The following is a 138,979-nucleotide window of genomic DNA, read 5'->3' on the forward strand; positions in this document are numbered from 1 at the left end:
CCCTTCAGCCTTGCTCCCCAAACTAACAGCAAGCATACCAGCAGCAGCTCACTTGCAGAGTAATGCCATAATGCTGGCTAGGTCAGGCTGCTTAGCTATGACTTATGCTGAACTGGAGGAAAAGTGTCACTGCCATGGCTAGAGACTGGGCTTGGAACAACCTTCTTCTGTGTCTTGGAAATGAATATAGACAGGATGAATGATTTGATTTGGTCATAGACACTTTGTAAAGCATGAGGACCAGCTTAGTAGCAAGGGTAAATCTAGTGAGCTACTCAAGACTGAAGATTTGTTTTGGGGGAACAAGGATGTTCCACTCTGAGGTTTTATTTCTAAGTGAATTTTCTATTTCTTGGTTTCCTGATCCATGTGTACCAGGCCTGGGACAGATTAATGCAACCAAACCAATACTTATGGGAAAACAAAGCTCATCCTCACCACCTTTGCTGCTGTTACAGCAGAAGGGAGTAGGTGAGAGCTGCTCACTGCAGCACTGCATGTCACAGCATTGGGCACAGTTATGGTGCCTTGTGCTTGGTGGCATGGAGCAAGGAGGGGGCAGAGTACACGGGTAAACTGGAATCCCAACTGCAATCTTGTCAGCTGTGACCACTTGCAGTTGCTTTGAAACCATCTGCCTGCCTCCAAACTTTTCCTTGAAGACAGATCAACACATAGGCAGTATGGATGACAGTGGACTAGAGCCCCAGTGAGAAATTCAGTCCAAACAGTACAAACACATTGTCTCATTACACATTGCTGCTGACAATGTTAAAAGAACTAAAGTAATATTTTGTTTTTCAGAAGTCAGGCTATAGATATCTATTATTAGGAACTTAGCCACAAAGCACTGGAACTTTACTAACAAAATCATATGAAAAAGCTATGAAATTCTGTTACATGGGTTTCATGCCCTAAAGAATGCAAGTTTTCTCCTTCTGTTGGTTGAAGTTTCATGAGCAGAATCCTTGCTGAAAGAAATCCCAAATACTTTTCCATCAATGATGCATGGTGTCAGTGTATATGTTCCTGTCTGAAACAGAGAAACTGGAAAGCAAGGCAGCTGTGGTGAGGTTGCTAGTAAATTAGTATTTTCCTATGGGAGTGCCTAGAGGGAGGTGAGAAGTATTGTTAATTCTCAGTCTCCCCCAGGGAATGGAAGCTGCGGTCATTTCACTACAGATTGTGTCTGCTGGTGTTTTTTCCTCAGAGAAGGACTCCTCACTTTCTCTGTGCCAGTGTGGGGTCACTCCCATGGCAGACAGTCCTCCATGAACTTCTCCAAAGTGGGTCTTTCCCACAGCCTCCAGTGGGGGTCCCTTCCATGGCATGCAGTTCTTCAGGAACATGCTGGTCCAGTGTGGGTTCCTCCCGAGGACACAAGTCCTGTCAGAAGGCTGCTCCAGCATAAGTGTCTCACAGGGTCACAGTCTCCTTCAGGCCCCATCCATAGCTGTACAGGCTTTTCCCCTTCTTAAATCCATTACCCCAGAGGTGCTGCCACTGTTACTGATGTCCTTGGCCTTGGCCAGTTGCAGGTCCATCTTGTAGCTGCTTGGCATCGCCTCCATTGGACATAGAGGAATCTTCTTACAGCTTCTCACAGAAGCCAACCCTATAGCATTCCCACTTCAAAAATCTTACCATGGAAACCCAATACAGAGACTTAAGAAAACTATTCAGTTATCTTGCAACTTAACATTTTGCAATGCTGCTTAACATTCAGCTACAGTAAGTGAAAGCCAGCACTGGCTACTGTGCCATACTTCTTATTAAAGTTAACAGAGCAGTACAGAGAAAGATTTATGGTTACTAGCAGAGAGGGAGGAAATGTTTCCAGCAAGAGGGAAAAGAAAATCATTCACAGGGCAAATGTTACTTTCATTTAGTTTCTGTTATTTATCGATGGCCCCAAACTCAATATGTGATTCTGAATAAGAGGAAGCTATTCATTAATGAAATGTATTTTCATGTAGTCAAATGAACAACATTTATTACAAATGAAGTTTTATACAATTGTCTCAAGATTGATCTATAGATTTAAACACTAAAAGACATAAACTGCCTAAATTACACAGATTAATTTCACTACACTTGGTGAAGTTGCTTAGTGTTCACACCTGTATGTGGGAGATCTTTAGTTACTTTTAAATCCCTATGTGTGCTGTTGCACTCTTTTGACTGTTATATGATAGTCTGCTTAGTTTTGGCATAAAGCACAAGGACACATAGGCTTATTTAATAATAATATTTCTTCAAGACTTTATCAAAAAGGCATATGTACATTTATGTACCTAGCATCTTCTAAGTTCCCCAGCCTAATTGTGTATTGGGGTGTTACAGAAGAAATTCTTTTGCTTTTGCATAATGACATTAGATACGGAGGGGACAATTCTGGGGTTTGTGAGCTGGAGGAAGAAAGTTGATAATGAGTCCAGCCACTTCTTAGCTGGAATCTCTCCTGATTCTTCACCCTTCTGTGCCAACACAGGCTTTTGAATGCCTCTCCTTTAAAGTGAGGACTGGTATATGCCTCCACACTGAAGCAAAGATAAATAAAGTTCAGTAAGAGATAATCTTTCTTTTTATGCCTCCACTGATTTATTTGCCATCAATTTCCCATTTGATAGAGGTGATTTTCCTGCATCATCTGTATTTGGACTTTGCTTTGAAACCTGAAGAGGCATGAAAGAAATCTGCTGTAGAAAGGCAGACTATTTCTAGTGTTTATGCTTTTCAATACTGGTAGTAAGATAGTAAAAGTGTCACTGAGAACAGTGACAGAGAGCATTGGGGATAAAGCTGAAGAAGAAATAAGTTGTGTAATGTTCCAGAATAGGCTTGAAAAGATTCTTTTAGTAACTTTTCTACTATGCTCAAAGCTTTATCTTGTTGTTTTTTGACTCAAGTGTTTAGCCAGTATTAGAGCTGTGCTCAATTAGTCTGCTGGTAAGGGGAATCGATTTTTACAGTAAGATCTTTCTTTAGATAAATTCAGTTTATTTACAAAGGAATACACCCAGTGTCCTACTTCTATGGACTTACTAAGACCAAATATCCAGTTCACTTCCTCACATTTTCCAAGCTGTCCTTTCCACTGACTTTCACCTTGGGAGCTCAGCATTCTCCTTCCCCACACAACTCCAGACATGGGTCCTTGGGGTGATGGCTCTGCCCTCCTGCCCTTCTTCCCTATGGCCTTGGATAAAAGATGCACATATCTGCTGTCAGTCCATCTGCTGGTCCATGAGGCTTAGCTGTGCTCTGGCCCTGCCATCCTGCCATCTGGCCCTGTGAATATTTGTTTCATTTTGTGCATATTATGGCTAGCACCTGCAGAAACTATAAGAAAAGTATGATACTGCCTGTTCCAGTTGATGTTTTTATGGAATTTCTTCATATATGTTCATGCTCACATTATACAAAGCATCCCTTCAAAATGAATAGGGAGACCCTGTTCAATGTGAATTTAGAAAGGAATAGGAATACCATGTTTGGGAAGGAATGTGCATGTCCCAGTGTTACAGATGAAGTTTTGGTATGGATCATCACTGCTAACAGTTCTGAATTCCCAAGCATTCAGAATATACCAGTGGGGGCTCTTTAATTTTATGCAAAAGTATTATAGATTCAGATTTTTAAAAAACACAATTGGATCATTTAAGAGAAAATATTGAAGAGTATAAAGCAAGTGTGAATGTGGAAATTCTTAGGGAAGTAAAGAGACTTCTGCTGGTGAGTATATGGGAAAATTTCATCAAGAGAATTGAAGTAAATATCTTGCTTGGTAATAATATCAATGACCTATAGTAACAAAAATTCTCTTTTATTATTTTTAAGTGGTAGCATGTAACATTTTACTGTTTATAGAAGGAAGTTAAAGATTTTAAGTTAAAATCCTAACTGTGGGTGTTCCTTAGATACTGTTTTAATTCTGAGACTGTTGCCATTATGTGCATTTATAATGAATAGAAATTTTTGTAATTTGAAGAGCTATCCAGAGAAACCCAGACCTTTTTTCACAACTAAAATATCAATATTTAGGAGTAGTCAAAAGACTGCGTTATAGCTTTGATACTGAAGTTATGAATTATTCTAATACAATAACTAAGATTTAACTCTAGCTGCCAGTTTTTAAAATGTTGACTTTTAAAATACAGTGTATGACTAGAGGGGAGGAGACAACCTCAATAGCTCCTTTACATTGAAAATTTTCATGGTGTGACTTTCCCTAGCTTTCCCCCAGGTAAGGACATTGCTGTTGTTTACATAATGCTGAACTTTTTTCCTGTAAGGAGGGCATGACACACGAGCTGAATGTTTTCATAAATGTAAGAATAAAATATGATGGTGTTTCATTTTCTTGCATTTGTAATGGGAATTTGTTGATTGTTCAGCCTTGAATTCTTTTATGAAATGTTGCCTGTTACACTGGAAAAAAACACATCTGTTTTCTTTGTTTTCGGATTAAGGAAGAACAGTGTTTGAGGAAATACTACATCAGATTTATAATCAGTACTCTTAAATAAAATAGCAGATGATTGATCTGTTATTTAGGTGTTCCCTAAAGTTAGCAATATAATCTCTAAGTACACTATTTAAACTCAATATTAACTAGAAAGATGTAATTTCAGACATTGTCATTTGGATACCATTAGACTCAAATTAAGAAATGGGCATTTTATTTTTTTATTTCCATAATTTTGTATCATATGATTAGTGAAATTCTATCTTCTGTATTCCACCAGTGACCAGCTACAGCAGCATTTTGGGTTTGTTGTTTTGTTTCATTTTTTTTTTCTTTAAGAATTATGATAGTAGATCAAATGGTAAATGGGTTATCTAACAGGTGTTTTACATTTTTCAATTTACCAGACTTGGATGACATTTTGTTTCAAATAGTATATTTCTGTTTAAGACATTCTGTGTGATGCCTTTGTATCCCTGCAGCACTTAACTTGACTTCTTTAATTTGTCAGTAATTACTCTTAAAGGACTGTTTGCTGAACAAGCTAAATAAACGTAGATAGTATTCCACCTCTGGTAAAACTCAGAGGTCCTGTGTGATAATCAGAACAAGCTACTCTTCTGAATTAAAAATGTACAAAGAGAAGGATTCTTAGAAATTAAGCTACTTTGGACAGGATGAAATATAGGTCAGATAACTCAGCAGATGAAAAACTGGCAGTATAATGCCGTGAAAGTGAAATGTCATTGAAAATTCTCTTACCCCTGCAGCTCCTCATTGCTAGCACTGCTTACATTGGTGTAAGAGCCATACAGCCAGGCTGGTGAGGAGATGTACAGACATGGCCTTAAACCTTCATCCTGGCAGCCTCTCTGCACTGGCATCATTACAGAGCTCCTTTCAGTGGCCAAATCTGTGTGGTAGCCACAGACCATATGTGTCTGATTCCAGATATACTTCACCTCCTGCATCCACACCCACTGCAGTTTTCACATACTTGCACTGCAGTAACCTAGTGGGATCTATCCATTTCACCTCTGGAGAAAAGCACACCACCAGTACACCTTCACCTCTGCCCCAAGGGAGCAGCTGAGTGGCAGATAGATGTCAATCATCACCCTAATGCCCTGCAAAACACTCAGAGACCACAGCAATAAATGCAGTGTAAAAACTTTAGGTTGAATAAAATGGTACAAAATATTGTCTGCTTCCCACAGGAGTTCATGGGTCTTTTGGTTTTGACTTCAAATTCATGTAGAATTCTACCCATGCTTTTTCAAGCTAACTGGAAAGTTTTCTTGAAAAATTCTGTCAAATTTGGAATAAAATATTTTTTATTTTTCTTCTCCTTTTTTTTAATGAAGGCTTTCTCTGTATTTAACTAGGCTCAGCTTGTTAGAGTATGGTGCTAATAACAGCAAGGTTGTAGGTTCAATCCCCATATGAGCTATTTACTTAAGAGTTGGACTTAATCCTTGTAGGTCCCTTCCAACTCAGAATATTCTGTGAATCTCTGATCTCAAACTCATATTGTGGTTGACTATGGAATTTCTCCTCTTTCCATAACTCCTCAAGTCCCATCAGGTTTTATAGTTGTATCTAATAATCTAATGAAATTCTGACCTAAAATATTAAGGTGCCATATTGCGTTTGCATCTGCATCCTTTGAAATGTTAGTAGTCCTCACTGGAGTAGATACTTATAGATGTTCTTATTTATGATCTTAATTAAATTTATGATAGTTCAAGGTATATTTAGCAAATTGTAATTACTACTATTTCTTTATATGTAACCAAAAAAATAATCAGTCTATCTTTTCATTTCCAATCCCTTAGATATAATTCTGGCTTTCCTTTAACTTACAAAATATAATTACAAGTCATACAGTAATTTTATTAGTGAATACTCTGAAGACTACAGGATGCATATCTTCTAGACTGGCTCATCCTTATATATTTCTGTTTCTTCATGTATTCCCTTACCTGCCAAATCACCAGATATAGTGGCATTATCTTCATTACTTAATTATAGTTATTAGTCAAGGGGTTTCTACCCCAGACATGCAGCTTTTGAGCAGTCTGTTGAACAGATTAGCAACAGGTTTAAAAAATAAACCATTTAATGATGGGAATATTATCTGCTAGCCACCTAAGAAGAACAGTAGAGTAAATACTACTTTAATATTTGAAGAGTCCTATATAATGAGCACGTACAAATACAGAATAAAGGCTGTTTGTGCATCCATTACTAAAATTTATTCACTTTTGAATGCACTGCAGTTTAAAGTACTTTTTCACACAACATATGAATTATGCATGTATACATAGACATATATCAAAAATATTTGTATATTACTTATGTGGACTATGACATTTCTTGGAGGAATTAAAATAAGAGGGGAGGGCTGCTTGATATTCCAGTGAAATCTAATTTGCAAGAAATTTGCAACGATAAATTTCACTCAAGAGATTTCCAGGTGTTTGGTGCATTTACACATAGGAAGAATTTCCCAAGAAATTAACCTTAACAGCTGCAGTAATATGTATCAGAGGCTTTACCTTTGCATCTCAACTCTCTGTGAATTTCTGCTTCATGGATCTGTCTTTTGCTTTTGTACTGTCTTTGTTTTTTTAAAGGCAGATGAACAGACTTTTTACTAATGAGTTATATTAAGAGGCTGCTGGATTTCCAGACATACATGTCATGAATTATAGTTATGTTTTACAAAGACAGTTTTTCAATTCAGTTTCCTAAACACACCGCAGAATGCCTAAAACCAGAATCATTGAACTATGGGCAGTGTACATTTTTGCAGTAACACATCCACCATCAAAATCCCCAGTTTAAAGAAAATGGTGGGTAAAAGAGTATTACCTCATTCTTTACCTTGGAAAGTCAGAAAAATCTTGTTTTTTGCAAGGTCAGTGAAGATAATGGAAGCAAAGACGTTATCTCTTGATTTAGTGCCAGTTTGTGCCAGCTTCCATGGATGTCCTGTCAGCAGCACTCCAATCTTCTATTACTCTTGGCTTTCTTTTTTCTTTTCTGGCAAAGCCTAAATGTCACAAGTTGTCACAGAGCTAAGCAGATCTTGCAGGTAGGCTGAATTATCCTATGCAGAGCTGTCTGTACTGAAGGTGATACTTTAGTCTAGGTTTGTTTAATGGGCAGTTGAAGGAGTCAGCAAAGCGAAATATGAAAGTTCCACTTCTCTGCACTACTAGTTAGAAGAGCAAGAAATGAGTAACTAAGAGTCTACAGAAAAATTGCAGCAATATGTGAAGCTTTCAGTGACCTTTCCTTTGTCAAGAACCCTTCAATCCTTAGAACAGCAAGTGCCATGTCTGTACTGGTCTTGGTCAGGAAACGCCAGAATGTTGCCTGCAAACAGCCCAACAGCAGCTGAATGGGAGGTTGTCTTCATAGGTTTCTTGATGCCTCAGATTGCTGGAATGAAGTTCTATAGTTCTGTCCCTCTTTTCATCAGATTTTAATCTCCTCCTACAGGAAGAAATTGCCAGGATTTGTTCTTGCACTTTATGTCCACATTCAGGCTAGGAAGTGGAAGTCTTCCAAGGAAGCAACCAAGGGAGTTTTATTTTCTCCTTGGTGTCAACAGAAGCTTCTCTAGAAAGCTGTATCTGTTCAGGGCACGTAGACATTAACAGCATGGCCAGAGTGTATACTGTCTCTGGACACACAGATTAAGTGTGAGGAAATACTGGCTTCCTCTCAATTTTTATCCTTCCAGCTCTAGATCTGTGATGAATAAGGAGGGGGAGGAGGGCACACAGGGGAGTAAAATGAGAGATGGGTGCAGCAGTGTCAGGTAGCTGGGTTTTTGTGACACAGGCCAGTCATCAGAGACAGTGACAGAGGGTTTAGTGCTGACAGAGCCTATGTCTTTACCCTTTGGACCTGGACAGTCATGAATAAACAAGTAACTGTGAAAAATAACAAAATGCCTTTCGGAATTTTAAGAGCCTCACATGCTAGTTCTCATGAAAACTATCCCTACTGCCAGTATTTCCAGGACTCCCAGATACCTCCTCCAATGCAATTATGCAGGCTCAGCAGTAAACTGTTCTGCACATTTGGAGCTAAAGGACAATGTAATAAATGACTGCAGTAAACTACATTGATATTGCCTCTGAATCCAACACTACCAGTGTTGAAAATCTGCCCTTCGGCCTCTCACTGTCCTCTTGTCTGCTTACATCCTCCTTGATACTGCAATACCAGTGTGAGTCCAAGGTAGATTAAGAACAGCTGTTCTGTAGCAAACAAACAAAAGCCTTTGTCTATTAGGCCCTATCACTTTTTTTCCAGTGGGGAAAAAAAGCCAGATGTCTGTTTGCAGACAAGTGAAACTTCATCAAATGCTTGAATTTCTCACAAACAGAAAATCTGAAGCTTGATCCAAGAGTGATTTCAGGCAAATCTGGTATTAGTGGAGTTTCATTCACTTTGAAGAACAATGTTAATTCCTGCAGTTCATGATACAGCCTCTAACTCAAAAGTCTCTGAATATTGCCATGAAAATATTTCAGTGTTATTGTAGAAGCCTAAAGGAATATATTTTAAAAAATCACGTCAATAGATGAGCAGCATAACGTAGCAGGACTAAAGCTTAAAAGGGAAAAATGAAGTGCCAAATTGCCTGGCACAATGAAGAACTAAAATGTAAAACAACTGAGTCTAGCCCTAAATGTATTTTTGGTATGTTGAAATGCTCCTCCAAATGATCATTCTAATTGTAACCCACTGATATCTGTAGCTACAGGGAAACAAAATATTAGGACATTCCTTCTGCTGTGAGTCTCCCACTGTCACTCATGGGAGATGCATTGAAAGAAGCAAATGGGATTCAGACACTCAGGCTTTAATTTACTCCTGTAGCTCTAATGACTAGAAGTAAAATGCACAGTTGATATGTTCTCTGAAGAATAGGTGACAGAATGTGAATGTGATAATCTTAATCTTCCTTTCACATTTTCTTGTATATTAGTTAAAAGATGAGGAAATGCTAAAACAAAAATGTAATACATCTTTCTTCACTACAGGATATCACCCTACCACAAGGTCCAATTAGAATACTGAATTATTACATCTAGGACATTTTATTTTAATTTATATTACTTGAATATACTTAGGTACATCTTCAGGGTCTTGAAATGCACTTGCTCTGTCTTATGAGTGTTTTAATAGGGGTTTGCTTTTAGAAATAAGGAAAAGTTTGTGTATGGAGTTTCAAATAAAGGTGGATAAAGGTGGTTTTGTCAGAGTGGACTAGAATGGTCTATAAAACACCTTTGTAAATGGAAACAAACTGCAAAATTAAATTTGCCTTGAATTCTAATTTACATGCATATTTTGTACATACTTCAGAACTAAGAAGTTTGTATTCATCTTGGGGACATCCAATGCTTTGTAAATCCCTGGCACTCTTAACATAGTAGCACATGGTTTATGTTTTAGCTTTACTGCATCACCAAGTTTTATGAGTCAAGTCATAGGCAAAGTTTTATTGAGAGCCTTACAATTTTTTAATAACCATGTAATTTGGGGCAAGGGAAGGTGAGAACTAGAATGACTCTTAGGATTTTTTGAAATAGGTACTACTAAGATTAAAGTACCTAAGTAAGAATGGAAGGTGGAACAGTGTATTTTAACGTAATACATACACACACACACACACAGAGGTGTGTATGTGTCTGCTATAAACTTGGACTTTTGACAGAATAACTGTCATGTTCATTTGCTTAGGCAGAAAAGTGTGGTACTCCTTGGAATGCTTTTGCACAAGCCAGTAGCTGTTAGTTGCTCCTTCTGTATTTAACAGATGACAGCTTCTCTTGAGAGAAGCTCTTAGAAGACCCTTGCATCTAACCCTGGGTGTCCTGTTGCTTATCTTAAGGTCTTACTATAGTTAGATTATCTGACTCATAGTTCTCATAAATGTAAGAGATACCATTGTTTTTGGATTTAAGACTGTAGTTCCTCTTGCCAAATCCAGTTCAGTCATGCCTTAAGACCCAAATTATGATTTTGAAGGATAGTTTCCACTGGCTGGAATGGAAAGGATGGAATGGAAAGGATGAGTAAGACTGAAGCAATGTAATCCCACTCTGAATATCTGGCTCCTCTAGTGTTCCTCCCTTTGAAGTTAGCCATTATCCTACAGAGTGGTCATCACCACCTCTACATGTTTAGACTCTATGGTTTTCTCCAAATCACAAATCACATCAATAAAAGGGCATTAGATATGGCTAAGTCAAACAAAATTTGGTAAGAATTTTAAAACAGCATAATTTCAACTGCCATCATGTAAGAAAAACAAACAACTTCATTCTTGGTCCTGGACAATTGTAGACATCAGTTCTGGCATCTACTAAGGAAGGAGACTGGATTAAGGTCCTGAATCATCATAGAACTGGGTTATTGGGTTGGGTTGGAAGGGACCTGAAAGATCATCAAGTTCCAAGGCCCCTGCCATGAGAAAGGACACCTTCCACCAGGTTGCTAAAAGCACCATCCAATCGGGCCTTAAACATTTCCAGAGATGGGACAACTGTAACTTCTCTGGGCAAATGGTTCCAGTGCCTCACCATCCTCCCAGTAAAGCATTTCCTCCTAATAACTAATCTAAACCAGCCCTCTTTCAGTTCAGATAAATTCTTCCTTGTCCTATCAATACCCACCTATGTAAAAAGGCCTCCCTCTTTTTTATAAGCTTCCTTTAGCTACTGAAAGGTTGCTCTAGCATCTCCTTGGATCCTTCTCTTTTCCAGGCTGAACACCCTTACTTCTGTCAGCCTGTCTTCAAAGGCGAGGTGCTCCAGTGCTTGGATCATTTTCATGGTCCTCCTCTGGACTCGCTCTAAGAGCTTCACAGCTTTCTTGTGCTGAGGATTACTGAGTCTGGAATCCTTCCCTCAGACTCAAAGTCTTCCACTTGGAGGTTATGGGTGCACAGTAGAAACAGATGATCGTGACTAAATACTAGCTGCACTCAACAAGATTAAAAAATCTGTTTGGGCAAAATATGAACATATTACACTTATTGCCTTTTCTTCCAGGTCTATCAACATGCAGAACATGACTACCACTATAAAACTGCAATTTATTGTGCTTCTTCAAACTTTAATAAATTCAGTAACTTTAAACTGCTGTACTTCAGAAGTAGTTCACTACTTCAGACTTTGTGCTGTTTCTGCTTTAATGACCAGTGGAGACATAATGTGCGTGTGCAGGCCAGATAAAGGTTCTAATTTAACCTAATTAAAAATCAAGAATATTACCAGTGTCAGTATGGAGCTTGAAAAGATAATTGCTTCAAAAATTGTATGTAAGAAAAAATAAATTTAATTTAGAAAATGAAAAAATCCACAAAAAACAACTCGTGGGCTTTTTAATAGTTCTTTTCACACTAACTAATTAGCCTCTTAGGTTTAGAAAACTGCTCATGAAATGTTCTGTTAGTATTGAAGAGATTTTTTTGATTTTCTATGCAATCATGAAGTCTTTTGCTTTAGCTTTTTCTTTCTTTCTTTTTTTTTTTTTTTTCTTTTTTGCATATTCAGGATTTTTTGCCTTTTTCTTCCCTTTGGTCTTTGGGCTTATTCTAAAATTAAAATAACAGTTTAGTTCTTAATTTTATCCATGAATCAGCAGAACAGCTGAGCTCTTTCTGTGACTGCATAATTTTTAAAAGATATTTGAAATCTTTATACAAACATCTTCAGCTATAAATACATTGTTTTTACTAGACTTTAAACTCAGGCCTTTGTAATGGGTTTATTATGTTTTATTCAGTAATGTGTAAAAATCAAACAGAGATTTCAGGGATAGAAGTTTCTCCAGGTATCAACAAGCAGATCTGGTTCCTTAATCCTGAGAAGATAAATTCAAAATATGAGAATGTCTGTGAAGAGCAGCCTTAGGTCTCTAACAACTGGAGTGAAAGACTAAATCTTCTTCTGGGGTGCAATGTAACTATAGACTCTGATTATCTCCTATCTTCTGATACTATTCAACCACTTGAGATAACCACTGCTGTTTGTCTAATGCACTGGAAATTTTGTAGTAAAGCAATGCTAATATAATGGTTCTTAAAGCGCTTCTGGGGCTGTTATTAAAGAAGCAGGCAGAAGAATGAAGATATCACCACACTTGTTGATCTTTGCCTGTCGTTTAGGTCCTCATTGTCACAGTAAGAGTTAAGCTGCTTTACTTAACAGTAAGGAATGCACTAAAGCAGTTTCAATACCAGTGGTGTTACCATGTTGTACTTATCTAAGCAATAAGTTATGTGGTGTAATTGGAGGCTGAATTAGGTCACACTTTGTCACATGGCTTATTCCAAATTGATGTTACTTCTTTTTGATTGTCCTTTCAGAAGCAGCAATGTACTTCAATAAATGAATAAGCTTGGGCAACATTTCCAGAACTGTTTAAAACTACAAAATTAGGCAATTGCAATTCATGCAGCATATGACAGAAGTGCTATAACTGTCAGAGAAACTGCAGAATTTATAACCACAACTCATGATTTATTCTGCAGAGTTAGATGAACATAAAGCAGTTGTAAAAATATTTAAAGTATAATATCTGATTCATGTAAGAGAGACAGTCCAGATTTAGATGATGAGCAAAGAAAACCCAACTACTGTCATGTTAGGGACATGAAGTACTTTTAACTGAAGTAAGAAATTTTGTAGACAGTTCTTAAAACTTGTTTGTACAAAAATCCCTTTCTCCTGAGGGAGATACAGTTACTTTGTTTAGCTTCTAGGCAAAGAGCTTACAAACTGTCTACAAATAGGTTCTCAGTCCAGAAAGCATCAAAAAGGAGCAGTGACCTACTCCAAGTGCTCTGCAGTGGTTTGAAGAAACAAACGTGAATCCCAGAAGCAGCTAGTGGAGTATAAGTGCTTAAACTAATGTGCCCTACAAAATTAGTTTGGGTGGGTGCAAGCTACAAGGATGCAGCTACACTGTCACTGTCTCCAGGCACACTTCATTTGCTGTTAGCTGAACTATATTTGGACTACTTTCACTGCTAAATGTACAGCATGTCCTGTGTCTGTAGAGTCCTTAGCAAAATGGGACCCTGCTCTTGACTGACCTCTAGACTGCACAGTGATAGTAATAATAAATACCAGGGAAATAAATGATGACTTAACACATTTGATATATTTCCCCCAGTATGAAAAAGCAATATGAATATGTACACCAGCACACTGTAAGCAGATTCTGATGTATGCTATATATTTTTAGCTCAATGGCCTTGCTCCAGACATTTCTGACAACATCTCTACTGTCTTTCATCATTTTGCAGTGGAGTTATGTAGGGTACTCTAGATTCGAGGTAGCTGTGGTTTAGTGTTAAAATTAAAGTTGTATAAAAATATAGTTTAGTATCACCCTTTAGACAACTGCTGTGCAAACAATCATTTGTTAGAAAAAATAAATGACTGAATAGATGGCACAAATAACTTTTGTCCCAGTGTTCATATGTTGTGCTGCAAAATAAACTAGTCTAGAGGAGAAATTCAGTTCCTCCGCTGCCTATTTTCTATGCTTTACTGTTTATAAATAATTGGTTTTACAAAAACTAATAAGAATATTTAGAATTCCATTGCTGTCCCTCTTATGATAAACTTCTGCAAAAAACAGAAGTAAATTCAAGTAAATTCAGATGTGATACAGGGCTCATCAAAAAGTTAAACACTGGTACTGATTATAGCAATATTTCTTTTGACTTCATGTAAAGGGAAGCTATGGGACAGAAAATAATGAGATTGCTAAAAAGAAGAATACTATTACTTTATTTAGCTGAGATCTAGTGAACATCTTAAATTTTTCTCATTCTCAATGTGTATTAAAATGGTGCTGAGAGGTTCCAACCAGGAATTGGCATTAGAAAGACACTGTAAGATCTTCTCCAATTTTACACACAGTCAGAGCAGGAATAGAGAGAAAGGAATTAAATGTGGAGTAGTTTTACAATGGGCCATAAAAATGCTGTTAAATCTGTGGGTGGCATTGCTAACACCATAATCTGAACTGGGAGAACTGATGAGGAAAAGGAAAAAAAGAAGAGCAAGGATGGCAAAAAGGATGAGCAAAAAGAAGAGCAAGGATGGCAAAAAGGAAGTGCATTTAGCAGGAAGTAAAATGAAACTGAAGTGACTATACCTAACTGATCAGTAAAAACATAATAATGTTGCAAAGAAAAGTACAGGAGGAAAAAAAATCATATGCTGATATTGTCAGTGCCTGATAATTCTTGCTGAAGCTGCCTCAGTAACTTCATGTGCCAACCTAAAGCATCAGACAGAAGAATAACTGCCTGTGACAGTAATCTTGATTTGGTTCAAGGTGAAGCATGTGTGCTTTCTTTTATCTTCACCTGCCTTCAAATACAAAAGAAAGATGCTGTCAACATCTGTGCCAGCATTTAAAATTATTCCTAGTAATAAACTTCTATTAGTCATCTTCAGATAACAGTACAGAGAAAAATCCAAACAAAAATGCAGCCATGATTAGAATTTCATGTACATAAAGTTATGACTGTGATTTACAACATACTTTTCAGGCATAGGAATAATGATATTCTCCCAAAACATCAAAGAGATTAAGAGAGCACTCAGCAGAGACCAAAAAGAGTAGCAAAAAAATGCCAAAATTAATTAGACTTTTTATTTGGCTAGGAAAGAAGTTCATAGATCTGGTGGACCTGCTAAGGGCGTTGTGTGAGTAGATGTTGCTTAACATCCTGAGTGTTTTATCAGGACTGCTAACACATTTCCCTCCCTGGACTTAGAAGATACAGCTCATCTCATATGCAGGCCACCTGCTCCTGCAGTTTTGTTGTTTTTTTTCTTTAGATGATCATTTTGGTATCTCACCATTAATTTGCCAAGGTCATTTAGTACTCTACTGAGGCAAGGCTATTTTGCATATTAGTCTTCACTCTGCATCTTTAAGAAGGGTGTTGGAATTAAGCCCCTGATGCCAGGGGTAGATGTTCTGCTCTCTCTCATGAATGATCAACCTGGGTACATGGTAAAGCATAGCCACTTGTTTGTGGAGTAGGCTGAAAGAAGTTTTGCCAACAGAGATATTTGAGTTGTTTGGAATTGCATTTAATCTTAAAAGATAATTAGTGTTGTCTTCTTTTTTATGCAACTAAAATCTATGGAAAGAGAATCATACCACACCTCTGTTTCAGCTGTAATTACTGTGCAAAGCTTAGAAGTCCCTGCATGCTCATAGGTTTTGTGTGGTGTCTGTTCATAAAAGCAGTAATGCTTCTCTCAGAAGCTACAGACCAGACCTCCTGAGCATTCCTTCAGTGCCCCCTCATCAATTATTACAAATAAAAAAGAAATGGGATAGAGTGCATGGAAAAAAGACCACCTGAGGCTTCACTGAAGAAGTTAGTTAGACTTGTGAGTAAAAAGAAACCTAAAAGATTGTTGGCCAAGCTGCTGTGAATGCTTTACATATTTTTATAAAACTATAGGCTGTGTATACTTCTTCCATGAAATGTTAATTTTGTGTGCAAACTCACGGCTTTGGAGAGATGAACACTCATAGGTTCAAACAGTGACTAAAGGCCAATGTACTGAAGACCAACCCATTAAGAACTGTTAAATGCAATGATGCCACCTCAGGGTGTTTCTGGACCACAACTTCCCAGACTTGGAAAGAATTCATGCTTGGCTGGTTTCCCTTCCTTTTTTCGTTACAATTATTAATGCTGAATCTTCATCCTGATGCTCACCCTTAAACAAACATCTCCTCCTTTTAAAATGAGACATCCCCCAATATATTTCTCTTCCTTCCCAAATAGATGGGGATTTGGAAACAAATGCAGGAGAAATCACAGAACAATAAATGAAGGGAAGTGACATTGAGTTGTGACAGAAAAACTTACTGTGTACTAGGAAACATTTCTTCACAGAAAGGGTTGTCAGGCACTGTAACAGGCCAGTAATTGACCCTCTGTTCCTGGAGGTATTTAAAGGATTTGTAGATGTGGCATGTGGGGACATGGTTTAGTTGTGGACTTGGCAATGCTATATTTACAGTTGGACTCAATGATTTAATGATTTTAAAGGTATTTTCCAACCAAAATGATTTCATGATTCTATAAAAAATTGAGATGAATGAGAAGAAATAGCACAGAGTACTCTCCATAGCAATGACAATTTGTGGAGCAAGAACTCTGGTCTGACTCAACACGTCTGCTTTCAAGGCGTAGCTGTAAAGCCTTACCAAAGTAAGTTTTGCTTTTCTCGGGAAGGGCAATACTTTGTTATTCCAAACAAATGGTTCTAGTGGAACAGGGTCAATAAACACTTCTCACGGTCTGCAATAGGCACGGCAAAATTAAAGCAAAATATCAAAATTGTGCTGTGAATCCCACTTGCTTTTGACAACAGGTAACTATGCAGCAGGAAAACAGGAACTGTAATCGAACAGGAAGTGTCACAAGGAATTTCTATGGGGTCCATAATTTTGCATGTACAGCAGTTGTGGTTTTTGTGCTCCCACGGTAATTTTTCGGTCTCGCTGCTGAAATGCAGATTTGGAGGTCAGAAGCACAGCAGCCACCAGCTGCCAAAGTACCCCTGTGTTTTACAGACTGCGCTCGGATTCAGGCAGTTTTACTCAAGACGGAGAGCCAGGGCACTCAAACACCCACTGGGGTGTCCTGTGTGGGCCGGGGTTTGGGGCTGCTCAGCCGCCGGCACATTCACCCTCCCCTCTCCGGAAGCGGCCCCAGCCCCGCTGCTGGCGGGGGCTGCCTCGCTGGGACGGGGCGGGCCGAAACTCGGCGGCTGCTGCCCCGACGGGGTGGGAGGGGAAGGAGGAGGTGCCGAAGGAGGAGCGGGCAGGGCGGCGCTGCGCCGAGCGCGACGGCTCGGGCCCGCCCCCGCCGTCTGGGGGCCGCCGCTCCGCCCCGCTCGCCCGCCCGGCCCGCGGCTGCCGGGAGCGGCTCCATGCGCTCGTGCCGGCAGTGCGCAGCCGCGGCGGAGCCCAGCCGGGAGGAGGAAGCGGCGCGCGGGGAGGGAGGCCGAGGCCGGCGGCGGTGGCGGCTCATGGCTCGGCGGACGGGCGGGCGGCCGAGGCGTGTGGGCCGCTAGCGCTCCCCGAGGCGGCGGCTCCGGCGGGCGAGGGGGCGAGGCGCCGCCGGCCCCTCCTGCGGCGGCGGCGGCGGCAGCTCCGGCTCCGTGTCGGGGGCGCGGCGGTGGCAGCTCCGGCTCCGCGCCGCCTCCCCGCGGGCGGGTGTTATGGCCCCTTGGGGGAGCGCAGAGGGCTCCCCGGCTTGGAGGTCAGCGCAACTCCTGCTCCTCGTCGTCTCCTGCTGCGGTAGGTACCGGGCAGTGACGCCGCCCGCCCGCCTCCGGCTCGCGGGCCGGGAGGCGGCCGCGGGGGAGGGGGAACAAAGCGGCCTTTCTCCCGGCCGGCCGCGGCGGGGTCCCTGGAGCCTCTCAGGACCGCCGCCACGGCCGGCTGGTGTCCCCGTTCTTCCCTTCTCTGCCCCCAGCCCCGTCTCCTCCTTCGAACTCGACTGCTCCAAAATTCGCTCCGGGGTTTTTTGTTTGTTTTGTTTGGGGTATTTTTTGTGTGTTGTTAATTTATTTATTTATTATTTGTGGGGATGGACGGAAATCTCCTCTGGGAAGTCCTTAAAGCTGCGGCCGGGATTCTGGGATTTGGCCCAGCTGCCCTGGGCTTGCTCTCCCGCAGATGTGCGGTGCCGGGAACTCCGGAGTTGGCGCGGGGCCGCACAAACAAGCCAGCCCCAAATCCTCTGAGTCACGAGTAATCGCTGCCTGTGGATAATAGGGATGGATGCTTGGGAGATGTTCCACGTCCGGCCAGGACGAACGAGGCCTGGTGTCGGGGGCAGGGCGGCCCCTCCGGGCCGCGGAGTCGGGGGCTGGCACTGGTCATGAGTTTGTGACACATCGGCACAGGCCTGGAAGACCTTCCAGGGACCTTTGCTTCTGCTCAGCCTATCCGCAGTTCGTACCCGAAGAGGATTTCATTCCTGGCTATTAACCCATCTTTAAAGCAGAACTGCTAATGAAAAATATTTGTGTAAATGTATTGAGGTTGGTTTTTACAGTGTAAAGGTGGCCCAGTAACACATGACAGATCAAAACCACAGATGCTTGACAAAGAGAGTCGTCTCATGTTTTCTCAAGGAGTTGTGTTTGTTTTAGGAAGTCGAGCATAGGCTGTGTCCATGGGCCTCAAGCAGGAAAAGCAGCCTTTGGCACAGAGCTGGGCATGTGCCTTGCCCTGAGGAGGACAGCGACAGGGGCCCTGCTTCAGCAGTTCCTGATGTAGATGCCTTTGCCCTAAACAAACGATTGAACATAAGAAATTGGAATCTCTATCACTGTTGAAAAAGCAAGCTTGTATTTGGAACATCAAGATATTTCAGATTTGCCTTTGCAAAGTGTTTTGTCGAGCGCATGCCTGTGCTGTAACAATCAGTCCAAACTCTAAAAATGTAGATGTACTACATAAACTTGTAGGATTGTTTCCCATTTCATATTTACATGAGTAGAAGAGTAAGGAAGGTTTCTTCAAACAGAGCTACAACTATGCCAGTACCCGTAACCAAATAGATACACTGGTAAAGTTTAATTTTTGAGTGGGTATATTTGCATAAACAAGTGGGGTACTGACTAGTCTTAAATGCATATTAAGTAAAGCAAAAAAATTTCATGTCAAAAGGTAAACTACAAACACAACTGAAAGGGAGTTAGCTATTGGTGGGGCAGGAAGTGGTAGCAAAAATCTCAAGTTTCGATATATTAAGCTGTTCTTCTGTTTGCATACTTAATGTACTTAAAAAATTAATTTTTGTGAAAAGGTTTTTTAACAAACTCAGTGTTCTGGTTTTATTATACTCATCACAGAATTGAAATTAAAAGTCAAAACTATAATTGTGATATTCCTCATCAGCCTGACCTAAGTAAAACGTTTTGAACTGTGATACTGTAACTTAGGTGTTACTGTCAGCATTTCCCTTACAAAAACTTAAATCACAAGCATAATCTTTGGTTTGAGAAAAACCAACCAAATTAAATTTTTTCTGGATAATGCTATTCATAGACCTTTAATCAAGACTTTTGAAAGTTCAGCCAAGAAGGCTTCATAAGTTTCTTCTGCCTTGCTAAGAAACACATCACCATCCATTAGTACCACTGCCAGGAAGGAGAAGGTGCTTCTGATTTTGATCAGCATGCTGTGTCACTTCATCCTCATGAGGAATTAGTTTCTCTTAACAGTTTTTGTTAAAAATGTCTTAAGTTCTGACCAGTTTCACTGCTCAAAGGAAAGGAGCTTTAACGTTCCTAGGCTATAGTATCTGAAACAAAAGCAAGCATTTATTGTGTAGCTTTCTCTAGCTTTCACTTTGATTTCTCACATTTATTTATTTTGGGAGAAAAAAGTGAGACTGGGAACTATGTCCTATTAAAGCATTTTAACTTCCTGTACCACTGCTTTTAGCTCTTCCAAACTGATTTAGTATTGACATGAATTTGATCAAGACTGCTGTCAGCATAGCTCTGGACTGTAATGTTGATGCTGAGCAGAGCCTTGCAGATATCATTATGTTAAGGCTTTGAATGCAGTAGGCAGTACTCAAGGTAAATGCATGCCTGGGAAAGCAATGGTGCATCACTTCAGTTGCCTTCCATTATGTAGTTGCACAGCTAAAATGTCTAGAATTTTCTGCTAATTAAAATACTAAATTCACCAAGGTTGTTATGTGGGCATTGAGCTCTCCAGAGAATGTTTCTGTTTCCCTGTAGTTGGTGAATTTTTCAAACCTTCTTTCTGATGATGACTGTAATTATAAAAATTTGAGAAGGAGGAATACTGATGAGTGAAATATTGGAATAGCACTGACTGACAAGAATTACAGCTTGGTAGGGCATCGGGCAACAGTATTTTTGGTTTATATTTCCAGCCTTCCTGTTGGCCTTGAGAGTTTTATATCCAAGAAGTAATTGATTTTATGTGTCTCTATATAATCCTGGCCTAGCTTTTACTGGGACAAATATTAAGGCATTTCTGCTTATCTCAAAGGCCATAACAGTTATCTGAGTTTAAAACAGAACCATATGTTGTGCAAGTAATTATTTTAGGGGGAAAACTGTTGTTTTAGAAATCAGTCCTGTTCTTGAGGCAAGTATTTTTCAAACCCAAGTTCCATGATTGATCAGCTGTAAATTAAGTAGATCTTGGAATCATAGAATCGTGTAGGTTAGAATAGACCTTCAAGATCATAGAATCCAACTTTAAATCCAGGACTGCCAAGTCCATCATTAAACCACGTCCCTGAATGACACATCTACATGTGTTTGAAGTACCTCCAGGCATGCTGATCTTATTTCTTTTTTTTGCTGTAACATAAGTTTCAGTTAGAGAATTGAATTTCTAATGTTACCACTTTGTTTGATATTTTTTTAACTCTTGGCAGTATGGTGGTTCATATCTGATTGGTACTGTGATGGAGCACTTTCAGGACCAGTTTGTGAGGGATTGGTGTTCAGAGCAGAAGCTGAGTTATGAAAGCTCTCTGAGGTGGTATAGTGCCAGAAGCTAGGACATGCCTTCCTTTGGAATGGAGTCTGGAAACATGGGTATTTGGCTTCTTCAGCTTTCTGGAAATTCAAACTTTATATAGTCTTAACTATATTTGTCACCTAGATATATTAATTCGAATTTCTGTTGCACTGAGCAGAAGACTAGAGGCAATTTCTATAAAGTTTTGTACAGTTGGTAGCAGTCAGTGCAGTGGTACAGTAGATGAATCTCCCTGCTTCTGACTTCCAGATGTAAATGTTTGGCAAAAAAATATTTACAGTAGTAGGACAGGGACACTAAAAGAGTTCCAAGGTAGAAATGGCATCAGAGGAGGTCAGTCTTATTTATCCTTATCTCTAGGTTGGTCTTTGGTTTGGTGGGTTCCCTTGGAAGCACTGATGACTGAGAAACATTAGTACAGATCATAAAAGAATAATTCCCCAAAATTGTGATTGAAACGGTGTTTTATGTTAGACTACTGAGACCACAGTGCTACTGATATTATTTTGCCCTGTTAAAGAAAAACATAGTACACTTATATCAGCTTTAAAACATTTAATTTTGGATTAGAACCATTCCAGGTTTCTGTACTACAGATGTTGCTGGAAGTGATAACTATGCTGTGTATATAACTCATACTTCATTTGGTTCTAAGGGAAGACAAGTAAAATTGTCATAAAAGTTCACTTGTCAGGACCCGAACTTTACTTGCCTGTCGGTTTGTTAATGATGGTGTGAATGCAGAAAAATAAGTAGTTTTTTGGGTTCATTCACCTTGTTTGAAATAACAGCCTGAATCATGTAAGCAATTAAAGTCTGCCAGCCAGTTTATTCAATTTTCTAAAGAAGTTGAACTCTAAAGCCAGAACAGACTGTCCTAAAGGAATCGCTTGACTTAATAAATTATTATATCTTAAACTCTTGACTGTCAGTCTTTAGTGATATTTTGTGATATACTGAACAGATATATTTTGCTAAGCTATAAATCGTATTATTGGCAAAACCACTGCATTTAATTTGTAATCCTTTAAGAGAACATGTCCTAATTTTAACACTGTAGAAATTTATGTTGTCCAATAAGTTTATCGTATGTCAACTTGTTCAAGTATGTACACATTCAACTGACTGTTCAGACCCAATATGGCATCTATAGTCAAAATGTCTGTGAGGTCATGTGGATAATATTAAAAGCAACTTTCATTCAAGGGGAGGAAAAAAAAAACATATCCTAAACAACTTCATAGCAAAAAGTTTGAAAATTGAATATAAGGTAGTCGGTGTAATTGTTATTATGCAGTAAATGAGAATACTGTCAGCCAGAGAAAGAGCAGAGGTGTACTTGTAACCAGAATCATGACAGAAGCCATCTGACTCCATTCCTGTCATTAGAGCAGAGCATGTAATGAGGATGGCTTTTTCATCTGTTCTGTCACTGCTAGGAGAGGAAGAGCTCTACTGCATTGGTGTTGGAAGGACCCTACAGATGAACTTAACTTGATTCATTTACTTCAGTCACTGCTGTTTTAATATCAAATAGATGTACATTGTATCAGTATGATTTTCAACTAAGCACTAAATATTTATTGTTTTGTACTTGGTCTGGCTAAAACTTAAAATTATTATCAGTGTTGTGATTTGTTAGCAGATCTCAAATTTTTAAACTTTGTGCCTTTGGTGTATCAGGTACATTCCTTCACACATAATATACCTTTGACCAGATTCCTCAAGTTTCCCAAGGTGTAGACATTATTTCCATTCTTACGAAGTATAATTCACTAATTTCCCTACAGGTTTTTAAACAATTCGTGGGTACTCTTTGTACTGTGTAAATAGTGTGGTTTTGCTTTCTTAGATGTCTCTGCATTTTCTAGTTTTAGTGTTCCATTTATACTGTCCCAGATAGTTAATGATTATGTTAAAATACTGGAACAGGTGAGATATCTAGCTAGGCAGTAATTGAGAGAGTTTGATTTGTTGACACCCTGGGATGTTTTTAGCTTGTATGCATTTCAGAATTACTGGCTGTGGTGTTTTTGCAGTACCAGTTATTACTTGAGGTGTCAGTTGGTTGGCAAAATTGAGCATCCATAGTTTACATGGTTTTAAGAAAACACTGGGTACCAGTGCATTGGATACTAAAAAATTTGGTTGTAGATTTGAGTTCCTGTATTTATCCCCTCAGTAGAAATAAATGCTCAGACTGGTTTATAGCAGGCTGTATGATACCATACTCTGAAATATTGTGAAGTATTTGTGTTGTTCTGTTATTTTTTTGTTCCCTATACTTGATTTTTTGCTGCAGTTGTTACTTCACTGATGATTCATTATGCAAAGCTTTACAATTGCTTTGAAATATACACTATTGATTCTTGTGAGTATCTAAGTTAAAACTACTGAATTCAGCATAATTGGCAGATCAGTGCAAACACTTCAAAAACGCCCTAATCCAAGTTGTGGTTCGGACTTGTTTCTCAGAACAGCTGCTTTAAATTTTGGATATACTGTTAACTTTTGAAACATTGTAATCATGGTAGCAGTGTCTTCTTATCAAGGCTAGCATATTTAATAGCTATGTACTAGCTATTAAATATGTACTAGATTTTTTTTCCTGCTATTCTATTTGACACTGAATTTTAGGTTATGAGGGAATTTCTGTATATCTTTCTCAGCTATTTAGTGGGGAGGAACTTTTTGTAACTAGTCAGGAAGTTAGCAAGCAAAAATAAAAGCCTCCCCGAAATTAAGAAAGCTTACAAGTAGAGCATGTTTTGAAGGGAGGAAGGGAGTCACACAAAACCATTTGGTTTAGTAGCTGGAGTCAAGGTGGTCTCTCACATAAGCATGTTGTGAGTTTTGGTACTTACGAGACTTTCCCAGATACATTTATTTGGTCATGGAATTTTTTGTTGTGCAAGAAAGCTCAATGTGGTTACACTCAGTAAATCATAAATTCTGCAAAGCAATGAAAGTGAACTAGTTGTGTTTCTCTGTGAGGGGAAAGTACATTTGAACTATATATATTGAAACTGCATGTTTCACCCATGTGATTGTGTGTAATTCATGACTACCCTTTGCTTAACCTTGCAGATGTTTCCTCTGCTAAGTGGAAGCCCCTGGGACTGGCTGTGGGTGACCAGAGCAGACATGCAAAGTCAGTTGTAGCCATGTAACAGTAGAGTGATCCTCCAACAAGCAGTGTGAGCACACTTTGTCATGTAGTAAAAGTGTCTGTAATGAAGTTCCTTGTATTTAAAAGTTAAGAAAAAATTAGTCTGCTAGAGGGTCCTATATCTTGGTTTTATTACTCCAGCTTCTTATGCATGTATTGGGAGATAGAGATAAGTCCCTCTGTAAGTACAGAAGGATTGTGAGAATATTTACTTTGTGGAAAAAATAAGATTTTCTTCTAATTTATATCTAGTGTTACTAGAAATAATTTTGTTCTAGTCAATAGTGTATCTTAAAAATTTAATGATCCTACTCATTTAAGGAGCTGCTTCTTTAGAAAGAACTTTTCAATAACTGAAGGCAAGCAGTGTAGAACAGAAAAATGAGATCTTGTTTGATGTACCTTGTAGTGGGAAGGCACACACATTCATATGCTCTGACTTCTAGAATTTAGCTGTATATGAATTTTCATAAGACTTTGCTTAATATCTTTTTTCCTATACTTCACAAAGGGTATTATAATTCAGTGAATTAGTGTTTCCTGGTAGGGTGTTTTCCTTCTAGGAAATTGTATGGAACAGCTCAAATAAAAGCTTCCATTAGAGATATTGTAGTAACTAGGACTGAGATAATGAATACATCACATGCAGTAAACAAATCCATATATATGTGCTTCTCTTATCACATAGATTTAAGTGGAGAATTTAACCTTCCCTTTCTTTATTTCCTGCACATAGAGTAATTTTCAAACAGAGATTCATTTTAGAGTCCTAATTAAGGTGCTTTTTTGTTTGTAATATTGTTGTATTTACTATAAGTAAATACAACAACATTACAAACAAAAAAAGCACCTTCATTTTACTAAAGAATTACATTTTGCCATTTGCTGTCTTCTAGAGAAGTGCTTAGGGAGAGTGCAGAGGGATTTAACTCAAAATGTGTGTTTAAACAACTTTGAAATATTTGTAACTGGACTTGAGAGAATACATATTTCATTTTTTCCAATTTTTAATTTTTAAAGGTATGGAGGAAGAACATGATCTAAACATCAGTTAAAATTACCTAAGAGAGATGTCTACTCCTCAGTTAGGAAGATGAATGACATCAGACACATGACTCTTGGTCACAGCAACTTGCAGCTGGAAGCACTGATGGGGATGGACTTGGGTGACTGTATAATTAGCAGAAATAGCTTCCCTTGTCAGGGCACCTCCCATTTGTCATGTTTCCTATCTAAAGGTACTGAACAAGCAGTCAGTTCCATGGCTAAAGTTCAGCTGGTGTCTGTGGTTGGAGAGATTCATGATGACAGAAGAGCTGGCATGGCAAGGGAGGGAAAGTTTGGGATGTCTTGTTAAGGTGCGTTCACAGCTAAATGTGGCAGAACTGTTTTTCAGAGTGGAATAGGAGGCCAAGATGTCTACAAGAACAGCTGTTTTGTAAGAGGTTGGGCAAATAGAGGGAAGGAAAGGAACCATCCTTTTATTTTGAGGGTATTATGATGCCTGAGTGAGCATCTAATCAGTCAAAGAGGTTGCTCTTATGGGCAAGGAAAGAAAAGGTTTTGAATGCAGAAAGAGCTTGGAAATTTCTTGAGGTCTTGATCTCTGGCTATCCAAGTATTCTCAGGCAGAGGGGTATTACAGGAACATTAGATTCCTGCATTTGACCTGTACTTTAGCAAATAAGGAAATAAATAACTAGTAGAGATCTTTGAACATTTTGTAATTCAGCGAATGGTTTTCGTCAATATTTTTAAGCTTCCATTTTTGTGATCCCTTTTCTGGCTGATACTGGCGTTTGGCATTTCTGCACTCCAGCAGCTTTACTGCAGGATGTGCCTGGGATCTGCATGTTTATAGAGTCCAGTTACTAATAACCTACCTCCCTGTTGTTGCTCATCCAGCTAATGCTGTTGCCAGTGCCTGTTGCCTAGGTGTCATGTAGTTTGTCTCACTTCAATTCCAGATTTTAAATTATCTGTTGTGTCTGTCATCTATGCATACAGTAACAAAGCCTCAGTGGTATCACAGTTCTCATGCACATGACAATCCAATATACCACAGCTGAGTGATAATGTTAGTAACCTCTTTTTAGTCCACAATACTAGCTTTCCGGTTTTCCTCATCTGTTGTGGAAATGTGGGATCGTACAGAGGCCTTTTGCCTTTACACTGTAGATGAGTAAGGCTTGAGGGGAAGAACTCTACCTTTGTTGCCTTGCCATAGTGAGGAGCACAGTCCACTTTCCCCACTGTTAGTTGGAATTGCAAAGCTTGTGTGTAGAGCTGTAGTGGGCTGATTCTGAATGAATACCAGGCACCCACAAAAGCCACTCTTTAACTCCCTTCTTCAACTGGACAGGGTAGAGAATGTATAACAAAGGGCTAATGGGTTGAGATACAAGATCCTTAAGAGAGCTCACTCACCAAATACGGTCATAGACCAAACAGACTCGAGTTAGAGATATTAACTGAATTTAACAAAATTAGAGCAGGAAAATGAGAAGTAAAAACAGACCTTAAAACACCATCCCCCTCCCTTCCCTCTTTATTAGCTCTACCTCATTTCCACCAGTGGCACAGGGAGACAGGGAATAGGGGTTAGGTGAGTTCATCCCAGTTCATCCCTGCTGCTGCTCAGGGAGAGGAGTCCTTCTCCTGCTTCAGTGTAGGGTTCCTTGCATGAGAGACAGTTCTCCACGAACTTCTCCACAGGCAATAGCGGGAACTGCTGCATCATGGGCCATTCTTCCTTGAGGTGCAGTCCTTAAAGAGCAGGCTACTCCAGCCTGGATTCCCCACAGGGTCACAAGTCCTAGCAGGAAACCTTCTCCAGTGTGAGCTTCTCTCTCCATGGGGTTGCAGATCCCTGCCAGGAGCGTGCTCCAGCGTGGGCCTCCCGTGGTGTCACAGACTCCTCTCAACATCCACCTGCTGCAGTGTAGGTCTCCTCCGCAGGTGCACGTGGATCTCTGCATCCCTGTGGTCCTCCATGGGCTGCAGGGGCACAGCTGCCTCACCATGGGCTGGCTGCACCGTGATCTGCTGAGGAATCTCCTGGCTCTCCTGGACACAGTGGAAGCTTCCAGCAGATCTTGTGGAAAGCCAACTCCTGTAACCAACCCCCTGCTACCAAAACCTGGCCATGTAAACCCAATATAGGTGCTTTTAAGGTTCATGAGGAGTTTTCCTGGAAAAAGTAATCCTAATTGTGCAGATTAGTAGGAGCAGCAGTGCAACTTCCCTACACAATGATGGCATCCTTCAAGTCAAATCTGCCCAGAGAGTAAAGTTAAAGTCATTGCTGGGGAGTTGAGAGACATTCCTTTACTCCTACAGAACAGAAAGTTTTATTGGTGCTTGATAGTGACTTTTTTTGAATTATTATCTTGAAATATTCAGCTGTATATCACTCTTAAAATGTAAAGTAAAAGCATGGGAGCCAGGAATATGTATGTGAAAATTAAATTAATAGGTCTGTGTTTGACTTCCTTTCACTAGTTTTCTGAAACCATCTGTATTTTGAAGCTTTACAAAGAAGGTCTATCTGAAGTCTGAGATAGCAGTTTAAAGTTTTGGTCATGAAGGAATTCGGCACAAAATATAAACGCTTTCAGAAATGATTGATGATTAAAATAAAGCTGAATTTAAGTTTTTAATCTGAGGTCTTACTTCCTAACCATACTGCACATTTGAGAGCCAATAAAGTGCTCAAAGTATCTAATTTGAAATAAACATGTGCAATTTCTCAGTCATTTGTGTTGCTCAACTAAAATGATCACATCAAACAATTTTTTTTGAGGGAGATGAGTTACTGTGGTTGCAAGGAGGTCTGAACTAGCTTTAAACTTGTTTGAATGTGGTGTATAAATTAGTGCTATGAACATAAGGATCATGGCGTTAGATTCTTACTAAGCAACTCCTTTATGCCTGTACTGAAATACATTGTACTTTGATGTATTTTTGAAGTGTCTTGATGATACTTAAATTTATTTAGGCAAGTAATCAGAGTTTGGTTTGCACTTTATAGAGTTCCATTGTCCTGGGAGTGCTTTTCTCCCAGATCTGGAAATCTGCTCTTAAACAGGAATGATATGTACTTAAATTAGCAATATACTTCATTATATAAAGGCAGATAAATAGGAATTTGAACATGTAGGCATTATGTCTGACATTGATCTTGTACTTGTCATCATGCTGTGTCACATTTTTTGCTATTTTAAAATACAGTGCCTCCCTTTAAAAAGGCCGTAGGAGCAAGTGCTGAATTTTGTTATCAGGTTGGCTTTTAATAGAGTGAAATGTATGTAAAATGAAAGTATTTTTTTTACCCTTTATTTTCCAGCTGAATTAATGCATTGAAACCTCCTCTTCCAGCTACATTTCCTAAAAAGGAAAGCCCATAGCTGTTGGAACCTTAGAACCTTTTAGATGCAGAATAAAGTATCACCTGTTGTGGCATTTAAAAAAATTGCGACACCTATACAGTGGTGAGGACAAAGGCCAACAGAAATGCCATCTGTGTGGCTGCCTTAGCCACAGTAAGCCTAACCAGTTACCTTCTGGAGACTGAACCAGCTCAAGTACTTTGAGTGAATACACAAATGTCTTGAGAAATCACATTGTCTTGATGCCCTAACACTGATAATGGCAGATTCCATCTAAAAGTTACCATGTAATGTCAGTTCTGAGCCTCTGAGTACTTCTGTAGATGATCCAGAAAGAAAAGGGAGTAAATAGTCAAGTGGATAACAATCAGAGTGAAGTATAAACAGTGTAAGAATTTGCAAGTATGCTGTCTTCACAACATCTGCTTTATCACAAATAAGCCTTACTCTTCAGTTTTGTAATCTCTATCAACTTGAAATTTCTCCCTAATTTTAGAAAGTTGTATATGTATCTACCATCAATAACAGATGAAGAATGAAAACCTCTGGTACAATGAAATATTCCAGGTTTTCTTTATACTTGTTTCCCAGAACTGAACCTCTTCTTGAGATACCCTTTTTGTTTCTCAAAGAGCCAACACACAGCAAAGCCAATACCCTTAAACTGTGACTTACTATTATTATTCATTAGACAAAGTTACCAGTAAGGAATTGTACGGGATGTAATCTGCTTTCATCAATGCAAAAGTGTAACAATGCTTTTCATGTGCATTGAAAAGAATCTACATCCAAAAGAATACAACTGCCTGTCAAGTTTGGTAAATGGTATTAACATAAGAAAGTATTTTTCACTTAGCTCTTTTTCCAAAGCATTCTTCATCCCTTCAAAAAAACACTTTTTTTTTCTTTTCTTTTTTTTCAGTCTTACACAGGTTGAATCTGAGTGTCCCAACAAATGGCTGTTGTTTCTTTCTCTAGTTGGCTGTTAACTTCTCATGTGATCTCTCTTTATAAAGGAGCATGTATGTACCTAGTGGTGACTTGCTGGTACTGAGCTTTCTTCTCAAAAATAGGCTTACTCCAAAAGCATGCTATAAACTTCACTTACATCTGAATTTACTGTGCTTCAAGATGTGACACAGTTGGTAGCAAACCTTCAGTAAATATTTTTGTTTTAATATATTCTTTGCATTATCTTCTAAAAGCCCTTTACTCTCTAAATAAGGTTTAATTATTAAGATAGACTAATACTGACAGTATTCCTGTAAAGTATGTTGAGCAAGGTAGAAACTGAAGCACAGAAAATAAGTAGCTGTTTCATGGTTGTGCGTGCATAGAGTTTGTTACTCCACATTTCTGATCCTATACTGATTCTGTGCGAGTGAACCGGGGAGTCTTGATTTGGTGTAATTTAAGGCAGAGTCAGTGTGGGAAAAGACAGGCTTATTAAAGGAATGCGAGGCAACAGGAGCATGACTTAATGATCTGAACTCCTCTGCAGAGAAGTCTCAATTCTCAGTGTAGGAAGATTAGTCTGGCCCTTAGAGGGAAGATAGAGAATGAAGAGTTGTCCTAAATTATTTAAATGCCAACAGCATCCTTCTGGGAAATACCCAGTTGCTGAGTTTTGTTATAGAAGTGGAAATAGGTTACTTTCAGAGCAGTGTCTGTTCTGCTTTATTTAAAACTCCAGCTCTTATCCTTGTCTGGTTTTACAATTGTTACTAACAACTGATTTCCTCTCATCTGCTCATTAGAAACACAGTCTATTGTATAGTTCAGCTGTGTTTAAGTGAGTGGATGCAGAGTGCTTTAAGAGTTTTAGTGATGATCTGCTGCTGCCGCTTAAAGAGCTCCTTCAGACCACATACATTTTCTTGGAAGCAGAGGTAGAACATTCTTTATCATGGATTACTGTATTCTTTGTGGAATCTGTTACACTTAGTAACAAATCTACAATGAAACCTCTATGTTGGAATACATATAGAAATGTTGTGCCAAACGTAGAAATAGTCCAAAGTGTTTAGAAGTTGTGGGGAGTCTGCAGATATGCACAGCTGTGTGATCCACAGGAAGTGAAGCTTGAATTGATAGTTAAATTGCTGGGTAACAGTGAATATACTCAAACAACTGAAGTGGCTTTTGGAGGATGAGGTGAACTGGATGGACAAAGGAGCAAGCAGTTACTATGTAGCTTGACATTCAGTCATCTGGTGTTTATCAGAATTATTCTTGTCAGGATTATCCACAGAGAGAGTTAATTTTTTAAAATATTATCCCATATATTTTAATAAGTTCTTTTTAGGAAGTTGGATTGCAGAAAGAAATAGTTGTTTCAAAATACCCTTACGAAGTTAATGACTTGTGTAACAAGTAGTGAGAATGTTTTTTGATCAAGAAAAGCATAGATCTGAAGAGCTTGTGTCAAAGAGATGAGGTGTACTAGGTGTAGGGATAGCATACTGGAAGGTAATTACAAATATGAATGTAAGGGTATGTGGTGATAAGCATTTTGGAAGTACCTGTTAGATGGCATTCTCTTCTCCAAGGTGTTCATTCCTCTTACTATGTTTAAACCTCTCTTCCTATTTGTGCTTTTGTCGTTGGAAGCCTGCCCTAGAGCAAATGTGTTGGTATTGGTGTGCGTGTTTGTTTGTTTGTGTGTGTTTGTTACTCCTGGCTGCCTGCTTTCCCCCCCCAAGGAACTGATGGTAAGGTAAGGTTTTTCAGAACACTGCAGGATGGTGCTCTTTGGTTTTCCCAGTGCTCATCCCCAGTAGGCAAGTTTCTTTGAACCTCCTTTCCTAGTTCTGCTGGTGGGATAGGCATGTGGGTGAGCCTGAGAACAGAAGTATTAGAAATGGGTGGCCTCCTGCTGGCCTTGTTGAAGCTGAGGGAGATGGTATGGTTCCAAGTACGGCTGTGTTTCAGTGAAAGGAGGAAGCTTATTTCTTTATCATTCATCTCCGTAGGCTTTTCCGTTGGTAACTGAATGAAAAAGGGGGAGTGGGCCAATTCACACTTCTGTAAACCTGTTTCAGCTATCTAACTTCTGAAAACCTATTTGCTCTTTTGAATTGCAATGAAATTACCTCTAAAACATGATAGTTCAGAGTGCAATGTACCACCACACTTGAGTTAATTTGACCCTGAGATAAACATGTAACATGAATTTTATAGATGTTTCCAATTCTTTGCAAAGCTCTTTGATAGAAATTACGGTTCTGCTGCCTGGGACTACATGGACGTAGTTGACAGACAGATGGGAATATCTGTGCATATTTAAGGAAATCTGGATGTAGTTCAAATTTCATGTTACAGAAAAGAATGAAAGATTCTTGAAGGCTTAGAGCTACTGTAATATAATAAAATTTGGGGTTTTGTGACCAATAAAATGTGAGACTTTCTCTTACCAACTACTGAGAGTAGGCACAGAAAGTGCCTTTAGGGTCATACAAACAAGCCTTCATTTGTAAGCGGTGGCGTCTGTGAGTAATTGTGATCCTTAAGTTTCTGTGACAAATACTTGCTATGTAAAAAGCCAAAACCAGAATCCATATAGCAAATTACTTGTGTGTCTACTTTAACACAGTTATAGTTTTTCAGGGGTAATTTGTGAGTCTCAGGAATGTAGTTTGACAGTGGAAAATTACATACTTAAGTGTTTTAAAACAGTCTTTGTTGTGTTCGTCAACCAATGTTAGGTATACTATGGCTGTCTTGAAGTTGAGCTGTACTCTACTGAACTGCAGCTGCCTAAACTATCTAGTCAGATGCTTATCTAGCTCTACAGAAATTTTGATTTCTGGATTACAGGATTTTATTTTTCTTTTTTTTGCAGTTGTGGAGTCATAGTATTATCCAACACTCATGTTTGTAGTCACTGATAATAGATTATCTTTTCTAACTACTGGGAACCCCCATAGCAAGAGGCTGTAGTACCCTACAGTCCTGTGCAATAAGAAAAACAGTATTCTGGCTGTCAGAAGTGCACTTGTTTCTAGTGCATATAAAGGTGGTAACGTTAACTGTGCTTATCTTAGAATTACTGTATTAAAAGTGTTTTCACATAATCTCTCTTTTCTCTGTTACTACCTCCAGGACAATCAATGTAATTCAGGATTTCCAAATGTTTCATGAAAGGGACAAGCCTTTCCCTTTGGTGCTCAGAATTTTGTACTTTTCTCTCAGTGACGTGGGGGAAAGTGGGAAGGTGAAGCACAATGAGGGGATAGTTGTTAGTACAGGATACCTGTGTGTCAGTTCTGTTTCACCTGGTTTTACTCTGCTGTTGTTCTGTATTTCTTTAGTCCTGATAGCTTTATCACTTATGAACATTACTCAAGGCTAGTCATTCTTTCCTTTGTGCTTCCCACTACCTGGGTAGTTCTGTCCATGGGAAACACAAAGTCATCATATGTGCTTTCTTTAACCCCACCTATCTCTGCTGTGCTTCCTGTAAAGCACAGCCATTTGATTATGTTTTGGAACGTGGTGGGTTGAGATTTCCAGTTTTTACAGAGCAATGAGTTCTGTGGAGCAGAGTTTTTTTTCTTGTTTGTGCAGTTCCTGACACAATAAAGCTATAATAATGAGAAAAGTTTATTTGTACTGTTACAGGAAAAATAGCCATGCAGTGATATATTACTGTATCATGAGCCAAGTAAAGAAGACTCCAAATTTATCACAAATTTATTTTGAAAATTTATTTCTAAGATACTCCATGGTGTTTGAAATAAAACAAGTGTACTCATGCTCATGTGTGACATACAGCACCAGCATTATTCTTGCAGGACAAAAATCACAGGATTTATAGCAAATAGCGTGGAAGGGAAGGAGGAAGAAAGGAAAAGATCTTTTCAATGAGAGGGAGAGAATTTGGGTCTCAGTGATATGCATCTATTTGTCTATTGGTTTTAACTTTTTTTGAATACATATAGACAGTTTCTAGACTTTTAAAAAATTATCCATGAGGCTCTCAGGACTTTCCTATTTGGAATCAATTACTTGAATTAATGCAGTAGCTGTAGTGGAGTTTTCTCAAACAAGAATATAGATCTTGCATAAAACACTGGAGACAAAATAATTTTTACTAAATCATAAATTATATTGGCTATTTCCCTCATCATGTTTGCTTTGATGGATCAAGTCTATTTGAACAAAAGAATCTAAAAATATCAAGGGTGCCCTGCACAGAATTCTTTCATGGCTGCTGAGTGTACCCATTTAAGTATGTGCACACATGTTAATGTTAGGAGTATGCTTTAACAGTTTCAAGATCTGATTCTTACTTAAAGAAGCTACTGATCTGGGTAAAATGATGTCTTGCAGGCCATCTATCTTCTGTTAATGTCTTGTCTTTTTTTACTTGTTGCGATTCACAGTATGTTTTGAGGAATGCAGTATGTTATGACCATCAGGTTGTAGCAAGTTCATCTCTTATTCTTCCTGAGTCCTGAGGATATTTAATAAGCAGCACTGTTTAGACAACTCTAGAAAGTTAGTGTAGCTAATTAATAACCTTTCCTATCGTAGCAATTGAAATTTCCCAGCTGACATCATTAGAGCAAGAACTGTGTCAATTCAATGGCTTTTCCGTAGCGAGAACAGAAGCTCCTGTGGTTGCCTTTAAACTCGGTGACATCTCCACTTCTGTCCGCTGTAACTAGAGTAGATCAAATAGCTTGTAATAAATAATGAAATTAATTTTGCACAAGGTTGTTTGCATGCGACTAACAAAAATATTGTTTCACACATGTTGAAGGGACAGGCAAAAAAGGTGCATTGCCTTAGAAGCTCTTTCCCCCTTTGGATGTGCTTTTTCACACTGGGTGCACAATGGGTGCCGGGTTACACTGTGCAATGTTACTTCTGCACTTTAATTAGTTCAGTGAAGCATTAACAAGGGACCAAGAGTATGTCTTGTGTTACTGGAAGGTAGCTGGGCAGACAGCGTGACATTTGGTTTAAGTTCAGTTTCAGTGTGAATAGGTGCGTAGGGTCTAAAAACTCCAGGTACCAGACTATGCGTAAACAAGTCTGCACAAGTCTTTGCAAGGTCTGTGATTTCAGTGAACTTTTTCATACGTTAAAGGAAACGAGTTTTCTTGGGAACTTTACAATGCTTTTTAATTCTATCAGTAAGAAAACAAAACACATTAAAAAGTATAAAAAGTTGTCAAAATCAAAGTTCTGTTTCTAGTAATAATAGCAAGAAGGAAAGAAAACAGTTTTATCTTTCAAATGAGGATATTTTTCTTAGATGCAGTAAACATGCAGTGTTTTTATGATTTTTATATTTGATATATGTGCAAAATGTGCTGTAAATATATTGTTGCTTTCTGCCCTTCCTGGTAAACTGCTTGCTTTCAAGTCACTTGTGTAACTACAGTGAGTTCAGCTGGGATGTGTTGCAGTTAATTCTAACTTATTGTTACTGTCATAAAGGTGGAGTTAAAGCTCAGCAGTGCTATACCACTGATTCCAGTATTCCCTGGTTTGCTCAGGCCAATGTTCCAAAAAGAATATAGCAGATCTAGAAATTATGGTTTGATTTCTCCATCCCCTATTTTTGCTTCTATCAGAACTATGACATTTTCTCCTTGATCTCTGTCTGGATTGTGGCATCTTAGACCTTCTGCTGAATAAAGGCTTGAAATAAATTGATGTTGTAACTTTATTTTATTAATCCAGTTAATTCTGGATATTGAAACCATTTTTCTCTAGAGGTATCTTAGGCCTTTTTTTTTTTTTGGTGCATGACATGTAGGCTCACTAGTAAATGTGTAGCAGTAGAGCAGTGTTTTCCTTCTTTGCAAAAACCCTTGTGATTCTCACCCACCCTACAATATCAAGTACTCCTACACTAGTTCAGTCTTTTTTGGAAAAAAAAATCAGTTTTAAATCTGAGTCATACTGTAGTCTGGAACCAGAAGCTTCAATGTTTTGTGGGTTCCTGGTAGAGATTCATGGAGTAATAGGAGATTATATTTTCAACCTTATAAGTTTTTGATGGTTGCAGTTACTATTTATGAATAATGATTTAATTTCTTTTGTTAGCATTTTTTCAGGATGGCACAGGCCCGAATCATGAGAGGAAAAGAGTTAAACCAGCAGTATTTTATTTTAAGAATATAGGACCTGATGAAGTCCTGCTGTTAGCATTTAACTTGTGACAGAGTAGTGAAATCTTCTTTTTGTTTGTATATGGTTATGGGGTTTTGATTTTAATTTTTTAAAATACAATACACTAGCTCTACATAGATTGTTGTGTGCAAGCATTTGTTCCTGTACTTACAAAGAATCAAGATAAGAAATAATTTAGCATGATGTAAAAACAAAACCAATTTTTTTTACTGCAGCTGTAATTTAAAGAAACCTGTAGGCAAAAGTACGAAACATGTGAAGAGTATGAATCAAATTTGCATTGCTCTTCCCTCTACTGTATAAGCACTGTGCAGCCCACACATCAAAATTTTCCCCTAGTCTGGCACTTCTCAAATCTGACGTAGTTTAAATTCTGAAATGGGGTTTTAGAAAAGGATAGCTATAGCCATTGAACATGTACAAATGGGCTAAGCAGTTCTTTCATAACTGTGTTTTAATACTTTAAATAGCTGTTTAAAATAGCTAGAAACTTGGGTTTTTTCTAGTTTTTTTAAGTAATATAGCAGTGGAAGTTTCCAAATAGGAGGCCAAAGTGTTAGATTCAAATTAGTGATAGGGTCTAATCAGCTAAGAATAGGCTTCTAACCCTCATAATGGACATAGCTTATTTAAGGACGGGTAGGCAGTATGGTCTCTCTTGCTTCCCCTGCTAGTTTGGATCTACTCTCTTTTCCTCTGATTTCCTCACTTTTTCTATTGAGATTTAGTTGTAATTTAGGTGACTGAATTCACTGTTTGAATTGTTTGATTTTGGTTTAGTAATCGGTTTTTTTTTCTACTCTGTCTAATGCAAAGTTAGATTGCCTGAGAAGATGTACAACCTTCAGGCAGCAGTCAGTCAGGTAAACTCCCTTATACCTGGCAGGGCAGAAGTAGGGTAGGGTGTGACATGAATAGAACTACTTATGTACTTTAAATCAGGAATCTTGTTGAAGCTGAGCCAGTGTCTCTGCTAGATTTCCAATTTCCACTGCTTGCTGCCAAGTATATTAGACCTGTCTATAAATAGTTTGTGGAATTTTTGACTGAGAATAAAAAATAATGTCAGGTTCTTTTCTGTCCCTGCCTTTTAAAACAATAACTGAGAAGCTTTAACTGTTTTCTTTGTTTGTTTTTTTTTGTTCTGAAACTTTCACACAAAAATCCCTCAGTCAAATCAGTTTAGCTGCTACTTTAAAATTATGTATTTTAATGGTAGCAGACTCAAAATACAAAGAAGAGTGGAAAGTGACTTAGGCACAAGAATGTGAATCATTTGTAGACTGCAGCATCTTCGAAACGTTTGCTTGATGTTTCCTGATGGTGCTTTGGGCTCTGTTTTGAGACTCAAGCATCATCTGGATGGCAGCATGTATGTGAAATTTGTATTATGGTAACATCTCAGATGATAGGGAATTTTATACAATTTCTTATGTGTGTTGCAATGGCATTCACAACTGGTGTAATATTGGTGAATAATGTATGCAGTGCCTAGTGAATCCAGAATGAGAACTTGTGTAGTTTACACTGAATGGCTGCAGAGGCTGAGCTTATTCCTGAAATTGAGGTGGAGCCTCCCTGGCTGCACTGGAGCTGTGGTGAGTAGAGGACATGCTTGGGGTGTGTGTTGGTACATCCCACAGCCTGGCAAAAGGGGATTCGTGGAGCAAAACAAGTTATGCTGAAGACACAAGTTTGTGCTATATATGTTTCTAAAGGGTTTTTCTTGGACTAGGTCTAATGTGGCCCAGAAACCTCAGTATCCATTACAAGTAGGAGTATATTCTCTAAAAGAAATCCAGTTTACTGATTCCAAGGCCCCAATGTAATGTGCATGAAAGCACAGGAAGTGGAGGAGATCAGGACATTGAGAAACATGTCCTTACCAGAAACAAAATACTAATGTAGACAGATCCCACGTTCATGCTATAAAACTATCAGGAATAAAGAATGTATTATGTTTTGGTAGAGAAGCTAATAGATTTGTAATTTGTAAATTCAAAGCATTTACTGATGTAGCAAACTTAGATTTTTAGAGTATGGATTGTAATAGTCAATTTTCGAAGAAAGAATGCAGACTTTTTTTAAGTTTGGAGGTAATTACAATGCTAAGAAACGTAAAAGTAGGAGGACATTTGTCTTTGGAGATTTTTAATTCAGTGTTACAAATTATATCATTATAGAATGGCCTGTGCTATTAAAGGACCATCTATTTCACCTACTGTAGGCAGGGGACTTTCCACTAGACCAGGTTGCTCTAAGCCCCATCCAACATGACCCTGAACACTTCCAGGGATGGGGCATTTTTAGGGGCAGAAAACATCTCTGTTCTTCACCGGCCTCACAGCAAAGAATTTCCTCCTGGTATCCAAACTAAACCTGATCTCTTTTGGTGTAGTCATTACCCCTTGTCCTGTCACTACAGGCCCTCTCCAGCTCTCCTATAGGCCCACTTTAGGCACTGAAGTAACCACAGCTGAATAACCACAGCTCTCACTCAGCCTTTCCTCATAGGAGAGGTGCTCCAGCCCTCTGATCACCTTTGTGGCCCTACTTATGGCAATAAGAGTAGGTGTGATGTTCATTCAAGCGCTGAATAACTTTTGAGCTTAGGCTTTTTAGAGCAAATGCGGTTTTGGAAGCTTCATGACTGTTTTATTCACCAAGAAATGAATAAAGACCTGTTTTTCAAAAGTGTCATGCAACTACATGTTATACAAAAAGTTCCTCTGAGAAAAAGAAAGGACAATGTGAGAGAGTGATTAATAGAAGACAGTGTTAAGACAAGTTTTGAATGTACAGTGCAGACTTTCAGTAGCACCATTCCCATTATTTTATACCCAAGAATAATTGTCTAAGCACAAAATGGTGGATATTGGTTGTTGCAAAAGGTAAAAAAAAAAGTCTAAAACCCACATAAAATTATTCAATTGCAGAATTGATCCTTTAGGTTTTGTCTTAGTTTACTGAATAAAGTTACATCACAGTTGGTCTAAAATGAAAATGGTGCCACCACGTAAAATAATAGCATTGAGTATTGTAAGCAAATTCTGTGCTTTATTTGCTTTTACATTGAAATTTTATGTGCTTATTTCTCGATTGTGTATTGTTAAACATTTAAATAAGCCACTGTTTCAGTATAGTTTCATCTGTTAGTCATTTTTATTCTTATTTAGAGAAATTACTTATGCCACTGTAGTGTTTGCATATACAACAGTTTCTCATTTTGTCTGAACACTGGCTTTCACTCTTTGAAATTTTAGATATATTAACTGTATCCTCTTTGTAGCAAGTGTTCTTCTGTTACTGGAAGGTGCAATAAAGGTTGTCACTGTTGCCTTGCATGTCTTCAGTAGAAAATCCTGACTGATGCCTATATGGCAGTGTTTCTGTGTATTGCATGTGTAATTTTATATTAAAATAAATGGCTTTTAATCCATCCCTCACATAAAGGATACTTGGCATCTTGCTGCACATTTGAAATCTGATTTAAAAATGATCACCTGAAATTCTGGTAACTCCAGTATTTAACCCTAAGGAAATATGGAAAAAAAAAGTAAACCTAACTAGTTAATGCTAAACTGTTGATTTAAAAATATATAATATAAAATTTGTCAATAACTCTTCTAGAGATTCTTCAACCACACTGGAGATTATTGATCAGTTAATTCCTAAAAGTATAATCCCTTCAGTATCATCCCTTCTCATGATACTTTTTAAATTGCTTTCTGTCATGAGTTGCATGTTGCCCTTTGTCAAGGAAGTAAGCAGCAGCTGGGTGTAGGACAAAAACTAGTGGTCAAAGTGCAATACACTATGTAAAAAGTCAGTGAAGACAGGAAAATATGAGATTACTGTGATTTGTGAATCTTATTCCAAGTAGTTGATCCAAATACATATTGGTGCACAAGCTAATTTTATTTCATGCATATCTCTAATAGAAGGGATGTAGTGATTGGAAACTAAACTGTCAGAAGGCAGAAAATAGTAAAATGGTGCTACCTATAAAAGCTTGGGTGGGTATTGTAGAAATTTGGGAATGATACTGCTAATTTGCGTTTTTACTGGATATGGAGATATTACAAATAGTTGCCTGACTTCAGTGGACTGTATGTTCTGAGCTGTGCTCCACCTTAGTTTGAAGCATTTCCTGGTAGCAATAACTCCATATTTCACAGACTGTTCTGGGGGGTGTAAGTTTCAAACTATTAGACTGGTTTGGTTTTTTTTTTTCCCTTTTTCTCCACTGTTTGCTTCACTTTCAGTTCCTTCACTCATGTAATTTGAAGTGCACATGCGGCTCTTCCTGTCTTCTCAGGAAGAGAAAATTTGAATTTCTGGAGTTCGATTTAGCAGTGGTTGGAGAACACATGGTGCACAGATAGAAAAGAAACTACAGGAGAAACCTTAATTTTAGAGACTCTGAGTTATAAATGAGGGAAAAACACATCTAGTCCTTTTTGCATGCTCATGTCCATCTGAGATTACAGAAAGTATTTTTTTCATTTGGTATTTTCAGTATACTGAATACTGATCCTTCTGTAGTGCAGGAGAGCTTGGCAGCAGTATGGCCATATACCTATGCATGTGTAGCTTTTGGCTGTGGATACAGCTTTAAATTCCTTCAGCTGATGCATTTTATTCCAAATGCACATTAGTTTAGCAAATATAAGGAAAGTGTTCAAGAGATGAGGTTGTAAATGATGGGTCAAAAGACTGAGAAGGCTCCTAACTGATTTTTTTTTTTTTGGCTCATTTAATGCAGGTGGACCACGAGTAAGTAATTCAGTAAAGTATTTTGGGTTACATACCGAACTAAGGCTTTTATCATAGAATGGTTTGTGTTGGATGGAACCTTTATAGATCATCTAGTTTATCTGAAGAGTAGTAGTACTTGTTTTTCTGTTGGGCTTCTACATGCCGTGCTCTGAGCTGTAACATCATAACCATGGATTAGCCTTAGGCGTGGTAGGCAGGCAGTGGCCTTTGCCACTTTTCTCCCACAGGCTTGGCAGAGGAGCCTGACTGTGGTTCAGCAGGACACACAGCATCTTCAGTGGAAGCTTGTTTCTGTTTCTGCTCAGCTGTGCTTAGGTGTTTGCAGGAAATGGGCCACTGGCTGGGACCGTCATAAAATGTGCTATCAAAAAGGGTCATTCCAAGAAGGCATCATGGATTTTCCAGCTCCTGTATCTGTAGATGAAGAAGGTTATTTTTATTTTTTGTACTCAGTAGTCAAAGTACCATTGCTAATTGGTTTTTTAGGGAGGTGATATGGGAGGGAGCACCGGTTTGTTCTTGAAAGCATATAGTAACCTTATTTTGGTCAATTAGAAGCAAAACTTAGTGAGGAATAATGCAGGGTAACTTCAGGACAAGGGGCAGTTTTGTAAGGTACAGGGTGAGAAGAAATTTTGGGGTAGGATGAAGAAAGGATGTTTGGTCGTGAAATACATTGTCTAAAGTAAAGCAAGTTGAACACGTATTATGATAAGGGGTGTTTAGAAACACATAATATACAGGAACTGTTGTTGATCTCTTACCCTTGATAATTGTGATTCAAGAAAAATACCCTGTCCAGACTGCTTATGTAGCATTCATTAAAAGGTACCACTGTACCTTTTAACTCAAGGTAGTTTAGAAAAAGCTCTCTCTTTATAGCTGTTCAGTTACAGCACTTCTTCAATTTGTACAGCTCTATTTATAGGGGGTTGTAATTTGGCTGTTGAGGATAATGGCACAGGCTTAATCTTGATACAGAAGAATTTAGCTTCAACAGAGATAGGTGTATGTGATTTTTCTTTGTGAACAGTAACTACTTAGTGTAACAGCAGAAATAAAGGTGACTTAAATAGCCTTTGCTACTATGATTTTTTTTTTCTTTTAATTTTTTCATTTCAACAATCAATTTTTCTGTAAAACACCATCTGGATTTAATTCAGTCTTAAGGTACATGATGTTATTTCAAACTGAAGTTACAGAGTTTGATTTTACAATCACAGTGGACAAAGTTGCATGTACCAGATCTTTTTGTGTGCTTTTTCACTATTTATCATTTCAGTGTATTATATTAGTATTACTAATTTTAGTCAATCTGAAATCAAAACTGCTTCATTTAGGAGTCATTATTTACTGTCGCAAATATATCAGCATTTAGGTAAACTTGTTCTTATTCAAATCCTTCAAGTTCACCTATATATGTATTTATATATCTGGAGAGCAGAAGTTTGCCTTGTTTAATCTGAATATTTTGACTAAGGAACACTTAACTATAGTAGGGTGGAGGTTAGTGGAGGTCTGTTTGCCTATGCTTTTGTAAATGCATGAATTTGGGTACAAATCAAAGGAGTAGCTCATATCAGACCGTTGGCTTAGTTTTATGATCTGAAGATACATGCACATAATCCTTTGAGTCTGATACTCATCCCATTTTGAGAGAGCTGTGCTGCATAGGCTGTGGGGAAAGATGGATGTAGGGGTGTAACACTTTAAAATGAAGGCTGCTGCATTGTGGTTAGCCTCCAGAGTGAGGCTCAGCATCACTGCTACTATCTGAGTTTCAAATATATAGAACTTGGCAGGTGATTTTTCCAAACACGTCATGTTTTTCTGGTGTGAAAGCATTCTTTTCCTTTGCTCTTTAGTTGAAGTGTTTGCTGCTGCCACATTTTCTTTGTTGCCAGCCCACTCCCCAGGCCTGTATTTAATCTCCTACCTGTGATGAAACTCAGAAGTAGTTAGTGAATCAAATACCTTCCAAGGCTATGGGTGTTACCTGCTGCATAGTTCTGTTCACCTCTCCCAATTACATGTAGGAGTCTTGGACCAGGATATTGGGAACTGATGTTTAGACAGTGCCAGGATTTTCTGGGTGGGGTATGAGATGTTTCCCATAGTTTCATATGGATTTGTAGGGGAGAAATTCCCCAACTGCTAGAAAACCTGAAGGCAGACCTAGTGTAATCTTGCTTGCTTCTGTGGTCAGTCAGCTGTGAGACATGAATCAAAAGGAATTAATTCAAGTGTCTGTGAAACTACTGGTCTGTCTCTGCCTGCTCCTTAGATGAGGTGGCATTACAGCCCAGAGGATTTGAGTGGACCAGAAAAAAGTGAAGGAGGTCAAAAGGTCTGGCTTTGTGCTGTGAAAGTAAAATAAAATTTTATGGATACATCTATAAGAATGGGTGAACAACTTTGAACACAGCCATTCTTCCTTTGAACATTTGGGAGATTTTTAAATTTGTTGAAGACAGAAAGGTACCTCAAATGTTGGAGGTTGTTCCATGCTGTAAAACATTCTATCAAGAGTCCAACTCATTTAGTGACAGGTTGGGTGTGTTTTTTTGTATTGCAGTCAAGCAGTATTTAGAGATATTACCATGTATGGTGGCAACAAACTCATGTGCACCTCAGTAGAAAGCCATTAAAAGCACTTTCCATACTTTTCCTTAACCTATAGGCTACCAGTAGTTTAAAATTTCATATTCTGTTTATGAATTTATTTTGTTTTGTTTAGAAAAAGTATATTAAATGCTTGATTTTATCTTGATCCTTGTCCATTTGAATTTTCTAACTTACATGCAGTTGCTGACCATATCTTAAGCTGCAGGGCTAAAGTTGACATATATTTCTGTTTTGTATTTGTACTAAGTGTTTATAAAAGGATGTGAAGAAAGTGGATATAGTCCTGGATACATAAGTGATAGAAGATGTTGGTTTTAAAGAAAACAATCCTAGTTTTTCACAGGCAGCACAGAAGGCAGGATCTTTTTGGTGTGTAGCTTCCAGTGCTGTGCTGTCAAGACTCCTGTAACTGATATGGACCAACCTAGTGCCGAGTTTTGTTAGGTGACAACTGCTTCAGTTTAAAACTTCAGGTTGAAATGGGCATAAATAGCAAGTATTTCTTTAGGACATAAAGAAATATAAAAACTTAGTGGTGACCTAAGAAATTTTATTTTACATTTTCATATTCTGCTGTGTTAAATAGATTAACAGGAATTTCAAAGATAATTATGTTCCCATGTCTTAATGGAAGGTACTGATCTGTTACATGATATATTGGTCTTCTAAAAGGCTAACTTTAAAAGGAACCATGTGATTATTTGTTGAGATCATACAAGGATCACTGCCTAAAAATTTCATAAAGTTGTCAGCAGTTAGTAACATTTAAATGGCATATGAACACACTGTTTCAATGATAGTTTTCAAATAAAGAGGAAGTAATAATCTGAGAGATTCCTCATCTTTAATGTAATGAAAGTTTAGTGGGAGTTTATTTTTTTTAAAAAGACCAAAGACCTTATTTTGATACTGTAGTACTTGGATCTGAGTTTAAGCTTCAGCATCACACATTAGTGCCACTTCTGACTAATCATTGAAGTTAGTTTGACAATAAATATGACAACTCTTTATCTCAAGAGATTAATTGTTCGATTGTAAAGCATATTTAGATGGAAAATATTCAAGTGTTCTCTCTTTAGGTATTCAAGATTAAATTCTTCCTTTGAACATTAGGGAGGTTTAAGTTTTCTTAACCCATTAATTCTGAGTCAACTCATAGAGGATTTGGATGCAAGTTCCCATTTTAGTATGCTTCTCATTATTAATGATTTATAGTTTTTGTCAGTCTTTGATACATATATACTTTGTTTTGTTTTCCATCATGTCAGCGTTATGTCAGTCTTTTCATGTTTCATTGTATTTTTATCAGAACTGATTTCGTTAGTATTCTGAGGTTTTTGTTTTACTGGTCTTTGCATACAGGCAGTTTGTCAGGAATTCAGATTCTGGGAGCATCAATGATGTGCTCAAATACTGACTGTCTTCAATGTAATTACTTCTGGGTTATTCATATTTCTAGATGTTTGTGAGTTCCTTCTTTTTTGTGATGATGCTCATTTTCAGTGTTCAATAACAACTGCAGATATAACTGTATGTGCTAATGCCCCTTTTTACAAGTAAAAAGGTGAATAATCCCTGGTGTACTTGAAAGATGAAAAGTCAGCAAGTTATTTTTACGTTAGACAAGAGCTTCTGAAATATGTTAATGTTTTCTTTATGCTGATGGAAATAATGGAAAACAAAACAATCAGAAATATGCTTCTGTAGAATTAGTTCCAAGTAAAATCATTTTCCAGCAAAGATGTTTATTTTGTAAATTGAGAACTATGTGTTACCGTACACACAAAATTAGAGTGGCAACATCCTTTGGCATGTCAGTGATATGCAAAGCAGAGAAATTATTTGGACAACAGTTTTTTAAAACTTAGATGTATATTTTACTTTGAAAATAGTTTAATTGAAAAATAGTTGCTCACCAACACAGTATTTGAAATAGCATTTGTTTTAAAAATACTTCAGTGTTTTGAACATTGAGGAGAATTGTTGCAGTGTGGAATTTTTTTAACAACTGAGACAAAGCAACTTGGTATGTAAATATATGCAGTGAAATTAGTACTTTGAAAATGGAGTGGGAAACATGCCACTTTGAAGAACCAAGGAATTTAGTTTTTAAAAATAAAAAAATTAAACTTACTATTTTTCTACAAATTATGATCATCAGGTTTCTAACTGTATTGTGTCTCTAAGAAGCTAAAAATTACGGCTCTCTGTGTTTGGTGTCAACCCTGGGAGCAATTTCTTAAACATCCTGTGTATAATCATTCTACCAGAGGAGCACCGAGGTATGCTCTGTTCTTGGTCAACATGTAACAGTCTTTAAATTGGTATAAAAGGAATTTGTGTTTTCTTAATATATTTAAGGTTCTTGTTCCCAGACATAGTACACTGACATTGCAGTGCTGGTAGAACAACTGTTATCACATGCATGAAAATCTGTGTGACATGGCAAATGTTAAATACTACAAAACTTTGAAGGATTAAGAGTTGTGGGTTTTTTGCTTAGTGAAGTATTGTACATTTTAGATTCACTGCCTGTGTTCAGAGGAACTTATGTATCAAAGTAGCTGTTTCCTCCTAAAATTTTTGGAAGATTTTACTAAAAAATTGTTGTAAAGCTTAAAAGAAAAGATAATGAATAAAGGAGGGGAGAAATGCACACAAATACAATTTGATGTGTCACATCCTGTACAAGGACTGCCACCTGCCAGCAAATATGTTGGCTTTACCAGGCTTCTTTTACTTTGGAGAGTACAAAGTAGTATGGTGTTTGGAGGGATAACTTTTTTTATGCGTCTTGTTCTTCTTTGCAAGTCTACTTTGTTTTAATGAACACTGGGGGGGAGTTACTCTCAAAGGTAGCTGGTTCCCTGCTGTATCCCTGTATCTGTTCCCCTGTATCTGAGCTGTCTTTCTGGACAAAGGGGTAGGCTGCAGTTTTTCTGAAATAGATGGGTATAGTCCCCTGGATGTCTTATTTGCATAGCATTTACCAGCAAATCTTGCTCTAAAAGGAGATGAGGAAGATGCATTGAAAGAGACCTTTCTTAAAAATAAAATAGCACTTGAGGCAAAATACAAAGTCTACCATCTGACATGCATAAGGTTTCTCAAAAATTACAGTATCAATCTCTGCTTTTTCCTTAACTTTCTAGTACATCTAATTGTTCCTAGTAAACTAACAATGCTTGGGTGGGGGCATTTTTTACTGTATGGTAACTTTCTCTCTAGTTTTTCTCTTTAATTTATGACAAAACTTATGTTGGACATTTCATGTTTAATATTAATTAAAAGAACTTCAAGTTTGTTCATTCTGTTCTGTAAAAAGGTATCTGAAGAATTTTTACAAATTTTATCTTGGAAATTAGCTTATTCATTATGTTTAATTTTAGGAAATGGTGCTCTTGCAGAACATTCTGAAAATGTGCATATTTCAGGAGTGTCAACGGGTAAGTCATTTTTTGTAATGTTTAAATTTCATGCATGACTTAAATAGTAAATATTGAAAGCCACCTGGTATCTTATGAAGAGATATTTGGCTATAAAAATTATTACTGCCTTTTGCAGCATGTAATAAGGAATGAAGCAACTGGAACATGGAAAAATTCTCATAAGATAAAACTGATACCTGCATGCTCATGAACAGATTATGCCTTTCTAAGTGGACTGCTTAATTATTTTTCCATACAAACATTGAACTAAGAGAAAAGTTGGTTTAAGTTGAATTGATATTTTCTTTCCATAGTGAAGTTTTTGTGAAATGAAATTTACTGAAATGTAATTTTGGACACTGCTACTATCAAATAACATAAATCCAAGAGTTATGCATTCACCTGATTAGATTTAACTGAAATGACTGTACACTTGACTGCACAGTTTCTTTAATACAAGAAAAAAAATTTAGAACTCATGAAACTGAGAAACTGATGAGATGCTGGGAGCAGAGGGGGTATAAAAGCAGTACACACTGCTCAAAAGTTTCTATGTTCCCTTGCAATAAGTCAGTTTTAGGCCTCTTCTGTGCAGCAGCCGCAGCCAGGTCTGTTGTGTGTTAGTGATGGGACTGTGTGGCCATTGAGGCATTGGCGTGCAGTCTTTGTTCTTCAGATGCTGTGCAGTGTCAGCAGCTGCTGGGCATGGTTTATCATACAGATACCCAGAATATGTGCAAACAGCGAGATAAAGGCTCCTCAGCAGGTAGCAGAATACAAGCCTGATTCTTTCCCTAGGAAAGCTGCCTCTAATCCCTAGAATTCAAACTGATTTTCATACCTCCTTCTCCTAAAATAAGAGTCAAAATGCAAAGTTGTCCTTTTTGAGAACAACTTGTACATTTCACTGTAGTTATCCTTGCAGTATTGCTTTAAACATTATGTTGCTACTTATGCTTCTATGGTTGAGTTTTTGGATAAATTTATGGTCAGTGGGTGGTCTCTGTTACACCTACTGCTTTCTATTTCCCTTGTATTGTTCACCACTCAAGGACTGTTAAAAGTCTGTTTATAGAAGATCTTTCTTACCCATTCTTGTGCTGCATCATGAAGAATGCTGTTGCTTTTTAATAGTACTGGTGCACCAAGTATCATATGTACTGCATTTATGGCACACTGTAAATAATAAATACCTACATAGCTACTTGCCCCTCTTTGAGCAATTATTGCTGGAATTGGAATGGATGAGAGACATTAAGTCAACCTAAAATCTCGCTATGCAGCATTCAGAATATGTTTTAACAATCCCTCACACCTTTGTTGACTGCAATGGTTGTGTCAAAAGTCACAATACAGGCGGAAAAGCATCTGCTGGGCAAGAGGTGAAGGGAATTTTTGACTCTGCTTCCAGTACTTTGGCCAGCATGCTTGAATAGGCAGTGCCAAGAAGAGCAGAACACAACGTACTTTGTACACAAGATAACAGCAGCTGGTAGATAGAACTTTAACTACTGAGAAGAAAGATCCATTTAGAAATAAATAATAAGAGCAACAACCAAAAAACCCAAAACAAAACAAAAAAGGTATCTCTGATGTTCTTGTGTTTTTAAATAGTTTTCCAGATGGGAAAAGTACTGTACTCCTAAGTTTTTTTCTTAACACAAAGTGCAACTTCTTCACTGGGGAATTTTGAGGTAATGGGGAAGGGGTGATCTGTTAAGAGCAACCTCAAGAATGCATATAGACTGACCCAGTAGCATTTTCCTTACTGTTCTTTGTATGTACATCTTAAATTTTAAGTTCATAGCCCAAGTATAAAAGATGGTGATGAATAAAATTATTTTTTTAGTTCGTTTTAAATAAATTGGGTCTCCCAAACGTATTTTCTAACTTATATGTTTCTAGCTTATATGTTTCATTAAGCATACCTGGACAACTTTATATTTAGCAGAACAATTTTAAGTTGAGTTTCTGTAAAATAGAACAAAAGACATCTGGCTTTTAGTCTTTCTAAATCCAGCTTTCATCTGGTGTTGAAACCAAGCAAGCGATTGTCTTGGACAGTTGTACAAAGACAGGATTTCAAATGAAACTTTTGTCTTGATGGTAGATTTGCTGTCATGCTGCTGTAAGACTATATGACCTACCTTACTAAATTACATTTTAATAGCACCTTAAAATTACATTTTAATAGACCTTTGTGGCCTTCGGTATTTATGCTTCTGCTGGATATTACATTGCCAAGTTACAGGTACCCCTCTATATATGAGCGTGCTTTTTCTGCCAGCAGCAATTAGTGGAATGTTGTCTCTTTGCATATAAGTTATCACTACTGAGGAAGTGTTTATGCCTTTAAAATCTGAAGAGTTCAGAAATATTTTCATGTCTGTCTTTGAGGTATGTTGAGCCATAATTGTCATGATTGCAAAACCAATTCCCCATCTCCCCAACCCCTCACTCTACGTTTTAAAGAACTGCAGCACTGTCATATATATTAAAAAATGATTTCTTTTTACTGCAAATGTCTCTGTATTGCAGAGTAAAGGGCATTTTAAATTAAAGCCTTTTGGCTTGACCTGGAGGCAAAGATTCCCATGCCTTCTTCCCCTGTAGTGCTTCACATAAGATTTCAGTGGCTCCTGAGAGTTACAATGCAATAATTATCCTCTCTGTTCACGGTTTAGACTTTATCACAACATTATTCTCTTTTTACTCTAAGCTGTTTTAAACACCTTCAGATCATTTATCCAGCTGCATTCATGTCCTTACCATGTCCAATATAATGCATACCTTATCATCCTGTGGTTCACATTGAAAGCTAATTCTTTTATCTTTTCAACTAATCTCCTGGCATTACTGTGAAGATAAATCCCTAATCTCCCTCTCCCTGCTTTTCTGAAGTGACTTTTTTCCTTGACATGTTGTTCACTCTTACTACAGGTACTTTACTTCTCAAGATCTTGCTACAGAATTTTTGCATAGGTTTCTTAATTATTTTCTTATAACTTGCTAGTTGAATTTGGTACAGTAAACTTTTAATTGGCTCTCTTCTGTACCAGTCAACATCCTGTAGTTTACAATAATGTTCTGTAATCTGGGATGGTAAAAAAATTTCAGGAAGAAGGAAATAAGAAGAATTGTTTTGTCTGTTTTTAAAAGTCTACAGGAAAATCCATATACACTAGAAAATTACGTGCAAGCTCTTTTGACCATTAGTTTACACTGTAATATGTGAAGCATCCTCAGTCCTAATTGCAGTATTGCAATTTACTGAACAGTTATATCAGAGTAACAAACAGAATTGCAAATAGATTTTTAATCGAATGAAGGTTATCAAAAGAAAGAGTTTGAAACAGGTAGGAGATGAATGAGCAGAATTGTGCCAAAGAATACTAGGGCATTGAAGGGAATGTAAGCAGACACAACACTCACGTAGAAATGGTTGTGCAGGAGGAATTTGTTCTCCCCTCCAAATATTACAGCCACCACCATGAGATTTGAAAACATCTTGGGCATGCATCACTGGGTGTCTTTGCTTCTCTATGATGCAACCTTCTCAATTTCTTTTGTGCTTCTGCCTTGATTGCAGACTCATTTCCTTTTATCCTGACTCGTCTAATTTTCATTCTGCTGTTCTCTTATGTATCTTTAATACTTTAAATAAATTATTCTAAACCTAATCAGTTTACCTGTTGTTTTAAGTTGTCCTAGACACAACTGACCTGTATGACAAATGCTCGTAGGGCTGCTAGCAATTGAGATTAAAAGTCCAAGTTTTCCTCAGCTTAAAGTAAGGATGTTTGCCTCTATTGATGCATTTCTGTTTTACTGCCATTTGGAATTTTTTTAGTCCCATATCCTTCGTGATGTTGCTTGCATTCTGCATGTTTACAAATATGTGAATAAAATGTATTTTGCACTATCGTCTATTGTGGTGTAGGAGAAACATCCTTGTTAGGCAGAGGGTCAGGAACTGATTTTAAAGGCTTGCTATTATCTTTACAAAGTATATTCCCTTTAAAGCTGTTCTATTTCAAAAGGTTATCCTTGATTTAAAAAATTTATCTGAGAAATTATTCTCTCTCAAAAAGACTGCACTTCTGAAGTGCAGTTTCTGCACAGTTATCTTGACCTTTATACACTTTTTAAGCAAACAGATTTCTGTTGTCTCTTGAGTAATAAGTAAGAGATTTTTAGTGCATGAATATATATCAAGTATGCAAATGTGTTTAGCTTGTCTAGCCAACTTGAAGTTGAGAAAGCTGTAATTCGCTTTTCAAGTCCCTTCCCTTTTTTTTGACTCCCCACTTTGTCACATGAATACTTTCTTCAGTGTTTTCTCCTCTACAGCACTTGTACAGTTTTATTCACCCTGTGTTACTGTGTCTGTGATCATTCTTACTTCCTTGTGCCCTCCATAGTCTGCTTCTCTCTCCCCATCTTGGGTGGTGTTGCATATGATTGTCTTTTGCTCTCAGCTCAGTAGTGTGAGCTTTACTGGAAACAGAGAGAAAGACATCTTAATAAAAGCATGTAGAAATTACAGGGATACGGTTGGTTCTGTAAAGGATAAAAAAATCCTGAGTTTGAGTAAAACTGGAAGCTTTCATGTGCTGTCAAAGTACTACCTTGGTTATACAGGATTTCCATGTGAAATTTCTTCCATTCACACTTGTGTACAAATACATTACTGTTTGTACTACTGTAGGGTTTGGCATGTTAATGTTTTTGGAGGTGAACTCTGTAAAACTGAATGAGCCCATGTTGAATGGATTTTTTTTAATGTATTTTAGTGCAAAGTTTCCTCTGTCACGTAAACTTAATAGCTTCTTTAGAAGTTCTCAGTTACAAAATTTTGTCTGTCAGTTTTGTAATATCTGATAGCATGTGTATGTTGCAATGTAAATTTTACTTCTAGGCAACTTCTTTGAAGTTGGGGGCTATTTCAGTAGTAACCGAGTAGTATATGGATTTGTTGCCAGCATTTGCAAGCTTGGTATAAAATGTCTTACACATTCTTCTACTTTTTTGCATGTTTTTGTTCTGTATGTTTTTTGGTTTTTGTTAAAACTGCTATTTTACTTTTAACAACTGAATAACCAGCTTTTCTTTCAAGTCCTTACATTTATTGCCTGAACAAATGTGAAGTATCAAAAGATCACTTACAGAGGAGCTGTGTTCCAAATTATGATGGTGTTAGAGCACCACCTATAGGGTTTGCTCAAAAATTAAAAAGAAAGAATGATTGCATATTCAAATCAAATAATATCTTTCTGTATTTTGTGACTTTCATCCCAAGATATTAGGGCAGCTCCTGTGTCCTACAGTTAAGGTATGTTAATACTTAACTGTGAAGCATGACTAAAGCTCTAAAAACATGTGAAAGCATGTGAAAAACTATTTAAAGCATTTTTCTCTTACAGATATACAGGAAAATAGAAAATTTCCTGAGTTTTTGCTATTATTTAAATTAATATAGAAAATTCAGACATTAGTCAGCATTTTTGTCTTTTAGTCCTTCTAAAATATATTTTAAAGTGTATTTGTTATTCCATATAGAAATACTTTAATAATAATCTAATATTATAACTTACTATAATTTCAGGTCCCTATAGTATTGCAAAATTATTTTAAAAGCTTGATTATGTATACAAATAGAAAAAAGTAACCTGTCCACAAATTACATTATTGCAACTTTTCCACTGTTATAAATGCAGTTCATTCTTCATCATGTTTGTTTATTCATCAGTTCTGATTGAATATTTTAATCAAATAGGAATTCTAAGAGGTTTTGATGATCAGACAATAATGGAAGTGCTTCCTTATTGGTAATAGTTCTTGTGCTCAAACTACTGTATGAAACTTACTGGGCTACCAGTAACTTTGACAGCTTGGCAGAGTTTGGACTATCAGTGGTAAAACTGAAAAATAAAAACACAGAGGGTAGTTATTTTTAATGTGTTTTCTCACCACTGAGACTTCCTCATAATTTGAAGCTCTGCAGTGAGAGTATTCCAGCCTTGCTATTTATGTGAAGGTTGTGTATATGCTATATGACAGGTTTTGGATATGAGGCTGCTAAGAGGGGGGCAAAACAGAAAAAAAAATCCACAAAGTGTAAGTATGTACTTCAAATAAAATCAGAAGAATTAAGAACACTCCAGCTGTGGAAGGAGCAGCAGCTGAGTTAAGGCCAGTGCAGGAAGCTACACCTATAATAAAGTAAGAGTACAAATGACTGAGTTATTTCAGTTGCATATAATTAGACCTATAAATGTAAGCTTTCTAGTCCATTATCAGAAATGTAGTTATGCAGGTCTCTCTGCTGCAGTAAGTGCTCTTTTCCTTTCAAGCATTTTGAATCATGTGTATGGAGTTCCATGCCAAGAACTGGAAGGGGGAAGATATTTAATTGATGGTCAAACACTGGGTCTGCCTAAGACAGGAAATTCCTGTCTGCTGATTATTAAGCAGCTCCTGTAAGCTGCTTGATTATTTAGCTTTAATTTGTTTTTCACCTTCTAATACACTTGTCAGTAAAAGGTGTTAATGCATGGTTAAATTGAACTGAATCTTTGTAAAGACTAAAAATAAATCTAAAAATAAAAAAATCTTTAACCTAATAAAGTTGTAAAAGTCCACATAGAATAATCTTTTTTAATCTGTAATAGTAATTGACATAAGTGCAAACTGCTACACTGGCAGCATTGGAAAACATCTTCTGGCTGATGTGTTCCATTACAAACTCCTTTAGAAGTTGTGGGTCTTTTAATTGGTATGTCATCTAACTCACTCTGTTCTCCCTGATTAGGTGATGATTGGTGGGACAGGGTTTTTTGTCCTACTGGCTTTTTACAAAAATGAATTAATCAAGATGCTTTCAATATATATGTCTTTTTTAGCTTGTGGAGATATTCCAGAACAAATTCGATCACCAAGCGGGACAATCACAAGTCCAGGGTGGCCCTCTGAGTATCCTGCCCGAATTAACTGTAGCTGGTACATCCATGCCAACCCAGGGGAGATCATTACTATAAGGTAACAGTGCTCCTGTAATATCCATGTGGGTGGAAGAAATACTAACCAGACATTTTTAGCTGCCAGTTGTACACATACCAGTTTTCTCTGCCTTCCTGTAAGTGGAGGATTTCAGTTCTGTCTGGGTTTTGCCTTTCCTTTTATCTGATTGGCCTGCACACAGTCATGTAGCATTTGTTTTTAGCTGGACAATGGCTGACTAGAAGAAATTTTGGTGGGCTCATTTAATTGCATTTTTTCTGTGTGTCTGAAACATAGGAATTTTTCATTAAAAAGTGTGTAAATGTGACTAAACGCTGTAATGCTTCATTGCTCTGAGGTCTCTTGGTGTGTTTAAAAATGTTGGAGACAAATAACAAGTCAATAGATAGCAGCTTAGGAAAGGCTGAGTTTTAATGCAGGGAGTTCCTCACAGTTTCACATATCTTGTAACTTTTCTAGAGTAGTAATGTAAAAAACTTATGGGTTCATCAGTTCATTTCTGACTACTGATTTCTTTTAGCATCAACATAAAATTAGTAGTGCTTCATAGACTTGATTATGAAACTGCATTACCTGCATATTTTTTTCAGTTTCCAGTTCAGACTTGCTGACCTAAGAAACTGCTCTTCGTTATGAAGTATTTACTTTGACATCAGTTACTTGTTTAAATTCTGCCTCTTAATTTAAACAGTCTTCCTACTAAATATTTGAGTGGCATAATTGCAATGTAAAGTAGGTAAAACTGTTCAGCTACTAGAATGCTTTCTAAACTTTTCATACTGTTTATTTTTAATAAAACTCTTTTTTTCTTTCATGTTGTTTTCTTCCCCTCATACATCCCACATTTCAGTTCTGATAGTGCTCTTTTGTCTGTACAGACCTGTTAAGCACAGTCTCCCCCTCACACGTCATTAGCATGGCAGCTTGTCTTGACCAAGTGCTGCCATACCATGGCAGTCCATGACATAATGCTGGGATAGCCAAGTAGTGCAGCTGGGAGAAAGTCTTATCTGAAAACATAATTTTGAACAATTCAGCTGTATTTATAATGTCAAATCATGTTACTGCCATAAGTGTAGCATTAGCTAAAATTCTGGTGAAATTTGAGTTAAAATCCCTTAGTAGTGTATGAAAGTCATTATATAAGACATATAAGGACAATTTAATTACCAGAATTTCAGATTAAGACAGTGTGTGTTTTTGTAGCAAAATTGCATTTCTTTAAGTGGTGGATGCAATATTTTGTTAGACAGAATAGATCCTTGCTGTCCTCATAATATAAAAGTATCAGCACAAGGTTAAACCCTATTTCTACATGGGTAGAGAGAAGCTACTCTTTTTATTTCAGAAGAAGTATTTATTTCAAAAAGAACTTCAAGCTAATTTTCATTCAGCATCTTGTTTGTGTTATATTCAGTTCAGTAGCAATTTTGACCTTTTCTCTTTTTCAGCTTTCAAGATTTTGATGTTCAGGGATCTCGGCGATGCAGCTCAGATTGGTTAACAATTGGAAGCTACAAGAACATTGAAGGCTATAGAGCATGTGGCTCTTCCATTCCCTCACCATACATCTCTTCACAGGATCATGTTTGGATAAGGTTTCATTCAGATGATAGCATCTCCAGAAAAGGCTTCAGATTAGCCTACTTTGCTGGTATGTTTCAGATGATACCTTGTATAATTTTATGGTTTCACTTTTTATTTCCTCTTTCAAGAATTACTTCCTCGTAACAGGGTGCAGTACTGACTACGGGTCTTTCCTGTAGTCACATCAAGGTCTGTTGAAATCAGAGAAAATACAGATTAGGTAATGTATTTTGATCCCATGCACAATCTGAATATTCAGAGTAGGAGTAACAATAAGCAAATTGAATAATATTTGGGAAGAAAAGGTTAGCCAGTAGTAGTAGGCACCTGGAAGTTCTTTAAACATAGTAAGATTTGAAATGTTTTCATCAGACTAAAATTAATTTCTTGAAGTAGTTGGGTAAACTTCCGAGTATCATAAATACAGTGAGAGAGGAAATAAGTGGCAGGATTTTTTTTTTTACTTTTCTTACAGAATTTGCATCATTTTTCCCATCTCCAGAAGGCATACTATCTTTTAAAAAAATAAATCTAAAAACACCCTCCCCCCATTGATAGATTCCAGCTGAGTGCAGACATGTTTCTGTACATGCAAAATTTTTCTTGTGTAATTACAGGCTGTGATAAGAGCTAGTTATCAGTAGTAATAGTTTGAGACTGGTTTGTGAGCCATTCTTGTTCTATTAAAGGTTACCAAGAGAGAGGAGGAAGCCAGTCGTGGATCAAGACTAGTTCTAAGCTTTTCCTGGCTTTAAGAGATGATACAGTTTTATGTAATAGTATGATTCTGGTGTTCTACATCATGATCATCCCATATACTGGATTAGATTGCTCTTGGTTTTCACAGTGATTTCATGTTACCTTACTCCCTCCAAGTGTGCCTATATCCACTCACTGGCCTGCTCCAGATTCCTGTGCACGCTGACTTTTGACTCCTCCATAAAACAATTCATACTTGTAAACATACCCAGTGCTACCCACCATCAAAACTGTTTCAGCAAGATTCAGTAAATCTACCCCTGATCTCCTCTAGTCTAAGCTCTTGGTTTTTAATCTGCACTCTTCTTACCTTGTAGCTTCCTCCGCTGTGTCAGTCTCTCACAAACAAGTTTCCAAGCAGGCTTATCCCTCTCTGTCACCTGTTCTCAAGTCTACAAAAAAGCTCCTGCTGTGGTTCAGCTCCTTGCACTTTAGCAGGTCTTGGGGAAGTAATGCAGCCTTGCATTTGATGCTAGCCCAGCTTTCAGGGCAGTGTTCTACCTGGGTTTTGTGCACTGTCTACCAAAAACATGTCAGGGAGCAGGGAAGAAGCCACTGGCCAGTCAGTCATCCTGTGCCAGTCAGTCATTTCTGCCAGTGGCCCAGGGGAACACTGCTGCCTGTGTCGGGCATCAGCTTCTGCCCTTTTCACCTCCCTCTTGAAGTAGGTGCAGAGGAAAGGCAGCATTCCTTCCTGAGGGGTTTTGAGAAGGAAAGATACCTTGGATAAAAGTGTGGAATGAGCAGGGGAGGTAAGCCATGGGCTTTGTAGAATTTTTCCTCTTTCCAAATCCTTTCCTCTCTTTTTCTCTAATCTTGAGACAATTTCATTATGTAAGCCCTCTTGGAAGAAGCTCTAACATTTTCAGTAACAAGCAGTTTTTTCTGTTAATTGATTTCTTCTATTTTGTGTTGTAGATTAGAGTACTTAAAACCTTAATCTTATGTTTATAAATGTCTTTTTTTAAAGAAATAAGTTTTATTTTGGGGAGATTTGTTCATTTTTTTAACAAACAAGCCTTGCTGAAACTTTGGCTTGAGTTTGCTCCTTATGTTTGATACAATACTTAGGAAGTATTACACAATTGAGGTATAAGTGTAGTGTTTCAGTGATCAGAGTGATATTTTGATGCTTTAAACTAACCTGTACATAGGTGAAGAGTTGACAGTTGCTTTAATAATCATCTGGTCATTTCTGCTTTGGAGTGTCAAAAAAGGCTCCTGAAATGCTAATGCATTTGCTATGCATTCAACTGTGCCATTATGTTTGGTTTCTTCTCATCAGCATCATGCAGTAGTGCTCAGATTAAGACCTCAATAGATTATTTAATTCAGTGTTTTTAAGGCTACTCTCAAAGTTGGCAAGTCATCGTAGAAAAAGGGGGAAAAAAGTAATACATCAGTTACTTGGATGCAAGTTAGGCCTATCTGTGCTGGAATGATCAAAACACTACAGATTCCAAGTACAAAAGTGATCATTAGGGAGCCCCATGTTTAAAATCTGATGTGGAAGACAGGTCTTGTGAATTGTTTGAATGAATTATTGTTTAAAGAAAATAATAGGTAAATATTCATATTTAACTTAAACCAGTAATAGGAAAGAAAAAAGCTTTACAGGTACTAAGGGTACTGGACTAGAAAGTAAATTTTGGGCCACTTTTATTTGTCTTTCTTTCCTCTGTCTTCCTCCCACTACTTATTTATCAGCCTTTTAAATTACAGGAGCTGAAATGGGACAGAGTTTCCTAATGGTGATGTAGAGTGGAAAATAAAGTTACTAAAAGCACTAAGAGGTCAATGGCCACTATAAATACAGTGAAGAATTGTGTTAGTCCTTTGGCTACAACTGTATATGGGTGCTGCTAATCATCTGGTGCTATCCTGAATCTTTTGTGTTACAGCTCCCAAAGTTAGTCTTATTTAGTATCTCTCTTATCTTTTTAAGACTCTAATTTTTGATTCATAGGTAAATTTTCTTCATGTAAGGATTGCAGGATTGTTGATTAAAAATGCTAAACCGAGATCAAGTATCCCTGCTCTTTTCTGGGATGTTTAAAACTTGTTGAAGGAAGAGCTTGGGTTGAAATTGTATCTGTTTTGTTACTGCAATATTCCCATCCCAATATTTATAACTCCATGTAACAGCCTTCTTCTCAACCTCTTCCAGGTTCTGCAATGCATGAGGACTGAGGTAGATTATAATCAGTACTTGAAGGTTGAACATGAGGTTCAATGATGCATCTTCTCCTACCTCTTATTCTGCTACCTCCTACCTACTATTCTATTACCTCCAGCTTTGGAGCTCAGTCATTCAATTTAGGTAGGACTAGCCTGGCAGTTCAGTTCTCCAGGTTCTAAATTCAAGGCCAAGGTTCCAACTTTGCCATACTAATCTTGTCAACCATATGTATGTCTGAGTGTACTATAAATACTTACATATCTGTAACAGAACAAGAAGATTCTATCCTTTATACTGCATCTGTTCTTTGGATTTGTTTTGCTGTGAAATGAACATATTCTGAAAATTAGTCACTGACAACACATACATTTTGCTCTCCTTTCATTCTTCAGTCTCTGAAAGCAAATTTGTAGACTTAAACGTTCTTCAGCAGTACATAAAGCATTTATCACTCTTGATGATTTCATTTTTTCCATGCATTCACTTTTTAAAAGCCTAAGCATTTGTGAAATTTTAAAACTGTGTTGTATTTTTCTAAAGAAAAAATATTATTTTAAGTTAGTGTATTTGTTTTCAATGCTTTCTAAGTATTAAAGAAAGAAAAAAAAAAAAAGAACAAGTGTGATATGACTTGACGTATCACAGCAGATTAGTTCCAGCAAGAAAAACTCAAACTAGCTGTGAAAACTTTTATCACGTTGCATAGCAAATCACTGGAACTTTAAAAATACTTGATTGGAGAAGGCCCTGAAGAGCCTAATCAAACACCAGTTGACCCTGTTTTGAGCAGATGATTTTATTAGATGGCCTCCATTCCAATCTGAATTGTTCTCTTGTAAAAAAAGATAAAACATGCTTCTCCTGGGAGCATTAGGATTTCAGTGAGTTTATCATGCTGCCTTTCCTGTTTCCTTATTAAAACTGTAGGTATAGTGTTCCTTAGAATGAATGTATCTTTGTCTAGTTTATTTTCTTAATTACTGTTGTGTAGCACCATCTGCATTGCAGACTTGTTTTAAATATTTTGACCATGACAGTTTGTTTTATAGCAAATTTGACAGTCTGTACTGTGGTTTGTAGAAATAACTGATTGAAAATTATGCAGCAGTGTTTGACTCAGCTGAATTGTTGCAGAGCTGAAATAACTTGGATTCCAGGTATGCTTCTGTATTCAACATGGCTGGAACTTTAATAAGTAAAGGCATGCATGTGTTTTTGCATTTGCTGCACTCCCATCTTAGTTGCTGCAGGAGAGACAGGAACAAACAGTGGGAACAGGAGAGGGCAGAGGTTTCTTTTTGTGGTTGGTGATAATATGTAGTCTTCATCTGTCAGCTTCTCTCTTGCCTTAGATCCTTTGGTACAAAGTAGGAACCTCCAAAAGCAGGAGACAGTCTGACTGCTTTTCTGGGAAAGAATTTGAGGAGATAACCAGTACTGCAGCACAAAATGTTTCTGTATTTTGAGTGATAGATGAGAGAGTGTTTTTCTAACTTATGTTTAGCATATTTGAAGTCAGATTTCTCAATAGCTATAAATGAGCATTGTTTTCTTGCTTGGGTTAAAGTTATTTGAGTGAAATCAGCTAAGGATAAGGTCCATGCTGATGTGTTGATGGAATTTTGATTCGAAAAACCTGTTTTGTCTTGAAATTTGCTAAAAGTTGCCGTGGTTTAAAGACACTTCAGACATTTGCTTTGCCCTTCTGAAGCACCTGGCGCAGCAAATAAACACAACACAAACCATGAAGGCCTAAACTCTAAGGAAATATTTTTTTTAACTTCCAGGGAAATCTGATGAACCAAGTTGTGATTGTGACCAGTTTCATTGTGCTAATGGGAAGTGTATTCCAGAAAGTTGGAAATGTAACAATATGGATGAATGTGGAGACAACTCGGACGAGGAAATCTGTGCCAAAGCTAATCCTCCCACAGCTTCTTCCTTTCAGCCTTGTGCACCCGATCAGTTCCAGTGTCTTTCCCGCTTCACCAAGCTTTACACTTGCCTTCCAGAATCGTTAAAATGTGATGGTAACATTGATTGTCTTGACCTGGGAGATGAAATAGACTGTGATGTGCCAACATGTGGACAGTGGTTAAAATACTTTTATGGTACTTTCAGTTCTCCCAACTATCCTGACTTCTACCCGCCTGGCAGCAACTGCACCTGGCTGATAGACACTGGTGATCATCGCAAAGTAATTTTGCGATTCACCGATTTTAAACTTGATGGTACAGGTTACGGAGACTATGTCAAAATATATGATGGATTGGAGGAGAATCCACGGAGACTGTTGCGAGTACTGACAGCATTTGACTCTCATGCTCCCCTCACAGTTGTTTCATCCTCAGGACAGATAAGAGTGCATTTTTGTGCTGACAAAGTGAATGCTGCAAGAGGGTTCAATGCAACGTATCAAGTTGATGGCTTCTGTTTGCCCTGGGAAATCCCATGCGGTGGGAATTGGGGGTGCTACACAGAGCAGCAACGCTGCGACGGCTACTGGCACTGTCCAAATGGAAGGGATGAAACCAACTGCACCATGTGCCAAAGAGATGAGTTTCCCTGCTCTCGAAATGGTGTTTGCTACCCTCGTTCAGATCGCTGCAACTACCAGAATCATTGCCCTAATGGTTCGGATGAAAAGAATTGTTTCTTCTGTCAGCCAGGCAATTTTCACTGTAAAAATAACCGCTGTGTGTTTGAGAGCTGGGTTTGTGATTCTCAAGATGACTGTGGCGATGGCAGTGACGAAGAGAATTGCCCAGTCATTGTACCCACTAGAGTGATAACTGCAGCTGTCATTGGGAGTCTTATTTGTGGATTGCTGCTTGTCATTGCACTGGGATGTACTTGTAAATTGTACTCACTCAGGATGTTTGAGCGAAGGTAAGTAGAACTCAACTTTATGAAATATTTTGGTGTTTTCTTCTGTTTGTACTTGAAGCAATTTTGTTGCCACATGGCTATTGTTGCACATGATTTGTAAAGACATTGCTCCTTTTTCTTTGATAGTAAAAAGAGGTTTGTTAATCATAGACTTTATCAGATTGGAAGGGACCCATAAGGAATATCAAGTCCGACTCCCTACTGCTTGCAGGACATCTGAAGCCAAACCTTGCTAAGACCTATGACTGAGCATTGTCCAGATGCTCCTTGAGCTCTGAAGGCTGGGGAGCCAGTTTTCTGGGGAGCCTCTTTCAGGGACTGACTACTTCCCCAGTGAAGAAAAGGGGATAGAAGTATTCTGATCACTTCACTATAGAGGGTTAAAGCTTTCAGATGGTGGGTCCAAAAAGGAAGTTTGGGGAAACTGCAGTTAATTAATTTGCAATTTGTATCACAGTTCTGTATATAACATATACAGAACTATATAACAGCATGTTTCTTCTCTTGTAGGCTGGTTCATACCAGGATTACATATCTTTCAATCTTTTACAATAATATAAGTGTTACTTGTGGTGCTTTTTATATTTAGTGCATGGGTTTGGGCTGGTTTGTTTATTTTTAAAAAATTTATTGTTGGGTTTGTTTTTTTGTTCTCATTTCAGCTGGACAGACTCACAGGAATGACTTTATATTCTTTGCCAATTAAATTTCAATTAAATTAGCAAAACTTCATCTTCTGAAGTTTTTTATTTCAGATTATAATAGTCTGATGTACTTTCATTCATTCATATATATATATATATAAATCAGTGTCTTATGTATTCGGAAATTTCTTTTCTCTTTGAAAGGTCATTTGAAACTCATTTGTCAAGGGTTGAGGCTGAGCTGCTAAGAAGAGAAGCTCCTCCATCCTATGGACAATTAATTGCCCAGGGTTTAATTCCACCAGTTGAAGATTTCCCTGTTTGTTCCCCAAATCAGGTAAGATTTTAAACTAGCAGGCAGACCCCTTAAATTTTAGGGAGACTGAAATAAAAATATTTTAACTTTCATCTGCTTACTTTTCCTCTTTAGCATTTCCTTTTTCTCCTTTTAAGTCAATAGTTTTATACAAATGATTAGCCCTTGAACAAAATCAATGGTATAGTAACACCACAGTTTCTTCTGCAGGTTTTCTTTTCTTGGCAATGCCAGTAATGCACACTGTAGGACCCCCTCTTGCATGAAAAGTAATAGATTGGTAGATCTAATTATATGTTCTGTGTTACTGTTGTGAAAGTAAAGATTGCAAGATGGCATTTTGCACTTTGGGAAAGAAGACCTAGACTTCTAATGTGGAATGGTAGTTCACATGCACAGTGTGTAGGTATGTTCATGCTTGCTGTGCATAACAAGATGATGGGGAAAGACAGGATGTCATATCATATAAAATTACCATGAATGAGTAATAAAGCAAAAGCTAGTAAATGGATAGATGATTAGTGCATTACTTACTTGGTTGATAAATGAGTTTCTCTCAAAAAGCTTTTCAAGGAGTTAAAAAATGTCTTACAGTTATAAAGCTCTTGTGAGAAATAGAAGTCTTAGTCTGGGAATCCTGGTGTGTTCTATTAGAGTTGGCATTAATTATATTGTGTTGCAGTTAATACAGCAAAGTTTATGGTAAGAAAAAATTGCATTACTATTACATGTTCTTTCATGCTCACATGTTCACAAGCAGCTGGGATCTGCCACAAAAGATTAGAGGAAAAGAGGAAAATAAATTGCAATTTGCATGAGAAGCTTTAAAGAAACATTGTAAAGAATTTTTTGATAGCTAAATTAGTACTGAACTTCATTAATGAATCCATTAATTGTCTGTAGTGAACACTGTAGAATCCCTTGGGTTTTTTCAGTGGATTACTGTGGTTATAATAAAGATCAGTATGTTCCTGTTTCAAACCAGTTTTGTACTTTTACAAATTTGTCTTGCTGTCCTCTTTTCCAAAAAAATTAACCTTCACTGGTTTATGATGGATCTGTGTTCACAAGTCTCTTGAGGTAGTGTTAGCTTAAGAACGTCTCTGGAGACAATGCAGTTGTCATGCCCAGATGTGTAAGTCCTCTACTACAGGTAACTTGGAACAAACCAGTGCTTCCTGAAGAAGCACTGTCTGAAGGTTGGTGGAAGAGAGATAAAAGTGACAGCATGAGAACACTAAATTTCAGTTTTTATAAATTAAGGGGAATACATGCATGTGTGTTAAGGGTTTAATCAGGGAATGACTCTTCTGAAGAATATTCTATTTTTTTTGCCATAATCTTAATGAAAGTTGTGAATATAGGCTTTATCCTCTAATTAAACACATTTGTGAATATTTTTAGAATGACGGGCACCCGGAAGATCTTCTGCCCTATTTTAAAATGGAGCTACTTAGCTGAGGCAGTGTTTTCTCCAAGTCTGAGTTAGGGATCTCCAGGATAAAGGAGTTTGTGTTCTTATGTTTATGTTACCTTACAGTTGAAAAGTTATACAGGATTTTAAAGAGGAAAAATCAGGTATGCATTCTTCTGTAGCTGGATAACTAGAAAATGTATACTGAATTTGGGAAATTTATAGTTTAGAACGCATAAGATAATTTTATTTAAATAGAAGCATCAAAGCATTTTGAAACTGGAATTATTGATTACGTCAGAAAGGGGGGGAAAAAGTCAAACTATAAGCCTCTGCTGGAGAAGATACTTAATTTAGTCCCTTTGAGGAAGCCCTATGGTAGTGGATAAAGAAGGTGGCCACCTTTGTTAAATCTTTATGGAAGACTTTGTTTACAAATCCTAAACTTTTTGAGACTCGTTTCTTTGTGCTGTACAGTAAAATCCACAGTGACTACCTTTTTGGTAAGACTGTAACAGATTCTGCGTGCCTCCTCTACTGGCTCTGTGGTTGTATTTTTCTTTAATCTGTGTTCCATATCCAGACTATAGTGCCTTGTTTTCACATTGTCTTTATTTAGAGATCCTCTTTTAGGGCAGAAATATACCTTGTATTGAAGCCATTGCTCTTTTATTGCCTTTGAATATGTATTTCCACTTAATTCGCCTGTTTATAATGCTTTTCCTCTAGAGCATCTAGACTTTTGTCATTACTTTTGTAAATAGCCTTTTGCTAATAGACCAGATCCTTATTAAGAAGGATGCAACATTTCGTAATATTTAAGATTCTACATTTAACTTTGTTAAATGCTGTTTTGCACAATAATAGTTGTACCAGCAGACTGTCAATGCTTGATTGTTGCTTGTCTTCTTATTTAGGCTTCAGTTCTGGAAAACCTCAGGCTGGCAGTACGATCTCAGCTTGGATTTACCTCAATCAGACTTCCTATTGCTGGCAGATCAAGTAACATTTGGAATCGAATTTTTAATTTTGCGAGGTCACGTCATTCTGGATCGTTGGCATTGGTCTCGGCAGATGGAGATGATGTTGCCAGCCAAAGTACTAGTAGAGAAGGTGAAAGAAATAATACTCACAGAAGTTTGTTTTCAGTTGAATCTGATGATACAGACACAGAAAATGAAAGAAGAGACACAGCAGGAGCAGTTGGTGGTGTTGCTGCCACCTTGCCTCAAAAAGTCCCTCCTGCAACAGCAATAGAAGCAACAGTGGGAGCGTGTGGGAGTTCCTCTGCTCATAGCAGCAGCAGCAGCAGCACGGATGGTGGAAGAGAAGTGACAAATGTAGAGCCCCCGAGCACAAGTCCCGCACGCCACCAGCTCTCGAGCGCACTAAGCCGTATGACTCAAGGCTTGCGCTGGGTACGCTTTACTTTAGGGAGATCAAGCTCAGTGAATCAGAACCAAAGTCCTTTGAGACAGCTTGATAATGGGGTAAGTGGAAGAGAAGAGGATGATGATGTTGAAATGTTAATTCCAGTCTCTGATGTAGCATCAGACTTTGACATGAATGACTGTTCAAGACCTCTACTTGATCTCAGCTCAGATCAAGGACCAGGGCTTAGACAGCCTTACAGTGCAGCACATCACAGTGTAAGGTCATGCAGTCGAGATGGCCCCTGTGAGAGCTGTGGCATCGTACACACTGCCCAGATACCCGACACTTGCTTAGAGGCAACAGTGAAAAACGAAACTAGTGACGATGAGGCATTATTACTCTGCTAGGTACGGATTGTTTAGGAAAGATTGTGTACAAGTTGGAGCAATATCTGTCATTGTTTTGTACTTCACAGTTAAAATTAGTTTTTAGCTTTGAAAAATCCAGGACAACATTATGTTAAAGCTATTTTAGCCTGTGTGGTTGATTAAACTTTTCTTATACTGGATGACATTATGGAACTATAAGAGTGAACATTTTAATGGCTCTGAATACACAATGTGTGTATCCAGTATAATTGGATTACTCTTTAAACTGAAGTTTTCCCCATTAGTTTCAAATTTAGTTTATCCTGGTACTATAGTTCAAACCCGAAACATGGCTGCTCAAGACTTAGTGGCTGCCTGTTTAACCCCATATTAACAGGTGAATTTGTACAGAATTATTTTCCTTTAGGAACTGACTCTGTTGTATTATTGCCAACATACTTGTAACTTAATATACTAAATATGGTAAGGATTGTTGCTGTAAAATATGTACTTTTCTTTGAGTTTATTCAACACTTTGTCTAAATATTCTTGAATTTCATCATAATGTGAACTTTCTTAAAGGGAGGAGAAACTTTCTCCAGGAGTATTCTTTTTCTTTCAGAAGTACAAAATGCAATGATATATGAAATTTAGGCATAATAGATAAAGTGATGGCAAAAGCTTTTTTAGCACTGACTTTCCTAAACTGCGATCTAATATGGTACAAGCCAAATAGTATGTAAAATCCCCAGTCATTAGTCTTTTTGATTTGAAGTAAAAAAGGGCCGAAGATATTACAATATGTGTTAGTTCTTTAAATATCCAATATGTACAAATACACTACAGAATAAGTTCCAACTGGTAATAGATCTTTCCCTAATACTGTAGGTTATAAAGCTTGTTTGGTCTCAAGGGATTTGCACTAAAATCATATTAAGGTCTCTAATGAGCTTAGTGCACAAGCACTATCACTTTAAGTACTATTATTGTCTAATATTGCAATGGCTATATATTTCCATGGCTCTTTTCTTGGGGTGTTGCGTTTTTGTTGCAATTGAATTTGCTTTACTAATTCCCTATTTATTCATTGTATTTAAAAACTGGTTTACTCAGTTGCAGACTGGTTGTTTAAAATAAACCAAAAGAAAACCCTTTTAGTGTATTTTTTTATGATATTACATGTTGGAGCAAAACAGATCAGTGAGGAAAAAAGCTCGTAACTTCCAATTTTCTGATAAGCAGGTTAATACGTGGCTACTAGTGTGACAACAAGAAACTACACCTTTTAAAAACAAAACTGTCAACTACTGTTTTATTTATTCTTTGCCAGTCTGTTTTTAGTAGGCTTAAAGATCCAGTATGAAATGTATTTGTGTGTGATTGTATGCTATTTATTAAATTTTAAATACTTTGTTGAATGTCATTTTAAAGCATGTTTAAAGTCTTGTGCATTTCTGTCGTGTTATGCTGTCGGGCAGAACTGACTAAAATTTTAATATGTATCAAAATTAAATTGAATTTTTGTTATGTTTTTGAGGTACTTTTAAAGATAAATCCAAGGTCTGTCTGGCTTTTTATGTTTTTTTAAATCCTCATCTCTGAAGTACAAATCACATGCAGAAGGAACAAAAAATTGAATAGATTCCAAAGTGTATATATCTTCTCCCTCTTCTCTTCATTCACAGACACTGGGATGAGAAAAATAAACAATTTTACCATCTGGTTGATTTTTTCGTGAGAGTTAGCAGGTAAATTCTGAGTTCAGGATGCAATGACGTAGATTTGTGCTTTTGAGGAACCTTATGTGCAATACAATTGTAAAAGATTTTATTATAACAACCCATGTGGTTTCAAGTTTCAGAACAGATCACATCACACTGGTACCAGATCAGGTACAAGTTGGCCCATAATTACACGTACTCAAGTAAAAGTCATCAATGGCCATTTTTATTCACATTGAATAATATCTAAATCTGTGGGTAATCTCTAGTCTGATTTCAGTAGCATTGCTTATAGAGCAGGCAGCTTTGCAATAGGAACATGGTAACATACCCTGAAGTATATGTGAACAGTATGTCCTGGTATAAAATACTGGGTTTTTAAACCTTCCTGATTAATTGTCATTAGAAAGTGGTTGTGGAAATGCTTGTCCCTGAGGCAGATAAATTTTAAAGAAAGAGTCTTCACAGAATACCTTCAGTGTTTAACACACATAGTGATCTAAATTTGTTCCATTAGATGCCCCAAATAGCATGTACCTATGGACTCCATATTGCAGATGTAAAAAGAACACAATGTTTAATTTGTTTTAAAGGAAAAATGCTACACATTTAACTGAGAAGTTGGATTTGATTGATAATTTGAAAATTGTAAATAAAATTCATATTTGTATGAGGTGAATTTGTTGCAGTGATTTTTTTTTCTTAGTGATATTAAAAGGAGTGATTGATTTTTCTTTTGAGTAATGCACGAGCGATTGGTTGCATTCGTTTCATTTGGTTTAATTGAGGGTTTCAGTAAGACATTATTACCCTGTTTCTTTTTATGCTGGAGAGCTTGAATTAGTATTTTGTTTAATTGATTCTTGATTTAGCTGTGCTACAATACTAGGGCAGTTTGAAAAAAAGTCAGAAATATTTACTGTAGAATTATCTTGTTTTCTGTAATAAATCACTTTCATCTGCCAGCTTTAAAGAATCTAGGTTATTGTGAGGCAAGTTTTCATGTAAAGTTACTTAAACATGGAAAGAGTTTGTCACCATTCTTTTTCACATACCACACTTTTTTTGTCATTTGAAACATTAGGGAGGGCTGACTGAGCTTCTGATGGTGCAAGGGCTTGTTTTGTTTCCAGAGTTCATTTTCAGTACAAGTTCAGCAAGTGTTGCTGATAACTCTTCTTTCAAAACAGGTTCCTGGAGCGGATGCTGGAATTAGTTACTGTATTATGTGTTCACTTTCTGTCTGAATGTCAAAGCATGAACTCATGCCAAAGCCTGGATTCAGTCCAGGGAAATCAAGTTCAGGTTGGGACACAAATACTGTTTCAGTGAAGTTTATATATTAAATACGGACTGCAGATCAAATCATGGCTTTTTCTGTTGGGATGAGTTTTTGCTTCCTTTCTGAAAAGTGAGTGTTTTATTCTCCTATATACATCTCCAGATATTCAGCTGTGTCAGTTGTCCTGAGGAAGTGCTGCACATTTCCCATAAATCTTGGTTTAATTCAAAAGTTGTAATCCTCCTTCAGTTGTGATGAAGCTTTCTGTGAAGTGTTTTGTCAGTTTGTGGGGTTTTTTTGACTGTATCTGTTTTCTTCCTCCCTTGTGACCTTGTGAGTTTCTGAAAAGAAGCAGTTGGTAACTGAATTCCTCCAGGACATCAGCTACAAGTCAATTGCCCAGAATGGGGTGTGTTCTGAAAGGACAAGGGAGAAGACTGTCTTGTCCCTTTGCTATGTCACCAAAAGTCTATAGAGGTAAGCAGATTGATACTTAAAACTCTTTCCCTTCTATCCTCCACTGGGATTTCACTAGTTAGCTTTTGCTTCATCCAAGTGAAGTCCATAATTATTGGACTTGATACAGAGAAGTTCTATAGCACAACATTCAGGTCAGTATGTCTAGTTGAGGTTTCTGTTCATGTGCAGTACCCACTATCTGGTGAGTAGTAACCTGGGGGAAGAGAATGTAGGATTCACTAAACTGAAGTATTATCTAAGAATTCAGATGGACAAGACTCCCCACGTCATCAATGGAGGGAATAAGAGACATCACTCTGAGCAGTGTCAGTGATTCCTAATCACATTTTGAGAAAGGGCATTTACAGTAAACAAAATTTAGCTAATCTTTGTGCATATCTGAGAACAAATTAGTGTTTGTGATATTTTTACGTGCAAATTGAAAAAAATTTAGCAGATGAGTTTAGTTTCCAGCATTAATTTCTCCTTGTGACGGAGTTACATCCTTTTATCAAAGAACCAAAGAAAAGACTCAAATGCAAGTGAAGTTTTTGCAAGATTGAGGTTTTTTGCAGATCACAGTTGCCTTTTATGCTGTTTGTGCAGGAAAGAAATGGGTAGAAAACACAGGAAGCAAAAAAAAAAAAAAAGATTAAAAGTTTGAGTCACTAGATTTTGAATTTGAATTTTAGAAAGGTTGTAATAAAACAGACAAGACACTCTAAAGGAATATAATTATATTACATTGCCCAAAGGTTTGTTGTTTTTTTTTGAGACACACAATTGTAGGAGACCTTCCCAAAAATAAAGTGGGTAGGACATGTGAAATCAGGAGATAAGAGAAAGAAGGAAGGAGTTATAGTTTAGTGTTGACTTCCTTACAAATAATAAAGGTTTGTTATGCAAAATGTAAAGGACAAAGAAATAAACTTGCTTTAAGGAATAAGGACATGATCCCTGAAATAAGCATACATTGTACATATTATCTAAGAGGCAGGTGTCTGAATTCAGAGCAGAAATCTCAGATTTCATCAGAACATGATGACTTGTGGTGTTACAGAGGTTTTGTAGAATTGCATTTGTACCTTTGCAATGAAATAATCATGCATCTGAAGATGTGCCAACAGAACTGAAGAAATAGATTTATCTGCTTCTCCAGGTTTATAAAATTGAGGAAAAACAACTGGTAAAATACATTGGTTTAATCTGTTATCTTTCCTGTGGTTAGTTAAGAACCACCTTGAACAGTCACAGTTGGAGGAAGAAGTTTTGGTGCACCAGAGGAAAAAGAGGAGCAATATACAGGATAGTGAGGAATGTCATAAACTGACAGCGTATTTCTGCAGTGGCACAGCAAGGAACAAAGATGTTCAGTTTTGCTTTCTCTCATCTACTCTGTTAGCCAGCAGTTTTAGTTCTGACTTTGTGTTCCTTCAATAGATGCTGAGTTTAAGAGTTGGAGAAAATACAACTAATATTTTGACAATGCATGAGTAAAGATAACAGTTTCCAAAGATAGCTAATCCCTGTGCTTTTGTGGTTATGTTTCCTGGAGTTTGGAAAAATCCCACCTAAGAACTTAGTTTCTTTGACTGAGGTTGTGCTCCAGGAAGTAACTGACAGGTATGATGAGTTTGTTTTTTTTTTTTTTTTCCATAGTACTGTGAGACTTAGAACTTCAATACCTGAGTTGAACTGTCTCACACATATTTAGAAAGTGGACATTTCATTGGACCCTTATGAGCCAATGAATAGTGAAAAGAGCAAAGAGCACTTTGAGAGAGAATATGAGGGTTTCTTAGTTGCTCCTCTGCTGGATTCCTGGTCATTCCTTTTTTGGTTGTACTGTCTGTGGTTCACCATTTGTGTTGATCAAAGAGGAGGAGGCACTTGGCCTTATGAGAATGAGAGAACAGTAACTACTTATTGCTTCTCTAAAAAGTAGAATGGTCTTCAGCACACACACACCTTTGGCTGCCTTCCTTTGTGTCACATGTGTGGAACCCCAGGCTGGGTGCTAATGGGCTTCATCACTGCTGATGTATTTGGGGCACCAGGAACTTGGATGTGGTCCGGTACTTAGGAGACCATATTTATAGTTCAGGTCACGTGGAACTAGAGGATTGAATTCCTTTGTTAATGTTTTTTAGCCTTGTTTGGTTATAGAAAACCATGGGGTATGCTTGCTAGTTTTGGAAAGCTTTTACAACTGAAGAAGGCTTGGGAGCTTAGGTTTTGAAACCTCACCACTTGTTTGTGTCTGAAAATCCATCTCATGAAAGTAGCCAGCAGACTCTTCTGAAAACTTGTGAGGTTTTGACAAGGGCACCTGACTTGTCTCACAGTTATGAAGACTTTACAGGTGCAATTACATTTAGACTGTCTGGTTTTATTGAATGTGTTAAATTCCCACTGCAGAGACTAGTGTGAGAGTAAATCCCAGGTGAACAGGCATTATGGGTTTTTTAATAGGAGTTGCAAAGAAACGCTTACTGAGTATTCAGTCCTTCTGATTTTCTGAATATGGCAAAAGATAACCATTCTTTCCTTTCTGCAAATCCAGACTGCACCTCAAACTCACCAATTCTCCAAAACCTAGTGCTTTATCCATCATTACTGAAAGCTGTTGGTACTGTTTTTGTTAATTTTCTCACATTGCAAATGTTCATGATCTGCTCTTTCTTCCTTGGAGGAAAGTTGTCAAAAATAAGTAATATTATAAATCACACATCTTCATTAGCTGAGCTTTCCTTCTGCTGCCCATTATCAACCTCTAGCTTCCTTCACAAAATGTCTCTGTTTGTTCAAAAGCCTATTTGTCTGCTGCTCCTGCATTTTGAGATACATTTCAGCTTCACCAACTTAAATTTGAAGGTTAATGTCAGTAAGAGTCCTGGAGTTAAGAAAGAGCTGAAGACTGTGTGGTGGTAGAAAAGCTTTACAGCACTAGGGTATTGTAAGAAGAATGTGAAAATGGATGCAAATGGAAGATAAGCGTAAGGTGTGATAATTAAAGGAGAAGTTAAAAATAAATAGTATTTTATGCAGGCAGGTAGCAGTTAAAGGTTCCAGGATGAAGTGGGTGAAAGTATGTGTCTCAGAGGATTTTAAACTGATGGTTTCTGCATTATAATGACTTTTAGATATCCTCAAGGTTTGCTGGATGTTCCAAACTTCTGTCCCCCATTTCTTGCAAAATTATCCCTAAATTTGCTAAATTATTTTCATTTGATAAATCATGGATATGGATTCTGTTTCCTTCAGAGTTGTTTAAATGGAATCAGTTTATCATTAGGCTACTGTGAAACCTCCTATGATTGTATTTCTGTGATAGTTACACTAAACAAGACACTCCATGTTTAGATTTCTAGAATTATTTGCTTTGCTAGACACAACAAACGCATTAGCACATGGTTCAATTTCAGATTTGTGAGCTTGGGAAGACATTCTGCAATGACTCTCAAATTGTTGAGCTACTATGTAACATTTTAGGATCCGTAAATGTTTCCTAACAGGAAACTTCTCTGCGGAGTTGTGGTTTAAGCCCAGCTGGTATTTGATCACTGGGCAGCCACTCACTCAATCAACTTGAAAGGGAGATAGTGTGAAAACTCGTGGGTTTGAGATAATGACAGTTTAATAGGTAAAGCAAAAGCTGCACTTGTGAGCAAAGCAAAACTAATTAATCCCTCTCTTCGCAGGGGCAGGCAGATGTTCTGCCATCTCCAGAAAAGCAGATCTCCACCATCCACTAAGGGTGACTTGGGAAGACAAATGCTGTATACACCGAATGTCCCTCCCCTTCCTTCTTCTCTCCCCAGCTTTATATGCTGAGCATGACACCATATGGCCGGGGGTGTTCTTGGGGTCAGCTGTCATGGCTTTGTCCCCTTCCAGCTTCTTGTGCACCCCCAGCCTCCTCACTGGGGGGGCACTGTGAGATGCAGAAAAGCCCTTGACATTGTGCAAGTGCTGCTCAGCAATAATGAGAACTTTCCTTTGTTACCAACAGTGCAGCACAGATGCAAAACAGAGCAATACCAGGTACTATGACAGAGTTGAACTCTTCCAGCCCAGATCACTACAACAGAGCAGAGTCAAACATTGATATGGGGCAAAGATTTGTTTGAATCTCTGCAAAGAGAAAGATAAAAAGGTAAAATGTCTTGTGGGTAAGTAAATACTACAAAGTCAATTAGGAGCCAGAAGCCCTGTTGGAGCAGCAGTAGATATTCAGTGATCACTAAAAATGTAGGACCAGTTGTCTTCTCTGAGTATTTTAAGTATCATTTCTGCTCCACCAGTGGTATTTCAGGCTATTTTTTCTGACGACAGCTGAGCTGTGAAATATTTACCAAATATACACAAATGCAACTGATGTGAGATTATCTTTTTGGTCCAAATGGTTTAAATAAAAGGGCTGCTTAGACAAAATCTTGTTATATACCAATATGTTATTTAATGTGTTCAAAACCACCTGTGGGATAAATTCAGTTTTCCTAGGCACAGCATTACAAGATGTTATGTTGCTGGTTTGTGGGCAGTTCTGCAATTTTGAACTGGGCATGAAATCACAGATAGGAAGGTTTAGGCATTTAAGAGTAGGATCCACAAAGTCTAAATTACCCAGGAGGAAATCAGAGAAGAGGAAACAGAGTTCAAGCCTGTTCTTGTTCAGAAGCAGATGTAAATACTCTTGATCTGTGCTACTCTTCATTCATTTATGTATGAAAGTTGTGTCAGCTTTTTCCTGTGCAACACACACAAAGAGGGAACTGGATATCCCAGTGCACACTACTATCTGCTGTGATGTGGCTGATCTGCCTTCAGATCTCCCTCTGATCGCCCAATTTGACAGAAGGATTTGAGCAAAAACAGTTTCCGACTGCTACTAGCCCAAGAGCATACTCAGAGATGGCTGTCTAGGTCTGTCATGTCAAAACTCCTTTCACAGAAAATACTAAGTAGTCATTGGCCAGGGAGAAATTACAAGAAAGTGACTATTTTAGGTTGGTAGTCTAGGTATTGAAGTGATGCTGAAATTTCAGGGTGAAGTCTCTTTGACAATAAATACTGTAAAATGTGTTGATGTTGTTCTACATCAAATCATTAAATTTCCATTGGATGGGCATAGGAGCTTAACTGCTATACACCACATGATCAGATGAACTTCTGACTTCGCTACCCCCTCTCCTCACTTAACAAAGGTCACTTAATTTATGCAAAGGGAAGCTGCTTTTCCAAATGAGTTTTGACCTGTTTTGTTGCTGTGTCAGGTCATAAATCCCAGTAGGTCTCTGTTCCATTGCAGAAAGGTGAGATGTAAGACAAGATACTTTGGGATGAGCAGATAGAAAACTTAATGTATGGTAATTCTCTCATACCCATCATAAGGGAAGGAACAAAGGTGACATGCTGATGGGAAGGTGAGATTTTTTCATATCTTGTGTCCATTGTCTAAATGGCTTTTTGGTATCCTGGGTGTGCACCCTCTCACAGCCCTCAGAGGCAGTGTTCTATCTTGCTAAATCATCACCACTGAACTGGAAGAGGTTAGGGGATGAAGATGCAAGTGCTCAGCAGATTTAGGGACACACTTGAGCAGTGCCATGTCATTGCTGAGTTTGCAAATCCAGGGTTATGGGAGAATTGGGAAAATGCCATAGAAATGAGTGCCTCTGAGATGGTACTGAGCAGGTCTTTCCTCTGCTGTGACAGTCTCTAGCTCATTTTTCAGTCATCCTCCTTTTACTTCCCCACCTCTTTTTACAGGTGTATATTCTGAAACACACAAGCCACATCCTGCCAAGGTCACACCAGCCTTGTGTGAGACCCACCACAGAGGATCCTGACTTTCCCCTGGCCCTCGGGAAGGGCTCCTGTGGGGCAGGGAGGTTGGAGGGGCCAGCACAGCCGGGCTGGCAGTGGTTGTGGGGGCAGCACTGTGGGGTGTGGCGAGCACAGGCCGGGCCTGCCGGGTGGGCACAGCAGGGCTGTGGGGCAGGTGGAACCTCAGGTACTGAAATGGGATTTTGGATGTTGGCACACACACCCCGGCTGCCCCCTCAGGCCAGAGTGCTGTCTATGTGGTGTCATTGCAGTGGCAGCAGGGAGCCATGTTTGGATCCTGAGGGTGGTGTGTCCCAAATCCTTTGACAAACAGCCTGGGAGCAGTGTGGGCCCCACCATCTCCACTGAGAAGGATACAACACCTGGGTCACCAGAGCACTGCACTCTGCCTTTCCCTCTGCACAGGCTGGACCCAAGGGCTCCCCAGACATGGCTGCAGGAAGCTCAGGTCACCCCATGGCTCTCTGGCTGCTTCTGTGGAGAGCCCAGGTCACCCTTGGTTTCCTCCAATGTGGCAGCAAAGAGCTTAGTTTGTTTTTGGGCATCACAAGATGACAAAATAGCCACACTTTCAAAGCAGCTCAGCAAGCTGCAAACCCACAGGTGCACAGGGCAGGCTGGAGCACGTGCTGTGAGAACACCCTGAAAGCCTGGCTCGCCTTGTCCAGGCAGGGTCCGGAGCAGGAGGGCCCAAGGGCAGTGCCCTGCTCCCATCCGTGTCACTGGGCTGCACGGGAGGAGGGAGGAGGAGCTGCCAGGGGCAGAGGGGGCAGTTCCATCGGTGTCTGTTTAAAGAGCATGGTGTGCTGTGTGTTTAGGGCCATTTGGAGAGAGCTGCTGCTCTGGGAGGACGAGGCAGTGAACTACTCTGAGGCAAGAGCAAGTTTCTGAGCTGAGGCCTCGCTCTCACCTGCTGGCATGCCACCCCAAACCCGGGCTCGGCAGAGACTTTTGATCAAAGGGGGAAAAGTTGTGAATGATGACCTCTCTGTGGTGGCTGATGTGTACGTGGAAGATGGAGTGGTGCAGCAGGTGGGAACAAGCCTAAACCCGGAGCCCTCGACTGGACTTGTTGTGCTGGATGCGACCAACAAGCTGGTGATCCCTGGGGGCATTGATACTCACACACACATGGAGTTCCCTTTCATGGGTAGCAGGTCAAAAGATGACTTCTACACTGGAACCAAGGTGGGTGCACATGTGCATGTCTGTGTGTGCATCTGGGCTTTCTCAGAGAGGGATGTCTGCTGGTCCTCCAGTATTATTTCTAAAATAGAGAATAGAATGTGAATCAAGCATGGCCAGTTGTTCCTGTCCCTTTGTCTGTACTCAGGGGGGGTACTCAGAGGTCCACCCCCAACGAGTATGTTATTTGGGCTCCTCCAGAAACTATTGTGATTGCAGGGGTCAAGTGGGGCAGGCATTTACCCTGGCTGTCAGCATGCAGACTACAACCTGCCTTGATGCATCAAGCTTCATACTTCTCTGAGCAAAGGTTAACTAAAGCAACAGTTTAATTCCCCTGTGCTGTTTAAGCACTTTTGTGGTAATCTGATCTTTCTCCTCTGTTAGCATGAGGAAATGCAGGCTTTTCTTCTGTCATTCACTTTGGTGCTTACTGTGTGTCTCAATGAAAGTCCACTTCAAATACACTTTATGAAAGTACATTATTTCTCCCAGTTTTACACTTGGAGTGGGGGTTTTTTCAGCTTTTTCGCTGATCTTATTATATTCCCTGAATATGAATAGTGTATCAATTATTCATATTAAGAGTATTATGCATCATCTCCATACAGTTTCCATAACCAAAATTTCAAGGCACTTTTCTAAGAGCTTTGTTGTGCAGACTGAAATCCTTTGTTCACAGAAAGGATCACATTGCCCCACTTGGTTTGTCTGCTAGCCATCACATTCACAGAGATTGCTATATCCAGCTTCTCTCACTGGGGAACTGGGATTTACTAAAAAACAGAAAATAAGTTTTTAAGGTTTTCCCAGTAACTCTGAGGTACTTATAGGACAGGGAAGCTGCAAGACAGAGGCTGCATACACAAAACAGGATGTCCAGATAGTCACTTCAGTGCCTACAAGAAAATTCTAGATCCAGCTTATCAATCAGATGTCAAAAAGTTAGAGATTGTGGCTATCCTTAACCCAGGTCAAAGTGTGGAAAGTATTCAGACTATTCGCTGATGGTCATCCTCTGACAAATATTTTGGCAAGAAATTCAGTGGACAGAGTTGTATTCCAGGTATTGCAAAATATGCTACAATGATTAGCTAAGATTTACCCATTCAGTTGAACAAGTAAAGGCATCTCTCTTTACAGACAGAGGGGGAAGAAGATGTAGGGAATAAAAAGAGACTTCAAGTGGAGTTGTGGAACCCATGACTTTTTTTTTTTTCTTGAAGTCTATAAATTTTCTTTAAATCCTGTTTAATAAATAAGTCAATCAGTCTTGTTGAAAAATATTTGACAGTTTGAACAACTTTTCCTGGAGAAAATGTTTTGCTCAATTCATTAGAAATTACAAATACTTGTGTCACTCTCCAAACTTCTCTTTTTGCAAAATATAGTGGCATATTTACAGTTATTCTTCTGAATTCTAAATGAGCAGAAGGAAGAAAGAGACTAATTGTCGTAGAAAAAGGAAGAGTAATACAGCATGAGGGACCTGGACAGGTTGGATAGATGGGCTGAGTCCAACAATACAAGGTTTAACAAGTCCAAGTGCAGCATCCTGCACTTTGGCCACAACAACTCCCTGCAGTGTTACAGGCTGGGGACAGAGAGGCTGGACACTGCCCAGGGGACCTGGGGCTGCTGGCTGACAACAGACTGAACATGAGCCAGTGTGTGCCCAATGGCCAAGAAGGCCAATGGCATCCTGGCCTGTATCAGCAACAGGCCAGCAGGACCAGGGAGGTCATTCTTCCACTGTACTGGGCACTGGTGAGGCCACACCTCGAGTGCTGTGTCCAGTTCTGGACCCCTCAATTCAGGGAAAGCATTGAGGTCTCAAATGCATCCAGAGAAGGGCAACAAGGCTGGTGAAGGGTCTGGAACACAAGCCCTGTGAGGAGCAGCTGAGGGAGCTGGAGCTGTTCAGCCTGGAGGAGGCTCAGGGGAGATCTCATCCTGAGAGGAGGGCGCAGCCAGGTGGGGCTTGGTCTCCCAGAAAATTGGTGACAGGACAAGAGGACACAGTCTTAATCTGAGCCAGGGGAAGTTTAGGCTGGACATTAGGAAAAAATTCTTCACAGGAGGAATGACTGGGCATTGGAATGGGCTGCCTAGGGAGGTGGTGGAGTCACCATCCCTGGAGGTGTTCAAAGAAAGACTGGATGTGTCACTCAGTGCCATGGTTTAGTTGATAAGGTGGTGTTAGGTCATAGGTTGGACTTGATCTCAAAGGTCTTTTTGAATCTAGCTAATTCTGTGATTCTCTGATCCTGTGAATTTGAGCTGTACATATTTTCATCTGAATTGGTTGTTGCTGTTTTGCAAAGGGACATTACTCAGAGAAAAAGAGAGGATTTCTTTTGCTAATCTGGAAGAAAGCAACAATTTCAACAAAGGAACTTCTGTATTGGATCAATTTCTTTTAGTCAAGGATCTGGCATCTGTGTAACTTTTTTTCCCTCCAAAGGCAAGAAAATTAATAATTCAGTTTGCCATTAATAAGAGTGGAAATTATTGGTTAAAAAGCAATTTTTGATCACCATTTGTCTGTTAAGTAAAGTTGTAGTTTATTTTATTACTTTACAACATTTATGCAGAGAATGTAAATTCCTCATTCTATTTAAAACCCTCTATGCAGTTTTACTAAATTATATTCTGTTTCTAATAAAAATACGTTTTTAAGCCCTGTAAAATATTTTAGTATTAGTCAAGAGTTTGGGGGTTTTCATATTGTATTTTCAAACTCAATGGGGCTTTTTGCTGTTGTGTATTTGCCCCTTAGCACTTGCCTGTCACTCAGGCTTGTTTTTTCCACTACACAGACTCTGAGGCAGCACGTCTCAAGCTGACTGTGCTCTTCTAGTGCTCTTCTTCCTCAGTGATTCCATACACTTGAGGAAACTCACTGATGCATAAACACTACAGACACATCTCCACTTCTTTGATAAGTTTTTGTACACAAAGAGAAGCTTCTCCTTCAGTGTGAGAATTTCACTTGGATTCTCCTGAACATGCTTTTGAGAACATTTTTCTCAAAGCAAATGAAATTAATCTCCAAAATAATTTTTCACGTCTGGACTTTACTCCGGGGAACTCCTCAGTGGGTTTTGGCTTTTCATTCCAGATTAATTGATGTAAAGGAGTTGGAGAGGGTGGGAGGAAATTTGCATTATTTCTGATTGCTAAATATTAACTTTCTTCTTTTCAGGCAGCTATAGCAGGAGGAACCACTATGATCATCGACTTTGCCATCCCTCAGAAAGGCTGCTCTCTTACTGAAGCTTTTGATACATGGAAAAGCTGGGCAGACCCTAAAGTCTGCTGTGATTATTCATTGCATGTGGCAGTTACATGGTGGAGCAACAAGGTAGACACAAGATCTGATTTTAAATTCCATAAATTTGTACTACACCTGCTTGGAATCAGTCTTCATGTGCTAAATATTGCTTCCTGGTTAGTGATTTTGTGATTAAAAACATTTGAAATAGCCCACACCCTTCTGAGGGTATATGTATTTGAAAGAAGACTGCAGATAGCCTATATCTCTGGATAATTCTGCACAAAGTTAAAGGTAGGGATTGTGCAAGACAAAGATCAGGCAGGTCAGAGGGGGAAAGAGGTGTTCACAATAATTTTGTCTTTTGTTGCTGGAACACTTGATATTTTATGCTTCTGATGAGTTTGGTTGTTTTTTTTTAATATAAGTATATACATAAAAAATATGGTACTTGACTTCATTTATAGAGGAAGACTTATTTTCCTGGGTGGCTGCAGTAAAAACCATGTAAAGTAAAGCAGGACTGTAGCCAATAGTACATTGAATGTGAAATAATCTAAAAATCCATTTTTGAATTTACATATTGGAGAATCATCTTTGCTAAGTGATTGTTTGCTGATACCCTGAAAGCTTCACTGATAAATTAGTTTTTCAGGTGCTTGATATCTATTGGAATGAGACCCATGTTTTACAAGATGACTTTGGATTCTTGGAGAACTATGCATCAGTACATAGATATACTAAGTAAATTCCTATTTTATATATGAGTACTTCTTCTAATTTTTAAATTCTAGAATATATGCACCAAAGCATTTACTCTGCAAAAAAGGCATCTTTGGTATTCTGTGTACCGAGTGCTAAAATAGCCTGCACACAACTTCCAAGTTAAGGCAAAGTCATGAAATGAATTCTCCAACGAAATATGAGTAATGTACATTTGAAACAGCCTCAGCAGACAATATTGTACTGACAAATCCAATAAAAACAGGGTGATGTAAATCAATGAAATGTTCTAGTTTATATTAAGAATGTAGCTGTTTTTAAAGGCCAAGATTAAAAGAAATAAGTTGGGCATTTTGTAGCTGCAAAAGGCCTGGTGAAAAAGACTGATATGTCATACCCATCTGATCAGCTCTCATCTCATCAGGATTAATTAATTGAACCATTAATTAAAAGCATACATTCTTTACAATGCCTTCTGTGAGTTGTAGTAAACAGTGAAGAGGATAAATGACATGCCTCTGTATTTGTGCCATTTTGTCAGGTACTTCTTTGATAACTCCCACTCAAAATGTGCTCCCATCCCTCCTCTGGATAACTAAAATATCTCCTTGAATTTTTTATATATCTTACCCTTCTTGGGCAGACTCAACCAGATTATTAGAGAGAAGATGAAAAATAATATTTTACTTTTTGAAAGGAATTAATCCCATGGAAATTTTAATAGCATTACAGATGCATATCAACTACTGTAACCATCATTTTACTGGGAGGGGAGAACCAAAGTTATGTAATATATGTTTCTAGCTAACCAGTTGTGCAAGAAGCCTTGAGATTAAAATATGTGTCTTTCTTTCTTTGTGATGTAATGTTTTGCTGGGCTTCATAGGCTCTAGCAGAAGCAGGGAATCCTAACAGAAGTGAATTAAAAAAAAAAAAAAGAAAAAAAGGCAGCCCTCCACGTAGCATTTTGGAGCTGTTTTGTTTGACAACAAAATGTTTCAAAAGGCTGTGTGTGTTGTTTAGATTCAGGACAAAGCTCTAAAAGATGAAATCTTTTCTGTCACTGTGTTGTTTGCTAGAAGCTGCAGCCCACTGCAATCCAATTTTGAAAATCGGTTTTGCATAAATGTTCATGTTGTGTGAGTTGGACACATTGACTGTAATATTGGAATGGGTGTTTTCAACACCAGGTGGTTTATTTGAAATAAAATTCTGCCTCATTACCTTTTGTAAAAAGCATTCCCTCCTGCAATTAGCTTGTGCTTCTAATATTTTCACTGCAGTGCTACCCTTTTATATACTTTGAGAATCAATTTGATACAAGAAGAAGAGTCTAAACCAGTCTTTAAATATGTGACTATTTGTAACTATTTGAACATATGTTTGATGGTGAGTAAAGGTTCACCCTCCATACTTAAAATTTCTTTATACAAAATTATTAATATGTAAAATATAATTGCTGTATTTTTCAGGTGAAGCAAGAAATGGAAAGTCTTGTTCAAAACAAAGGTGTCAACTCCTTCAAGATGTTTATGGCCTATAAAGATATATACATGGTCAATGATGAGGAGCTGTATGAAGCCTTTTCCTGCTGTAAGGAGCTTGGGGCAGTTGCTCAAGTCCATGCGGAGAATGGGGAGCTAATTGCACAGGTGCACATTTGGCATTTTGTCCATCAAAGTCAGGAATATAGAGGTCCTAGGCCGAGGTCTGTCCAGACATAGTCAGCTCATGCAGCAGAAGCAGATCCAGAAGTATGGAGAAAGCTCCACTGGCTGGGCACAGAAGTCTCAACATCCCTCTGTGCATAATTCATAAATGCTTCTCTCCATACTTGCTTCTGCCACCTTAGTGCTGAGGGGAGGCACTGAGAGCCCTGGGGCCCTGAGGGTGTAACTACACTGGCAATACTGGACATCAGTGGTAACTTGAGTGGCTCTAATAGAATATTCTCTTCATCTATTCCAGTCAACAGTGCTTTGACTCTGTCCCACGTCCCGTAACAGAAATTAATTCATTGCTAAATAAACTCAAATCAGCAAATCTTAAATTCCTGGAACAGCATAGGGAAGAAACCTTTTTGCCTCTTAAAACCTCTTTGCCTCTTGGAGTTTTCAGAGGCTCTGGATATGCATCTTTGTGCTTAGTAAAAATTTTTCCTTTTTTTCTCTCCAGTGAGGGTTAGTAGCATCATTGGACATCATTGGCCATGATAGTTAAATGTACATATTGAGAGAGGGGTAGGATTTTCAAGAGCAGTGATTTAATCCTGCAAGCCAGTGAAATGAGTTCTCTGAATTTACTTCAGTATTCTGAGACCTGAATTTACTGAGAGATATATTAGATTTCAGGTAAAACTACAGTAACTTATTTTGGAAAAAAATCACAACTGCCTGGATTTTTTTCCTTGAACTGGCTGCAATGGCTGCTTCAGAATCCATTTGACTGGCAGCATGCTCATGACACCGTAGATACATTTTAACTGACTCTTACATGCTTGTGTGGGGTCTGCAGGGTGCAAAGAAGATGCTGGCAATGGGAATAACTGGCCCTGAGGGTCATGAACTGTGTCGTCCTGAAGAAGTGGAAGCTGAAGCTACACAAAGAGCCATTACCATAGCAAATGCTGTGAACTGCCCCCTTTATGTAGTCCATGTCATGAGTAAATCTTCAGCTAAGGTGATAAGTAATGCACGAAGAGAAGGTAAAAGTTGTAATTCTTTTATGCTTGGACAATGGCATTGGGGGAAGGGTCATGGAAAACCAAACACAGCATTAGTGTCTCACTTTTCATGGGTGTTATAAGCCTCAGATCATGGGTGAATTTCTTGGAGTGGGATGTCTAAATTGTGTGTGTGTTTCTGTCTGTCTGTCTGTCTGTGTGGTTTTGGGCTCAAGGGGAGCAGCGTGTAAGAACAGCAACCACAATTCTCCCCAGAGCAAATTTTTTCTCTTCTTACTGTACCTCCAAGGTCAAAATGATGGTCAGGACAGCATTATTGCATTAAAAATTATGTGAACAGTTCAAAACAATAAATACTCTACTGTTCTTCTCTCTCAAGTTTGTCTGCAAGACTTTACCAAATATCTTGATGAGAAATTCTATAACAGAGACCACACCATATTTTTACAGACAGTGCCATGATGACTTCTATTCACTGGGCATTTAAAAGTCATGGTGAAGATGACAGTGTCTGAAAACCTTGATTCCCACCAGTGCAGAGCTGCTCAGGTTTGCACTGCAGTGTTCACAAATAACTCTGGTCAGCCAAGGGGGCTTGACTTTCCTGACCATCTGTTAGGTAGGCTAGAAGCATCCTGAAGGCTGTAGGTATTCAGGATGCTTTATCTCCTCATCTGTAAATTCATCCAGATCAGCACATGGGACAACAGCACTGTGAGGAGACATTATCAAGGTGGAAGGAGCAGGACAGGAGCCCAAGATTTGGAGGACTTAAAATTATGTGTCCTCATTATCTTTTTTAATCTTTTTTACTATGATTTTACATCTTTTGCATTTACAGCTTGTTTTCACCTGACTTGATACGAATTTCATATATACCTCAGTTTTACTATTTCTTGTCTTTACATAATGCCCCTACACAGGGGGCACAGATTATTAATATTAAAATGTAGAGTATGCAATCATGATAAATCAAAGCAGTGTGATGTCATTGTACTAATATAGATGTATATGTTTATGCACAATATGTATGACCGTGACTTCTATAAGATTTAGCAGTAATTCAAGTTTGTGAAAGAATTTACCAGAATATATTTTATTGGCACATTTTCTACTGTGCTATACTGGATTCCTCCACTAGATGCCAGTGCTGCCAGGAATGTGGATTATATCCACCGGCTGGTTGAACATTCACAGGGTGCACATTAACTACAAGTTATGACAACAGTTGAAATACCCAGATTAAAGATGACAAACTGTCTGTGAACATAGAAGAGCTAAGATAGTATTTTATAATACTGTTCAAGTAAAGAATTTTATTCTGACACTAAATACTGTAAAACACGGATGAGGTGTGTGTTGTAAGAATAGTCTGCAGTGCCAGTTTGATTACTGAGGATAGATGTATGCTTTTCCACTATGTATGCTTTCCCAATATTACTAAGAAAAAATTGGGACAATTGATGCAGATTGGGGAGCAAATTGTATTTTATAGCCTCCTGGGCTGCGGCAGTCAGATTCACCAATGCTTTCCTTTGTGCACAGCAACATATAACATATCTTCATAATTCATATCATCTGCATAGAAGTATACTGTTTAGAAAAAAGAAATATAAGATTGATTAAGAAATGTCAAAAGATAACTAGGGTACCACAAAGGTAGTTACAGGAATTGTATTTTTTAATGAGATTGATCTGTATGAATTTTGGTAATTGAAAATTCACTATTGTTGGATTTAGTAGAAGTTAATTTTCATTTTTCAGTAAAGAGTGGTAATAAAAAGCAAGGAATTCCAGACAAAAAAAATTTCTCAAAGTATTGTATGAATGACATAAATAAAACTCAAATATTTTGTTGGACAGGTTAAAAACCACTCTAAATGTGAAAGTTGTGTAAACTCTTAAATACTGGAAGCCTCTCAAGCATTTGAAATGTTCACTCTAAAACAGTTTATGCATCTTTTCAAGATCATTTCTCCATGTCTTGATGCTTGAATAGCTTCCTGCTATTCACAATTGTGAAATTTTTCATGATTCTTTTCAAGCACTTAGCATGAAATACAAAGTGTGTGTACATATTCATCCCTGCCCATGTCAGAGGAAGATTGATATCCCTTCCAATTCCATCACTGACCTCAGAAGGGGAAAAACAGGTCTTCAGTGAGTGAAATCTATTTTCTGGTTGACAGTGTGATACCAGAATTGAATTGCAATTGAAGAGCTCTTGCATTGTTTCTCAAATTCTATGAGATAGTAATTTTCCTTGTCAAAAATGTAACTCAGAGCCCAGCTCTTCCTTGTCACTCATTTAGCTATACAAGGTGAGAGCTACCATTAGAGGCTGAAGGCCTGATAGAGCTTGCTCTAGACACTAGGCATAATTCTGTTGTCTTCAGTGAGCTATGGCTCAGACCTTGAAGGTTAAAATCAGTCATACACTCTGTAAAGGACCAGCAGTTCTTATTCTAGATTAAGCAAATTTAAGAGAATGAGGTGAGCAAAAATCTTTTCTTCTCTCTTCCATGCCAGAGTTCGCCATCTATGTCTGCTCTGATCTCCAGCAACACCACTCAAGGAAGGAGAGCTCCAGATTATAGCAGCATGTTTTTCATGTACATCTGTAATAGCTGCTGAATATTCAGCAGGGAATCCAAAATTCCACACTGTGGCCATGTTGGAGAGGGACAAGCTAACTCACGCCCCTACCCTGTTATTTTTGTGGGGTCCTACCAGCCTGTTTGCCAAAAGCAAGGTTCATCAGCTCTCCACTGAGAGGATCAAAGAGAGCACCTCTGTGAGAACAGCAGTGTGTGACAGGGGTGACAGCACCTCTGTCCTTGCTTGTCTCAGTGGGCTGTTTCTTCATCCCTGTGCAAAATATGGCCTTGAATCTGGACAGAGTAGGTAGAGGAATTGTATTCTTCTACATAAGGGCAGTTTGATATATTTGTGTGCATGACACTCTCATTCCCTCAAATGGGAAGACAGAAGGGATTCTCTTCCTGATCTTGTGTAAAATCTTCCCTCCAATGAGAATAAAAGGCTGTAGAGCTCTCGTGTCAGGCTGTGCAGCTCCTTCTCCTTATTAGGATTACCTGATGTGAACTTACCGGGGAAAAATAATGTGACCTTGTCAACCACTCCTGCCACCAGAAATGCTTGTGGAGAGAACAAGGCTAATAAAATGTGATTATGTGGTACATGATCTATACTGTTTCCTCCCAAAAAATGCTTTCAATCCTAACCTAAATCTCAGCTAAAGTTGGAAACCATAGAATCATAGAGTGGTTTGGGTTGGAAGGGATCTTAAGGACCACGCAGTGTGATGATTAAAGGTCATGTCCCTTTTCTCATTTAATGTGATGCTACAGCCAGGAATGGAACTTTCTAGTGGAAACCTGGAGAGCACAATCTTACTGAAAAAGTAATTTTTAATAAAAGTTTCTCCTTTTTAAAAAAGTGCATAGAAAAATATGTCCTTGGCCAGATTCTAAGAAGCTTACTTAGGCTTACAAAATTGCTTCCTCCCAACAGTCACGAGTTATGTCTCTTCTTGGTGAGGGGAAAGGCATGTCCATTGCTGAGGGAATACAAACTCTCAAACTGATTCTGAGCACAGGAATGCAGCTAAAAATGTCAAATTTTAGCTGTCTCATGCAGGACAGCTCAGGTCCACGCTGTGTATAGCCTAATGGATGCAATGCTATCTGTGGTTCAGTAAACCCTGCTTTGCAGTTCTGCTCCTTTCAGAGCTTGTGAGTATCTTTGCCCCATATGACCTTATCCTAAGTGCTTCTAAAACTTATACTAGAATAAGAACATATGGACTAGTTTTTCAAATCTGTCAATGTTAGTTGGTGTTTCAACTCAGTATTTCAACTCTTTTTGAGTTCTGGTAGGTGGTACAAAAATAGCAATTGAATGCTCTACTTTTTGATAAAGTAATCTATTAAAAATAGATTTTTTAGCTAGCCAGTTAGGGCATGTGATAAAAAGTCACCAAATACACAGATGTTTACCAGCTGCTCAGAGGTGTCAGGAAGACCAAACAGCAGAACACTTAGTGGTTCCTTTTTTAATTGAATGCTGGAAAATATAACAATTTGAAAGACATGATTTATTACTGCATTACTTCACTTTTATGCCTATAGGCAGAAGTCAATCAAGCTAGAAGAACCTTAATGCAGAATTCCCTTGTTGCCAGTTCAGCTGAAAGAGCCTTAGTGCAGAATTTCCTTTTTCACTAGGTTTAAAGCAGAATCTTGATGTTATTGTATCCTTCAGGCTGGCTTGTCATGGCCCAAGTGAAATGCAGGAAGTTGCACATTCAGCAGAACTGTCCAGAGGTAGTCTGTTGAAACTGCAGTGTTCAGATTCGAAATCACTTGAGGGAATAACTTCTATTCCTCCCCACTCATGGGAACAAAGGGAGCTGGTCAGCTCAAACTCTGACTGCAGAAATACTGTCATCAGCTGTGGTACATGAACTAGAATCAGTTCAGCATATCCAACTGGGAGCTTGGAAACTTCTTTTCATTTTCATGTTGTGAAACTACGATGAGAAAATTATTTTTCTATTATTCTCTGAAGTATTTATTAGAGCAAAAAAATCATTCTTTTCCTGCAATTTTAATTTTAATAATTTGTAGCTATGTCCTAATGATTCATAGCTCAGGTTTACTTTGGATGAAAGCTTCTTTATCTTGTTTAAATGCAGAAGAAGAGACTCGAACCACACTTCCCCTCCCTCCCTCCCTCCCCTTTCTGGTGGCTTTGAAAAATCTGCCAAAAGACTAATAGGTAAATGTGACAGATTGGTTACATATACCAGACCTTCTCTATATACCTCTAGTTTGGTGGCAGCCTACCCTCAAATACAGTGTTTGGAGCTGGCCAGGGAAGGCCAGGGGTTCCTGCAAGAGTCAGGGAAGACCTTGCACTAAGGTGAACCAGGTTTCATCCTAATTTCATCCATTCTCCTGGGTTTATCCATGTCTCTTCTTAGGTTTCCTCATTCAGCTCTGAATTAAGAAAACACTGATCTGCTCACATCTCCTCATCAGTGAGTGATCATATCACTTCCATGCATGGCCTCATAGTCAGTGCTTTTGAACTCCAAAAATAAGATGTAAAACACCAGTAAATATCTGCCTAAGTCATGTTTTCAAGTCTAAAAATTGTGGTCTCCCTCTGAGCCCAAGTATTAATCTATAACATACGTAGGTAAGTGGGACTGAGAGCTTAGAATGCCCCAAGCCAAAGCATCAACATGAGACAAGCACATTGAGCATGTCAGAGTGCACTGACACTGAGGTTGTTGTAGCAAATTAGTTATGCTAACGGGGAGGCTTTAGGCTGTGGACAAAGTTGTACTAGGTAGTACTTGGAATAAATGTACAATACAGTAGCACCAAAGCAGACCTTGAACCACGTAGAGATAAAGTTGTATGAGGCCTTTTAGCAAATCTAGCACCAAAGATTTCAGGAATGGCACTAGTGCAATGAGAAGTGTATTTTGAAGGTAATTGAGCTCCTCAGTAGCTACCTATGCCAGTGCAGGAGTTACAATCCAGTAGCTCACAGAGGTAGCAGTCTAATGTACAGAGAGAGATCTGCAAAGCTTTGCTTTTTCTTTTCCCACAGTACCATGACTGCATGATTTACACTCAGAAAGTCAGAGAAAGGTCACAGGGTGGTATCACCAAGCAATCCCCAGCTGTGGCCTTGCTGGGTCAATGCAGTGATGGTTCCAATAGAAACTGTGCCTGGACTGAAATCTGGCATCCAATGCAAAACACCCACTGTCTGTAGGGACCAGGGGAGGGAGAAGGCTCTTGCTGGGACCCAGCAGAGGCTGCATTTAACCAGCACCAAGTGGCCTCTCAGAGGGTGTGGGAGGTCATCCTGGTTCTTTAGTGACCATTGCAGTTGGAGGCATTTCCACCTGTCAGCTGCAGAACTGCAAAGTGTCTGGACCACTCAGGGAGTGTTCATCTTGTTCTGATGAGTGTCAAATCCATGTTTCCCAGAAGAAAAAAGTAGTTAAAATATGCTAGCTCTGTCCAAAGGCTAACAGCCAGTCTGGTTTGGTGTCTTCTTCTGAGGAAAATAGGATACTGTGCAGCAAAGAATAAAAGATTAAAATTTGGGAGATAACTTTTAAAATCAAGTTATTTATAGTTTTTGATTTGGGAAATCTTTCTATACTTTCTGGCTTATGTCTCCTGCCATATTGTTCTTCCAGGCATAATTATAGCCTGACAATTGAAAGTGCCACCTTGCAAAGTCTGTATGCTGTATATATTAACTGACACTGTTGTGTAGTCAGTAATTTCAAAGCACTAAACAGGTACTAGCAAGTATATGAATCTTAAACATAATTAATGCAACTGAGGACTGCTTTCTTTTTGAAATCTCAATCACATTCCTAGTAAACAATGTGTAAAACCCATTACAGTATATCTATCAACAATTTAATTAAAAAACTTGCCCAAGCAATGTTCTTAGGGGAAATTATATTGGGAAATCACTAGCAGAAAATTCAGAACAAAGATGCTGTGTTATAGCTTAGTTTATTATGTCCTTCCATATGTAGGTGTTTAATTTGAAACACTCATTCAAATTTAAATTCATTGCCACCAAAAAGATCCTTAGCAGAGAAAATACAGGTTATGTATTTTTATGTTTTTTGAGGATGATACCTTTGCTTTACATTTTTCAGGAAAGGTGGTTTATGGGGAGCCTATTGCTGCAAGTCTTGGCACGGATGGCACCAACTACTGGAATAAAGACTGGGCTCATGCTGCAGCATATGTGATGGGACCCCCACTGAGACCAGATCCATCTACTCCTGGTTTCCTCATGAACTTACTGGCCAAGTAAGCAGATGAACAGTGAACACTGATACCCAAATGCACAGCAAATTTTGTCAGGAGTACATAATAGCTGGCTGATGCTCTGGAGATTTTTTAAGTACAGAATGTTACATTATCAGAAAAGGAGAAATGGAGGGTGAAATCACAGATTGAAAGAATTTTCTTTTCATATTTTATTTCTCTGAACTCTTACAGCCTTCTGTCCACATATGATTTTATTCAATAAGCCTTGCCTTGCTCATACCACAGAAAAATTGTAACATGACCAGGAAGACAGGCTGTAAGTCAGTGGGAAATGTGTAAAAGGTGAGGTCACAGATTTTCTGGGGTTTGTTGTCTGATGTCTTTTTCACTTGAAATTCAAGCCTGCTAACTTCTGAAGGTACATATAAGATATTCACTTCATAACATCTACTTAAGAAGGATGTAGAAAAAGAGGAATCTTTAGGACATCTGCACTTAACAAGATGTGTGGTTTGCTGTGTCATCTCATTACCAGTAAGGGTTAACTGCACAAAAGGGTTGAATTTGATGGAACAGCCTGTAAAGGTATGCCTGAACACAGAATAACTGTTGTGCAGATCCATGGTAATTTCAGAGGTAATATGGAGTGACACAGACTGGGGAATTTCATTTCTCAATGTGAGGGTGAAACCAAGCTGCTTGTTCTGGGCAAAGTGGACAATTCCTCCATTTGTGGGATGTCTTTGACATATCCAGAGTAAAAGAGTCAGTGTTGGTACTTGTTTTCTTCTGAGGGGTTTCTGAAGAGGAAACTGCTTCATAGGGCAACTGGCTGTTCCTGTGGAGCCAGTCTTGGAGGATGGGACTGAGGGCAGGCTGGCAGGGCATATCAGTTTTTGTCTTGAAGGATGGATGTCTTTATCTAGCCAGCCCTTCAACAGGTTTTCCTCTGTGCTACTGTCTGGTACATGCCCTGATTCATAATGAACTTTGTTTCTCTGCAGTGGTGACCTATCTGTGACAGGGACTGACAATTGCACCTTTGACATATGCCAGAAAGCTCTGGGAAAAGATGACTTCACAAAAATCCCTAATGGAGTGAATGGTGTGGAGGATAGGATGTCAGTCATATGGGAAAAAGGCGTTGTAAGTAAATCAAAATGTCCAAACATAGAGTAATTGATTTCTCCCACAAAACATGATCTCTCAGCAGGTGCTAACTCTTCAGTTTTATCCAGTGTGTTTATCGTAAGATAACTCGTTCAATTGAAAATTGTAACAATCTTTATTAGCTCTCACTTTATGCTAATGGAAGAGGGAAGAAGATTCTTAGTGTTTAAAGTATTTCACTAAAGAATAATTTCTAGTGTTTAGCATTAAGGGATTGCTATTGTTTCAGTGGTACTGCAAGTATATTTTCTTGAAGCATTTTTTCCAACTTGTGAAATGAAAATAAAAGAGGTACCTACAGTTTCATCTCTATCAGCTGTGTATTTTTTTCCTTTTTGATCTCTCTCCAACTTAGCCATTGGAGGAGTTTGCACAGTGGTGTGCCTATCAACTTCTAATTTATGTTTTAAGAAATGCTTCTCTAATGTAATAAGATGAAATGAGCAGCTTCAAGTCCCACTGACTTCAGATTCTCATACCAACACAAGAATGGTCAGTGCTTCTGATGAGGGGGGAGGTAAGGAAATCTCTCAAGGAATCTGCTGCATACTAGGTGTTATGATTGCTCTGGCTAATGCAAAACTGTGATATTCTGGAGGCTGCAGTTCTATTGAAGTTCTCTTGCAGTAGTGAAGTCACCTTGACAATGCACTGTGAAGCATATTCACTTGTCACAGTATAATTACCTACCTCACACACTTGGTGAGAATGTGGTTCATGATATCTCTTGCTTATCTGTATTTGGGATTCAGCTTCAGCTGGTATATTCAAAACTCACACTTGTGCCTATACTTCCCTGTGGCACAGCTCTAGTGAGATTTCTTATGGTGTAAACAGAAATCTAGCTTGTGGCTCATATGAAACTGAGACATGGATGTGTTCATCAGTGCTACTTTTGAACAGTGCAGTGCATCCTGCTGGGCAAGTTCATTTTTTAAAAGTTCTTCAATTGATAATATCCTCCCTTTTCTCATTTGTGAAATATTACACAGCTGTGTAAGTTTGTTTGAGCAGCTTCCCTCTCCTCCCACACACTATTACTTAGAAGAGCAGTGTTCACCATTTTCATTATACTTTTCTTCTCAGATGACTGCTCGCAGACCACCATAAACACGTTTTTGTGATAGTCTGATTCCCAGACTGACCTGTGCACAATATTACTGCCAGTGTAGGTGGCTTCCCAAACAAACAACGTTCGTGGCAGCTGGAGTAAATTAGTTACACAGCAGTGGACAGTCTCAAGACAAATGTATATCCATTGTTATTTGCTATTTTGCTGAAATGTCACGTCAGCAATCTGTTTTTTATACTATTTGATTGCAGCATTTGCTGATCGCTGCTATACTCTGTGTCATTGCTAAAGAAATTTGCAAATCAGTTTTCCTGTATTACACATTGTACCTTGCCTTGCCTTATCACCTTCTAGGCTCCCCTTAATACTGTGTCACCATTTTCAGAACCAAGATACTCAAGAGATGCTACATTTCCTGAGGAAATTGCTAAGCAGAACTACAGATTTTAAAGCCACCTAAAACATTTCATTTCAGTGGACTTGAGGCTGGATCCACAGAGTGTTTGGTTTAAAGTTGTCTTTTTTTTCTCTTTGCTGTGGGATAAAGTTACTGTATTTAGTAAAAGTACATTGCATTATGGGCATCTGAGACAGTTACTTTTACTTCTAAATTCTTCAGTATGACCTTTTAAAAAATGATGGATGTCACTCACCTTAGTTTTTCAACAAGAAGAACATTTTTTCATTCTCTGTTTAAAAAAGTAATGAGTTTGCTTTTGTGTACTGTTTTGCAGCACAGTGGAAAAATGGATGAAAACAGATTTGTAGCTGTTACCAGCACAAATGCAGCAAAAATCTTTAACCTTTACCCAAAGAAGGGCAGAATTGCTGTGGGCTCTGATGCTGACATTGTAATTTGGGATCCTAAAGCTACAAGGTATGCATGGGAAGTTGTTCTCCCCCCTCCCTCCCCTTCCCCCAACCCTTCCAGCCTTTCTGTAGGAAAAAAAGCAACACAAAGACTTTGTACAACAATTAGCCTTTAGTTGAGGTTATGGTAGTTTTAAATAGCACCTTGTGTGAATTAATTAAAGGGTTTTTCTCCAACAATAGTGTAGGTAAGGAGAGATCTTTGATCTCTAGATGGATTAAAAGGCATTCTCTCTGATTGCTGACCAAGTACAAAAATTAAAAAGTCTGCACATTATGCAACCAGAGCTTGGTATCCTAAGAGTAAAAATAACTCCTTTGGGATTTTAGAGCAACTCTTTTTAGTGCTGGAGTATGTTTGAATTCCTCCACTGCAAAGGGCAGGGAGAAGAGACTGCTGCAGCATGACCCATTACAAACTTGTGTTTTGAACTTAGAGCCACTTAAAGCATGTTCAAAGGTAGATTGAACTTCTGAAGCTCAATCTTTTCATGATTATGCTTTTATTTAATGAGTTTTCTGATTGTGTGCACAGTAATTCTGCTAGAATAGAGCTTGTGGTACCAACAGATGCACAAACAGTGTCCTGGTGCCTCACCCTGCATGACTTGATCCCATGGTATACCATGGAAAGGGCATGAAGTGAACTCACACAGCATAGTGTGCATTACAGCTGATTCCTGTCCTCAGGTGTATTCACACATCAGCCAACTCCATGATCAGGACTCTATAAATATTTCAGGAATTTTGTCTTGAGTCTTGCTCTGGCTCTTGTGCCCATCCTGGTCTTGTTTAAGCTGCCTGGAAATGGTCTGAGGGCTGTCTGTCAGAGCCAGATCTCCTGGGGGGTTGTGTCTCAGCTGAGCTGCCTACGAGCTCTGTGAGTGCATCTCCACTGTCCCAGTGCTGTGCAGGGTAACTCAAGTCTGCAGGACCTCTAAAAGCCAAGCCCTGCCTCTGATCACCCGTGCACACAGCAGGAGCAGCAACAGGTCAGGAAGTGCTCTGGGCTGGTGGTTTTCTTCATGGGCTCAGCTCTAGTGAGCAGTGTGACCATACAACTGTGCTTTCAGCCTTTGATTTTTGAGAAGGAAAAAGTTAAATACTCTGTTCATGGTGTAGGAAAGTTCTGAAGCATAACTGGACATGTCTAATTTTGGTAGCCAAAGAGATAACATGCTGCGCACCCTCTGCCCAATCCTAGATTTACCTTACACAAACAGAGGTCTTTTGACCAATCTTCTGGGTTTTTGATTTTTGATATGCAATTCTCAGTCATTTCAGTATATTAATGAGTACAAAAAACAAGTGAAAGTGTGAAGTCTTCTGTGTTTTAAGTTAGAACATTTGAGGATATGGAAGTTGCTTGTGACAGTGTTCACAGGGGTCTCAGGCTGAGGGAAGAGACAAGGACTTGACTCCATGTTTCAGAAGGCCTGATTTATCATTTTATGATATATATTACATAAAAACTATACTAAAAGAATAGAAGAAAGGATTTCCTCAGAAGGCTAGCTAAGAATAGAATAAGAAGGAATGATAACAAAGGTTTGTGGCTTGGCTCTCTGTCCGAGCCAGCTGGCCTGTGATTGGTCATTAATTAGGAACATCCAACATGGGCCAATCGAAGATCCACCTGTTGCATTCCACAGCAGCAGATAATCAATGTTTACATTTTGTTCCTGAGGCCTCTCAGCTTCTCAGGAGGAAAATCCTAAGGAAAGGATTTTTCATAAAAGATGTCTGTGACAGGCTGCTATTCAAAAGTCCCACAAAAAAACTGACGGTACCAGCAAAAGAATTTTCAGGAGTGTCAACAACCCAAATAAATATGGAGGCTTGCCCAGTGCTGGGTCAGGGAGATTTTCATGTGCATTATTCCTTCTGGCATGTTGAGCAGGCATATTTTGAGATACCAGCACTGAGCTATTTCAGGAGAGTGGAGCTATGAACTCTGATTTAAAAAAACCCTGAAGGATTGTTTTCTGAACTTTCTTCTGCTCTGCCTGGGGACAAATGAATCTAGATGGATAGCAGAGTTCTGACAATGTTTTCAAGGTGCTTTGTCAGCCCCTGTAATTATTTAATTTTTTTGCCCCTCAAACATTTCTTCTGCTCCCCTTCACTCTCTCTTGAGTGCCCTAATTGCCTTTTCACCCTCTTTATCTGTGAAGGTGCAGTTTTTCATTAAGCATTTTTTTAAACATTTAAACCGTGTTTTCTTATTGAGCAAGCTTATTTAAGGTTCAGCCAATATTTTTCTTCGGGATCTGGTACTGTTTCCATTGTTGATCCATTTGGGTTTGCTGGGAACAGTCTCTCTGCAGGTACAATTTTGTGAACTATATGAGACAGTATAAATAAATCTCACTGGAACTTGTCTATTAATTTCACTACAAATCCTGAAGAGGGCATAAACAGCCCAGCAGAAAAAAGGGATCTAGCTAATGGATTTCAGCCATTTAAGATGTTACACAAGGCACAGCCTCCTGTGCTTTGTTGATTCTGCGGAGTGATTTTCAGTTTCACAATAGGCTTGTTCCTCTTTCTTGCTAAGTTCTTCCTCTTTTGTGCATGATTTTTTTTCTTATTTGCAACCATGAGTCTTGCAATTTTCCCGTTCTGGTTTGAGATTATTTTGCTGTAGTCTTAAAATTCTGATTGAAGCCAGCCTAATGAGTTAGACAGTTGCTGAAGTATTGCTGTGAGGAATCAATCTTATCACTGTCTGTCAGAGGAAGTCTATACAGAAGATTCTAGAGTCATTTAGAAAGGTAGTGCAGCTCTTTCATACAAAAACTTGTATCCCCATAAAATCAGCGGCATTTCCCCACCCACATCATTGCCCAATAATGTTGGGTGCTGAGCTCTCAGGATTTTCCCTTTCTAGGTTACGAAACCCCAGTGAATTCAACGTGACGGCTCTGCAAACTGGGAGCAATTGCAATTTAACATTCTGCTTCCAGCACTGCTGCTCTAGCTGAGGCTTTCAAGTGTCAGCTTCATTGACTGGCCTATTCCTGTAGCATTTTCTGGTAATTTCTGCAGAAAATACTATATCAACAAGTATAACATTTGCTACTGTGTTTAAAAGCATCTGAATATTCGTTTTAGCAGGTCTGCATGACAGCAAGCATTATTGGGAAAAAACATTAAATGTACAAATTGGTTAGAAACTGCATTACAAAAGATGGGTTGTGAGTCCTGCCCCAAAGTAGGTGTTTTCGTTAGCTTCCTTATACTTATTCCATTCATTAAAGGCCACAAAAACACAAAAGGGATCTGTTGGTTTATTGCAAGCCATGTGCTACCAAATATCATATTGCAGACCTCAACACCCTCAGCATCCCAAGTACAGTCTGTGCATACAGGATTGTTCTGTGAAAACTCCTTGGGAAAATGCATGTAGGCAGCAAATGTGTACTGACTGTACCATCTTATTTTAATCTGTGCTTTGATCAAGACTGTTCACTGACTTCTTTTGTGGCTGCACACAAATATTATAAAAGCCCCAAGTCTGTGAGACAAAAGCAACTGTAATGACTTTTTTAGGAGGAGAAAGCAGGGTAAGTAAGGGAAAGGGAATTTCACCTGTCAGCAAGTCAGTGTCCTCTATAGCTGATGCCTTTAGCTATTTGAAAGCAAGCAAGAGTATAAAATCTCTAAGGTTTGTTCCAGAAATGCTCAGCAAGGAATCTAAACACTGCAGTGCCCGATTCTGGCAGTGAAGAGCTGAGCATCCCTTGTAAAGTAGGGGCAGAAGGTCCTAAAGATCTTGTAAAGAGACATCCAGCTCCCAGCAGATATTAGGGCTCAATTAATTCACTGTAGCCTGTCGGAGCCTTGCAAGTAAACTCTGGATCAGGTCCCAAAGGCAAGATCAAACACCCATAAGGATAAAAAACCTGTCTCAAATAGAGTTTAACTTTCTAAGTCCAGCCACTTCATTATAACAGCATGCAAATTGGGAAGCCACACTCCCCAGTGTTTTTCCCTCATTAAATATAGCTGAGAAATTAGATACTTCTGATTGCAAAGGCAGAGCAGGGTGTGCAGGTAGCACCATCCTCTTTGGGCTTTGCTGGAGTGGCCCTCTTTGGCAGTGTGTGCCCCACATGTGCTGGTGCAGCTGGGCTCAAGCCCTGAGCAGGGCAGGGGTGGCTGCAGCCCCAGTGCCAGAGTGGGGGCCCTGACCAGCAGGAGATATGGGAAAACTTTAGTGGGGGTGGGAGGGAGGAAAGGGACAGGTCACTCTGTAATCTACCTGCCTGACATGACAGAGGAAGATTTTTGTTTCTAGTTTGTTTCTAGTATTTTTGCATTTTAAGGGAAACAGTGACTGGAGGTGAATCAGCAAAATGTCAGAGTTCCCCTGTCTCCTGGCATATGCCTTTGCTTCCATGCAGATATATTCATGGCTAAATCTTTTGCATTTGTTAGAACCAAAATCTGTAGCCTATGTCTGTCTCATTTGTAGTCAAGTCTTCAGCCTCAGAGGCTTAAGTGGGGACTTCACAATGTTTAAGCACCCTGCCAAGTAACTGCCTGTAATTTTTAGTAACATAAGAGAGGAAGAAACCAGGATGTTAGCAGAAGTTTAGAATAAATAATGCTGTAACTATCTTACTCTTTTGATGAATGAGCATAATTTTGAATACTGAATATATTGATGACTGCATCTAATCACAATGAGACAAAATGAAATAATGTGGTGTACAAATATCTATGCATAGGACAAGTATGTTCTGGCATTTTCAATAGCTCCATGTTCTGCACAAGTGAAAGCAGTGTGCATGCATGAATGTACACTAATTCACCAGAATCCTGCCAAAGACATCTTATCTCAAATTAAGTAAATGGGGAGAAGAAAACAATAGGCACAAGTTAAAATATAGGAAGTTCCATTTCAACATGATAAATAATATTGTTTTTCTGTGATGGTGATCAAACACTGGCACAGGTTGCCCATGGAGATTGTGGATGTCCCTCCTTGGAGGCACTCAAAACCCAATTTAACATGGCCCTGAGAAGCCTACTTTGACTGACCCTGATCAGAACAGAGGGCTTGAAATAGATGATATCCAGAGATGTTTTCCAACCTCAGTGACACTGGTTCTGTGGCCTGTAACAAGATGAGCCTCTCTGACAGTGCTTGATGCTTGTTTCCCTAGTAACTTGCCATCTCCAAAATGTCACTTGGTCTCTTCAGAGAAGCGAATCTCAGAAATGTTACCCAAAAAATTAAATAATTCTTTATTTTCCCTTTACATAATTCTGACTTTTTTCCCTTGTAAGCACTTCAAGATCTTCTCTAGTCATTGAATAGACTAATTTGTGTTCTTCTTTTTTTTGTATGCTTTTCTGCAAGCTATTTTATGCAAGCTATTTTTTCATTACTGCTTCTCTTCTGCCCACAGTTTTTCACAAATGTTCACTTCCATTCTGTATCAGCTTGGAACAATTGGTAGGACCAGACTGGATAATATTGTTTACAAATGAGCTACTTACCATAATAAAAAAATTATTCTGTTGTCATTGTCTAATCCCCTTAAAATGATGAATTTTAGGAGATATGATTGCATGAAATAAATATCCCATTTCTTCAGATAAGTCAATTTGATCTGAAGCTCCCAAACATTCTCTTTCTCCCTCTTTTTATCTACAAATCTTCTCAATTCATATGACTACTCAAAACTAATGTTTATTGAAGATAATTTTTAAGAGGCTAGGAACTTTACAAATAGTTGCCTGCATATTTTTGCATATGCAGTTATTGCAACTCCTTAATATAAAGTAGACCGTAAGGATTTTAATCCACATTATAGGCTTATAGCTATATTTTTACACTCAGATTTGAAGACTTTCTTATATTTCCTCTACTTTTTTTTCCCTGTTCTTTGCTTTTCTTTTTAATAAATCTCTTAATTATCATTATAAATGAGTGGTGACTCAGAAAACACAGAAAGGTGAAAGATTTCTTTTTTTCTAGATTTTAGAAAAGCAGGTTAACAATATGTAGAGTTCAAAGGCATCTGAAGAGGCAATTCACAAAGGCTGATAGTGTCCTCAGCCAAGTGTCATTTCTCACCTACCCCCAGCTCTGAACAGCTCAGAGATACTGCACAATAAGCATTGAGAGAATTTACTTACAGCTCAAATACTCACTCCTACATAAACTGGTTTTCTTTGGCAGCTGTCAACAAAGCAACTATTTTCAATTACAGGCTTTTTTATTACATTTTAAATTAGGTAATTAATTGATTATAAAATAGGTGTCCTCCCTTTACTGAAATGTTGAACAGCTATTGTTGCCTAAGGGCTGTCATCTACAGCATTCCTTCATATTCCTGTCGCTGAACTTTTTAAAGAAATCTGAGTGAGGCATGTAGCCATTTCTATTGACTGTAATTAAATTCTTCATTTGCTTGCTTATGTGACCTTGAAAATTAAAAGGACAATCCTTATGACTGTCAAAGTTTAGGTTCTAGAGCTGATGAACCTTCATGTCCTATGCGTTAGGAAAGGTGTAAAATCACTCTAATATATCCAATGGTTTCCCTTCATCCATGCCCCCTCCTGCCCAGCTGTAACTCAATGTTTACTGTTTCCACCTCTGACTGAAGCATAGGCATGTTTTTGAGATGAGAACTGGTCCCTCTAACTCCTTAACAAAGTTTTAGGTCATAACTTGAGCTGACTACCTGTATAATCTTGAATTTCACCCTATGTGTTGCTGCATTAGTCTAAGCTGCTGCTCTTTTTCAAGTTTCAAGCTGCAGTCTCTGTCTTATTTAGTTGCAATACTCTAGGAGTGGCTGTAAAGTCCTTTCTCATGTAGAGCATAAATAAATACAGTACTGCTTGTCACTGCATCTTCACACAGAGCAAATCTGTCAGCTGTTCTTAGACTAAATTACTCTTTGACTCTAAATTAGTTGGACAGATGTATGATGGTGAAAAAAAGACAATTTCAGAAGCGTGTCTTCCTCTTTGGTACTAGAGGAATGGCAATGTATATATTAATAACTTCAAATTGCTTTGCAAGCCAGGTGTATCAAAAGCAGCTGAAGTGAACTGCATGGAAACACTGATGTGAGTAAGAGCAGTATAGGACCTGATGTCTTTAGAGTATCCTCTTTGTAGAGGAGAATGTTCTTTTAAATGTTGAAGTAATTGCTCTGATCTCAGCCTGCATTTGAGAAAGGGTTGTTTGAAAAGAGAGCCACTGCAATTTATAACCAGAATTAGCTAATTTTACAAGTCTTCTTTTAAAAATCCAATACAAAGTTTTGAAAGGAATCTGTTTTCCTGCTGAGCAACACTTTATCACTTGGGATCCTGGAGACAGCTGTTAAGTTGTACTCTGCCATGGTGGTAGCCTTGGTTTCTTGGAGTATTAGTGGGTTACAACTGTTTTTGCCGTTAGCTGAGAATAAACATCAGAACTTTGCTAAGCTGCCTGCTACTGAAATGGGTGACACAGCTGTAAACAGTCTGTTGCATCAGGTTGCTGAATTGTGAGCTTCAGACCCAAACATACCATCTAGTTCTATTTGGTTGGTTGCTTGCTTGCTACCTGAAGCTTTTACTGACATTGATAATGTCAGAGGGTTAAATCACAGGCAAATTTTGGTGATTTCCATCAGGGAAAATGCACTTCACCTTCAGAAAGGGCAGCGTGATCAACAGCTTGTTTCAACAGAAAAGCTGTAAATGAATTCTATTGAGGTTTGTTGCTGAGGCTAGCTCTGGAAATGTGTTTTGTCCTATTGCAAAGTTTACCTGTACAAATGGATATTACTTTAAAATGTGCCAACTTCCATTCATTTTGTATCTTTAAATGAAGGACGTACTTACCTCTGAGACATGGTTACCACTAGTGATCCTGTTCTTGCACATTTAAACAGCTCACATGTTGATGAAGAATCTTGCTTATTTTTCTGCATTTCCTCAAATTACCCTCTTCATTATTATTTTCATGTCCTGGTGCTATTGTGCAAGTAGATAGGATATATAGGCAGAGAATGCTGAAGATTATAATATTACAGTTGTTCTTACTTGCTGTTCTAGAAATTGTACCCACAAGGGTAATGCAATAAGCCTGAGGAATATGTTCAGAAACTCCTATTAGGGCGATTATAACAACCATGCATAAATTCGTTTGACAGCATTCGATAGGACCAGTGAAAACAAGAGAGGTTTGATTTTTCCCAACGTGAACCTACAAGGTGATGCTGATATTGGTGAGCAGGCATGCATAAGTTTTCTGTTCAAGGTGTGTTGTATAAGGCAAAGTTTTTACTTCTATGGGTAGACTGGTCATAGACAGTATTTACATATGCATATATATAGCCTTTGAAATGTCAGTTACCACCAAGATTTAAATGTAGCCCTTAGCAGAACCAATTACTCTTAGTTCAACAGAATGATATGAAAGAACACTAAGTGTCCCTCCATGAATTCTTTTTTCCTCTTTATATGTAATAATTTTTAATATTTAGTATGATTCTTTTTGAAAATGCTATACTTCAAGTAAGATACAGATTTTTGTGTTTCTCATTTTGGTAAGGATATTGATTAAAGTTTAAAAAAATTCTTCTCCAAATGGATCAATATTTTAATCTATTAATATTTCATATTTCTTTTGACTTTGATAATTCCTTTGCAGAAAGATGTAGTCTCTGGAACAATATGTATGCACGTATATGCATTATAATATATGCATGATAGATTTTTGACTGCATGAGCACCCATCCTGGAAAAAGCCCGATTAGTAGCCAAAAGCATGAAGCCTCTTTCTTTTCAGAGACTATAAATGATAATAAAAATATTATCTCTCAAATAATATATATATAATCTGTAGCTTGGATACAGGAAGTTAATAAAATAGTTAACTGAAACTCAAAGTCTGTTGTTACAGTATATAGTAAGTAGCTTAGGAGGGAAAATGGACAATAAAGGAGGTGTACGCAGCCTGGAACTTCCAGACAGTAATGTCAGCTCTAGCATTGGCTCTGCCTTTAAAGTAGCCAGCTGGGATTGAAAAAATGGTCTAGAAAAATGGAAATCATATAGAATGAAATCTATATATACAAAACCCAACAATACAATCATTCAAATGAATACTGTTGAATTCTGAAGTTCTAATTTACTTAATACCCTTGGAGGAAAGGTAGATAGAAGTGTGATGTCTTTATTATTTAGCAGCCTTAAGATATTTGGACTGTCAGTCATTGAATCAATTGAGCTCACACCAAGCATTACCAAAAATCATTACCATCTACTGACTTTCCAATGAAATGGTCTTTGTGTTATTTGTGAGACTCAATCTCTGAAACATTGTAGCCATGCTTTTCAAACTTGAAATTGCAAGTCATTCCAGCTAAAAGGTCAGAGCTTTTTCTGATCGAATTGTGCATAGATATTTGCTTGACAAGGCAAAATAAAATCATGTTATCCAAAGAAAATATTACAACCTGGGTTTTTTTCCACTAATCTCTTTTGAAGTGGAAAATTTTGCATTTAAAGGCTGCTGAGTTCTGTCCTTTTGACTCCCTCTTCATTCTTTTGAAATGCAATTACTGTTCAATGAAATGTTATTGTGCTATCCTATTTTTACAGCTGCTCTCTGATATACTGTACAGGGCTGTAGTTAAATAATGCTGCTAAATTTTCTTCCTATATCAATTTATCAACGTTTTATAATGAAGTCAAATGCACGAATCATAGTAATTTTTGTGTGTTGTTTTGCAAACACAGGACAATATCTGCAAAGACACATCACCAGGCAAATAACTTCAATATATTTGAAGGGATGGTCTGCCATGGAGTTCCAGTTGTGACAGTTTCAAGAGGCAAAGTGGTTTATGAAGGTGGAGTTTTCAATGTCACAGCAGGAGAAGGCAAATATGTCTCCCGTCCACCATTCCCTCCATATGTCTACAAACGAGTCAGACAGCGGGAACAGGTTAATTAAACTAATAAATCTCTGAAATGCCTTGTACAACATGAGGATAACTAGCTCTTGAGAAAAGAAGTTTGGGGATTCAATGGTAATTTTCCTTACTAATCAAAATATGCCAAGGTGGGAGGAAAGGAAACGAAGGACTCAAATTTTATTGGTCTTTATATTACAGAAAAATATTGTAGACTAGTTCCTGCTCTTACATTAGTCTGTCCAGCTTGTGAACTAAGCCTCAGTACTTTTAAAAATAAACATGTCCTACTTGCAATCAAAACGGACAAAGCTTTGCTTCTGGGTAATCTGCTACCTTTCATCACTGATTTCACTGAAAATCAGAGAGCCCAAATTTCATATGGAGGAAGAAATATTGCACCACAGAAGAAATAAAAAAAATTCTAATTCTTTCATGGATCAGATATCTTGATATTAACCCTGCAGACCAATGAACATTTTGCTGTGTTCCAGCAAGAATGTGTTAAAACAGAACATCTGCAAAGGGCACTGCTGGGCCAAGCAAGTAGCTCTATTTAGGCTTTTGTTTTCTTCTATTTTTTAAAGAGAAATATTTCAAATACATAAAGATTGGATTTTCAGTGCCTGTTTACTGTGCAAGCATCCATGAAACTTTTGCATCCTTAATGTACTGTGAATAGTAAAGCACACTGAGCAAGTACATTTTAAAATCACCACCTGAATCAGTGGGATTCATTGCAGGATCTAAAAGCTGAATCCATGTGAAATAAGGCCCAGTGAAATGCCTCCAAAATAATTTTGTATATTTCCTTTTTTCTGTTGTCTTGATGGACTGAGAAGGGCATGTGAAAGTGGCTGCAGGATGCTTTCCTCCAAAGAACACAATTTCACAGCATGAGTATGCATGTTCATACATACAATACAGTATCAAAAGTAAACTAAACTGAAATTTATAAGAAATTTGATAATTACACAATTCTGAAGGACTTCCATGAATGTAGTGGTTACAATTTCCCATCAAAGCTAGAGAGAATTTTCCCTTAACCCAAATATCAATTGCAGCATGTCTCCAGAAGTGATTTTTCAACCAGCTCAGCCTCCTGCAGCCAGCAACTGGAATAGTGAGTGATAGATACCTACACAAGGCAGAATTTGCTTTGTTTCATAGATATTTATTTACCTCTCTTACTTGATGTATTAAAAACATCACTGGAAAATGTGAATACTCTAACAAATAGAAGAATCCATAAAATGAGGTGGCACATGTTGTTTCTTAAAAAGTGGATTTAGAATTGGATTGCTACAGTGTTGAGCAGATTTAGTCATCATCTCCTGATGAAAGCTGAGAACTGAACAGTTTGATCCCAGTGCAAGAGATCTTTTCCAGAGAGAAGTTAGATGAAAGTATTGGGATGCATTTCATAGAAAGAAGATTATCATAGGACTTCTATTTCAATTTTGTCCAATTAGCAATTGCAAGAGAAGACAAAATAGTGAAAGATTTAAAGTATTTTTTTGCAGGTATGTCAGCCTGTTCCTGTCAAGAGGGCACCATATACAGGCACAGTCTCAGGAACACCTGTCACACGAAAATAACAGGCTCATCCCCCAGTTTTGGCTGTTGCAGGTAACCATCTCTTTTTCTTAGTAAAGACTACTTATTGCTTCTCTGAAACTTCAAGAAAACAAAAGGGTAGCAGGCTGTTTATCTGGTGAAAGGCTTGTCTGAAATAAGCCCTCTCAGAAGCTGAGTTGTCTTGGTATCTGTAAATTCAACAAGAAGGTCTGGCATCCCAGGCATGGAGAACCTCATTTTGATTGGAACCTTATTTAAAAAGTTCAGCTGAAAGAAACTGATGAAGTTTAGCTGTTAGACTGAGACATGGGTATGAAGGCCCATACAAAACCTGGGTTTGGTTAGCAACAAGAGTACAAAATGAAGCATGACTGTTTGACTTGCAAATTTACAAACAGCTTGATGTGAAAAATTAAATTTTTTATTGTCCTGTGTTACAGACAATAACCCCCCAACAAATGTGCTGTTTGGGTTAAGCTGACAGATTTGTTTTGCAAAACCAAAAGCTGTCTTCACAGAAAGAGAAGGCTCCAGGGAGACCTTAGAGCAGCCTTTCAGTACCTAAAGGAAGCCTATAAGAGAGCTGGAGTGGGATTTTTTTTACAAGGACATGGAGTAGTTGGACAAGGTAGAATGGCATTGCACTGAAAGAGAGAGTAGGTTTAGATTAGATATTAGGAAAAAAATCTTTACTGGGAAGTTGGTAAGGAACTGGAACTGGTTATCCAGAAAATTTGTGGATGCCCCATCTGTGGAAGTGTTCAAGGCCAAGCTGGATGGGGATCTGAGCAACCTGGTTTAATGGAAAACATCCCTGCCCATGGCAGAGGGGCTGGAACTAGATGATCTTTAAGCTTCCTTCCAACCTACACCATTCTGTGATTCCACAAATAAAGGTGCTGCAGGCAGTGCCAGCAGTGTTTGAATGAGTGTGAGCTCATCACTGCTAACAGGAGCAACACCCATCATCTCCCTTTCCCTCCTCTGCAGTGTTCACAGTGTGTAACTTGGTTATTGACAGTCCTTGTATATGCCCTGGTGCTTGGCAGATCTTTCTGTGAGCAGAAATCGATTAGCTTTGTTTCCTGGGTTAGTTTTCTGTTGCCTTGGTGAGTTGAAGTGTCTCTTAGAAGAACCAAACAAAGACCTGGGCAGTGCAGCGTATGAGTGGGGTGAGGCACTGGGAACAAGGACTAGTGACAGCACCACACTCTCCAACTGTTCAACAAGCAGAGGAAATGCTTCAGGAAAAGGTGAAAACCAGGCAAGTCCTTCAGCAAGCACAGTCGAGCCATGCTGCTGCTCTGTGCCAGCTGCAGCTGAAATGTTGTCAGCTACAGCAGAGGAGTTGATTAGTATGGGCAGGGGGAACAGTGAGTGGCAGGAAACATGCCAAAATCCAAGCTGAAGTTTTGGGTGCATATGTGTATCAACAATGAGATCAGCTAGTTTGAGAAATGATTTCCCAAGAGGTGAACAGAAAGCCCCAGTTTGTACCTCAGATAAAATGAGTCTGCTCTTAGTGCTAATTAATATGGGACAGAAACAGACCTGCTATGGTAGGAGGGTTTTTTCCACATTTCATGATATCATTCTTTTAAGCTACCTTACAGTGAACCTCATCCAGGGCAGCAGTAGCAGCAACAGAATGCAGTATCCTATTTGTTTTTCTCTGTCCTAGGGGAAAAGCTTTTCTAATAGAGAGGACTAAAGGCTAAAGCTTCAGTAGAGTGAGGGAGCAATAATCATTCTTTCTAGCTCCTAGCACTCCTTCTCCATTATTACCTCTGAGTGACAAATTGCAAAGAAGAGATTTTCTTTTGAAAGATGATATTGTATTGTCTTTTTCTTCTCTGTAGATAAAAGCAAATGAAAATGACCTTGCTGCCCCCATCAGCAGTTCCTTCTGGGTCCAGCAATCAATCCACAATCAACTTCTCAAGAGCCATCATGAAACAATAGTAACCAACAAGCATTATACTTGATTTCCTACATAAAATTGTCATTGAAATTTATCTTTGAAAATACTTTTGCTTTAAGAATTGGAAAATTCTTTTTAGAAAATGGAGTAATAATTTAAAAACCTTACAATTATAATGTGGCAACAGTGCTGTGCATTCTTAAAATCTTGTAAGTTTTGGGGTGGTATTTCTTAATGTTTATCTTTAGAAGGTATCAGCTATCCAATAAAGTAAAAGCAATGAACACTGGTGTTTAAGAATGGTTTTTAAACTCCTGCTCCATTGGGTCCCAAGACATGAACCCTAATCCATTAATTTTATATGTTAGGAAGATCTCTGTTGTGCTTGGCAATGCAGAGAATTCTGAGAGCAGATGCTGAATTTTATTTTTTTAATTTTCTCTATCTGGAAGGGGTCAGTACAGAAAAATGCTGATTCAGAACACTCACTATTTTGGAGCTGCTGCCCCATCTCCATGTCACTATTTTTAAAGAACTTTATATATTTTGCCCCTGCCAACTGCACCACCAAGCTTTTATTGGTGGGTTCAGGTATTTCCCTTGTTGAGAAACAAGGGAAAATGGCAAACCTATACTAACCATACTTGTGAACTCACCTACAGTAATAGTTCGTGTTCTGGCTTTATGGAGAGACACACTTATCACCTGAAGGCCTATGAACTGAGATCACCAGAGCAAAACCATGATGCGTTAGTATCAAAAACCCCTTTTAACTGAAAATTAGGTTTTTCCCAGTGTAACTAATCCTTTTTTTTTGTAGGATAGGATTCCTAATTTTAAAAAAGTATCTCTTTTCCTCAATTTATCTAATTCCCATTTTCAGAGGTTGTAGTACTTTCAGAAGCACTATTCTGCTACCATGTCTAGACAAATTTTGATTTGGAGAACTGGAATGTTGTTTAAAGTTGCACTTTCATATGCAATAGCTGTCCATTTTAAGCAGCCGCCACTGGGAAAAATTTGAGAGTGTCATGGTTTAATCCCAGCTGGCAGCAAAGTACCACACAGACATTTGCTTGATTTCCCCCCTCCCCAGTTAGGTGGGGAAGAGGATCAGAAGGGTAAAAGTTAGAAAACTCTTAGGTTGGGATAAAGACAGTTTAACTGGTAAAGCAAAAGCCACGCCTACAAGCAAAGCAAAACAAGAATTTCACTCCCCATTGTCAGGCAGGAGCTCAGGCATCCCCAGGAAAGCACTCTGAATGTTCCCCCTGCTTCCTCCCCAGTTTTACATGCTGAGCATGAGCATATGGTCTGGAGTATTCCTGGGGTCAGTTGAGGTCAGCTCTCCTGGCTGTGTCCCATCCCATCTCCTTGTGCATGCCCAGCCCTCCTGCTGATGGGGTGGGTGAGAAACAGAAAAGGCCTTGATGCTGAGTGAGCATTGCTCATTGATAATGAAAATATCCTTGAATTACCAATTCTGCTTCCAGCACAAATCCAAAACATAACCCCACACAAGCCACTGTGAAGAAAATTAACTCTACCCCAGCCAAAAACACTGCAGAGAGAAATGAGGCCAACACAAAATCACCTGTACAGTGAGTTGGCTGTCCTATGTGTAGAAACAACATAACCTGTACTGTGCACCCACAGGCCAAACAGGCACAGAAAGTGCTGCTTATTTTAAGACACATCAAACGCATTAAGTACACATTAAACATATGATAATTAATATTATTTTTGACAGTGGAAAGCAGACTTGCAGTTTCTGCTATATTCATAGGCATACAGTGATGTATGAGCTTTTATAAAAAATAAACTCCTATTAGGTCAGTAGTTCTTGTGTCTCTAAACAGAAAAAGAGGGTTTTCCTTGTAGGATGATGGAGGATAGTCATGGGTATGGTCGAGAAGGTCTAGCAGCATTTCTCAGGTTTATCTTTGGGGTGGCAGAACATCAGAACCAACCAACAATCCAGCACTATTACAAGGAAACAGAGTTCACTGCTCAGTACAGACTTCTGCACTGTCATGCTCTGCATCTCAGTTTGTTGTCCAGTCTCCCTTTACAATCAACAGAGAAAGAGATACTTCTGCAACTTTTTTTTGTCTCTGCATCAAGATCTTACATAGGTTAGATAAATTGGTCTGGAGCTGTTCTTTGGGATGAGGGGGGCAGTTTTCTTGCAATACTGGTTTGTATCCATTGATTATCTCCAAAGTCTGTGTGGCTATGGTGCAGACTTCTACTCTGCAGCTGCCTTCCACTCAGCCCATCTTTACCTCTCAGAACTGGAACTTTCCTGTATGAAGGATGCCTGTCTTTTCTTATGTTTTGACTCATCAACAGTGCAGGTCAACCACGAATCCATTTTTCCTAATTAATCTTTTGCTACACTGGAAGAAGAGCAGAAATTTGATAAGAGTAATCTCCAAACTATGAACATGTATTGTCTATGGAAAAATGTATAATTCCCTATGTTTGTACTTACTGCTCTGTATCATGGACTATTCTTCCTATAGGGCTATACTATTTTTTGTTTAAGAAATACCTACTTTTGAATTCCAGTGAGTCTTAACTATTGTGCAGATGAAAGAAATTACCTGCATATTGTGAACTGAGATTTACACCAAATCATCTGCTGTATTTTTGCATCCTTGGGTACAATAAGCTATTGAGCCTGTCAAATCTGTTATATTTTTGAATATTTGTTTTGCCATGACATGTGCTGGCCCTAGTACCTGAATCCTGCCTCAAGCCACAAGGTTCCAAGCAATAGCCCTTGAGGAGCTGTGTGACATCAAAAGAATTTCAACTGTGCTGTTCAGGCACTCCTACTAATGTTGAAACTGTCAGATTGTAAATCTCTGTCATACTTGTTCTTTTTCCCCTTACATGGGCTAGGCTATGATTGTGGGATCTTCATAGGGATGTAATTTTGGGACTGCCCAGGTCTCCATTCTGAAACACCAGTAAGGAGTGATAGCAGAGCCAAAAACAGAAGCATGGGATTTTTTTAGTGGGTGTATAGTTTGGGATTCAATGGGATTACAGTTATGTCAGCACAGGTCCTGAACTGGAGCAATGGAAGAAGCACTGACTGGTCTCTCAGTTGTATCTCAGTCTCTAGACCCTGACAAGACTTCTGAATTCATTCTACAATCCATCCTTGAGCTATCACTTGCTCATTACATTCTCAAGTTGCTGCTTTGTCTGTTCTGTAAATGTCATGCTAAGACAACAGATGCCACACACCAGGTTGGAAAGGTGGTTTAGAGATGACTTCTGCAGCCCACACAGTTGTCCTGAGCCTTTCATGGGAAAGCAAGACAATAATTGCTTTCCCAGATGTTTGAATCCTGTCTCATTCAGCCATAATCCTCAGGTTTCTCCACCACCTACTGAGAAAAAGGTTTCCTTGCTTTGACTCTTCCTTCAGTCTGTTGATCACTCTGATTGCTTTGAGAGGGGATACTGCTGCATTAAACCCCTTTTTCTCTGGAGCAGTGTCTGTGCAGAAGAGCCAAGGAACTGTTTTGTCAAGGCTAAAACACTGAACATCCTTTTGTTGCTTAGCACTTCTTGGAATGCTACTGGTTTCCATCTCTTTTATTGTATGGAAAAGTCACAGGTCCTCAGCCAGGTAATAATTAGCATTGACTCCATGAATCCAGAAAGCTGATCTATTATTTTATTTTATTTTATTCTATTCTACTCTACTCTATTCTATTCTACTTATTAAGAAACTCATCCCCCTACAGACGGTCCAATACAGCTTTTACCTAGTTGGTCAATCAATCCAAACTGTGTCCAATTAAGAAATCACCCTTTGGTAAACAAATCTCCATAACACATTTCACATGTGCACAACAACAGGTGCAGCAAGTGGAGATAAGAATTGTTTATCATTATCATTCTTTTTTCTGATTTTCTCACAGCCTTCTCCTGGAAAATGCCTGGGGAAGTCATGCCTGCTTCTCTCTATGGAGAGAGCTGCAGCTACAAAGCTTGAAGATTCAAACACTTTGTTAAAGTAAGGAAAATATTCTGTTAACCATATTTTCATCTCTCTACCCACTCAGACAGAAATTTGGGATCTTTAGTATTCCATTCTCCCTGGTGATGTGGATTCCAGAGGCAGGAGCAGAAAAGCAATTTGGAAGATCAGATCCCTGATTGCACAATAGTGCTTTCATCACCATCATTTGCCAGACAAAGCCTCATATGGACGGTCTGTGCTTATTGCTGGCACTGAGCTCACCACCTGTGAAACCCACGGCTGTGGTGCAAACACCCACGCCTGCAGCACTTCTCTCTTCAGCTGAAGCATCACGGGGGGATCTCTGCAGAGCAGCAGTCCTGGGCCCTGTGGCTGCACTGGGCCACTGGAGGGCAGGGCAGGTACGAGGTTTCAGCCGAGAAAGGCGGAGGAAGGAAGGTACTGCCATGCACAGCAGCACCCGTGAAGCGTGCCCACGGCTGGAAATCCGTGCCCCTAAAGCCGACAGAAACATCCCTGTTTCCAGGCTTTATTTTATCAGCAGCAGAGAGTGATCCTTTGATCCTTACTCTCCACTTTTGCGAGGTAAAACAGAATTAGAGGAAAAGCTTTGATTATCCACTTATTTTTTAACTGCATCTCTGGACTATTTAAACTGGGATGAAGGCAGCGAGTCAATGTGATAATATTGACAGAGCAGAGATCACGGTGACAGCAGTTGTAACCCAGCACCCTTTGCACACCCAGCTGCTCACATGAAATGCTGCAATGAAACCAGCACAGAGGAAAAGAAGCCTTTAGCTTGGCTTGGCTTGGCTTTAGAAGCCAGCCAGGTTTGGGTTACGGGGTGCTGATAAGGAGAGGTCCATAAACATAGCTGCTGAAAGGAAATGTCCTTGTTTGACAGGAGGGTCAGGAGCACTAGCATGTCTCTCTGAATTACCTTCACAAGACAATCAGGTCAGCCTTTCATTAATTTTACAAACCAGATTTGATCCAATTGGAGGATTTTTTTACAGTAAATCAAACAGCTCCTCCACCAGTGAAGGATGTTTAAAAAGGAAGTTGAGTTCTGCTGTGAGCTGAGAGAAGGACAGGGATGACTGAGTCAAAAGCCAAATCCAGATTTCTCACACTTGTTCTTAGTGCTGAATGTGTTTCTGAGAAGTCCTAGAGAATCATTTAGAGACAAAACCCAGTAACATGATATTAATAGACATTAAAATTTATATTACACCAACAAATGAATAAAAATCCTTCATTTCAACTGCACCTATAGTTCTCTTGTTCTCAGCAGAAAGAGAAGCATTGTATGCTTTTATGGATGAGAAAGAACGATCTGTTGGAGGTGAAGAAAACATACTAAAAGAGGAAAGAAGACTATGAAGGCAAGAAGAGGAACAGAAATAATTGTGGGTGGAACACTGTTTTTATATTGTAATTCATCGACTTTGTTTTTAAAGAAAAAGGAACAACTGAATCCTGTGGTTGAGGGTTATGGTTAGCAGAAAAGCCAAGGAAATAGCTGAACAACTTGCAGAGGAGACAGCTGAAGATAAACAAACCCTAGACTTCCCCTGCTCATATGACATAAAGAAATGGAAGAAACTAAAAAGAAAGTAAGGTCTGGAGAGAAAGAGAAGTGTGTCTCTGTGTAATTTCAGGGGAGTGACAGACCTGCCTTTTCATCTGTACAGCTAAAGAAAGACACTGGGCAACTGAAGGAATAGGTCCAGTACTGTAGGTCAGGGTAAGAACTGTCCTGCTGCTGAGATAAAACTCAATACCTTTGAGGCATAGAAGGTAGATTTGATTTATTAAAAAATTATTTTTAAAAAAAGGTGCAGAATGTGCCATTTTCCCTGATAAACCAGGTTTAGGGAGATGGAGGGAGAGCAAAATTATCTCCTTTTTACCTGCCATTCGGGTCATGTTCAGCATACAGGTATGCATGTGTATGATCACAAACAAAGTATGCATTAGTCCACTCAAGTATGTGACTTTTCTCAGTGTAATTGTAACAATATTTTTCAGTTGGCACCCTTGATGCTGGCACAGCATATTCACAAATTAAAACAAGCTTTTGCTGTGCATATCTAGTATTTTTCCTAAAATGTGCTGTGTTAAAATCAATAATCACAACATGGCTGAGGCTGTTGGGCAGCTCTAGAGATATCTGCTCCAGCTTTGCTGCTCTGAGGTGCTCAGAGCAATGTCTAGTGGCTTTTAAGTATTCCCAAGGCTGGAGATTCCATAACCTCTCTGGGTCTCCCATTCCAGTGTTTGACCACCCTCACAGTAAAAAAGTTTTCTTGTGTTTCAGTGTTATACCAGTCAGCTTCCTGGCCTTTATGTTTGGAAGCAGCTACCAGGGGAAAATTTTCCATCACCTTCCCACAGATTGAGATGAGTCTGACAAATCTGTAGTTTCTCAGATTTTCCTTCTTGCCCTGCTTGAAAATGGGAGTGACATGTGCTTTGTTCCAGTTGTCAGTAATGCCTCCTGATCACCAAGACCTTTTACAAAAAATCACGATACCTTTCAGTGACATCAACCAGCACCATCAATAGCCATGGATACCTCTCTTCATGTCTCATAGTGTTTGAGTGCTCCTGTGTGTTTGAGTCCTCTCTAACTACAAGAGGTAAGTCCTCCTTGCTCCAGCCTTTCCTTCAAGTCTGAGAGGTCTATGGCTAAAGACAAGTCTTACCTGCAAAGACCAAGACAAAGAAATACCTTGGGCTTTTCCATGTCTTCTGTCACTGGTAGTGAGGTCAAGCATCTAGGTGAAATATTTACCAGAACTGAACATGTTTTACAGAATTACAGTTAGTTGCCCAAGAAGAATTGGTTTTTATCAGTTTGAAGGGCAAACTAAGCAATGTTTAATTGTCCTGACAGGTAGTGGGGTGAGCATCCACATTCAACATTGGCTGAATTTCCTTAAGTAAATGAAAAATGCAGAAATGGCACTGTCCTGAGAGTGTACTATGGAATTCAAAATCCTAGCAGATTTAGGCATCTCTCCCAAAGATTCACCAGCATCTGAGTAATTTTGATGAACCATTCCCATGGGCTGCAAAGCTTTCCTGTGCTCCTCATAGAACAACAGAGTGAAAAGGTATTCTGAGTGGCAGCACCATCAAACAGGACAGGCAAGAAACTCCAAACCAAAGTTTTCCTCCAGGTGATAAGTGCATGGTGTTCTGTGGTAGTGCTGTCAGTCAGATTTGCCCCCATATTGGGGCTTCTCACCAGCTCATCCTTTGGGATTGAAAGGAGCACATCCAACTCCTGCCTGCAATTAGTGAGAACTCTGCCAAAAATATTTAGCTCTTATCGACCTGTAACTCTTCCCCTTTCATCTGCAATGATAACAAGAGTGTGATCCTCTTATCAATAGTACCTGGATAGCTATTCTGTTTTGGGTCCAAATTTAGAGCAACCTTCTAAATGCTTCTCTCTCACCAGAATTCTTCTTGCTACTGGTGCCTGACAGTAGCACCTAAAATACAAGCTGACATTCTGCTGCTATTCAGGGCTGTCCCACTTTAGCAAAAAGGACATAGTCAGGCCTCTCAGAGACATTCAGCACAACCCTCAATAATGCATGGCTTTAATCCAGCACTGTTTCCCAGAGACAAATTGTTGTTACACCAGCAACCTGAACCACCTGCGTGCATGGAGAAGTGAGACTTTGGAAGGCCCAAAGAAGAGCAGTCTTTGTGTTTTTCAGTGTTTTAAGTGCAAAATAACTTCTGACACTTGCTACTGGAGAGTTTTAAGTCTTAATTCATTCAGATAACAGAGACATTGATCAATGGCTGTCCTGAAACCATGCATGTATTATAGAGGAAGAGAGCAGAATTTCCTATTATTCAGACTAAAAAAGGAAGTTGGCTGTGGCTGCAAATCAGAAATATACTGCCTGTTGGGTATATTTTTTAGCTCTACATTAAATCTCTAAAGCTACATAAGTCATTCCTACGTCTTTAGGTGTTTTGCGTTTGCTCTTGTATCATATGAAGGTCACATCAGCAATGTTGGTTGAATAGGTGAAGCACTTCACCTATTCACCTGAAGCAATTGGCTCAGTTTAATTGAATTGAAGTAATTGGTGCTTATGCAACATGATTAAGCCCATTATTGTCCCTTCTTCAAGCTTCCTCAGTCTGCAAGATCTGAAACGTTGTTCACCTCTACTTACATGCCTCCTCCTTTAATGATACCTTGTTTGCCTGCACAGCACCTGATTCCTCTCCATTCTAGCTCTTGTGACCATTCTCACTTCTGCCTGTTACATGATTTCTCATGATTATCAAAGGCATTGAACAATCTGCCCTAGTGATACAGTCTATGGATATGTGGAACTGGGGACTAAGACCAAGTAAGGAATTCTGGGAGGGAGACTAGATACGAGACAAGAAACTAGGGATGACAAAGATCCAGGCTGAAGGGCTTGAAGCTTGAGAAATGGATAAAAATGTCTAGAAACATCTAAGTCCCAGTTCTTGGCCATTCCAGAAGGCAACGGATGCACAGCCTCTGCTGTGTCTTCTATCTTCAGTGTCTGGCAAACCTGAAGAAGACAAATCTGCTGATGTCACTACATCCTCTGTTAGCTCAATCCAAAGAGGTTTCTGGTGTAGACCTAAAAGGTCCAGACTATTTTATTGCTTTAGACAGAATTACAGATCATCCACGATTTTCTCAAGTACCAGATAATGCAAACCCCAAGCTGAAAAACAACTGTTAATGCAATCCAGAGTGATCTGTGGTGCACTGCACACTATCCACAATGGCATCTTTTCCAAAATACTGCTGCTCAGCCTTTGAGTGTGAAATTTTTACATTTTACAATTGACATTCTATAGGAAAAATGATGCAAAAAACAGGTGGAGCTAAAGCATCTCAGCCATATCCAAAGATTCACTTGGTCTCTTTCACATCATCCTGTCATTCTGCTATACTCCTTTCTTTCTTCCTCACTGCCTCTCTTGCCTTGAGTATTGGAAACCAAAAGTTGACCTGAAAAAACAGAAATACGATCTGTATGATAGTATTACTGAGTTAAGATCACCCAGACACTGATACCCTGTATATTCAGTATTGAACGCTGTTAAAAAAATGAACTTAAACAAACTATATGTCTGCAGCTTTCTATCTGGACATGCCATAGGTATATGCATGTGTGCTAGTTGTTTCCATTAGTGTGTCTGTGTGTGTGTGCATGTGTATATATATATGTATATGTGTACAGGATAAATGTTTTTGCAAGCAAAAGTTCTGTTTCCTAATAGTATATGCAGTCATACTGTGTTTTAAAATAGAAATATACCACCCTCCATATTGCTAAGCAATATCAGAATATCTTTCTCTACATTTAGGGCTGCTCTTACTGCCTAGCACTTGCTATCTAAATTCAGGAATACTCTAAGTGCTTTTCATATGTTCATGAAAAGTTTCTTCTCTGGAGGACTCTGAATCTGAGAAGTATTTTCTTACCAGTACATAGTCATTTGAGTATACCAATGTCATGTCTGAGGCATGTGTGCTGAAGTACAGAACAAAACTATTAGATGATCTAATCTTACCATTAGGCAATGTGTGTCTGGCTCCTGAGCATTGGGGAAAGTCTATTAGCACATAATTGAAGTTAACAAGTGTTTAAGTATTTCCTGCATCTGGCTACCACCCAGTTGGAGGATTTATTTTTTCCCCAGAGCTCATGGCTTACCGTTCTTGCAAACATGTTCTTCCCAATTTTCTCTTGTAGCTTTTTTCTTTTTTTGAGTAATTTTGCATGTAAATAATGTATCCGTTTCATCTCAGTATCAGGATAAAAGGAAGTTGACACGAGTATTTTAAGTTGGGTCAGGAGGCCAGAGAATAACCCAAAAATTATTAAGAAGAAGATGATGACTCCAAGCTGAATCCATGTTGTGGAGAGAGCAAGCTCGGGATGAGGGATGCAGTTTTGCTTAACCAAAGGGATCTTGAAAGAATCAGTCTTGCCAATATGCTCCTTCATAGAAATTATATAGCTTTTCTCATTCTTCTGCACAAGAAAAGTGGAAAAAAAGGTGTTGATTATAAGACAGATTCCCTCCTTTCTTAATATTTCTTCCACTGGACATTCAGATTTACAAAGGACTCTAAATCATCTAGACCATCCAGTGTCTATATACAGTATGCTCAAAACAATATATATATTGGCTATTTATAAATGTTTTGGACTCTATTTACACAATTTCTCTTGGTGGACAATGTCCAGCACTTTGGATCGTTAAAAACTTACCTTCTCAGTGGCTCTGACAGGGAAATATTTAGCTAATGTTGTTATAATAGTTTAGTATTTTTCCACTCCTATGACTCTGCTTGGATGCCCTGTTGGGGGGTCCTTCGTTGAGAGTAAAACTGCAGAGCAGAGTGTCTGTCCCTTTGGTTTTGTCTCAGCACATGATCAGCAGTGCTTCCACACCATGGTTCCACAACAGCCAGAAATTAAACTCCAAATAAACCTCTCCCCTTCCAGTAAGATAGGGACAAAGGCAGAGACTATGGGTGGAGATAGCAAGTTACTGAAAGCAGCAAGCAATGGAATAAGACATGCACAGTAACAGCAGCAATATTATTAACAAAAGTACATAAAAAGAGAAGGTGGTTTACCTACAAAAGGTATTCACCATCTCGACTTAGTTCCACGTGGCCCTGGGACAAAGCCAGGATGATGGCTCTTCCTATGCCCGGCACCACGTGGCTGTCCCCAGACAAAGACAAGGTGGCAGTCACTCACCACAGCACTCTCTCTGTGTCTGAGCCTGAGACAGCAGAAAACAACAACAGACAAACCCCTGAAAGTATGAAAGTATGATTGTCCTCGCCACACAGCGCCACCGCTTCGGACACTGGACTCAACTCTGTGCAGCAGTTTCCAGTACTGGTGCTACTGACTGCTCCTCCAGCTCCACCCAGCTCCACTCAGCTCCTTTCAGCTCCTTTCAGCTCAGCTCAGACTTGGCTGGGCTCAAGCTCACTTCTGCCACTCTGTTCCCCGCAGCTGCTTCTCAGCACCGTGTGCCTGAGTCAAGTCTTGAATGCACAGGAGGGCCATGGGCAGCAGAGGGGCAGGGCTGATCCTGACAACCTTCCCAATGGAGAGAGGGAGGCAAAAACGTCGCATGATCAGGGTGCTCACCTTTTTTTCCCCCTGAAACCACACCTGCAGCGATGTTGCGCGTGGTCTAGAACAGCAACCCAGCCATGCCCACATGGCACTAAGCTCTGTCCCCTCTCTGCAGCCACGCACTGGACCAGGCAGTGCTCTGACCAAAGGCTGTCACACAAATGAGGCTGCCTGACCTCCTCTTATAGCTGCCTCTGCTTAGCTGATGTCTTTCACTGCTTGTGGACTGAAAAGCTCAATAAGAAGGGTAAATTAGACGTGCTGCTGGGACCATACTATCAGGCAACTTTCTGTTCTGTGAATTAGAACACTGTAGAGTCACTGAATAACCCAGCCTCTTTTCTGATCATGTCAAAGGAATAATAAAGTCTTCCTTGTGGCTTTTCTAATCACCCTACAGAGGCCAAGCACTTCTGTTAGATGTTAATTGGACAAATGAAGTTCCCAAAGCATGCTACCCATCTTCAGCCTGTTAGCCCTTCCTTGACATTATCCTGTTCCAAACTATCTCAGGCCATTTTATCCCTAAACTGAACTGATGTATAGGCAAGAAAAATCTTCATTAGGAACTCGGTATGAAACAGGAGTACTAGTGCATGAAGAATTTTACTGTTCATGCTAATTAATAAACATCTCAAGTGTCTGAGTCTGTCCTGCTCACCCAGCTTCCGGGACTCCCTGGGATCAGCAGCCTTGAGGCATGATATTACAAATCTGTTGAGATTAAATTTTACATTTTAATGTACTTAGCTTTCCTTGGGGAACTAGAAACAATCTGATGATGTCATTAGTTTTCTGTTTTGAAAGAGTCAAGCAGCTTTCCACATGAGTGAATGATGCACACAAAGAGAGAAAATTCATAGCACAGGAGCCATGAATCAGCCAGGCATAGTGCTCAGGACTTCCGTCCACAGGTAGTGGGACTAAGCTCCTTTGCCCTGACTCAGGTCACACCCAAGGCAGCTCCCCATGATAAGAGGTTGCCTTCAAGGTACAAAGGATAGAAACACAGGCAAAACCACACACAAAAATACACAGCAAATAGTGAGTACACAGCAAAGCGCACAACAACAGGTTGATTAGGGTTGTGATCAATTGGCTCCTTATTATCTTCAGGAATGGACATCCTACAACCTATCTCAGAAACTTGTTCTATTGTTTGATCAACTGAAGAGTAAACAAAAAATGTATTTCCTTCACTTTGTCCTAATTTTCTCTTCTCCCTGAACAGTGCACGACTGAAAGGTCACAGAATCATAGAACAATTAATATTGGAAAAGACCTCCAAGATCATTGAGTCCAATATTTGACCAAACAACACCATTAAAACTTGGTGCTATTAGAACCATGCTCTAACCAGTTGTCCTTGGTTTGAGCATGAGGTTGGTCTTGATGGCCTCCAGACTTATCTCCCAACCTAGCTAATCTATGGTTCTCTATGCTGCTGCTCCTGCTAGAGGAACCTGGAGATTTTGGCAACAAGTCATTATTTTGTGTGTATGCGCCCATCCATACAAGCAATGATGCATCCTCACAATACTCAGTAAAAGAAAGGTAGACATCTCTTACATCAGTGTCACAGTGACTTTTGACTATAAAAAGTAGTGCTTCCCAAATTTCAGTTCTGTGAGTTTCCAATTTCAAGCCTCTGGTTTTCTTCATATGTATAAATGGAGGAATGAAAATCCTTCTTCTTAAATTTACCATTCTCTAGAAATATGACAATGCTCTGGAAAGAGCTGTCTGGTTCCATCCAACCAATGTATGTTGAGGCAATGACCCTTTTTGAAATGAAGGATATTCCAGGAAAGAATTGATGGCTCATTGCTATATGTTTGCTCTTGCAACTGCTGAAGATTTAGAGAAATTTTTCAGCAATAAACTAAGAAATATATGGTACTGATAAGTACTTACATTCTGAAAGAGACTGAGTTGAATGTCTAGGTCCGGTACTTCTTGGAGATATTTGTTCACAGAAATAATTAACAAATAAAACAAAGAGTCTACTGCAGCAAACAGAAGCCAGATGCAAAGATGAATAATTATAGGGAGAAAATAACGCAGCATTTTTTTCCTGTCCTTTCTTGTGAAGAAGAAGGATGGGATCATCACATAATCTTTTCTCTCTTTTCTGTTAAGTGGCAGAAGACAGGGTCTTTGCTGTTGCTTTTGCTGCTCATCAAATGCAATGAACTGTTTTGTGATATAAGTATTCTTAAATTTGGTACTATGAGAACCCACAAATTTTTTGATAAAGAGGCCAGTTCCAAAAGAAACTAGAAAAACCCCAAATACAGGCAATATTTTCTGACCTATATAGGGCAGTATAGTCAACATAAAAGATATCTGGTTAGCAATTCTCTGAATTTCTTGCTCTGTGTCATTTAGCTCTTGTTTTAATGCATCATCTAAAATTGAATAAGATGATGTGAATTCGTGCTTTAGGACCACTATATCTTTAGGTAGCTCAGCAGGAAGCTTGGCCACCTCATAAATCCATTTTATTGCCTCAATATAATATTTTATCAAGGCAAATTTCTCCTGCTTTAAATGACAGGTTATACTGTCTGCCAGAACCTTTAGATTGTGAAAAATATTTTGAATATTGCTGGCCACAACAACACCCATGCCAGCAGTAATAAGAGCATCCCTGCCATTTTTCAGTCCACAAGAAAGGAGGAACAGAACACTGAAACAGCGCAGATGCTTGAAACAAAAGAGTATGATAGAAAACAAAATCCAGATGAATCCAGAAATCAGTAAGGGCCCCAAGGAATGGTGTGCCAAGGAGAAGTGCATGCTAAGGAAAAACAAAAAGCTGGAGAGGAAGCCAACTGCAGAGCAAACTGCAAAAAGCTGCATCTGATACTTCCAGCCAGGCTTCCTTTCAGATATAAAAATTTCCCATGCATTCTGAGCGATTGAGATGAATTTTTGCATTTTCTTCTGATTGTTGCTGACACTGCAATGGCTCAAACTAAAAGGAAAGGAAAAGAAAAACACTGTTATTTACAGGGTCACACTAATGACAATGATGTGCTTTTAACTGACTGTCTGATACTTCTTCACACTGCACAATCTGACATGAGGGTGAACCACCACACATGAGACCAAAATATTTGTCTCCAATATCACTGATATAAATACTAAAGAGGTGACTCTAAAAGCATTTTTATCTTTTGCCCTTTTATATTTTGCACACTGATTTCTCATTTGCTATGTAGAGACAATAGTTCACATGCACATGTGTATGTGTGGGTGGGTGTGAGTGCATGTATAAGAAAGAGACCAGCCTCCTGTAGCACCCACTGCTCCCCACAGATGCTAGCTTTGCCTTGTAAGCACCAAGAAGGGAAAGAGAGGAGCACAGAAACTTCCTATTGGTAGCCCCATGAAGGGGAGCATGGCTCAATCTGCGGGGAGCAGCCAGAGCAGCTGCCAGGGAGGAAGGAGCTGGCAAAGCAGCATGTGCACACTGCCTGGGGATGGGGAATGAAGCACAGCTTCTTCAGGTGGAGGTAGGTTAATACAGAGCAAAGGAATTGTGCCTCAGAGGCACCATTCCTTCTTTGGGTCTCCCCTGGAGTAGCACACCTACAAATTTGTCCATATCCAACAAGCTGTCCGTGAGCCAGCAGGGTGCCTCATGGCCAAGAAGGCCAATCCTGGAGTGCATTAAGAAGAACATTCACAGCAGGTTGAGGGAGGTGATCCTGCCCCTCTGCTCTGCCCTGGCGAGGCACATCTGGAGTGCTGTGTCCAGTTCTGGGCTCCTCAGTACAAGAGAGACTTGGAGCTCCTGAAACAGGCTCAGTGAAGGGCTATAAACATGATGAGGGAACTGGAGCATCTCTCTCAGGAGGACAGGCTGAGGGAGCTGAGCCCGTTCAGCCTTCAGAAGAGATCATTGAGAGGGGAATCTCATTAATGTATACGAGGAGCTGAAGGGAATGTCTCAAGGCTCTTCTCAGTGATGCCAAGCAACAGGACAAGAGCCAATGGGCAGAAACTGATGCACAGAAAGTTCCACCAGAACTTGAGGAAAAACTTCTTTACTCTTGTAAGATCCCCAAAACCCTTGTTCAACATGGCTCTTAGAAGGGCTTACAGTTGTTCATGTAAGCTCTGAGTTAGATGCACAGGACAAATATGGACACGATATTCTCAAGAGGTCAAAACAACTAAAAAGCTTTGCTGGCAACTTAGAAAATCAGAGAACTTTGACAAAATATTTAGTGCAACATTCAATCAATATAAAACACTTCTCAAAGCATTAACTTAGGAAACTGATGTTAAGTTACACAAAAATTCTGAGAAGAAAGAATTAGAAAGAAAATACACAGATACATAGAAGAGGAGCCACTAAACTCCCACTCCTGGATTCCAGTGGTGTGCAGCTGATAGAAATTCCAAGAGGCTGTAGAGTCAAGACATGCTTGCCTCATGTTGCCCTTTAAACACCCCTTGGCCCTTCCCCCAGGGGGGACTCCCAGTCATTTGGTCACTCAGGAGGTGGGTAAGGGGCTCCAGGGGTGGCATGTGCAGCTTTGCCTCCAGTGTGCCAGGGACTGGAGCCACTGCCAGGCTGTGATACAGGCTCTGGGGTTGGGGCTGTAGGGCTGGGCACTTCCTCATCAGGGCAAGGCTCCACCTGCCCCTTCCCCCACACACATGCACCCCAAAACATCTGGAGACATCAATCATTCCAGCCTCTCATCACTGTGAGGGTGACCAGGCACTGGGAAAGGCTCCCAGAGAGGTTGTGAAATCTCCATCACTGGAGATACTCAAGAACCACCTGGATTCAATCCTGTGCCATGTGCTCTGGGATGACCCTGCCTGAGCAGGGGGGTTGAAGCAGATGACTGACTCACTGTGCCCCCTTCCAACCTTACCATTTTGTGTTTAACCCTTATTAAGCCTAATTGCTTGTGCTTGTCACCATCTGTCCTGCTTACCAGTAAGCCCGTTATGTAAATTACAGAGTATTTCTGTGATTTAATTCAGTTTGATGGGAGATGTTATAATATAATATTTATAGTGCAATTTGTCCAAAGATGCAAGGTCAATTCACATGCATATTAATATTTTAACATTCTAGAATAAATGAGATAATAATTAAATAAAATAAACAGTGGAAAATTTATCTTAAATAAGGTATAGTTGTCTTTGTAAAATACATCCTGAAGATATTACTTTGTCTTTTGCTTACCTTGAGCACAGCAGGTAGCCAGGAACTAAACTATAATTTTGTACACATACTGTATTTTATTAGCATTAGCCTTTATGAATCCTGCTAGCATTCACTGCACCATTTCTCCCTCCTTCTCATTGTAATTAGTTATTAGTTGTGTCATTATCTCCTTTGTACGCAACAGGACAGGAGCTGAATATTATGGGAGCAAGCATCCATCACCAGCTGGGACCTTGTTGTACTGATGTGCTGCTTTTCCTTGGCCTTACTTGGGCTTGATCCTTTATAGTGCTGAGGACTATTCTGAAAAATGCTGAGTGTTTTTTGTGTTTAACCACTTCACACAGGCAAGCAGTGGGCAGTAGGCCCTTGGGGGGGGGTTTAATTCCTAGCACTATCACAGGGCCTAGGAAGGCTGAGAAAATTGCTCCCCTCCAGTGCCTAAGTGAACTCAGTTGTAAATGAAGTACAAGAGCAATTAACAGCTCCTTCGCAGAATGCCCTAGAAGTAAGTAGAAGAAACCTTCCATGTTTGGGAAGGTGCTGCAAGTGAAATGGGGAGGAGAGTTAGCACACTCCATCTCTGCTATGAGCAGAGCCACCCTTCTGCTTATATGGATGGTCTGCTTTGTCCTTTTTCTACTGAAAGATGTTTTTAGGAAACATAATCTAAAAGGAGAGGTTTATGGTCCTGAAATCAAGCAGAACCAGACCTAACAGCCAGCAAACCTTGTCAGCAAATCCTGAAACCTCCGTGATCAGATCCTTAAACAGTATGTGCTGCCACAACTTCTTTGTAGATCTAAGAAAAATTGCCTTGCACAGTGAATACATCTGGCATTCTGTTCTTGATTTAAGAAACCTGAATACATCTGGCATTCTGTTCTTGATTTAAGAAACCTTAACAAAATAAAAAGCAAGAAGGCTATTTATCTCATATTGTCCAAAACATCTGTATAAGAAAATAACACATTTTCAGTTTTCTTTAGCAGCACCAATTTCACAGCTGTTCTCAGGCACAGTTTTTACATGGTTTTGAGCATTTGTATGTATGGGTATGGTGAATTTGGGTTAATGCTTATAAGCATTCAGTAAACGGCTGCAATATGTGACTGGGATTTTGGCATGACTGCATCCCTAGATTTAATAAAGTACTTCTGGACTGGGAGGCTGGAGACTTGCAAAATATGGGCAGAACTCAAAAAGAATCAAAAAGTCCCATTTTCTGAACAGATTCAGTCCTGTTACATGAGATTCCTGCAGTATTCAGAACATATATGATAGGTTTGTCCTGACCTGCGTGAACCCAGAGCTTTAAGGCAGGAAAGTCATTGTAAAGACACATTTTGTAATTTTGGAGCCTGTGGCATGGATGCTCAGGTGTCTCTTCATGGTCATTGGAGATCACAAAGGGAGCATCCTCATCCCCTCAAAAGCCCATCTCTAAGCTTAAACCTTTCCAGGGTAAGAGTCAGGCTCACAGTGTGCATTTCTCTGGCTTGTCTGACACCTCAGTTTTCCCCACATGAGGCATCAGCAATAGGTATAGATATTCAGCACTGAGTACAGGAGAACCACTCAAAGGACGAAAACTCTAAACCTGAAAAAAAATCTTTGGAGGCTGGACATTCTTCTATCACTAGGCACTTACACAGCTGTGAATGCTTGGGAAAGGAAAATAATACTCTGGCTTAGAGGTAGAAATAAATTCTTGGCATCACTAAAGAGCTAATTCAGAACTTCAAGAAATAGTAAATTGTGAGAGCTTTCTGGAATGATTCTTCTTAAAAACATAAATCACAAAAGTTTCCTGAGGCTGTTTGGTGCAGTTAGAAATTATAACAGGAGGCTGACAAGAACAAAACCTTCTTTTCAATTGCAGTCTGAAGCAAAATACTTTTTCTCCTGTCCTGTAACATGAACTAAGGTGGGGGCTGCTGCCACTATTTATGTAGCATAAGGAAAGAATGATTCTTGGAAAGCTGTTTCTTGCTCTGAACTGCCAATTTCTTTCCACCATAGTTTCTAGTGATGAAAAACTCCCCCTCCCACAGAGGGGAGCTGGAAATTCTTGTGCTCTAGTTCTGATTCTGTAACTGATTTTTTAGTTGGGTCCAAGGGGAACCTCTCTATGCTTTAGTTTCCCTCTCTAGGAAATATTTACTCAACTCTGAAGCATGATATTCTTCTACCATATGGCATGCTGGCAGGAGTAATTATAAAAACAAATTCTCCAAAGGAGCTTCTCCGGCAAGGAGGTTGGGCCACAGTTCTTAAGACTTGTGATGTACTGAATTTAATGCAACATATTTAAAAGGCATTTTTCTAGTTTCATTTTAAAATAAAAAGACAAATTTAAAAGCATTTTAAGTTCCTGTTTGTGTTTTTTCAGATATGGCTACAGATTTGAGGAAGCAGAAGATAAGTACAAAGCATCAAGAGTCCCTTAGAAATGTCCTTCCAGTTCAGCCATGACCCCTGTGCTGGAGCTATGTAATTTTTTTAAAAGCATGTGTTTATGTTATGTATGAATTCCTCCCTGCCTCCTGTGGAGACTCCTCCATATTCATCCTCCAAGCAGTTGTGGCTGCCTCTGCTACCAGCTTGGTCCTGCCCTAGTCCCTTGCTCACGCTGCAGCTGATGATGGCCTTGCTACAGATAGAATGGAATAGAACAGGGCAATTGAGTTGGAAAGGGCCAACAACAATAATCTAGTCCAACTGCTATAGATTGAAACTCTAAATATTTTTGGAGAGTATTTATGAAATCTTTTCTACATAGGTTGCTTGCTTAGAGATGAACAGCAGGTCTATATGTCTAGTATGTGGATTAGTCACTCATGCAAACACCTTGCCAATTTTTAATACAAAGGAAGAAGCAGGTATCTCCTAAAAATATATAGTGAGTAAAAGAATAGGATTTGCTAAATAATTAGGGGTTTTTAACAGAGACACAGCTGATTTGGCAAAGCATGACAAAAGAAGTCAGATCTCTAAGTCTACTTTCTATTTTGATCCAGACCTAAGTCAGGCAAAGCCTGGGGATTACAACAGCCATTGATTTAGGACTGAAAGTACCACCCAGTTTTTGCATCTTCACATCAAGTCTGATATATAACTTTCTCTGCACAGCACTGTTGTTTGGGCTGATCTCAGGAGCAGTATGGAAGTTTGGCAGGCCCTTTGCCCAGAACAGTGTGCAGGATCCTTATACATAAAAACAGAATCTTATTAAGAAAAACATTAGATCCCATTGACACCCAGCTTCACAGTGATCTTTGCCTCAAATCCTGTTGGGATTTTATACAGGAATTAAAGAATAGAAAGCACACAATAAGACTTTTAAAAGAAATATTTCCTTTTTTGGCAGTTTCAGGAGCCTTCTTTTCTAGCCTGAATCAGTTACATTGAAATGCAAGAAAATTACTTCCCTTTTTTGGATGCCGTCAAAAAATCCAGTACTGAACTATGGCATAGTAAAAGCAAAAATACAGGAGGGAGTCCCACACTATTTCTTTTGGTCAATACAGGGCATTCAACAGAGAAATAGCAGCCAAATAAAAAATCCAGCAACATTACTGCAGCTATCCCCAGGGCTTCATTGACACCCTCACAATTTCTCAAGTTCATATTATTTGCTTTTAGCTGCATGAGGAAAGAAAGTAAATGGTACTAAACACATTAAACAGAAGGGATGACTAAAATATCTAATCATGTATGTGCACATAGGAACTTGAAATACTAAACAACACAGCAATGCAAATATAACGATTTATACACAAGGAAAAACAAACATGCAAAAATAGCAACTGAGTGAGATCTCTTTTTCTTCATGTATTGAAAATAGCTTGGGATAATTCTTAGCACTGCACAATATGACAAGTTCTCTAGGATACCACAAATTGATTAAATGTCATATATTTGAGATGTCTATAGCTGGAGGTTGGACTTGATGATCTTCAAAAAGGGTTCTAACCCAAGTCTTCTGTGATTCTGTGATGTCCACTTCTGAGCTGTCTGTATGTCAATGAAGAGAAAAGGGCAGCCACCCAGAACCATTACTTCAGACCTGTTTTAGAAGTCCACCCTCACAGAAGATGGATTGCATTCTATGAGAACTTTAGCTCAATTGTGAAAAGTGTCTGAGTTACTCAGACAGAGCTATCCAAAGCCTGGGAAGATGAACCTCTCCCTTTGTTCCCTAATTGCCAGCACAGGCTGTATTTCACTGAGCTGGGTACTCAGAGAAGGACACAGAAAAGATGTTTTGGGCACCCATGGAAGATGGACAGCTATGGAAGGGACATAGAAAAAGAAATCAAATTTTCTCACAACCCTATGGGCTGTGTTAGGAAGCTGTGATGCAATAAATCTACAGATATTCTTCCCTTAAAACACAGGAAGGAATGTAGGTCCAGTTTGGGAAACCCAAATGGCAATTTGCCTATTTCCAAAAACAACTCTACAAAACACAGAAAATTCTAGTGTGAGGGAAGGAAGGGAACATATGAGATTACATAGTCCCTCTCCTACACAGAATGGCTCTACACATACTTTTGGGAGAGTTTAGGAGTAAATAGTTTCACAAACTTTAGGAATAGACTCTCCAATCGGTAAGGTGACAACAGTTAACTTAAAGCAAGTCCTTTTACCTTAGAACAGCTAGCTCAGTCCATGATCACTGTCCAAAGTTCCTTATTAACCTTAAAGTGTTACTTACAGACACTGCTGTAAAGCACTTGAAGGTTCTTCCCAGTGCTGTGTGTCTCTTGACTTTGGTGGGGAACCGAGACAGACAGTAGTAAAAAATCTCACATGAGTAATTTTTTTCCTATACCCTCCCTCAATGACTCAGACACAATACAATTTTGAAATTGTTCTGGTTTTGACAAAGATTCATGAGGAAGTAACTTGTGCACAAGACCAGAATAGCATATAATTTGCAAGTGCCACTTTCTACCTTTTTTCTGGCAGGGTAATAGATATCAGCAAATGAGTTCAGGGCCCAAATTTCAACGATTTAATATTATGTTGAGTAATGCCTTAGGTCTAGAACATTTTAGCTATTTTGGTACTTCTTTTGAAACTTGCAGAAATTCAGTACCCAAATAAATTTAAAGCTTTAATAATTTTCACCCCAAAAATGTTCCTACTGAGATCTGTGCAAATACTTTTGTAGACAGTCAGAATTTGGTCCTTAGAATAAGACACATCTTAAATATACAATAAAGACACAAGTTATATATAATAAAGATAATTTATATACAGGAGGGTAGAACTGTTATGCAGAGGAACTTCAATTTTTGTTTTAAATCTGCTATTGGTTTCTGCAGACACAGTTTTCATATGCATTTGTGCATACAGAGGAGAAAGATAATTCTGGCCACCCATACTCCCCACATGAAATGTGTCACAACATCCTGCCAATTATTGGATTGATCTATTGAACTAGTCAGTCCTTTTATTCAGTTGTCATCAGGACCATCTGATAAAGAGGACAACAGATTTAAAGCAAACCAAAGGCTTATACACAGCTTCACAAGGACAACAGCAATGAAAAGAGTAAGAGGATTGTTACATAGCTACAATACCTTTTCAATAACATCCTTCATACACTGCCTTTTCCAGCCATTTTCAGAACTAACTTGCAATTATGGTTTTACTGTTTATGTTTAACCTTTCAGATTCATTTTTCTCAAAAATGTCGTAGTTAGTTTGGTCCATTGCAGAGATGTTACTTGCTACATGTAAGGAATTCTAAATTGGAAATTGACTCTCATTTAGACTCTGATTTCAAAGATCCAGAGCTGTACACTAGTCTCAGTTCTGTCCTTGGACTCTTCACAGAATCCAATCAGTAGCTACTGTAGTGCTGGCATGTGCATTATCTATTTGTCCTTGCTTGAAAGGTCCCTGCATGTAGTTTTCCAGACAGCTGGTTTTGCAGCAGACACCGATAGTACTGAAGTAGCAGGTTGAGCCCAGGTTTCCCATCCACAGAGCAGCCATATCCTTGCTCTTCCAAAAGCAGCTACTGAACAAGTTCAGAAAGCTGGCAGACAGAATGGTGAGCATAGCACAATGTTCATAGCATCTAAATTATGCATAATGTAGGGCTATAATTAGATAGAGTGGACCATCTATAACTGGAGAAAGTCTCTGATTATTATAGGTTGAATAGATGAAATGATCTTTTAGCAGAACATATTGTTCATATTATGAAATAAGGGAATATTCTGTTAAGGGATGCAGGTAGGTGCATATTAAATCAGACCAAGTCTCCACTGAACCCTTAATAGCAGCATATAGCAGATGTTTACAGAATCCCACATGGGCAATATGGACCATTTGGACATGGTCTAGGTGACCCTGCAAGGAGGGGGAGGGAGGGGTGGAGGTGACCTCCAGAGGTCCCTTCCAACCTCAACTATTATTTGATTCCATGATCATTGACATTCGTCTTTTCATTTTTCTATCCTCTGAGGCCAATCCAAATGGCAACACAACCATCTGGGGTATCAGGCATCCCTCTTAGGTTATTGTCATCTGCAAAGCTTCTGAGGGTGCACCCCTTCCAGGTCAGTAATGAAGATGTTATTATTACTGTATGGGCCCCAGTATCAACCCATGGCACACACCACTAGTGAACTTTGTGTGACTGAACTTCCTGTGCCTGACCCCTGGGACCAGTAGCTCACCCAGTTTCCAATCCAACTCACTGTCCATTATCTACCCAATAGTTTCTCAGCTTGTCTATGAGAATATTATGGGAGGCTCTGTGAAAGCCTTTTGGAGGGCGAGGTAAACAGCATCCACTGCTCTCCCCTCCCCCACTTAGTTAGTCACCTCGTTGCAGTCTGTCACACTGAGTAAGCATGAATTCCCCTTTGTAAATGCATGCTGAATACTCACTGCAAATGATTTATGAGATTAGTTGCTTTGTATCCTTCCCAGGGATCAAAATGAGGCTGACCAGTTCCCTGGATCATCCTCCTTCCATTCTTGAAGATGGGAGTAACATCTGCTTTCTTCCACTCCAAGAATGTCTCCCAAGCCCCATGATGTTTCAGAAACAGTCAAAAGTGGCCTCACAGTGACATCAGCCAGCACCCTCAGCACCCATGTGTGCCTCCCATCAGGTCCCGTGGTTGCACACTTGATTAAATGTGCCTCAACATGGTTATCCTCCACCAAGGTTAAGTCCTCCTTGCTCCATCTTTGCCCTTGTCTCAAAGGCCTGGTGCTCCTAAAGGCTGGTCCTCCTAGTAAAGACACAGTTGAAGAAAGGCATTTTTGCATTCCCTTGGGCCCTATATGAGAAAGAAGGTAGTTTATGGTCACGTGGAGGGACTATTTCCACCCCTTTCATTTTCAAGGACAAGGAGTTGTATGGGCAGAATTTACCCATATCCACCAATTTGGATCAAGTGCTGACAGTGACTGGCAGCATTTCTAGTGTCTTCTAGAGAATCAAATATTCTGTAAAGTACATACAGACAATGTAGAAATCAACCCCACAATCCAAAAGCTACCTAAGGCCACAGCTCCCTTCAGAGATACAACATTTTGATAAAGAGCTTCAGCTGGTCTTTCTCAACCCATATGCTGCAACCAGATGTGCTGGTGTCACTGCATTTTTTTGACAGGTTATTTAACCGAGAATATTTTAGTGACCCACTCACAGCACGCCCTCACAAACTCTTGTCAGTACCACAATTTCTGGGATCAAGGTGGATGCCTGCTGGCTGGTGGCAGCTGAGGGGGGATAATATTCCCTCTGATGGGGGAATATTATCTCTAGCAAACATCAGCTGCTGAGGCTGTCTGGTTCCTTGACTTCCCTGCTGACATTGTTGACTATTGGTCACTGTAAAATGGGAGGAACAGACAGTTCACAAATTTGAACAACAGTACAGTAATGGTGTCACAGACATCTTTTTATGAAAATCCTTTCCTTAGGATTTTTTTTCCTCCTGAGAAGCTGAGAGGCCTCAGGGACAAAATGTAAGCAATGATTGTCTGCTGCTGTGGAATGCATCAGGTGCATCTGTGATTGGTCTCATGTGCTTGTTTGTAAGTAATGGCCAATCACGGCACAGCTAGCTCTCTCTCTGTCCGAGCCACAAACCTTTGTTATTCATTCTTTTCTATTCTTAGCTTAGCTAGCCTTCTGATGAGAACTTTTTCTTTTATTCTTCTAGTATAGTTTTAATGTAATATATATCATAAAATAATAAATCAAGCCTTCTGAAATATGGAGTCAACATTCTCGTCTCTTCCCTCATCTGAAAACCCCTGTGAACACCGTCACATAATGGCTCCTGGTTTTTCTTCTGCTCTGTCTGCCAGTGCAGTGTAGATGCTTCTGCACTCAAAAAAAGTGATAATCATTTCAAAATTAGTGCATTTATGACCATTTCCCCAATTTTCTTCTTAATCACCACAGAACGACTAGCAAAACTTGCTTGCACATAAAAGGTATTAGAAATGTCACTGCTTGAGATCCTACTGTTCTGGCAATTGCTCAATGCATTTCAACAGATAATGATGAGAGTAACACAGTATGTGTATTAATTTCAACTGTGATTAGCATCATTTGGATAACACTGTGCTTCAGCCATTGTAACATGCAGGCTGGATGAGTGGTTTTTGGGCTTTTCTTTAGGATACTAAGATTGCTTCCTTTTGTGGCAGCTGTGTGTGACAAAAACAAAGCAAGCTCAGAGCTCTGAACATCACATCTCATTGAAAGCACTCCCTATTCTGCTTTGTTTTCTCCTACCTAAGGAAGATTAGCTATCATCTAATAGTCCTTCCTTATGGCTGGCTTCCAGAGAGCAAGGAAAGAAACAAACATAAGCATTTGTAAATATTTGCACCCTTGTTTTTGAGTCATGGCTCTAATTATTGTTTCTGTTTTACTGCTACAGCAGGAATTCAGATTAAAAAAAGACAATTGCATTTTATTTTCTAAATATCCGAGGAAATGAAATAATGACAGTGGGTTGTTATTCCCAATGAGCTGCACCGGATGAGCAGTGTGTCTGGAGCCAGCAACAAAGCAGCTATGAGTAAATGGCTCTTGGATTGAATTAGGAGTGTAGAAACTCAGTTCTGAGGGGCCCCAATGAAAAACCCAATCCAAATACTGCTGAGCTTGGGTAAAGTTTGTATTTAATGCTGGTAGCTGAATCTAATCTTTATATGATATACAGGTATTGTTTGAACCTTTGAAAACACTGACTGGATGTTTGCTATAAAGAACTATTCCTGTAGGCAGAGCTGAGGAATGCTCCAAAAAGCCTCCAGGAAAGCAGTTAAGCAGGGAGTTTTCAGCTGACTAATTGTCATTGATAGCCACATAAATGCTTCTGACTCGGTCCCAGGAAATTGAGATATTGGTATCTCTCTGTGGAGTCTTGATTGAGTGTCCAAGAGGTATCATGAAGTGACTGCCCAAGGTGCAGATTTATCACATCCTTCTTTTCATGAATGCTGGAAATGTCTCTCTTTGCTGCTATAAGTTACTTTACTTTGTTTATATTTCATAACCTCCTCTATGTAGGAGATGCCACTTCCAACAAATTATAGAGCCAGCTACAGCTGCTACCTCCAAATGCAGAGAGAATAGGCATTTCAAATGGAACATAAAATCAAAATTTAAAAAAGCACTTTTAGCAGTTTCACAGTTACAATGAAGAGCTGCACCTGCCAAACTAGCTCTTCCAAAAAACAGCATACAGCATCTGTGAGATCCTGGATTAAGGGGTCTGTAACAACAACCTTATTTGGAAATAAATGCTGGTTGGTTCATGGCTGCCTGTGGGATTCCTGCCTTCGCTCCACAGACTGAGCTGTTGAGCAGATTCATGGGCACATACTTTTGGGCTGGAGTTTTGCCTGGTGTAGTTATGTACCTTGTTTTGGACTCATGTGAGTCCCTGGCCTGAGCATTCCCACCCTCCCTAGCATTATGTACCCAGCTGCTCACCTATTCCTGCTTTAATTCATTACAAAATCACACTGCTTAGAAAAAAATATATTTTTAAAACCCCTTAAAATAAGTGGTATCACTTTAACACTGTTAGACTGGCTAGAGACTGAACAAGAGATTATTCTAGAAAATTTGAGAGGGGAAGTATTCTCTGCTGAGCCACAATAATGGGAATGGACTGGGAAGAGCACAGAAAGTTCTCAGCCTGAAGATGCTGTGTGCACTCCTGCTTGATGGGGGTACACCTGGGGGTACTCACAAGACACATTTCCAAGAAGCAGCTTCTAGATTATTTTCAGCTTAAAGTGACCCTCAAACTATTCATACATTGATAACTGACTTTTCATTCCTTTTTTTCTCCTTTGTGTTTTCATGCAAATATTTACTTAATATCATATTAGCTTTTATACCAAAACAAAAATACACCAGACATAAGACCTGAATTCTTTAAAAGACCTAAAGGAAGTGCAAAAAAATAGGACGTGCTACAAAAAGTTTTTACCCCAGACAGTTACACTGTAATGAAATACCAAACAATTCCAATCTCATTTTTCTATAATATATGCTATTCCAGATAACTGAAGCCAGCATTGCTCCAGTGAAGATGCCCAAACAGCAAAGACTGACAAAATGATAAAGGAAAAAGGTTATATAGAGAAAAAGAGTTAAATATAATAACAGCATTTGTTGGACTATATCTTACCAGGAAATCTAATACATTACTAATAAATTTCTTACTGTATACTATGAAAAGAGTCAGTGAGATAAGAAAAGAAATAATATATCCAAGGAACAGCAACTAGATAGCAATCTTAGCTTGGAATAATGCAAGTTGAATTTATAATGGATCTATCAAAGCATCCGGCAATGTTGCTATAAAACAGGTCTGGCATTTCCATTTTTACCCCTCACTTACTTTGAAGGCATTTATAACTTTGCTAACCTGCTTGAAACTTGCAATAAAGTATTATTTTCCAGTCTAGCTTGGATGTTTGGGTATTGTTAGTGACTCAGTCTGCCTTATTTCTTCTTCTTTTTTCTGACAAAAAAAAAAAAAAAAAGAAAAAAAAAGAAGAAATAAGGCAGACTGAGTTCTACAAGGCAATACTTGCCCAGTTCTTTCCAAAGCCTTTCCTTGTGTTGCCTGCTTTTGACCAAAGACTGAAATTTCTGTCTTCTTTTTTCTGCCTTTCGCATAGTTGTGCTAAAGAATAGCTTCTTTATATTAAAAAGAAATTACTAGGCAGGAAGTGGTTGATGCAATGAAGTTAGTTCTTGTACACAATGAATATATGATACTAAAATCAGTATAGAAATAGAGTGTTATGAGAAAGAAGAAGTGGCAAAACAAAGAGGAAGACAGAGAATGAAACCCACAGAGTATTATAAAACAAACCTCAACACATATGAGTTTGCAGAGTTATGGAAATAGTTACACTTTCATGAGATACTAATTTACAGGATCCCATCTGCCCTGTAACTTTACAGGACATGCTGTCTCCCAGGATAATTATTGCTTTGGGTTACAAGGGACCATAAAGACCATTAAGTTCCACCTACCCTGCCATGGGCTGGGACACCTCCCACTGGACCAGGTTGCTCAAACCCCAGCCAGCCTGGCCCTGAGCAGTTCCAAGGAGGAGGCATCCACAGCCTCTCTGGGCAACCTGTGCTTCACCATGCTCACAGTGAAGATTTTCTTCTTCATATCTAATCTAAATCTACTCCCTGTCAGTTTAAAATATATTATTCCTTATGGAAGCAAGCAAAGAGAGATGGCACACAGCCTCCTCACTGGAAATTGCAGCTCATGACAGTTCTGGTCAGGAGAAGGATAACTCAAATATGGAGAAGTAAATGTCTATTTATAAATAACATTATAACTCTAGTAAAAAGTGAGCTCCCAGTGTGAAAAACTGAAAGGTGGGATCCTGTTTTTCTTCTGATCGATACAGAAAGTTTTTGACCCCAATATTTACTAATACAATCAGAGGATTAGCTGTATGACACCTTAAAAGAAATTTGGTGTAGTGAAAAAGTAAAAGAAAAGCATTTTCTTATTGATGATATAAATACTGCTAGTCGTCTGCAAAGAGTGGAAAATGAAAGAAATTTCCTGTGGTTATACACTTTTTTTAAAATCTTAAACTAATTCATTATAAGTTTTGAAGTCTCGTACAGTGATTGCAGCAAATAATTATTTAAGTTGTTACAGGTAAACAGCATACATCAAATGAAGCAAAATATAAAATCCGACATTAAATGGTAAAGTATGTGATTTATAAGAAAAGGGGTTTCTATTCTTGCAGCTGTACTTCCTTCTGCATTTTTATGAAAAGCAACATTCAGGCTTCCCATATATTGTCCTTTCTTCAGTAATCAAAACTTCAATTAGCATTTGTCAACATTTGTACTTCTTTAGGAAGAAAACAACTCATGAGCCATTTCCTTTCCTGCAATCAGGCAAAGACTGTGTTCAGGGTGGGACAAGCCAATTTGGAACTGCAAAATTTTCTGTAAATATGGGAAAGAATAGGGGGAAACAGGTTGCAGCATGAAAGATTTCTCAGGTAATAAGGCATTCGACAGAAAACAGGGGAGTAAGGAGGCTTTTAGGAAAACATCTTTCCAGCTGAATTTAGGCGGTCAGAGCCAGAGCTTTCTACAAGCACTCAACACAGATCATACTCCAACACCAGGCAAATGTGGTTAAAAACTGATTTGAACAAAAAGATTTATAGGACAGGTAGCTGTTTTGAGGACACTTTTGTGTTGAACTGTAATTGCTAATGAGATGAATTACACTTTGCTGAAGGAGCTCAAGAATAGCCATGACACTGTTAAGGATTGTTTAGACACCAGCCAGACTGCCTGGAAGCAGGACAGGAGGCGAGCCTGAGGCTGGTTCCTCCCTCCCCTTTGGGAAACTGAGGCAGTACAGAAGAGAGTTTGCAAGGAGAGTTAGCTCAAAATCTAAAATATAGATTATACCATATTTTAAAAGCTCTGTAATTAAAGTGAATAATTCTTGCTGAAAAACTTGTTCCTAGCTAGCAAATGCCCTATTTAGTACTTTTTAGTGTTCCCAAAGAAAATATCAGTGCTATGACATAATTTTTTTTTCTTTGCTTTTGGCATGCTGCAAATGTTTTACTCAATTGGATGAGAATAAAGGAAGATGTTCAATACACTGTAATTACTTTCCCTATTTCTTGATTTACCAGTTCTCAATGGATCTTCCCTCTTCATCACCATTATACTGAAAGCTCTTTATTTCTCTATCTTTTCCATAGAGATCGTTTAAATATGAATGAGATGAAATGACTGTAAAAGGAAGTGCAACCAAGTATTTTCAGTAACAGTCAGTGAATTTCATCCTTGTTTCATTTAAGTATCATAACAAGATTTATATCTCAGTTACTGGAAAGAAAAAATCTTTGTCATTTCTTTAGTCAAACTGATTTGCTACCATTTATTCAGAACACAAGTGCCATGAAGAATTTAATCTTGCTCTAGTATAATGAGTAACTATTGAAGTCTGTTATGTATGAACCCTACATTTCCTGTAGTTTGCTAAATATTCATTAAAATACAATTAGATTGTTTCATTTTTTTTAATGGAAAAACTTTTTTTTCCTAAGTGCCACTGCTCCAGTGTCCCTAGAAGGGAAAGACCTAATCCACATTAGTGGAATTTATGTAGATGGTAGTCAATTGTTTTGCCTTCTTCTTTGGCAAAAATCCCCACCTTGGACCTTTTCCTACAGCTCTAGTCCTCTATTCAAGCAGAACATCTAGCATTTGATTTAGGCACATGATGTCTCATAGCCACACAAATTATGTCAACATTTCTAATACACAAATGATTCCTTTCTTCATGCAACCCAAACAAACCATAATGCAAACAAACTATATAATGCACCTTTCCATGCCTTCCTGCTTCCCCACTCCTGATTGTTCTTTGGGCTTTTATCTTTCTCCCTGGGAAGCAAACCTCATGTTCTACACCAGGCATTTTCTTCAAATCATGGAGCATCTCATATCCTCTCATATCCTTCTCCCTTTCTAAAACATCCAAACTTCCTTTCTGTATAGTTTATAACCCATATCAAGATGATGCCAAGAAAAAAACCCTTCTCAGATTGTTATTACTGACCCCATCAGACCTTTGGCCCCGCCAGCCAACCCAGGTGCCTTCTTGGTCTGGCCATGCCCTTGTCCAGAGATTCAAGCAGAAATGTTTTGGAGCTTCACAGAAGTCTGGTTTTAGTCCTGTGTCACCACTTCCAAAAATTTCAAAGGTGAAGGCAAAAAATTTTCAGATTTGGCTACTTCAGTAATTACATAGCAGTGGCAGTTCATGTCCTCAGCTGGAAATATCACCCTAAATAGGCTAGAGATCGCAAAATTGCAATGCAGAGCTGGTGGTTGTATTCTTCAGTCCAGATACATTAGAAACTGGCTGAAAATGGGCTTGTCTCCAGTGCCCATGTGAAATGACCCAGGCCAGATCTGCCAGGGTGGACAGATTTCCTGACACCCTGCTACAGGGTCAGAGCTGTGACATTCATCACAGGAGCACCCAATGCTTCAGCTGCATCACAGAGGCTGCCAGCCACCAGCCCAGTCAGTGGCACTCCTGCAGCACTCAGCCCTAACAGCTCCCTGCAGCTCCTCAGGACCAACCCAACGCTCTCCTGTGCTCCTCCCACACAGTGGGAGAGGAGATATTTGGGGGGAAAGGAGAGAGGAAAAACTAAATTAGATAGTTTTAAGAACTTTCTGGGGACAGGGGAGGAAGGAGAAATGTAATCTTGGCTGCTAGTCTTGGTCCACTCTCATGTCATAGTCAATCACCTACATAGTTCCCTCCTTAAGCAGGACTGGAGGCTCTCCCAACACCACAGCTGGGCATCACATTGTCTGGGGATTTTTGGATAATTTATCTGGGGATTTCTTGTGTTGATTTTTTGCTGTTGTTGTTTTTGTTTGGTTGGTCTGGGTTTTGTTTTCTTGTTTTTTCTTTTTTGCTTTTTTTATCCTGTCCAGGATACATAACTCCTTTTTCATGTAATACAAAGAAAACTCTCAAGCTGCCTTGACTATCAACAGCTGGGCTCGTGGTGGGAGTGTGGAGCTGGCTTCCCAAGGATCATTTAAAGGATTTTGCCCCACACATGTGTAAAGCTGTGTAACAACTCTATGCCTATTTGAAGTTTACTTGACCTTGTGTCAACAAAATACTTACCCAGCCTCTAGGGCTATTCTTTGATGGCCCTTTCTTATATGTCTTTGCATTTAATAGGTTGCTTTTCTGTTCTAGAGTGGCAAGGTGTGCCTGTGTGAGGGTGTGTGTCAGAAGAAACATAAGACTCTTTTAGAGCCCAACTAAAATGTCTTGTTTTCACTCGTCTGACAGTTGTAAGGAATAAGAAGATCAAAACACAGCTGACCATACCTGGTGGATGCCAGTGGGATACACATCACTGACAGTGCCATAAGGTACTTTTGAGTGGGCAGACAGGGTCTTCCTGGGGCATCCAGTGGCAAAAGAGTCCACTGCACTTCCTATCCAAAATCTGGGTTACTCAGAATGTACCACAGAGCTTGCTGCTGATCCTTCACCCCAATGTGTTTGAGAAACACATTCTTAAACTACCCTAAACTGATTTAAAATCTCTGTGCAGGCACAACTCCATGCAGCTGGCCAGGACGTGTTCTCTCCACAGCCCAGGGTTAAATAGCAATTTCAGTAAAACTGTGAAGTTGTATTTTTTTGTAGAATATTGTGATTTTATTTATGAAGTGAATGAAATTATGTCATAAAATACTTAGATTATATATTTTTCTCCCTTTTAACTACAAAGCAATACTTGAAAGACCATGTAAATGGCCTGTGGATATTTTTCCCTCAAAATTAAAGTTCTTTACTTAAAACAGGTTAGGATAAATGGCTTTGGTGGCACAAATGCAGCATATTAAAACCGGTAATTAGCCCATGTGGCAAAGAAGAATGGAACTTGTTTCTGTTTCCCAAACTCAGAATGATTGTGTGTATTTTATTTTGTTTTTGTTTTTAATTAAAACTCCAGTACAGCATCTTTTGTGTTTGTGGTAATTATGCTGAACTTTGTATCCCAAAGGAGAAATGTGTAAATGCTTCACTCTTTTGTGGCTATTTGTTTGTGACATTAGCTCAGGAAATATATTTTCCAAGCACTGCATTAGTTTAGCCAACTGGTAACAAAAGCAGTCATTTGTGTAAACACAAGAAGAGCAGAGTTAAGCAACAGAATAGACTACATTTTTAAGTAATATAATCTGACCATCTGAGGAAGCAGTAATTGTACAGAATTATTTAAGTTTATTCTTTATTATTCATATGCTAGTTGTCAATGTGGATGGAGAATGGCTCATAAATCATTTACAGCTGTCTCTGGAAATGTTTATGTTTTGAGAATTTTTCAAGCTGTCCTGCTGTTCTTGAAACCAACATGGAAACTACTCTCAACTTGCATTGTAACAGGGAATTTAGGCTTTATCAACCATATATAATACTGTCTGTCATGGATTTGAAGGATGCACTAAAGATGCACCTGGACAGGTGGCTGACGCTCTGCCCTGAGCCAGCAATGCTGCAGCACACAAGCAGAGATGCTGAGGGCCACTTACCAGCTCCAGAGGGGAAATAACTGAGTGATCCTTCACCAGCACAAATATAACTGGTAGGGCAGCATGGCACAGGCATCCATGAGCTACCACACCAAAGATTTTGGAGAAAAAAGGGTGTGGATTTCAAGACAAAAATGTTGAAGTCAGTACAAGTCCATCAACATACAGTGAGTTCCCATGGAGGTAAA

General features: G+C 38.9%; 3 protein-coding genes across 3 annotated transcripts; 2 read left to right on the forward strand and 1 right to left on the reverse strand.

The window, feature by feature from the left end:
- Positions 1–17,759: 17,759 nt before the first annotated feature.
- LRP12 (LDL receptor related protein 12) lies at positions 17,760–67,579 on the forward strand. The gene is made up of 7 exons (XM_066564495.1): positions 17,760–17,851; positions 46,591–46,647; positions 53,532–53,667; positions 55,101–55,303; positions 59,962–61,063; positions 61,912–62,044; positions 64,355–67,579. Exons 1-7 carry the CDS (start codon positions 17,773–17,775, stop codon positions 65,216–65,218), a joined length of 2,574 nt encoding a protein of 857 aa, XP_066420592.1. The 5' UTR covers positions 17,760–17,772; the 3' UTR covers positions 65,219–67,579.
- Positions 67,580–75,409: 7,830 nt separating this feature from the next.
- On the forward strand, positions 75,410–105,788 carry DPYS (dihydropyrimidinase). Its single transcript, XM_066547574.1, has 10 exons — positions 75,410–75,679; positions 78,882–79,040; positions 81,146–81,325; positions 82,188–82,377; positions 89,078–89,234; positions 90,200–90,341; positions 92,172–92,314; positions 102,067–102,274; positions 103,766–103,871; positions 105,680–105,788. The coding sequence occupies exons 1-9, from the start codon at positions 75,410–75,412 to the stop codon at positions 103,838–103,840; spliced, it is 1,524 nt and encodes a 507-aa protein (XP_066403671.1). The 3' UTR covers positions 103,841–103,871; positions 105,680–105,788.
- Positions 105,789–114,666: 8,878 nt separating this feature from the next.
- Positions 114,667–119,871, reverse strand: DCSTAMP (dendrocyte expressed seven transmembrane protein). Its single transcript, XM_066547588.1, has 3 exons — positions 118,846–119,871; positions 115,483–115,803; positions 114,667–114,773 (listed from the first exon to the last, which is right to left on the reverse strand). The coding sequence occupies exons 1-3, from the start codon at positions 119,869–119,871 to the stop codon at positions 114,702–114,704; spliced, it is 1,419 nt and encodes a 472-aa protein (XP_066403685.1). The 3' UTR covers positions 114,667–114,701.
- Between the last annotated feature and the right edge of the window lie 19,108 nt (positions 119,872–138,979).

The sequence above is a fragment of the Molothrus aeneus genome, chromosome 1 (genome assembly GCF_037042795.1).
Source record: "Molothrus aeneus isolate 106 chromosome 1, BPBGC_Maene_1.0, whole genome shotgun sequence".
Lineage (NCBI taxonomy): Eukaryota > Metazoa > Chordata > Aves > Passeriformes > Icteridae > Molothrus > Molothrus aeneus.

Excerpts from the sequence above, each read along its gene's own strand:
- LRP12 (XM_066564495.1), top strand. The coding sequence starts at position 17,773 with ATGGCCCCTTGGGGGAGCGCAGAGGGCTCCCCGGCTTGGAGGTCAGCG. Across the intron at positions 17,852-46,590 it reads CCTCGTCGTCTCCTGCTGCG|GAAATGGTGCTCTTGCAGAA; the intron begins GTAGGTACCGGG and ends GTTTAATTTTAG. Across the intron at positions 53,668-55,100 it reads GGGGAGATCATTACTATAAG|CTTTCAAGATTTTGATGTTC; the intron begins GTAACAGTGCTC and ends TCTCTTTTTCAG.
- DCSTAMP (XM_066547588.1), bottom strand. The coding sequence starts at position 119,871 with ATGCAAAAATTCATCTCAATCGCTCAGAATGCATGGGAAATTTTTATA. Across the intron at positions 115,804-118,845 it reads AACTCAGTCTCTTTCAGAAT|AAGAATGAGAAAAGCTATAT; the intron begins GTAAGTACTTAT and ends TTTCTTGTGCAG. Across the intron at positions 114,774-115,482 it reads AGAACATGTTTGCAAGAACG|GTCAACTTTTGGTTTCCAAT; the intron begins GTAAGCCATGAG and ends CTGTTTTTTCAG.
- DPYS (XM_066547574.1), top strand. The coding sequence starts at position 75,410 with ATGCCACCCCAAACCCGGGCTCGGCAGAGACTTTTGATCAAAGGGGGA. Across the intron at positions 81,326-82,187 it reads ATGGGGAGCTAATTGCACAG|GGTGCAAAGAAGATGCTGGC; the intron begins GTGCACATTTGG and ends TGGGGTCTGCAG. Across the intron at positions 102,275-103,765 it reads GAGTCAGACAGCGGGAACAG|GTATGTCAGCCTGTTCCTGT; the intron begins GTTAATTAAACT and ends ATTTTTTTGCAG.